Source organism: Dama dama, chromosome 20 (genome assembly GCF_033118175.1).
Source record: "Dama dama isolate Ldn47 chromosome 20, ASM3311817v1, whole genome shotgun sequence".
Lineage (NCBI taxonomy): Eukaryota > Metazoa > Chordata > Mammalia > Artiodactyla > Cervidae > Dama > Dama dama.
Window position 1 is genome coordinate 15,622,916 of NC_083700.1, and position 138,439 is coordinate 15,761,354.

At 50.6% G+C, this 138,439-nt stretch overlaps 5 protein-coding genes, 1 long non-coding RNA gene and 2 other non-coding genes across 16 annotated transcripts; 4 read left to right on the top strand and 4 right to left on the bottom strand.

Annotated features, from left to right (window-relative positions):
- The first annotated feature begins 1,639 nt into the window (after positions 1-1,639).
- LOC133040609 (G patch domain-containing protein 4) lies at positions 1,640-9,407 on the top strand. The gene is made up of 8 exons (XM_061120535.1): positions 1,640-1,752; positions 4,665-4,801; positions 5,253-5,326; positions 5,434-5,526; positions 5,622-5,708; positions 7,326-7,417; positions 7,653-7,703; positions 8,208-9,407. The coding sequence occupies exons 2-8, from the start codon at positions 4,723-4,725 to the stop codon at positions 8,944-8,946; spliced, it is 1,215 nt and encodes a 404-aa protein (XP_060976518.1). The 5' UTR covers positions 1,640-1,752; positions 4,665-4,722; the 3' UTR covers positions 8,947-9,407.
- On the bottom strand, positions 6,948-12,178 carry NAXE (NAD(P)HX epimerase). Of its 3 annotated transcripts, none has more exons than XM_061120537.1 (7): positions 11,925-12,165; positions 11,687-11,795; positions 11,429-11,539; positions 11,238-11,351; positions 10,363-10,510; positions 9,830-10,038; positions 6,948-7,679 (listed from the first exon to the last, which is right to left on the bottom strand). In XM_061120537.1, the coding sequence occupies exons 1-6, from the start codon at positions 12,104-12,106 to the stop codon at positions 9,836-9,838; spliced, it is 867 nt and encodes a 288-aa protein (XP_060976520.1). In that variant the 5' UTR covers positions 12,107-12,165; the 3' UTR covers positions 6,948-7,679; positions 9,830-9,835. The 3 variants fall into 3 exon arrangements, with proteins under 3 accessions (XP_060976520.1, XP_060976519.1, XP_060976521.1); XM_061120536.1 differs by lacking the exon at positions 6,948-7,679 and adding an exon at positions 9,280-9,517; XM_061120538.1 differs by lacking the exons at positions 6,948-7,679; positions 11,429-11,539 and adding an exon at positions 9,280-9,517 and having other exon boundaries at positions 11,925-12,178.
- A 4,206-nt stretch (positions 12,179-16,384) lies between these two features.
- On the bottom strand, positions 16,385-23,478 carry TTC24 (tetratricopeptide repeat domain 24). Its single transcript, XM_061119851.1, has 9 exons — positions 22,773-23,478; positions 22,377-22,580; positions 21,631-21,759; positions 21,381-21,493; positions 20,943-21,041; positions 18,129-18,226; positions 17,881-17,981; positions 17,186-17,282; positions 16,385-16,764 (listed from the first exon to the last, which is right to left on the bottom strand). Exons 1-9 carry the CDS (start codon positions 23,476-23,478, stop codon positions 16,683-16,685), a joined length of 1,629 nt encoding a protein of 542 aa, XP_060975834.1. The 3' UTR covers positions 16,385-16,682.
- A 4,627-nt stretch (positions 23,479-28,105) lies between these two features.
- On the top strand, positions 28,106-67,587 carry IQGAP3 (IQ motif containing GTPase activating protein 3). Of its 5 annotated transcripts, none has more exons than XM_061120539.1 (39): positions 28,106-28,198; positions 30,379-30,466; positions 34,241-34,397; positions 35,034-35,111; positions 36,499-36,575; positions 37,323-37,390; positions 37,481-37,594; positions 37,827-38,005; positions 38,448-38,535; positions 39,101-39,264; positions 40,017-40,104; positions 41,666-41,829; positions 43,253-43,410; positions 45,101-45,222; positions 45,325-45,488; positions 46,835-46,925; positions 48,036-48,203; positions 48,297-48,436; positions 48,545-48,715; positions 52,098-52,181; positions 52,346-52,417; positions 52,519-52,588; positions 55,357-55,565; positions 56,264-56,416; positions 56,710-56,873; positions 57,207-57,431; positions 58,280-58,420; positions 59,856-59,940; positions 60,370-60,602; positions 60,963-61,095; positions 61,197-61,299; positions 61,845-61,971; positions 63,242-63,329; positions 64,103-64,315; positions 64,765-64,931; positions 65,223-65,324; positions 65,775-65,883; positions 66,561-66,620; positions 67,039-67,587. In XM_061120539.1, exons 1-39 carry the CDS (start codon positions 28,162-28,164, stop codon positions 67,105-67,107), a joined length of 4,923 nt encoding a protein of 1,640 aa, XP_060976522.1. In that variant the 5' UTR covers positions 28,106-28,161; the 3' UTR covers positions 67,108-67,587. The 5 variants fall into 5 exon arrangements, with proteins under 5 accessions (XP_060976522.1, XP_060976523.1, XP_060976524.1 ...); XM_061120540.1 differs by having other exon boundaries at positions 38,457-38,535; XM_061120541.1 differs by having other exon boundaries at positions 66,561-67,587.
- On the bottom strand, positions 31,768-31,839 carry TRNAE-UUC (transfer RNA glutamic acid (anticodon UUC)). Its single transcript has one exon. It is a non-coding gene; the product is annotated as a tRNA-Glu (tRNA).
- Positions 62,349-62,421, bottom strand: TRNAW-CCA (transfer RNA tryptophan (anticodon CCA)). The gene has a single exon. It is a non-coding gene; the product is annotated as a tRNA-Trp (tRNA).
- A 21,073-nt stretch (positions 67,588-88,660) lies between the features above and the next one.
- LOC133040612 (uncharacterized) lies at positions 88,661-90,313 on the top strand. Its single transcript, XR_009689016.1, has 4 exons — positions 88,661-88,779; positions 89,597-89,728; positions 89,883-89,987; positions 90,176-90,313. It is a non-coding gene; the product is annotated as an uncharacterized LOC133040612 (long non-coding RNA).
- A 4,296-nt stretch (positions 90,314-94,609) lies between these two features.
- On the top strand, positions 94,610-127,463 carry MEF2D (myocyte enhancer factor 2D). Of its 3 annotated transcripts, none has more exons than XM_061120547.1 (12): positions 94,610-94,892; positions 111,251-111,442; positions 112,045-112,248; positions 113,597-113,734; positions 114,904-114,961; positions 115,177-115,233; positions 116,787-116,977; positions 117,460-117,480; positions 118,637-118,766; positions 122,312-122,531; positions 122,975-123,281; positions 123,614-127,463. In XM_061120547.1, the coding sequence occupies exons 2-12, from the start codon at positions 111,389-111,391 to the stop codon at positions 123,623-123,625; spliced, it is 1,392 nt and encodes a 463-aa protein (XP_060976530.1). In that variant the 5' UTR covers positions 94,610-94,892; positions 111,251-111,388; the 3' UTR covers positions 123,626-127,463. The 3 variants fall into 3 exon arrangements, with proteins under 3 accessions (XP_060976530.1, XP_060976528.1, XP_060976529.1); XM_061120545.1 differs by having other exon boundaries at positions 94,617-94,892; positions 114,751-114,961; XM_061120546.1 differs by lacking the exon at positions 117,460-117,480 and having other exon boundaries at positions 94,622-94,892; positions 114,751-114,961.
- Positions 127,464-138,439: the final 10,976 nt, after the last annotated feature.

The following is a 138,439-nucleotide window of genomic DNA, read 5'->3' on the forward strand; positions in this document are numbered from 1 at the left end:
AGAAAAGTGACGTCTCTGCTTTTTAATATGCAGTCTAGTTTTTTCACAGCTTTTCTTCCAAGTAGCAAGCGTCTTTTAATTTCATGGCTGCAGTCATTGTCCGCAGTGATTTTGGAGTCCAAGAAAATAAAGTCTGTCACTGTTTCCATCTTTTCCCCCATCTATTTGCCAGGAACTGATGGGACTGGATGCCATGATCTTAGTTTTCTGAATGTTTAATTCAACAAATTATGGCCATTAGGTTTTCAGAATGGCCAACAAAGAGTATGCTGAACAGAAATTGTGGGCTGAAAAAAAAAGAAAAGAAATTATGTGCTAAAAAGGGCCCTTGCCCTATTCATGAGTTTTCAAACTTCTTTTATGACCACAGTATAATATGTAATATTAGATAGACAGGGGAGATAGAGTGAGGAAATGGTGGAAATTGAAACCCTATCTATGGAATTTTCTCAGTGGCCCCTGAGACACTACAATAAAACCAAGTTTGTAAAGATGATTGCACTAGTCCAACATTCTAATTTTACAGACTAGGGAAAGGTTGCTCTTGAGCAGGAAAAGGACTCAGATCTGACTGCCATTCATGAAATGTTCCTCTATTGAATCCAACCTCTGAACAGTATATTTGAAGCATTCCACATCACTTATGAAAGCATCTAAAAGCCCACTAACCAAGATCCATTGTTTAAAGTATTGTTCCCATGTAGCATATTTTAAAAGTAAAATTAATTTCATGTTAAAAAAAAAAACTTACTGGAATGAGGTAGTAAGACAAGCTGAGCAATTGTCACAAAGCTTGAGTGAAGCGGCAGCTTTTCTCTTTGAAGATCCTACGGGGCGCTGAATTACCGTAAATACTGATAGAGGGACGCAAATAAGGGAAAACTTTTTTTTCCTTTCAGATTTTAGTTCCTGGGTGGCTCAGTAGACCCTAAGAACACTGTGGGGATGAGAGGATGTGCAACCTCTCTTGCTGACTTCTTTGCAACATGCTCTTTCCCTCTCCTGCTCAATGGATTCTCATATTTACAAGGCAAGTCTTAACTCCTCAACCTGTCATGCATTCCAGGATTTTGCCTCTCCAGTCCCACTCGAGCTTCCAACTTTGTTTGGGCTAGACAAAGTGCTCCTCGAAGTCAGGGCTCGTGTCTTATGCATCTTTGTATCACCAGTAGCAAAGAACAGGTCCTGGCACACAGTGGTGAATCAAAATGTGTTTGATGAACCTATTGAAACCTCTTACCTCCAGGATTTTATTTAAAAAAAAACAAAAACAAAAAACTGTCCCCGCAGGCTGAGTATTCATCTCCTGAATTATTAATCACCTCAGAGGTACTACCTCCTTCTTTGCCTCCACGAATCTCTCAGGCCACTCTCGATGCTTTCACCTAAAATTTTCCTTTCTCGTATTTGTGCCTGGGACTAGTCAATGTCGGACCCAAAGCTATTCTCCGCACCCCAATAGAGCCAAGTAGGACTGAAGTCCCTTAGCTGCTCGGGGCCTGCTAGAAGGCAATAAGTAGAATACCTCGCGAATCTCCAGAAATGGGCTCGCTCTGGGGCTGAGTTTCTATGGCAACCATACGGCAAGCCGGCCTCTCCGATACAGTTTCTCCGGGGACCACAGAGACTCAGTTCCAGTGTGCATCTCTATGGTTTCGTAGCCTAGAAGGGTCTAAACAGCACTTCCGGGAAGATGGCTGCGCACAAGTCACGTCTGTCACATGTTTCTGCGGAGAGGAGCTCGCAATGATGGTAAGGGGCTTCAGTCCCCCGAATGGTGACTGTCGTCGCTCGGGCTCAGGAGCAAATGTGACAGAAGGGGAATAGTTTTACCCAAGTGAAGCTGCGGTCGGAGGGCTGGAGTTTTAACCTCAACAGGAAGAAACCCTAGGGAGAGGAGCCAGCTCTTTAGAACCTCTCTAATAGTGGTAGCCCAGGGCCCCTCTCCAGAAAACTCAGGTTGACTGGAAAGAAAACAGTTCTGAAAATGTGCTCACAGCCTTCGCAAAGACTGCGGAGCACAGTCTGGGATCTAGCTTCTCTCCACAGCTATCTCTTCTAGGTCGGTTAAGGAAATTCCTCCCTGTGTTATTCAGTTCAACAATTAAGGACTGATCGCATTCAGGAGCTGCATTAAGTGCACCAGGGGTTGGGGAATAGGACCAAGCATAGGCTATGGTATATAATATAATTTCGAATTAATGCGACAAGGCATAGGCTGTGGTAAGTCTTAGAGTTTAAAGCATAAATGGCTATGAGCCTGTGTGTAGTGATTGAGAACACCAGTTCTGGAGTGCCTGAGATCCTAGCTCCGCTACTTAACCAGCTATTTGATTTGTGCAAGTAGCTAAACTTCTCAGTGACATTTCTTCAGTTGTAAGTTACAGTAAAAACACCTCCTGGGAATTCCCTGGTAGTCCAGTGGTTGGGACTCTGCACCTTCACTGCGGAGGGCTGGAGTTCAGTCCGTGGTTGAGGAACTAAGATCCTGCAAGGAACCCGGGGCAGCCAAAACAAAAACCCAGAACACCTCCCAGTGGGGTTGTTGGAAGGATTAAATGAGATAATATGCGTGAAACAGCAACAGGCTGCCATTGAATAAATGCATAAGTGTTAGTTGTTCTTGTTATAATAGATCAGAAATAACTTCTGAGAAGAGGCAGCGTTTTGAAGCCCTCAGTGTTTGAATTTTATTTCTCTTGCCGTATCAGGAAGCAGGATAGGGCATTTCCTCACTCAGTGCTTCTCTGTTGGGACTCCAGGGTCTCAGTTATGCTTTCAGGTAATCATCCTTCAAAGTAGAAATGTGAACAGAAATGTGAGTCACCCTAAATTTGTTACTTTTCATATCTAACCAGACTAGTCATCATTCTTAAGCTTAATATGTAATGTTTAGGATGGGTAGGTAACTTAACGACGTGTCTGATTTTTTTACTAGCATACTTAGTAAACTTTCTTAAACACAATTGAAAATTTTAGCCTTCAAAGTCCTCACTTGGGGAGGCTAGAGGATTAATCCAGTAGTGCCATTTTTGTTGTTGAGTTGCTAAGTTGTGTCTGACTCTCTGCAATCCCATGGACTGTAACCCGACAGGTTCCTCTGTCCATGGGATTTTCTAGGCAAGAATACTGGAGTGGGTTGCCATTTCCTTATCCATGGGATCTTCCCAGACCAGGGAGCAAACCTGTGTCTCTTGTATTGGCAAGCAGATTCTTTACCACTAAGCCATCAGGGAAGCCCCAGTTTTGCCATTAATCAACTTTTAAAATGGTTCTGCAATGCCTCTAATAAGTGATCTTAATACAAAAGTTAACTTTAGTAACTCAAATCAGCAGTGACTGTCTTAGTTTTGAATGTCTTGTGCAATAAGCCATCTTAACCATTTCAAGGCAAATTTTGATATATAAGTTGGATAATGGCATTGTGGAGTCCAAGAAGGAGGAACACCTGAATGACTATAAAGAAATGCAACTACAGTGGGCCCTTGAACAGCATGAGTTTGAACTGCACGGGTCCACTTATATGTGGATTTTTTTCAATAAATACTACAGTAGCACCATCGTGGTTAGTTGAATCCTGGCATGTGGAAGGCTAAGTGTAGAATTGGGGTTTTGGTATCAATGGCAGGTCCTGAAACAAGTTCCCCGCTGATAACTGAGGGATGACTGTAGTTGGGAATGTAATAGAAACAGGGCTACTATATAGTCATGCCTCCTGGGCTCATATTTCCAGCTATGTCTCTTACCAGCTGTATAAGAAACCAGGCAAGAAACCGAGACTTGATTTTTCTCCTCTATGAAATAAGGATAATATCTGTCTTACAGAACTGTCAGGGTTAAATGAGACAGTATAACAATGTGTGTAATCCCCCTGTTAAATAAAGAGCACCTTTCTAAGCTGGACAGTTTCAAAAGGGGTGCTCCAACAAGACTGAAAGACAGTGGTGTTGTAGCCCCCACACCAAGTAAGAGGACAGTGTAAATGCTGGGGCACAGGCATAGGATACAGGCTCTATTAAGTACTGCTGTCTTATAACTGGAGGAGGAGATGGCAACCCACTCCAGTATTCTTGCTGGGAGAACCCCATGGGCAGAGGAACCTGGTAGGCCACAGACCAAAGGGTCACAAAGAATCACACAACTGAGCACAGACAGATATAACTCAGGTTAACGAACATCTCGTTGCTTTGCTTTGTTTTTAACATGGTAATAAATCATGGGAGATGTTATCAGGTAGTGGTAAAGAGTGGGAATTCTGCAGACCAGCTGCCTGAGTTTGAATTCTACATGCATGAGCTGTGTGACCTTGAGCAAGTCACTTAACCTCTTTAGGCTTTGGTTTCCTCATTTGTACAAAAGCATAGTAATACTTTCCTGAATGCAAAGTTTAGGAAATCTTCCTGGACTGGGACGATTACATGAAATGATCCATGCAGAGCCTTAGCAAAGCCCAGCGTGTGGTGAGCTCTCCATAAATTTAGGTATTATCGTTAATACCAGTCCTCCTTGACTTTCAGCATGTTGAACCCTCAGTGGTCAGGGAGCTCCCCAAGAACCAGTCCTCCCAGCTCAGTCTCTGCTCCAGCCCCAGGAAAGAATTCTTATAAGAGCAGTCAGGATGAATTTGGTGCATGATTTGAGCACTTTCTCCTTTCCTCTTAAAGGGATGACAGTGACTGCTTCTTCTCCAGTGAGAGCCTGAGGACAGTGACTTTCCTCACCATGAGTATCACCCCCGAGGTCAAGAGTCGGGGGATGAAGTTTGCTGAGGAGCAGTTGCTTAAGCATGGATGGACTCAAGGTGATTCCCATGGGGCCCCTTCCACATCCAACTCCCTCACTACCCTCTGCCCAGGGGGAGAGACATTATCCTGGGTTAACCTCTAGGTAGTCTGTTCAACGGAAGAGGAAAAGTTAAAGAGAAAATTTGCAGAAGAAAATTGCTGATATTTTCAGAAAAGGGAAGAAATATGACTGTGGATAGCGAGAAGGAAGTGGCTGAGAGAACTGGGAGTGGGAACGAGATGACCTCTGTCCTGAGAGAATTATGGGAAAAGAGAGTTTGGGCTCAAAGACATGAAGACCGTATGGAGAGGTGCTAGAAAGAGTGGAACTGGGAGGGTTTCTGAGAAGGACAGGGCATGCCCAGTGCTAGGTGTGGGGAATAACAAAGAGTGGCATGTGCCGGGGTTGCTTTGTGAGGGCTTAGGGCAGGCAGTGGAATAAGCCAGGTCATTCACTGTCTTCTGCAGGCAAAGGCCTGGGCCGGAAGGAGAATGGTATCACCCAGGCCCTCAGGGTGACGCTGAAGCAGGACACTCATGGGGTAAGACTGGACAGACTGCGGGAGGTCAGTGGGGATGGGAGATGGGGGCCTTGAAGATAGGGTGAGGGAGGGGAATGACAAGTCCTGAGTTCATACTTCTCTGGCAGGTGGGACACGACCCCGCCAAGGAGTTCACAAATCACTGGTGGAATGATCTGTTCAACAAGACTGCAGCCAACTTGGTGGTGGAAACTAGGCAGGTATGAGCTCTAATAGTAGGCATGTGAAACACGAGGGCCTGGGACACATGGGGGTGAGGGAGACATGGTACCCACTCACACATACTTCCCCACAGGACGGAGTACAGATAAGACGCCTGTCTAAGGAGACCACCCGTCAGGATCATGCCAAGCCCAACTTGCTGTATCAGAAGTTTGTGAAGGTACTAGAGGCGGGGGGTGAGAGGGCCCATCCCTTTCCCTTCCCTGGTCTCTTGGGGTCTGAACAATTCCCTTGCATGCCCTACCTGTTCTCAGGACAGTCCTAAGAGTAGGGTCCTGTGACTGTCCTCACTGTTGCTGACCTAGACTGCCCAGATCCTCAGCAAGAATTGAAATCTTCAGGCTGCATGGATCCCTGCCATCTGCTGAGGGGGCTGCAACAGGGAGTGGGAGGTGGGGGACAGTCAGGAGCTGCCAGAGGAGAGCAGGGAGGGGACATCTATTTCAAAGGACTTGGAAGCCAGAGGAGACCTGAGAGATTATCGGACCCATTGTCTTTTATTTTGCAGATGTGGCTGGCAGGGGGGAGGTGGCTCACCGAAGAGCCCACAGGTGGCTAGTAACAATAACAGCCTGTTCTAGCCAAGGACTAGAACCCAGGTGTTCAGACTTCCCTTTTCTAGCATGCCAATGGAAGGGAGCTGACATTTAACGATCTTCTCTTACATGCTTAAGGGCTCTACGTGTTAGCCAGCAGATCTTTCCCATTCATCTCTGTGGCTATCTTTTGCCCCAGTTCAGACCATCATCTCCTGCATAATTTCTTTCACAGCCTCATAACTAGCTAGGCTTCTCACTGTAGTCTCAATCCCCATGCCAATCAGTTCATCCTCCACAAAGCATCCAGAGTGTTCTCTGTAAAACACGTTTCACTGTGTCACTGGCTCCTCCTTGTCCTTGCCTTCTTTCCTAGCGTGTTTCTCGCCACTTCTCAGGACTTCTATCTACACTTTAGCCAGATTGATTCTGAATCTTTTTCAGGTACCATGTTTTTTCACCTTCAAATTTTTGCATATGCTCCCTCTGTCTGGGACATTCTGCTTCCTTTACCTGCTGACCTTTTCCTTGTCTTTCAAAGCTGAGTTACTTGTAGGAACTATTCCCCAAACCCTGAAGCCTGAGTCGGGTACCCCTTCTCTAGCAGAGATAATTGTTGTTTAGTCATTAAGTCATGTCTGACTCTTTTGGGACACTATGGACTATAGTCCGCCAGTATTTTGTTCATAATTGCCTACATTTCTGCCACATCTCTTCCGTTAACCACGTAGGGTCCATGTTGGCTGCACCCATCTTTCTTATTCCACTCTGTATCCCCAGCCTTTTAATCCATAGTAGGTACTTAACCTGGTTAAACAAAGAACTGTGCATAGGTATTGGGCCAGGGTAGGGGGGCACACAGGTTGTGAAAAGAACCATCTTTATTGTCTGTTACTAGAACCATGAGATGACCACCAGGGGGCACTTGTCCCACAGTGAAGACCTGATGACCCAAGCCCTTGTCCCTCCCTTCTTGTTCTGCCCACTAGCTAGCTGGTTGTGGGCCAGGGAGCCAGGACTGCCCCTGCCCCACCCATTCCCAACTGCAGCCCACTTCCTGCCCAAGTTGACATATGCAGGTTGGCACACCTCTGTGGAGATCTGTAAGGAGTGATGTTGGGGGCTGACAGATTTGTGCCTCCGGCTATTTGAGATGGTGGTTGGGGGTGGTTTCCAGAAGGGAAGTGGGATGATGGTGGTATTGAGTGGGCCTTGTCCATCCCCGTGATTCCTCCTTCTAGACAGCCACACTGACTTCAAGTGGGGAGAAGCCAGACAAGGACTGGGAAAGCTGCAGTGATGACGACAGCCAGGAGCCCAAGCCTCCAAATGTGTGAGACTTCTTTCTAGTGCTGGGGCACATGGGAGGAGATGCCTTCAAATCTCAGAAGAAAGGACCAGTATAGTGCTTGACTGTGGTCTTCTTGGGGGGTGGAACTGTTGTACTAATCTTTGGCACTTCCAGGTCCTGAATAGGAGCTCATTGGTGAATGTTTTAGAGGGGAGGAGGGATCAAGCCTTTCCACCAGATCCATTTGTAATTCCGGATTCCCACCCCTCTCCGACAGTCTGACCGATGAGTTGCTGCTCCAGGCCTGTGAGGGACGAACAGCACACAAGTGAGTAGTGGCTGGCTTCCTGGGCTCCCTTCTTTTCTCCCCATCACAAGCCCACCATTGTGGGTGGCCTGCACCACTCTTTTCACACCAGAGGAAATGATTCCTACTCTTTGCCCATTTCTGAAGCTGCCTGAAGATAGGTAGCTCCTCCCTACCAACTGTCCCGGCAGTCTCAAAGATTAGGCCTCTTTTCCCTGATAGCCTCCCTCTGACTTGCTGCTGTTGCTAAGTCGCTTCAGTCGTGTCCGATTCTGTGCGACCCCATAGACGGCAGTCCACTAGGTTCCCCCGTCCCTGGGATTCTCCAGGCAAGAACACTGGAGTGGGTTGCCATTTCCTTCTCCAATGCGTGAAAGTGAAGTCGCTCAGTCGTGCCTGACTCTTAGCGACCCCGTGGACTGCAGCTCACCAGGCTCCTCCGTCCATGGGATTTTCCAGGCAAGAGTACTGGAGTGGGGTGCCATTGCCTTCTCTGCCCTCTGACTTGGGCCCCATCTATTTCAGGGCTGCCCGTCTTGGGATCACAATGAAAGCTAAGCTTGCTCGCTTAGAGGCCCAGGAGCAGGCCTTCCTGGCTCGGCTCAAAGGCCAGGACCCTGGGGTCCCTCAACTGCAGTCTGAGAGCAAGCCCCTCAAAAAAAAGAAAAAGAAAAGGAAGCAGGAAGAGGAGGAAGAGGCTACAGCAACTGAAAGGAGTGCAGAAGAGTACTCAGAACACCCTGACAAGAGCATCAGAAAAAGCAAGAAGAAGAAAAGACGGCATCAAGAAGAAAGAGTCACAGATAAGGAGAGCATCGCTATAGAAAATGAGGACGAGACCACAAGAACAGGTGGGCTTGGGGAATTGAAAAACAGAGAGCACGTCGACCGGCCCCTCAGGAAAAAGAGGAGGAGGCAGTACCATGAAGAGGAGAAAGTGGAGGTGGAGGTCTTAGGTAATGAGGGAGGTCAGGTCAGTGGAGTCAGGACAGAGGAAGCAGAGAGAAGAGTGTACACTGAGCCATGTGGCAGAAGCAAGAACAGGCAGCAGCATGAGGAAGACGACTTGAACACAGAGGATGAAGGAGTTGAAGAGGCTCTTGTAGATAGTGGGACCAGAGAAGCAGAAAGCAGATCGTGCAGTGATCAGAAAAGGAGGAGAAGCAAGAAGAAAAGATGGCAGCATCAGGAGGAAGTCTTGGATGGACCTGGAGTCAGCACTGGCCAGAAAGCAAAAAAGAAGAAACAGAAGAAGAGAGACTGAAGGCCAGGTCACGGTGGGGCCCGACTGATGCCTCTTCAGGAGTTTAAGCCTTGGCGGCCTGAGCTGATGCAGGTCTTACGCACCCTCTCAGTGAGGAGTCCCTCCCGAGGAGGAAACAGCGGTGGAACAGCAGTCCGCTGAGAGGACAGTGCTAGTGCCATGTCTGAGTCGAGGGAGAGGCAAGTCCCCCTTACAGCATCCAACCCAGAGATGGTGAACTCAGGCACCTGCAGGGGCCAGGCAGCTAAGGGACCAGGATGCAGGGAGCTGTGGCACTGGGAATGCAGATATCTGAAGAGACATCTTGGCTAAAAGAAGCTGAAAATGTAGATCTATGGAAAATATACTGATTTTTTATTTTGAAGGCTAAGAAAAACATGCAAATTCCGCCCATAGGTTGCCAGTTTCTAACTATAACCAAATTGAATAAACATCAGCTTGTTCTTCTAGCCTGTAGATAAGTTGCGGCTGTCATCTCCATTCTCAGCCCGGGAAGGTCCTGAATACAAATTAGTTTCCTTAGAGGCCTCTGAAGAAATTCCTTCTGTTAACGTCTGGTAGTCTTGCTATGCTGTTAAGTGAAAGGAGAGAGTTCAGAGAACCTCACCCAGCTCCCTGTCTGCATCCCTAATAAGAACTCTGTGCGTGTAAAGGACGCACACCTCACCTGGGAGCCTTTTTCAGCATCTGAAAGTCAACTGTCATTGCCCCCAAATGCCATAGAAACCTCTCTTGCATATTGTTCCCCCAGAGAGAGTGCACCACCTCTCCAGTGTTGCTCTCTGGCTATGCCATGTCTTAACCGTTCTTTCAGAAGAGCTCCCAGGACTCCACAGTTCTGGGGGAGAGGCACTAAGTCTTTATTGAAAAGAATGCCCCCCACCTTCTCTCACTGCAGACGATAGACACATTCAGTGTCAGGGTAGGGTGGGAGGTTCAGCTGGTACTTCTTTTCCAGAGCAGGTGGCACGAAGCGACCCCCCAGGTAGTGGTAACGACCAGTAAACTGGGTTGCAGACTTTTTGGGTGCTGTCAGGGAGATGAGCAAGTCTGGCTGGATCCCTCCAGAGCTTCCCTTCTCCACGTCCCATCCTGAAAAGAAGGTGGTAGTCAGAGCAGAAGGGACCAAGATGTCCAGTCCCCTTCCACACCTTGCTCTGCAATAATCTTAAAGGAGTGGGAAGCCCCCTGGGTCCCCACCTGAGGAAATCATGTCTTGGAGCTGCACATACTCCTGGGCTCTGGTCTCACAGTCAACATGTAAAGGGCATTCCTAAACTCTTTGTTCCTCAGCCCTACTTTGGCTATGTTCTGCACCTCTAGACTCTGAACCTTGAATCAGGAGCAAGAACTCCTAGGTACCTACCTCAAGAGAGGGCAGGGCCCTGATCCCCCCAACCTCCTTGGACCCAGCACCTGAGGGAATGTCGATGCTGGCAATGGGCACAGTGAGTCCATTCAGAACGCTCAGGATGCTGCGGAATGGCTCCCGAACCTCACCCGTGAAGCTGAAGCCAAAGATGGCATCCACCACCAGCTCATACAGTTCATCAATCAGCATCGGCTGTGGTAGAGCAGGAGAAGATGTCAGAGCTAGCAGCTTCACAAAGAACCCTTAACAGGAAAGGGCTGTCCTCTGTACCCAAAGACCATAGGCACAGGGAGAATTTTAATCTCATTCTGAGGCCTAGAGTTCATTGCAGGTCACTGATTGAGGCCAAGCGGTGTCCAGTCGCATTTTCTGCTCTGCCAACCACTGGAGAGGCTACAGTGTGGGACAGCCCGAGACTTGGAGTCAGGACAGACAGGCTCTGGCCTTGCCTCTGCTGTGAACTGATTTTTGACTCTGGACAAATCACTTACCTTCTTTTGCATCTCAGTCTCTTCATCTGTAAAACGTGCTAAGGAATTTTAAAATGTTCTCAAGTTTCCCACTCCTAAATCCATCGTCTGAAGAAAGGGTTTAGGATAAGGTAGTCACTTCAGTTCCCAAGAGGGGCACATAATGTGTTTACCGAATGCTAGGGGAAGAGGAATTGGCTACAGCGTGGAGTGACCAGGGGAGATTAAGGGGAAATAAAGCTTTAGAGAGGGGGTTGCTGGCAGCTCATAAATGGAGCACACCCTATGACACCAATTCCATTCAGGTAGCATGCTTTAGGCACCTTCTGTGCCAGGCGCTCTCCATGCCCTCTAAGAGTGCTCTGGAGAGGAAGATTCATAAGTGAGCTCAGCCTGGAAAGGTAAGGGAAGAGCAGGACACAGGAGCGCAGTGAACTGGAGCTACCTACCTCTGGGGGCATTTCACCAAGGAAGGGGATGTCCATTTTCTGGCACTGCGTCACCAGTGCAGTGAAAAGTGGCTTGTTAGGCCTTTTAGGGTAATAGATGGTTGGCTGGTAGCCCTGTGAGGAAAGGAAGGGGGTAATTCAAGCCCAGGTCTTGGAAACTTCTCCCGCACCGCCCTTCCCCACGTACTCACAAAGAGTTTGAGGTGTCGAGCACAGACCAGCCCATCTCCTCCATTATTCCCAGGGCCACAGATGACCAGGACGGTAGGGGGGCTCCTGGACAGGGACGTGGGGGGATATGCCTGAAGGCAGAGTCAAAGGGGATTCAGAGGGGCTTTGGGCAGTGACAGACCAGGCTTGGCCTGGCCGTCCCTCCCCTCACTCCTTGTGCCTAGGCCGGGGGGCTTGTACAATGGCTTGCCCCAAAGGTCGAGGGTTGTGCCACTGACCTTGGCAATGGCTGTGGCACAGCTCAGACCGGCCAGCTCCATAAGTTGGTCCACGCTGAACTGGTACTCATTAAACAGCTCCTGGTCCACGGCTTGGGCCTCCTCCTGGCTGAGGAAACCCACGGCCTGAGTCCCCACCCCTCAGGTGTTCCCTCGCGCGGGCGGCACGGCCGCCCCAGGTCCCGCCCCCTTGGGTTCCACCCAAGTCCTGCTCTTGCCCGCCCAGAACCTCGCCTACCTCAGATACTTCACTGCTGAACTCGCCATGACTTCTGAGTCCCCGGGGCCACCCGAGATCAGCCGCTGCGACACCCACCAGGTGGGTCCTGCGCGACAGGAGCCGGCCTGGACTCTGACGCGCGACAGGCGCGAGCCTGCAACCAGCAGCCCGAGCCCCAGAAGCGCCCGCAAACCGGACATGCAGCTAGTCGGGAGGGAGCCCTCTGGCCGCCCGGCGCATGCGCAGTACTTAGCCCGGCCCCCGAGGGGCCGGGCCCGCACGCACCCTTGCCGGAAGCGGGCCTAGGACTGGCAGCTCCGCCGCTTCTCCTCCAGTTACTGTGCGCGCCAACTCCACGGGTGCCTTCCCACCCCGGCCCCCCTCTGCCAGGGCGTCTTGTCTTACGGTCTGGATCCGAGCCCATCGCCGGAGCATTTTCATACTGCCTCACAAATGACCCGAAGTGCTTTGCTCTCAAGCGCCCGTCGATAATAATTCTCCGTTTCATGTTTTTGTGTAGCAGTTGTGTTACTGCTAAACTGTGTAGCATAGCAGTTAACCCGGGTTCCTGCCCTCCCACTTACTGAGTGAACTTGGCTCCCCAGATTTGTCTCCTGTCTGTAAAATGGGATACGAGTACATACGGGGCTGTATTCCACACAAAGCCGTAGACAGCGTCAGGCACATAGGGCTTAATAAGTTAATGGTCTTATTAACACTACTAAGCGTTTCATATAACTTGGGACCCCTCTCCCCACTAAATTAGCCTCGCTTATCTCTGTTTACCTGGCTTCCCAGGTAAAGAACCCGCCTGCCAATGCAGGAGAAGTAAGAGAGGCGAGTTGGATCCCCGGATGGGGAAGATCCCCTGGAGAAGGAAATGGCAACCTACTCCAGTATTCTTGAATCCATGGACAAAGGAGCCTGGCAGGCCACAGTCCCTGGGATCACAAAGAGTCAGACACGACTTAGCGACTAAACAACAGGATTGAGGGGGGTGTTTTTATGCTAGTTTATTGTTTTTCTGTAACATGAATTCCATTCCTGGCTAGTTCACTGAGAAAAGCAAAAACCCCTCCTACTTTAAAAGAAAAAAAATTATTTATTTCGGCTGTGCTGAGTCTTCATCGCTGCCAGAGGTTTTCTCCTTGTTCACAGCAAGGGGGGCTACTCTCTAGTTGCAATGCTTGGACTTTTCTTTGCGGTTGCTTCTCTTGTTTCAGAGTCTGGGCTTTAGGGCACTCAGGCTTCAGTAGTTGCGGTTCCTGGGCTCAGGAGTTGTGATTCCCCAGCTCTAGAGCACAGGCTTAGTAGTTTTGGCACATGGACTGAGTTACTCTGCGGCATGTGGGATCTTTCTGGACCAGGGATAGAACCCATGTCTTCTGCATTGGCAGGCAGATTCTTTACCACCGAGCCAGGAGAGAAGCCGGAACCCCTCCTACTTTTAACTATTCCTCTGATGCTGTGCAGTGCTCTGCTTAGTCGCTCAGTGGTGTCTGACTCTGCAACCCCATGGATTGTAGCCCGCCAGGCTCCTCTGTCAATGGGATTTTTGGGAGCAAGAATATTGGAATGGGATGCCATTTTCCTTCTCCAGGGGATCTTCCCAACCCAGGGATCAAACCAGTGTCTCCTGTGTCTTCCTGCATCACAAGCAGATTATTTAGTTACCCACTGAGCCATCTGGGAAACCCGTTCCCCTGATAGTCTCCTTTTTCATTACAAGAGGCTTATGATCTCCTATGGGTTGTAACCTTGCCTTCATCTATGTTTGTTTTACATGTCTGATGTGGAAAAATGAATGTATCAGACTGTGATTGTGATGGAAAATTGTTTTGGTTAGACTATGTTTGTGGTTTACTCATCTTTGTCTTTTAGCTTATTCATCTTAATTGAAATAGACTTTACATTACAATTGCATAATCTTATCTAAGACTTCACTAATTTTGTTTTATAGCTTCACCAGTATATAAGTAGCTTCACTTTTATATATTAGTCATGACTTAGTGACTGAACAACAAGACTCCCTACAGGCCTACTTGAGAAAATTAGTCAGTTCTGAAGATTCATTTCTAAAACACAGTGTGAAGCATGTTTCTTTGACATAGATAACATTTTGAGTGTATGTACCCAGTGCTGACATGAGTCTTCTCATTTTACTCTTACAGCAACTGTTATTATCCCTATTTTACGGATGAGGAAGTGAGAGTGCTAGTCACTCAGTAGTGTCCGACTCTTTGCAACTCCATGGACTGTAGCCGGCCAGGTTCCTCTGTCCATGGAATTCTCCAGGCAAGAATATTGGAGTAGGTGCCATTCCCCTCCCCAGGGGATCTTTCTGACCCAGGAATTAAGCCCGGGTCTCCTACACTGAAGGTGGATTAGGAAACTGAGGCTCAAAGATGTTGAATGATATGTCCAGTGATACACTGATAACTGTCAGCGGAGATAGGACCCAAGCAGCTTGACCTAGTCTGAAGTCTTAAGCATTATTCTATACTGAAATGCCTCTCTAAATGCTGAGCTATATAACTGAAGGGTTATCAACTGCTGACTTCATTCAGATGAGATGTAACTAAAAAATAATAACACAAAACATATCCCACCATACACACTTAGAATTTATGAAACAACCAATGAAGGCTGTCTTCAGGAAGGCAGTGCCCAATCTATTCCACCTTGCTGCCTTTCACATTTTGGAGTTTACTCTGGAAAATGCCTTCAAAACCAACTTAAGAAGGGCATGTTGGGCTTCCCTGGTGCTCAGTGGTAAAGAATCTACCTACAGTGCAGGAGACACAGGTTCAATCCCTGATCTGGGAAGATCCCATGGGCAGAGGAGCAACTAAGTCCGTGTGCCACAACTACTGAGCCTGTGCTCCAGAGCCTAGGAGCTGCAACTACTGAAGCCCATGTGCCTATACAACCCATGCTGTGGACAAGAGGAGATTCCATTGCAATAAGAAGCCTGAGTACCGCAGCTAGAGAGTAGCCCCTGCTCACCACAACTAGAGAAAAGCCTGTGCAGCAATGAAGACCCAGCACAGTAAAAAAATAAATAAAAAAATTTTAAAGAAAGGGGGCATGAGGATTATTTGCTGAGTTCCAGATGCTCTGCCTATATTATCTAATTTGATCCTGTCCATCCTATGATGTATTTTTGTCCTTATGTTATAGATGAGAAGTTGAGTAGCAGAGAGAAGTTAAGTAATTTTCCTAACATAATATAGCTATAAAATGGTAGAGCTGATGATGGTTGATCCTGACCAAGTACCAATACTCTTGTGTAGCAGATGCTGCTACTTGTCACTCAAAATCATTCTCCTTTCTTCTTTCTTCATTTAAAGGCAGTTTGATTGGCTTTGTTACAGTCAGTGAATCTGCATCTCAGTCAAGACATCTCCAATGCCTGACAAGATAAAAAGCTCCATTGAGATAAGGAAGATTAACAAAACCTGGTTATGTGCCTGAAACCTAGTAGGTCCTCTATCTACAAATATTTTAATTAATCCTTAAAATCTAATTGTGAAGTAATTCACAGTGCAGTAGAATGCCTCTTATCTGACACGACTAGGACTAAATTATTTTATTTCAACAAACATTCATTTGCTGTCTGTCAAAATGTGACCAGGGTCTTGCCTTTGAGGATAAGGCCAAAGATTGTAGTTATCCGTCTTCTTTCTTGCATAAACCTCACCACTTACATATCACCTACCAGTTTGAAGTCTGCTTCCTTAAGTTGGAACAAAAAATTGATGGCATATTTAAAACAATCTGAGTGCAAAATTCATCGAGATTTTTATGATTTCCCCCAACTTGTAATAGTCTCTCCGCTCACATCTAATTCAACAGTAGTTTTTAAGGTCACTCACCTGAATTTCGTCTTCCAAAGATTCAATTTAGTTGTCATAGAAACAGCTTGTTTTCACACTCTTAGTTCATCAGTTTAATTGCAAACTACAATAACACATACAATTGGAATAAACACATTTGGTATCAAACATGAACAACTGTTGGTAAGCAATGGCTTAACTGGGGGAGTTGAACTGCACAGCATCCTAAAGGTACTCACTGCCTAGGTATGAATCTCAGCTTCACTTACTAGTTGTGTGACTTGGCAGGTAACCCAGTTAACCTTTGTGCCTTCTTTTCCTCATCTGTGAAAGGGGATTCATCTGCTGTGAGGATTAAGGGAGAAGGCACTTGTGAAGCACTTACAACAGGGTGTGGCATATGCTAAGTGAGCAATGTTACAGAATACTGTTGTTGCAGCAGCTAGCAGCCCTACTGCTGCTATAGGCCTGAGGGGCCCTGCATCCAGCATCTGCTTTTCTTGTGTGTGGAGGAAGAGGAATGCATCAATAGCTCAGTTAAGGTGGATCTTCTGTAGCATGAGATCCCCATTTCCCATATGAGAAAATGGAGTCAGTGACCCTAAAGTGTCTTAAATAAGATGTCATGCTTTTAAGAACTGGCAAGGCCAGATTGTGAAGTTTGATGCCAGAAAGAAAGGGGAGAAATTTACCATCCGTTTTCATTTTTTCTATTCCCTATTGAATCCAAAAATCCTGATGAGAAGCACCCAGAACGCCTTGGTGCTGAGACTGCCAAGCCCTCGTCCAGCCTGCTCGGGGGCCCACTTGCAGACATTGTATTCCATGCCCATGCAGTGCTCACCGGAAACGATGGGGAAGGGGTTCAGTCCCAGAAGTCCCTGAGGTGTGTATGTTGGGTAGGTACTGCAGAGGTCATGCTGTGACCAACAGGGGATGGTCACATGATTATGCAGAAGCCAGACTCCATGGATCTCCTCTGAGGGTTCCTGCCGGGAGGTTTCCTGGGCTGTCTGAATGACCTGAAGGAGGCAGAGAGGGGGCAGTGGGAGTGACTAGGGAGAGAAAGAGAAGGCAGCTTGCTCTGGCTCCAGCTTCTGTAACCCTCTCTGGCCCTACCTCTGCTGGTGCCCTACCAGGGCAGGGGGGAATACGCTGAAGCCGTGTGTTCCCCCATTCAGCAGGACTCGCCCTTTAGCAGAGGCCTACACTCAGGCCATGCAGGAGGCGGGGGACACTCTGGACCTCCAGAGCTGGCTGAAGGTTGTGCAGATTGCTAAAGGGCAAAGTCAGAGAGGCTCAAAGCACCATGTCCCCAAGCAACAGACCACCTCTTCCTCCAACTTGAACAGTGATCATGTTCCATTAAAGTCATCCAAAGTCACATCCCTCCTACTTCTTTTATCCATTCTCCAGGCTTCATCCCTCCTCCCAGGTACCCACCTATTGCCACGGGGCCTGCTGGGTACCAGAAGGCCAGGGTTCTCCATTCTGAGGGGGCCTTGGCCTCCAAATGAGAGATGGGCCTTGGGTCTTGGGCCTGGATGGAGAGAAACAAACACATTCATCACAGGCCTTGCTGCCCCAAGAACCATCATGGGGGGAAAGAGACATCTTTGGGAGAAGAACCAGGAGGGTGGGTATCAGGGGATGTTTTGGTCACTGTACACAGATGGTCCACCTGTACAGGGCAGGTGCTTGGCAAACTTGGGCTGACTAGATGGGAATGATTCACCAGTGTTACTGGCGCCTGGAGGAAAACACACTGAAAAGAAGACATCAGTGAATTCAAGTCACCAAGAAGCAGGGAACTCTGTCCTCAGAGTGCAAAGCCTTTGGGGGAAGAGACTAGTAAGCTAAGGTAAGAAAAGCATCCAGTGCCTGGCATGTAGTAGGTGTGTAAACCTTGGTGCTCCAAGATACAAAGTTCTAGATGTTAGGAAAGCCTCAGGAGCACAGGGGAGGAGGCAAATTCAGGAAAGGGTTTAGGTAAAATGGTCCAGGGCCTTGAGAGAGCAGAAAGCAGGGAGGGCTGGTCCTGGCCTTGGAAATATGACAAGTGGGAGGGTGGGGTAAAGGAAGTAAGAGCACTCCCATTTGGGGGAAGGTGATGCTAGAAGCAGCTTCCTTAGACTCACCCTCCAGCCTTGGTGCCCAAGATGTCGTGGGAACATTCGCTGACTCTTCCTCCTTCTCCTCGCGGCCTTCCTCTAACTCATCTTCCCACCCACCGGCAGATCTGTAGAGGTAGGAAACAGGGGGCAGAGTGGTACTCTGGCCAGGTCCCCTGCACCCCATGTCCTACCCACTGTGCCAGGCTGTGACACCTCCCAACACACCCCCGAGGCCACATCCGTCCCTGAAGCTCTGCCTCCACCCTGCTTACCTATGCTGCACTCCTGGTGTGCCCCTGTCTACCCTGGCTGGGGTCCCTTCCACCAGGCAGGCGCCACCTGGAGCCAGGGATCTCCCTGGAGCTGAGGTCTAGGAATGAAGAGGGGTAAACGGGATCAGTTTGAGAAAAATGGCCATTCCAGCTGTGGTTGTGGTGTGAATGTATGTTCCTTCCACACACAATGGGCCCAGAGAGACAGAGAAGTGCAAGAGACAGCTGGGCTGTGCCTGTGTCTAAGGATGAAATTACAGGGCAAGGCCCTTTGTTCTGTTAAGGTCCCCAGTAGTAACTCTTAAATTAGAACTCAAGCTCATGGACTATCAGACCTGGCCAGAGCTTGATGACCACCTCATCCTTCCTGGGGCCTCCAGGGACAAAGCCACAGAAAGTTGGTGACCAACTTCAGATAGAATCTAGGTCTTCTGACCCCTAATCCAGTCATCTGCTTATACCAAGATAATTTTGCAAACTATAAATATGATGTCCTACTCTTTCAAGTAAAGTGTTAATCATTCAGTCGTGTCCAACTCTTTGCAATCCCGTGGACTGTAGCCCGCTAGGTTCCTTTGTCCGTGAAATTCTCCAGGCAAGAATACTGGAGTGGGTAGCCATTTCCTTCTCCAGGGGATCTTCCCAAGAGAGGACATCAGTTCAGCTCAGTCTCAGTCGTGTCTGACTCTTTGAGACCCCATGGACTGTAGCACGCCAGGCTTCCCTGTCCATCACCAACTCCCGGAGCTTACTCAAACTCATGTCCATCAAGTCCATGATGCCATCCAACCATCTCGTCCTATGTTGTCCCCTTCTACTCCTGTCTTCAATCGTTTCCAGCATCAGGGTCTTTTCCAGTGAGTCAGTTCTTCGCATCAGGTGGTCAAAGTATTAGAGCTTCAGCTTCAGCATCAATCCTTCCGATGACTATTCAGGACTAATTTCCTTTAGGATTGATTGGTTGGATCTCCTTACAGTCCAAGGGACTCTCAAGAGTCTTTGTTTTCCAATACCACAGTTCAAAAGCATCAATTCTTCAGCGCTCAGCTTTCTTTATAGTCCAACTCTCACATCCATACATAACTACTGGAAAAACCATAGCTTTGGCTAGACAGACCTTTGTCAGCAAAGTAATGTCTCTGTTCTTTAATATGCTGTCTAGGTTGGTCACAACTTTTCTTCCAAGGAGCAAGTATCTTTTAATTTCATGGCGGCAGTCACCATCTGCAGTGATTTTGGAGCCCAAGAAAATAAAGTCTCTCGCTGTTTCCATTGTTTCTCCATCAATTTGCCATGGAATGATGGGACCAGATGATCTTAGTTTTTTGAATGTTGAGTTTGTTTTTTTTTTCCGGCCCGCCCCCTAATGTTGAGTTTTAAGCTAGCTTTCTCACTCTCCTCTTTCACTTTCATCAAGAGGCTCTTTAGTTCTTCTTCACTTTCTGCCATAAGGGTGGTGTCATCTGCGTATCTGAGGTTATTGATATTTATCCTGGCAATCTTGATTCCAGCTTGTGCTTCATCCAGCCTGGCATTTCCCATGATGTAGTCTGCATAGAAGTTAAATAAGCAGGGTGACAATATACAGCCTTGACGTAATCCCTTCCCAATTTGGAACCAGTCTGTTTTTCCATGTCCTGTTCTAACTGTTGCTTCTTGACCTGCATACAGATTTCTCAGGAGGCAGGTAAGATGGTCTGGTATTCCCATCTCTTGAAGAATTTTCTACAGTTTATTGTGATTGACACAATCAAAGGCTTTGGTGTAATCAATAAAGCAAAAGTAGATGCTTTTCTGGAACTCTCTTGTTTTTTTGATGATCCAGTGGATGTTGGCAATTTGATTTCTGGTTCCTCTGCCTTTTCTAAATCCAGCTTGAACATCTGGAAGTTCATGGTTCACGTACTTTTGAAACCTGGCTTGGAGAATTTTGAGCATTACTTTGTTGGCATGTGAGATGAGTGCAATCGTGTGGTAGAGACATAAAACCTAGCAAATAAATATAACAAACATTCAAGCATAATTTCAATTCCTGGGGTAAGTAGGTTGCCTGAGAAATCTCAAAGTGTGAGGGAAGAGGCAGTTGAAGAGACACTGACCTGTTGAGAGATGATGGGAGGTAGAGAGGGAGGGAGGAGGAGTTCGGAGAAGGAGGGGCGCAGGTAGAGACCCACAGAGAACTGTCCCCTAGAGAATGAGAGGAGAGAGAGAACATCCTTGGAGCACTGCTCCCATCCTGTGGCTCTTTTGGGAACTGCAGCCAAAGACAAAACCACGTCCTGCAGGTTTGGCTCAGTTATCTTTGATGGTGTGTGTGAAAGTGTGCTCAGTCATGTCTGACTCTTTGGGATTCGATGGACTGTAGCCCACTAGGCTCCTTCTGTCCATGGGATTATCCTGGCAAGAATACTGAGTGGGTTGCTATTTTCTCCTCCAAGGGCTCTTCCAAACCCAGGGATGGAACCTGTGTCTCATGGGGTTCCTGCATTGGTAGGCGGATTCCTTACCACTGAGCCACCTGGGAAGCCCCATCTTCAATGGCAGCCTTTGGCCTTCACCCACTGGGCTAGTTACCAATCAGCCAAAGCCCTGGCACAGCCCTGGTGTTGGGGACGTGCCACAATCCCCCACCCACCGCCCCACCCCCAGGTGGCCTCTGGAAAGTGGTATGTGTCCCCCATGCAGGCCCTGGGGCAGATGAACACAGACGAGCAGTCAAGTGCAGCATCCTTGACATCAGCTCCACGCATCACCACCCCTTTCTCTGGGTAACCTCTCCCCACCCCCTACTGCTTGTCTCGGGTGTCATCTCACCAGGGTGTGAGTCGGAAGCAGCCCACCCCGGGCCAAGTGGGTCCTTATGGCATCTGTCAGCTTGGCCACCAGCCGCTCTCGCACAGAATCTGACTCCTTCTGGGGAGAGAGTGGATAATGGGGTAGTGGGGAGAGCCTGGGTTTCGGGACCGGGGAAGAAATAGAAAAGGAGGACGGGAGGGGCCTTTGTCTCCTCTCTTTTCTAGCCCATTCCTGAGCCTTTGCCAGCATCCTGCCACCGCCTACCCAGAACCATGGACAGAGGTGGATTCTTCCTCACAGTAGTGTCCCAGGACCCAGCACCCCATGTGCCCAATGCACATTTGATGAGTGAATGGATGGTGGGGAGAGACAGGAATATCAGCTGGAGAAAGCATGTCAGGAGAGCAACTGGAGGGCTATTGGGAAACGGTTAGATTCTGGGATGGAGGATCTCACCGGACACCGGGCCAGCGCTTCCTTATAGTACTTCAGAGCCTGGTCATGCTGTCCCAGTCTGGCTGCAGCAGCCCCCAGGCCCTCACAGGCCTGCCATTGCCCCTTCACGTCCCCTGAGGAAGACAGTCTGAGAGGTCCTCCCCTGGCTCCCAACCCCACCGACCCTCCCCTCCAGAGGTCCTCCCCACCAGCCCCAAGGATCCTCAGGCTTTGCCCCACCCCAAGCCACCTGCAAACCCCTCCCCCTCACCAGCGTCCCGGGCAGCCTGTAGAGCATGTAGGTAGTTGTCTCTGGCGGCCTTGTGGTCTCCCAGCTGGCTCATTGCAAATGCCAGGCTGCCAAAGCTCCAGCCCTGCTCCCTCCGCTGCCCCACAGAGCCTGGGGACAGAGCCCACCCCATCCTAAGAGACAACTTGGCCTGCTGGGGCATCAGAACTCTGCCCCCACCCCAACGAGGAAGGGAGGGTTGCCAGGAGTCCTGCTGCACAACCATGGCACACCTCCAGAGGCACCATGAAGGCTTGAACTCTTGAAACCCAGCCTGAGTTTTGGCCTGAATGCCTCCCCAGGCTACTTTGAGCCACATAAAAACCCAGGGAGGCAGGCAAGGCAGGTATTAATAGCTCCATTTTTTAAATACATGCAACCTGAAGCTCAGAAAGTGAAAATAATGTGCTGAAAAGTCACACAATCATTTAGAAGCACTGGGCTCCACTTCAGGCCTCCCCTTCCAGCCAGGTTCTTCTCTCTGCCCGTTGCTGCCTTCCCTACCCCAGGCCTCAGCCTCTGGGCCCATAACCCTCTGTCCTGCCTGGCTGTCCCATCTCCTGCACCCTCCCACCCCCACTTTCTCTTCCCTGGTTCTGGACTTCCCAGTCTAATTAGTTCTAAAGTATAACCATAATTAGCTCTAGAGTTCCAGCCCTGGGGCTTCAGCTGGAACCCCACTCCTAGCCCCTTGGTCTGAGCCTCACTCCCCAGTCCCTGGTACCCACCGTGCAGGTCGGCAGCCTTCTGGTGGAACTCCCGGGCTTCCTGATAGTTGCCGAGGGCATTGTGGGCCATCCCAAGGTTCCTTAGCACCGTGGCCTCCTCTCCTGGCTCCCGGCACAGGGGCAGGGCTTGCAGGAAGGCCTCTACCGCTAGCGGGAACAGCTGGAGCTGGGAGTAGCCCAGGCCTAGATCGTTATAGAGCTGCCCTAGAGGGCATGGCCAATGTCACTGATCAGATGCTGCTGAAGCTGTTCTGGTGCAGCCCCTGTCCCACTCTCCCAGGGTTCCCCCAGCCCCTCCCAGCCCTCAGAAATGCCTCTGCTTCCACCCCATTTCTCAGAGTATCACCCGTTCTGAAACCCCCCAGATCCCGCACTGTCTCAGCCCCAAGGCCTCACCCAGCAGTCCCCGCTCAGTGCTTCTCTCAGCAAGCCTCCGACTTTCCTCCAGCACCTGCATGACTTCACTCACCCCATGCTGCCCGCTCTTCAGCATACAGCCTGCTGCAGCCCCTAATGCCAGGGCTGAAGCCTGGGGCTGCCCCGCTTGGGCATAGGCCCGGCTCGCTTCTCGCAGGCAGTGGGCTGCTAGCCCAGGCTGTCCCAGAGCCCGGTAGCAGGCTCCCATTTTTGCCTGGGCTTGTCCCTGGTCACCTAGTGGCTGGTAGTGGCACAGGGCCTTGTGGTACCAGGCCAAAGCTTGAGGCAGGTCACCCAGGGCATGGTAGGCCAAAGCCACATTGAAACACTGGTCGCCATGACACCCGCTCGGGGCCGTCTCTTGAGGCTGAGCGCGTAGGAGCAGCTCAAGGCCTCTGGCTGGGTCCCCAGTCTCCACGTAGGCAGCCCCCAGGTTGAAGGCACAGGCCCGGAGAACAGGGGTGTCTCTGGTTTGTGGTGACCTGGAAGCCAGGAGGAAAGCCCTCTGGAAGCTGGTCAAGGCCTCATGGTTCCGGCCAGCCAGTAGGGCCCTGTGGCCAGCCCTGGTGAGGGCTGGGATGGTGGCCTCTTGCTGAGGCCGCTTTCTTTTCTTCTTTTTCTTCTTGGAGCTTGAGGATGAGAGCGAGGGTTCTTGGGGGGCATCCTCAGTATCGAGGGAAGACATAGTGCTGACAATAGGGAGCAGAGTGGTCAGTGTGTTATCCTTGGTCCTCCAAAGGACCACTGTCCCTCTACAGCAATTCAGCTCTACTTCTGCCCTGGTGTGACCCTCAGGGTTGCAAGGATTTCTCTCTGCCATCTCACTTTGCTTCACCTATCCCATTGGACACCACATCAACTCTCACTCTAATGTCCTGACTAATTGTTCATCCTCCAAGACTCATTTTAAGACAAGGAGGGGGCAGGGCACACTCTTTAAAAAAAATGACTTAGCCTGAGGACCCAACATAGACTGATTAGAACCAACTGGGTCCAAGATGGCGGACTCAACTTCCACTTGACCTTGAGCCTCAGTATACTCTTAGTGTAACACACCACAGGTGCCATGATGGTTCTAAGGATGACCACAAAATGTCAAAAAGTGGGTGGTGGCCCAATTCCTTGAAATCCCCACCCCTTTTCCAAAACAACTGGAATACTCCTCCCAATCATTAGCCTATGTAATCACCTCAATACTGAGGATACCCACCAAGAGCCTATGTAAAAATTGACAACCCCACACACTCTGTCTGTGGAGTGTGTTTCTTCCCTGACTAAACCTTCTTTCTTTTTACTATGGCTCAACATTGAATTCTTTCCTGCCTGATGCCAAGAACACATACTTGGCGTCCACCCCAGGGACTTGGACATGGGATGTGGCCATCCTCTCTTGAACCACTCTCTTTCTTGCAACAATTTCAAGTAACAGCTTCCTTCAGAAAGCCCCTCCCCTCAACCAGCTGGGTCCTTCTTCTGCACTCCCATAGTGCTTATCTGTACTTAGGTCTTTTATGGCATTTTTCACACCGGGTTAGGGTTGTTGACTTTCTTAACCATTTCCCCCACTAGATTTGGAGCAGCTCGAATGTTCTAAAACAGTAGATTCTCAACATATGTTTACCGAATGAGATGAAAAAGTTGTGGACATGGATGGTGGGGAAGGCTGCACAACAATGTGAGTATACTTAATGCTGCTGAACTGTATGCTTAGAAAAGGTTTAAAATGGTGAATTTCATGTTACATATAGATTTTTGCCACAATAAAAAAGGTATACTGAATGAATAAATGAATGGATGAACGAACAAAGCACATACAGGGCCTCTGCTCCACCATCTCCTTCACTCTGTGCATCCAAAGACATCCACTCAATCTACATACTCCTGCTGTCTAATCTCAAGGTAGAGTTCAAGTCGGTTCAACAAAAACTCAGTGAGCTCCTGCTGTGTGCCAGGAGCCATACAAGGCACTGAAGGTACAAAACTGATGAGGCCATGTAACTGGCAAGGGGCCAGCTTTCAGGAGCAAGGCTTCTGTGTCTCCGTTCACTGCCTGCTCCGTATCTCAAGGGGAACCTCTTTCTCCCCTGCCTCCTTGATTTTCTGTCTGCTTGCTAGTTTTGGTCACCTAACATCCTGCTGTTGTCTCCAGGGCACTGTTAAACCAAATACATTTCTCTCATCAGCATGTGTTTCTCGTTAGTATCTCTCCCCTAGAAAGGCAAAGCCTTTTTCCTGAATTCTTCTCCCAAGAGACAGGAAAAGGAGTGGAAAAGGCCCAAGAGCTGAGTTCTCAGTCCCTCCCATGTTCTTCTTCTTCTTCCCTGCTGCTTTTTTTTTTTTTTAGGAGAAGCAAGCAAAGGTGATACATTCTCTTTTTAAAGAAACTACCCCTGCTCCTAACAGCACCCAGAAATTCTGTCTCTTTGAGGCCCTTTTTCCTGGCCATTCCTGGCTACCCCCACCAGACCTTGAGGCCCCAGGCACAGGCGCCTTACCTTCTTTGATCTTCTCTGTAGCTGACTTTCTGGAATGGTCCCTCTGGCTAGGGTTACCTCTCTCAGCTCATAGCTCAGAGCCCCTGGGGTTACCAGACAACCAGGTACCGCCCTCAACGCCTAGGGAATTCTTTGATTGACAGCTCAGATATCCTATCTTAGTGCTGAACTCTGCTGGTGCTTGGGCACAGATACCTGGATTTCTTTGCCCTTCCTGCCCCATCTCTCCCCACTCTTGCAGACACATGCTTCAAGTCCTTCACTTCAAGCAAGAATCAAAGCAGCAAGGGCTTGTTGCTAGTTATAGCTTCAAAGATCATCTATCACATTCCCTCATTTCACAGAGGAAGGGACCTCTGAAGAGCAGGTGTGACTTGCCTGAGGTCACAAAGCAGTCATGAGGCTGAGATTAGAGCCCAGGTTTTCTGATTCTGGGCTAACTAGCCTAAGGTCCCTTCCACTAACCATGATAACCGTGATTGCAAGTTTTAATGAGGTGTGGGTTGTCCCAGCAGTGAACCCTTTCACACACACACGAACACACTCATACACTGTACTTCTGTGTGGTAGTTTTACATTTGGGAAGAGGGTGAAAAGTTGATGGTCAGGAAAGGCCTGGAGATCAGAAGAGCCTCTCTGCCCCCGGACTCCTTTTCCCAGCTCCACTGATCTGCAACCTCCAGGTTCTGCTTAATGAGAGAACAGCAGGACCCAGGAAAACAGGCACCTACTGCCCTAACTCACCAAGGGTGGCCTGCATCAGAAAGCAAATGTCCTCATTTATCTAGGAGAAAGGCCTCTTTTAAGTAGAGAGGCCATGGCCAGAAACACAATTATAAGGAAGTAGTTGGGCTCACTTGCATTTGCCAGGCAGACTTGGTTGAGTGCCTGCCGTGTGCAAGGCCAGTGCTGTGTGCCACAGATAGTGCCCATGCCCGAGGCGGGCTCTCCTGGCTGCCTGCCGCTTCTGCCCATGGGCTGGGCCTTCAGGATGCTACCACACCATAACCAGAGTCAAATATGCTGCTCAGTCTGTTGCTCACTGAGCAGCCTCTCTTAAGGGAAAAAAATGATTTGGGAAGGGGGCAGGGACTGAAACTAATCTCACTAAGTTTCCAATGACCTCTTAATAATCTAGTGATCATTTCTGGATCATTTTTCTTGTTTGATTCCCTGCTGTATCTGACATATCCTTACAAGTCTCTGCTTACATGGCTCCATGAGCCACTGTGTCCTGGCTCTTTCTCCTGTGCTAACAACTCCTTCTCCATCTCCGTTGCTTGCCTTCTGTCCCCTTCTTCTTCTTTTTTTTTTAAATTTTAATTTATTTGGCTGCACCAGGTCTCAGTTGTGGCATGCAGGATCTTCGATCTTTGTTGTGGCATGTGGGACCTTTAGTTGCAACATGCAGACTCTTTAGTTGCAGCATGTGGGATCTAGTTCCTTGACCAGGGATGGAACACCCGGGCCCCTACCTTGAGAGCATGGAGTCTTAGCCACTGGGCCACCAGGGAAGTCCCTGTCCACCTCTAAAATACCAGTGTTCCCCAACACTCTGCTCTTTGCTCCTTTCTTACTTCACATACTCTTCCTCAAACACTTACTTCACCCAGTCCTCTGAATTTTTTTAATTGAAGTATCATTGATTTATAATCCTATGTTAGTTTCAGCATAGTGATTCAGTATTTTTGCAGATTATAACCTACCATGTGCTGTGCTTAGCAGTTCAGTCATGTCCGACTCTTTGAGAACCCTTGGACTGTAGCCTGCCAGGCTCCACTATCCATGGGGATTCTCTAGGCAAGAATACTGGAGTGGGTTGCCATGCCCTCCTCCAGGGGATGTATCCTATTATAGGCTATTATAAGATATTGGGTATAACTTCCTGTGCTATACAGTAAATCCTTGTTGCTTTTCTGTTTTATGTATAGTATTTGTATCTGTTTCTCTCATACACTTAATTTGTCCCTCTCCTCTTTGGTAACCAACAGTCTGTTTTCCATGTCTGTCAGTCTGTTTCTGTTTTGTATATACATTCATTGTATTATTTTTTTTACATTCCACATATAAGTGATATCATATAGTATTTGCCTTTTTCTGTTTGACTTATTTCACAAAGCATTATTATTTCACTGCTCTTAACAACAGCAATTATCTGCTCCCTCTGTGTATCACTGACCTCTGAGTTACTTGATTATGTGTTTATCACTTAAAGCAAGTTTCTTTAGGGCATTAACTGTGTTTGTTTATCTCTACATTGGGCTTCCCTGGTGGTGCTAGTGGTAAAGAACCCGTCTGACAATGCAGGAGACATAAAAGATGCAGGTTAGATCCCTGGGTTGGGAAGATTCCCGGGAGGAGGGCATGACAATCACTCTAGTATTTTTGCCTGGAGAATCCCATGGACGAGGAGCCTGGCGGGCTACAGTCCATTGGGTCGCAAAGAGTTGGACACGACTAAAGCGACTTAGCACGCACGCATCTCTGCATCAGCACCACCTTGTTCAGCGCATAGCACAAAATAGGCCCTCAAGTTAGCGAGACCAAAGAACACTATAGGAACGGGAGTGGGGTTAATGGGAATATTAGGGGGAAATGAAAATAGCAGGGGCAGGAGCAGAGGCTACTTGAAATAAGACGATTTAGCAGCGAAGGAGCCCTGGAGAAATAGCGACCCAAAGTACCGCAAGAAGGGGAACCGTCCTCCCAGCCTTGAGCGGTATCCTTCTTACCGGGTGTCACACCTCCGAAACCTGGTACTACAAATCCCAGAGGCCCCTGCGGCATAGACCGGAAGTATCCTGTCCGCCTGGGGCAACGGTGAGGGGCGGTGGCTGGGCGGCGGGAGATTCAAACCTGCTAGGAGGAGGAACATGGAGCGGAGAGGAGCGGGCCCGGGCCGGGCGATCTGTGAGTGCTAGAAGGGGCCGAGTAGGATCCGGTTGTGGTGCCACTGGTCGGGGACACGGCGGTCCTGGGAGAGGTTGGGGCTGGGGCTGGCTGGTACCCGCTGGACAAGGGGCAGCCGGACTGTGTTCAGTGGAGAGGGAGCACCCAGTTCGGACTCTGGCGGGCAGGAGTAAAGCTGTGAGCTGCGAAATGCTCTGACTTCTGTGTCGCGTTTCAAAGCTTACAAAGAGTTTTCTCCCTTATTCCCAAATTCTGGGGCTCCGGGGCTGGGAGAATGTAGGTGGTCTGGTTGGCTCCTTAAAAATTCAGCAGTTCATACTTGCCAAGCCCTGCCAGGGGACGGGACGCCTAACAAGACTTGATTTTTTGGTGCTTCTTTGAGACAATGCCTCTTAAACTTTATGGTGTCTGTTCTATCCCAGAGCGTCAGCAACAGTAGGTCTCAACTTGTGTCCATAATCTGCATTTATAACAGGCACCACTGGGCTTCTTCCATTAACCCCACCTAATTGTGATGCGGGTAGTCCATGTACCACATTTTCAAAAACACTGCTTTAGAGTGGGGTCAGAAAAATGGAAGTGCAGAAAGGTTTTCATCTGACCTGAGTGAAAGCAAAATCTTCTACTCCTTTCCCTTCTTCTCCATTTGGATTCAAAAAGCGAGGTCCATGTCTACCGATCAGTTGAAGGAAAGCTAGTTTCAGACCTGAAAAGAACAGGAAAACTGATTTTTTTTTTTTTTAAGACTCTGTGTATGTACAAAGTCCCGCCCACCTCTCACAGTCCTCAGTTCATAACTCTGAAGTGGTGTCATTCACTTACTGGTTTATTTTCCATGCTTAGCAACCAACTGTTCCTTGTACACCCCCTCAGAGGAACTGGTGGATTTCCTGCTGTTGGCCAGTGCTTTCAAATCTGAACATGGAGGAGGGTGTGTGTGTTTTAACTTGCTTAACTACCAATTCAAAGAAGCCCTGCCCCTCCCCCAAGTCATATCACAGGATAAGCAATAGAAAGAAGAGAGATAAAGAGTCGGAATGACATAAAGTGCTGAGTCAAAGACAGATTTGCTAAAATCTCTTTTCAAGTTCTCTGACTTTATTTTCTTGGTGTGTATATGTAGCTTTCTCTCATTTTGTCTGATTTTGTATTGTTTTCCCTAAGGAACCTGATGGATGGGAGAAAAGAGTTGGGGGAAGGATAAAAGGAGGCTGTGGCTAAGGCAGAATATGAATGCTGCCTCATTTAAGGGATTTCCTGTTCTTGAGTTTGGGAGTCAAATTATTGTCTGCATTTTAGTTAGCTTGGAGATTATTTTCTTCCTCAGGTGACCTATACCAAAAGGGAGAGTAAATACACCTTTGTGATCTTTTAAAATTCTCTGTCATTCCATTTAATTCCAAATTGAGTGACTTTTTTTTCACATGGTACTCTCTGTTGAGTTGCCTTTCCTTCCTTTCTGCTTGGATTTCCCTGGTGGCTAAGATGGTAAAGAATCCATTTGCAAAGCAGGAGACCTGAGTTCAATCCCTGGGTGGGATCCCAGGAATCCCCTGGAGAAGAGAATGGCTCCCCACTCCAGTGTTCTTGCCTGGAAAATCCCATGAACAGAGGAGCTGGCGGGCTACAGTCCGTGGGGTCAAAAAGAGTCAGACAGGACTGAGCAACTCAACAACAACTTCTTGAGAGTAGGGGTCCACTAGTCTAGTGCGACAGACAGGAGGTATTGAATGAATGAATGGTTGCTGAATGATGCATCTTAGTTGGTTCTGTTAACCTAGTCTCTGGGAGAGTACATGAGGAGGATGACAGAAGTCCAGTTCTTGGAGAACTCAGAGCCTAATTAGGGATAAAATGAGGAGCTAAGTTCTCAGCCACGGAGGGATCTGGACATCCCTGAAGGGAGGTACTGAGGGAAGGGCTATGAAGTTGGGGGAAGGAGGAGGTCTGGTAGATGGCTGGAGAGGAAGATGGCTGGAAAGGGAAGGATCCTCCCTCTGTCAGGGTGCTGACTAGGATATCTTCACTGAATGGGAGCCGATTGGAGCCAGTGTCCTGGGAACAGGGGGACAGGCATGTGGGAGCTGCCTCCAGTCTCTGAGCAGAGTTGCCTAAGAAAATCTACTAAGAAGAACCTGGCTACGGCCCTCTGTCTAATACTCCCTTCTCTGACTGCTCAGATGAACGTCTCACAGCGGACGAAATGGATGAGCAGAGGCGGCAGAACATCGCCTATCAGTACCTGTGCCGGTTGGAGGAAGCCAAGCGGTGAGCAGAGGGGCTGCCTCTTTCTGGCCTCCTTTTCCTCACCCCAGGCATCTGCCCCCAAAGAAAATGGAAAAAGACAAGAGTCCATTCTGTGGGAAAGGGAGAGTTGAAATAGCATCTTTTATTTTTTTAAAGACTTTATAGAGCCTATTTAGGTTCACGGCAAAATTAAGATAAAGATGCAGAGATTTTTCATATATCCCCTTCCTAGAAACATACTTAGCCTCCCTACCATCAACATCCCCCACAAGAGTTTGTTACAACTGACAAACCTACTGTGACACAAAATCTCTCAAAGTCCATAGTTTGCCTTAGAGTTCACTCTTTGAATTATAGGTGTTCTATGAGTTTCAACAAATATATAATGACATGTATCCTTCCATGATTATAGTATCATAGTTTCACTGCCCTGAAAGTCTCTGTTTCACATACTCACCCCCTCTCTCCCACCCCACCCCCAATTCCTGGCACTGACTCATCTTTTTACTGTCTCCATAGTTTTGCCTTTTCCAGAATTTTTCTTACCTGGAATAATGCAATATGTAGCCTTTTCAGATTGATTTCTTTTTACTTAGTAATATACATCTAAGTTTCCTCCATGTCTTTTCATGGTCTCATAGCTCATTCCTTACTAGTGCTGAATAACATTCCATTATCTAGGTGTACCACAGTTTATTAATCCATTCACCTATTGAAGGTCATCTTGGTTGCTTCCAAGTTTTGGCAGTATGTTTTGCAGATGTAAGTTTTCAACTCCTTTGGTTAAATACCAAACAGCACAATGTCTGGATCACATGGTAAGAGTACATTAACCACCGAATGGCTTCCCATCAATGAATGAGAGTTCCTGTTGTTCCATCGCCTCAGCAGCATTGATATTGTCAGTGTTCCAGACTATGACCATTCTAATAGGTGTATATTCGTATCTCATCATTGTTTTAATTTGCATTTCCCTGATGACATATGACGTGAAGCATCTCTTCAGATTCTTATTTGCCATATGTTTATCTTCTTTGTGCATCTTTCTTTTCTTTTTTCTTATGAGAGGAGAATAAAGTTTATTAGAGTGGGAGATGCTGTTAGAACAGCAGGCCGGCTCAAGGGAGAGCCAAACCTGTACATCTTTCTTGGTGAGGTGTCTGCTAAGATCTTTATCCCATTTTTCAGTCAGGTTGTTTGTTTTCTTACTATTGAGTTTTAAGAGTTTTTGTATATCTTGGGTAACAATCTTTTATCAGATATGTCTTTTTTGAAAATAATTATTTAATTTAATTTATTCATTTTTGGCTATGGGATCTTAATTTCCTGACCAGGGATCGAACCTGGGCCCTGGCAGTGAAAGGACCAAGTCTTAATCACTGGACCACCAGGAAATTTCCTCAGATGTGTCTTTTATAAATGTTTTCTTTTGTAAATTTTTTATCCCAATCTGTCATATTATTTTCTTGACATTGCCTTTTGTAGAGTAGAAGGTTTTAATTTTAATGAAATCTAGGTTATTAATTATTTCTTTCAAGGATTGTGCCTTTGGTGTTGTATCTAAAAAGTAATTGCATACCCAAGGTCACCTAGGTTTCCTCCTATGTTGACTTCTAGGGATTTTAATACAGTTTTGCATTTTACTTTGAAGTTGATGCTCCATTTTGAGTTGATTTTTGTGAAGGGTGTAAGGTCTGTGTCTAGATTCATTTTCTGCATGTGGATATCTAGTTATTCCAGCACCATTTGTGGAAAAGAATGTCTTTGCTCCATTGTGTTACCTTCGCTCCTTTGTCAAAGATCAGTTGGCTATATTTACGTGGGTTCTGTTTGGTTCCACTGATCTGTGTGTCTGTTCAGTCACCAGGACCATACTGTCTGATTACTGGCTCAGTCAGGTAGTGTCAGTATTCCAATTTGTTCTTCTTCAATATCATGTTGGCGAGTTTGGGTATTTTGTCTCTCCATGTAAACTTTAAGAGTCTCATGCTCTACCAACTGAGCTAGCTGGGCGCACCTCCTTGTGAACTTTAGAACTGTTGTATGGACAACCACAAAATAACTTGCTGGGATTTTGATTAGGATTGAACTGACTTATACCTCAAGTTGGGAGGAACTAATATCTTGACAATATTGCATCTTCCTATCCATGAATATGGAATATTTCTCCATTTATTTAGTTCTTTGATTTCATCATCAGTTTTGTAGATTTCCTCATGTACATTTATACCTAATTTCATTTGGAGGGGGGTGCTAATATAAATAGTATTGTGTTTTTAATTTCGAATTCCACTTGCTTATTGCCGGTATTTAGGAAAGCAATGGAATTTTATATATTAACCTGGTGTCCTACAACCTTGCTATAATCACTTATTATCTTCAGGAGTTTTTTGGTGTCATGCTTTCAGATTTTCTGCAAAGACGAGTGTGCCATCTGTGAACAAAGACAACATCACATCCTTTTATTCCCCTATATACTTTAATATATATCTCTGTATATGGACATTTGCCTGCATAACCACAAGGCCATTATAATATCCACCTCAGTTATCCATTAATCCTTGAAAGATCAACACTCAGGCCATTTTCAAATTTTCTTGATTGTCTAAAAAATCACATATTTTTTACAGTTGACTTATCCAGTTAAGGATCTGAAAGAATTCATATATTACATTTGGTTTTTATGTACTATTAAGTCTTCTTTCATCTAGAATAGCTCACCTCCTCTTTTCAGTTCCTTATGTCGCTGACTTATTGAAGAAACCAAGTCCTTCGTCCTGTAGAACATCCTGCATTCTGTCTTTGTCTATTCACTTCCTGCCTCACTCAACTTGTTCCACTCTACCCCATATTTCCTGTGAATGGATATTGGCTCTAAAGGAAGGATAAATGCTTAATCTTTTCCTTTCAATCAATAGTGTAATTTTAATGTTCTCCCAAAAAGTAGGTAGGATGGGGTAGATAGGAAATCAGGTGTCTGTGGCAGAGAAAGCACAAAATGAGGTGTGACTTGCTCTATCTTTGAAAACAGATACTTTCCTATAGGTCCCAAAATGTGGAGGAGGAGCCCACATATTGGGCTTCTGAGATGGGAGCCCTTATTCTCTCCCTTATACAGTCATCAGTCATAATAATACTTGATATTTACATTCAAGGTGTTTTCACATTCATTAACTCATTTAATCATGGCAGCTGCCCACTGAGGTGGGTAGTACAGGTGGTATCTTCATTTTGCAGATTATGCATCTGGAGGCTCAGGTGAATTTGGGAGATGGTGTGGAAAGCAGGTCTCCTAACTCCTTTTTGTCTGTTTGTGCTGCTCCCCTTGCTTCAATCCTGGGGGCTCCTCTTCATCATCAAAACTGGGTTTTGGGCTGTGTAGACATGACCTTTGTGTGCCTGGGTTCTGAGAACATGCAGAATAAGAGAAGTGAGCAGGTACAATTTGGTTCAGCACTCAAATGCATAACCAGACTGAGTGAGGGGTTATATCATGTAACAGGTAAGAGACTGTTTAAGCCTCACTGAAGATGGGCAGCTTCAGTATCTGTCAGGGAAGATGTATGGGGCAGGTGGGGGCTGAGGATTGGCCAATCCAGGTGTTTGAGGCTGCTTGGAAGACTGTGGAAACAGCCAGGCAGTGGGCAGAGGTGGGTGTTGGGGGCAGGGCAGGAGCAGGAGTCAGGAGAGGGTGAGAGGCTGCTTAAAGGGAGAGAGGGAGAGAGGAAGGTCCTGGGATTGGATGAAGTGCTGTGGCCTGCCCGAGGGGCTCACAGGCTGCTCTCATGCTCTCAGCTGGATGGAGGCCTGCCTGAAGGAGGAGCTGCCTTCCCCGGTGGAGCTGGAGGAGAGCCTCCGGAACGGAGTGCTGCTGGCCAAGCTGGGCCACTGTTTTGCACCCTCTGTGGTTCCCTTGAAGAAGATCTATGATGCAGAGCAGCTGCGGTACCAGGTGGGGAGCAGAGGTCTCTACCTTCTACATTCTTCCTCTCAAACTCCCTCTTCCCAAAGCTGTGAGAGTGGGATGACCATATAATTTATTGTCCAGACCTGGCTACTATTGAGGATGAAAAGGATGCTATTAATCTTTGCACCAGAATAGCAGGTTTCAATGGGTATCTCCCAGCCAGGAGGTGTGTATTTTCCTTAACAGCAAAGGGCATTTGCTAGGTGGGTTTTGAGAGGCCCTGATATGAAAACCTCCAAGCAGACTTTTCTACCTACAGTCTACACTAAGAGGCTGTGGGCTTTACCACCTTGAAGGTACTTCCAGGGCACGCCCCCCCTTCCCTGTGTTCTAGCCAGCCCAGCCTGCCTCTCCTTCCCGTCCCAGCTCTGGACTCCCCTTTTCTCAGAAGCCGTATAGCTTGCTAATCCCATCCCTGTGCCATCCTTCCCAAATGCCCAACTGGGTCATCCACACCTGGTGGTTTCTATCTGTGTGTCTCCATCCTGGGGGCATGGGAAATCCATAGGGCAGGGTCCTCTGCCCTCACCCCTTGAATCTTCAAGTTCTGGTCTGGACTCTACCCATAGCCAACCCCAGGAACTGTGGAAATAGATTCTCTTCTCTTTCCTTCCCTTTCAGGCAACTGGCTTGCATTTCCGTCACACGGACAACATCAACTTTTGGCTGTCTGCAATAGCCCACATCGGTCTGCCTTCGGTAACACTCATCTTTGCTCTTTACCAGCACCCCCACCACACACATGCTTTATCTCCCTGGGACCCTTCAGTGTTCATCTCCATGTGTCTTTGAACCTTGTTACATGGTCTCTGCCTCTATTTCCCTGTTGGTATGTCAAGTGAAGGGAGGTGAAGGCTCCCTGGCCCAGGCTGCATTGTCCCCATTAGTCAGTGAGGCCCCTGTATAATGCAGGACCTTAGGTTGACTGGCCATCTTTCCACCAGAATTTCATAGTGTGAAGCAAGGACACACCACATCTAGGTGATCGACTTGGAAGCCTAGGCCAGGACCCCAGCTGGACACATGCTCCGGATCCTCTCACTCTGACTCTGTTTCTTACTTGTAAAGTGGGGATGATGATCCCTCCCTATCTACCGTATAAGGTCGTTAGGAAGATCACATGATCTGTTTGATCTCTTTTTGTAGATTGTAAATTAAGGCATGGTAAGACTATGCTGTGTTTTTCTGCACTATAGGAGAGAACTATAAGACAAGGAAATGGCAGTTAAGAAAGAAGCTTTAGTGAGAGGCAGAAACAATAGAAACATGTATCCTTGGTGAGGCCAGAATGCTTTTAAGTCCCTAGATTTGGTCCTTTCTTATGTATCTAAGGTAACCGAGATGTATTGAGGTTAAACTTCATTACTGTCATCAGGTGGCATGGGAAATCATGCCAGGGGTGACTTAGCTCTTAGAGGGGACCCCGCTGGTTAGAGACCTCTGGCTTGGACACAGTGATGGCACATCCTGATCCTGTGTGGTCCTCGGCAATGTGTGTCTCTTTGGGCCCTTTTTGGGGTTATGGCCAGCTCCCAGTATGCCACCTTTCTGGTGAGAGTCCAAGGTGAGGGATAGAGCCTGGCTGTGTCTGTAGGATGAATAGAGGTACCTATTTCTCCTGGAGCATGTGGCCTGCATCCTGTAGACTTGATAGTCTGGTCTGATGTGTTTTATTTTATTTTATTTTTTTTTTAAGATTTATTTTTAATTTTTGGCCCCTCCTTGCAGCATGTGAGATCTCAGTTCCCTGACCAGGGATCGAACCCACCACCCCTGCATTAGAAGGCTGAGTCTTAACCACTGGACCACCAGGGAAATTCCTTGTCTGACATTTGGTTAATGGTTGGTTTGGCTGTGTGTCTGTGGCTGGGCCTCAGCTGGAGTATGTCCTAGTGCCTCTCTTTTACACTGAGTATGGGGATGAGTGCTGGCTATAAAGAGCTGGGGAGATTGACCCAGAAGCCCCAGGCAACAAAGGAACACACACCCCAGGTCAGATAGGAAGACGCATTCCTCAGCCCCTCTTTCCATATCTGGTGCTGCTTAGAAGTCTCCAGTGGCATTAATTGGGTGGTTTTCCCTCCAGACCTTCTTCCCAGAGACCACGGACATTTATGACAAGAAGAACATGCCGCGGGTGGTCTACTGCATCCATGCACTCAGGTGAGAGACCAAGACTTGTCATCTGGGTTCCTTGGGTGGATGCAGCCAAAGTCAGCTGCAACAAACACTGACATAGGAAGGACGGAGGGTAGACCCCAGGGAGTGCTTCTCAGAGTGATGTTTTCACTCTACCTAGTTTTGTTTAGATTTATGTGTGTGCTGGAGTGCACCTTTACGTGTGACCTCTGTGGGTGAAGGGAAAAGGCAGACAGCGAAGAGTCTTCAGCTTGTGACAGGGGTGCAGAGAAGTCCGATTAGGATGATCAGGAGGGTCACATGCTATCACAGTCAGTGTGAAAAGAGAAGGCTATTTAGTCCTACTTACAGCCAGCCATCAGCAACCAGTTGGCTAAATCATAGAAAGTGATTGACCTGTTCCTGTGTCCACCATGTCATCTCCTCCTGACTTCATTTCCCGCATCCTTTCAGGTGACCATGCCTTAGCTCAGCGGGTCTCTGCCTGCTATGCCCTTTCAATCCTCTGTCTCCATCCAATGACCTGCTACTGCAGTGTGTCCTTCTCTGTAAAGCCTCCCCAACCCCCACAGACCTCCTATAGCATCTTACTTATCTGCTCCAGCATTGCCTTGGGCTGACTTACTTTGCCTATCTCCCTGTAAATGGGGGGTGAGTTGTGGGCAGGCACTGAATGGTCTTCATCTCTAAATTCCCATAGTATCTCCTGCAAACCTATTCTAGGCAGCCTGTCAAAATGAATAGGCCCCAATTCCTTCCATTCTTTCCCAGTCTCTTCCTCTTCCGGCTGGGATTGGCTCCTCAGATACATGATCTATATGGGAAGGTGAAATTCACAGGTAAGCCCAGCTCCTCCCCCAACCTCCACAGTCTGGGTGGGGTCTTGGGGGTTAGGGACCTGATGAAGGGCACCTGTGCTCTCATTGCAGCTGAGGAACTCAGCAACATGGCCTCTGAACTGGCTAAGTATGACCTCCAGCTGCCTGCCTTCAGCAAGATCGGGGGCATCCTGGCCAATGAACTCTCAGTGGATGAGGCTGCAGGTAGAGATCAGGCTCACCTGTTGGCGTCACTCAGTGGGTATGGGAGGACTCTGAACCTTACGCCCCCATATAAACTTTGGTTACCTCTCATCATAGGCAAGGCCATTAGGCTACCTGGCTTGCCTGGCCCTGTGGATAAAGGGTAACGTCAGAGTGGTCTGCAGCTGATTATACTGTAGTTGGACTGGGGTTTGCTCTGGCCTCCTGACCTTGTTTTCATGTTGCCTCCTAGTCCATGCGGCTGTTCTTGCCATCAATGAGGCGGTGGAGCGAGGGGTGGTCAAGGACACCCTAGTGGCCTTGCAGAATCCTAGTGCTCTGCTGGAGAATCTTCGAGAGCCTCTGGCAGCCATCTACCAGGAACTGCTGGCGCAGGCCAAGATGGAAAAGGCTGCCAACGCCAGGAACCGCGTAAGGAGACTTGGATGGCAAGGGCCGAAAAGCTGGGTGGCCTGGAAAGTCTCTAGTGAAACCAGGATTCCTATCTGTCTTGTCTCTGAGTAAAGTTGCCTGGAGAAACTAACTTGTCAGTTACTATAGAGAAATAGGAGAGGAACTGAGGAGAATGATGAGAATTCAGAAGAGACGATGGAGGAAAAGGTTCTGGGGCAGGGCTGAGAGGTTGGATTGTAGAACTGGATGATACTGGACTGGAGATTCCCAATGTTAGTTCAGCTCAACTGTGTCAGTACCGGGCGGCGGTGGAGGGGTTAGGTCACACAATTTCCCCAGATTCCTTCTACCCAGACTGATCTTTGGCTTTGAGAAGACCCCCAGAAGACCAAATAGTTATACAGGGAGGGAGGAGTAAGAAAGATTGAACTGGTTTTCCCAGGTTCCCCTCTCAATATAGTTTTTGCAGAATGATGGAGAAAGCCAGGACATCTATGACTGCTACCTAACTCAAGCAGAAATCCAAGGCAACATCAACCATGTCAACGGTAAGAGGGACAGGCCAGGACAGGTTTGAGGGATTAGCCCCCACCCAGGGAGTTTTGAGGTTGGCTTCTCTCAGGCCAGAGGCCCATGACATCACTTGGGCCAACCTTTATTTCAAAGTCAAGGCTATATGTGTTCTTTACGTCTGTCAGTGTCTGGAGAAGCAATCACAGTCAAGGGGACTTCTGTTTGAATGGAGAGCCATGGAGAGGACAGAGGCAAAGGGGAAGGCCATTCAGCCCTTGTCGCTGGGGGCAGTTGGTCTGGGGTCCTTCAAGAAGAGAGTTTGGAGGATGGATGGATGGGGGTGGGGGATCAGGGCAGGAGAGGCTGCTTGAAGGCCCAGGATGGAGTGTGCACCTGCCTGTTTAGGTAAGGGTATCCTCAGGGTCTGGAGTGATGAGCTGGGGACACCATGAGGATCAAGCTAAAGAGTTTAGGCTGGGCCCTAGGAGCCCAGGGGGCAGGGGTGGGGGTAACCCTGGGCAGAAAAGAAGCGGGCTGAGCCGGGAATGATGAGGGGTTGGCTTTCTCACACTGTCCCTTATGGAGTCTTGATCTTTTCAGTCCATGGGGCTCTAGAAGTTGTCGATGATGCCTTGGAAAGACAGAGCCCCGAGGCCTTGCTTGAGGCCCTTCAAGACCCTGTCCTGACCCTGCAAGGAGTGAGGAGAGACTTTGCAGACTGGTACCTGGAACAGCTGAGCTCAGACAGAGAGCAGAAAGCGCAGGTCAGGCTCTGTCTATGGCTCGCTACCTTCTCTATCTGACTATGGACGGTGGAGAGCCTCACCACTGTCAGTTCTTTGTATCTAGTACGTGCTGACTTCATGCTGTGTGTGTGTGTGTTAGTTGCTCAGTTGTGTCCAACTGTTTGAACCCCATGGACTGTAGCCAGGCTTCTCTGTTCATGACATTTCCCAGTCAAGTATACTGGAGTGGGTAGCCATTCCCTTCTCCAGGGGATCTTTTCCCACCTAGGAATTGAACCCGGGTCTCCTGCATTGCAGGCAGATTTTTTTACCATCTGAGCCACCAGGGAAGCCTATTTAAATGGTTAAATTACCCCAAAGTCTAATGGACCAGACTGATCAGCTTCTGCCCTATGAGCATCTCTCATACTGACCACGGGGCCCCAGGGGGGCAGCCCAGTAGGCAGTAAAATACTCCGCCATTGCTGAGTTGAGGCTTCAAGTTAGCAATCTTATTTTCAATGCTGTTGACTTTCTCCCAGACACTATATTTGTGTTGCCTGTGTTGTTACTTCCGATGTTTGCTGGGTAAGAAAAAGCCAGAGGTTAGAGATGAGTTCCCAGGGCTGGGTGGGCCGGGCTAGTCTGCCAAAAGCGGGGGCGGGGTGGGGTGGGGGGGTTGGGATTGCGGGTAGATGACTGGGTGGACCTGCGGCTCTCGCTGGCAGCTCCTGAAGCACATTCATGGCCCCAGGAGGACTCTCTTCTACTGCATCTCTTCCCTCTTCCAGGAGCTGGGCCTGGTGGAGCTTCTGGAAAAGGAGGAGGTCCAAGCCGGTGTGGCTGCTGCCAACATAAAGGGTGATCAGGAACAAGCCAGTAAGTCACCTCCAGACTGAAATCTGGTCTGGCTGTATCCCTGGTTCTTGGAAGAGTATGTAATTCCTTGGCTGGCTTCTGTGTAGAGCAGCGCAGACTTCTGCTCCATTTTCCAGCCGCCACCTAGTATGCCCTATTCTTGGCTCCCTAGAGGGATGCTACAGTTAAATTCATTAAGGCCTTGGAGATAATGACAGTCAGTTCTGCACCAGGCTGAACTCCTGGGGCAGGCAGTTTCCTTGTAAGCACTTGCCCTGTATTTTGACCGTTTCAACCTGCTTGTGTTCCTTTGGCTTCCAAAATATAGTGATGGCCCAGATGAGAGAGAAACTCATGATGTAGCTCAGTTTCACTTAAAAATATGCTATACAAATATAATTCTTTAGTAAAAGAATGCGAGTTAGTGATTGTCTCCCTCCCAGGGGATCAACCTGGAGAGCAAGTGTGAAGAAAAATAGAGCCCCAAGCGTCCTGCAGAGGCCTGTGGACAGCATACCTGGCGCGAATGCTTGCCTCTGTCTGGACTTGCTCGGTCACCTTTCACGTTTGTCTGGCAGGCTCTGCAGAGCCCCCAGGTCACTCCTGGCTAGTGGCCTGCCTTATCGCTCAGTTCTTTTCCTCGTGCCAGAGTAATCTGACAAATCTGATCTAATCTTTGTTGAGCACCTTCAGAACTTCATGGGTTCTTCCATATTTCTCCAAGACTTGAGTCCCTTTTCCTCCTCCTCCTGGTATGTGAGACCTTCGGAGTATCTCTCCAACCCTTCTCTTCACATCCCACCAGCCCAGCAGAGTCAGACAATTTGTTCTTGCTTGATGGCCCCAGCCTTGCCCACCGCCAGGCCCCTGTCCTCTAGATTACAGTTCCCCCACATTGTCACCGATGGAAACCAGATGAAAATGTCCTGCAGAGCTGCCTCATAGCTTCCTCCTCTGTGAAATCTTCCTCCTCTCTCCCCTGAAGTCTCTCCTCCCCTGCACTGCCAGGGTACTAGTGGAGAAAGGAAGTACCTTTCACAGCAATGACAGCAATGCTGTGTAGTAATTCTGTATCCTTATTTTTTTCCAGTAGATTTTGTGCTCCTTGATGGCAATACCCATATCTGCCTGGCATTTTATAAGCCCCTGCATTTGAAAACTAAAACTACATTGATGCACCATGGCCCCTTTGCAGCCCAAATGGCTCTGCCTTGAAGCCAGTTCCCTGTTCCTCCGCACTGTCATCAAGATTTGGTCTCTGGAGCCTCTTGACCAACCTCATCTTAGCTGCGCTCCATAACCTCCTGTCAGTCTTGCGCTCGCCACCTTAGGAACTCACCTCGTCTGTGACAGCCGCTCCTTGTTACCTGCTGAGCTACTCAACTTCTAGGCCTGACAAATTGCTTCTTCGAGAACCTCTTCTTAAAGTGACCCAGCCCCTTTTCCTCCTGAACATTTAGAAATACATTTGGAACCTAGCAGAGGTTCAAAGCCATTTCCACTCAGAGATTGCCCCCAGAACCTATTTAGCTAGGAGAGTGGAAATGGCCAGCCTCCACGGCCTTTCTCTCCTCCCCTGCAGTGCTCCGGGCTGTGCAGAGGATCAACAAAGCTATCCGGAGGGGAGTGGCAGCTGACACTGTGAAGGAGCTGATGTGCCCAGAAGCCCAGCTGCCTCCAGTGTACCCCTCTGCCTCGGCTGTGTACCAGCAGGAGCTGGCAGTGCTTCGGCAGCAGCAGCAGGGGGTAAGCCCTAGAAATGAGGGTCCAGCTCTCAGGTTCCCAAGCAGCTGGAGGGATCAGAGCAGTCAGTCCAGAGCACCCCTGAGGGCACTGTTAAATGCTGGCAAGTGACTAGGGGTGGGAGGTGGGCTACCATCCTTGCCATCCTGAGTATATTATAATAGCAAATACCTTTGAGCAGACGCTGCTTTAAACACTCATTTAATGCTAAAAGAACCCTATAGGAGAAGTATTATTTCCATTTTAGAGATGAAGAAACAGATGCTGAGGTTAAGTAATTTGCCCCAAACGGCTATAGCGGGCAGTGCTGGGACTGCACGCAAAGCCGAGTGTACTTGAAGCCTATGCTTTTTACCACTCTGCTATCCCGCCTCCCCTCGTCCATACAGCTTCTCTGACAGTGAAGTGATAGGGCCTTCCCAGCCTGCTGGAGGAGTTAGAACACATCTGAGGGTCCAAGCAGAGACCGGGAGGGAGGTGTAGATGATGTGAATGGAAGACAGTTTCACAGGAGAATGGAGGGGGCAGAGCTTGGGGTAAACCTGGGAAGTCTTCTTGGAAGAGAGGAGTCTCAACAGAGAATCCTCCCCACAGCAAGCATTTACAGAGCCTCAAGTCCAGACACAGCACCTGGGGAGGGGATGGTCTCGGTGAATGTGAGGAAGTCTATGACAAGGAAGCAAAAAATAAGTCCTAAGAAGTAAAATATAGCGACAAATGTGGACTTTAGAGCCAGACTGCCTGAGTTAAATTTCAGCTCTGCCACTTCCCAGCTATGTGACCTTGAGCCAACTATTTACCTCTTCTGCCCCTCGATTCATGTATAAAATTGGAACAATAATATGTTTATCTCATAGGATTGTTGTAAGGATTAAATGAGTTAACATCTGTGCTTAGAAATGAGCCTGGCATGAAAGTTTTAGCCATTATTATTATTATTATTTGCAGCATTCTGTTTGTAGAGGACAGGAAGGGTGCTCCAGACAGGGCTGAGCTCAGGGTGAAGACTGGGCAGGAAAGGGGCCCTTCGGTGTGTGGCATTGCACACCTCTCTCTGTGCCCAGGGCTGACTGCAGTTCTCACTATGTGGTGGGGACCAGTAGAACTCACTGGTTGAGTGTGGGCTCTGGTATCTGGCAGTTAGGTTTAACTTATGTTACTTAACTATGGTCTCATCTGTGAAATGGGGATATTAATGGTACTTACCTCTTTGGCTTGTTAGAAAAATTAAGTGATAGTGTGCACAAAGTACTTATACATTGAATACATCGTAAGCATTATTAAGTTTAATTATTAGTGAGTGGATTAGGCCATAGGGGTTTTGAGATGTAGACTCTGGGATGTGGGAGAGGCTTGGGGGCAGGAGGGCAGCTGGGCCCCCAGCCCTTCACCAGCCCGTGGAGACTCAGCCCTCTCTGTGTTGCAGGAGCTGGCCCAGGAGGAGCTCTTTGTGGCTGTGGAGATGCTCTCAGCTGTGGTCCTGATCAACCGGGCTCTGGAGGCCAAGGATGCTAGCAGCTTCTGGAGCAGTCTGGTGAGCCCCGCCACGGGCCTGGCCGAGGTGGACAGGGAGAACGCTCAGCGGTAAGAGAGGTGTAGCCACATACTGAGGGAGGGGATGGGTGATGGAGAGAGTGTAGCCAAGACTCCAAGTTCTTGTGCTTGGAGGCTAGCCTTCTGCATGATGTCCTGTTCCTGGGCCCAGGCCCCCTCTCTGGGTCTATTTGCAGTTCCCTGACCTATATTTCTTCTGGGAGTGGTTGGGTTCATAGTCATTCCTCTTTCCTCCATTTATTTAATCTTTCATTGCTAATGTTTGAGTACCCACTCATGTGCCAGATGCTAATCTAGGTGCTGGGGACAATAGCGAACAAAACACCGTTCCTGCTGTCATCTGACTTTGTGCTAGCAGAGGAAGAGAGGCAAAAAAGCAAATACGTTAAATGATTAGAAGCGCTATGGTGATAAACGGGCTTCCCTTTATCCTTTCCCTTTATAAACGGGCTCAGTCGGTCAAGAATCCTCCTATAATTGGGGAGACCTGGGTTTGGTCCCTAGGTTGGGAAGATCCCCTGGAGGAGGGCATGGCAACCCACTCCAATATTTTTGCCTGGAGAATCCCATGGACAGAGGAGCCTGGCGGGCTGCAGTTCATGGGGTCTCAAAAAGTCGGACAACTGAGCGACTAAGCACAGCATGCATGGTGATAAATAAAACAGGGCAGAGAGGATGAAGGATGTGGACCTGGTAAGGGTGGTTTGTGTCTGCTACGTGGTATGGTTATAGAAGGCCTCTTTGGTAAGGGTGTCATTTTGATAGAGACCTAAATGGCATAAGTGATTGCCATGAGCTATCTGTAGCACAGACTCTGAAAAAGAAGTGTCCTTGGTGTGTTCAGAGAACACTGGGAGACCACGAGGTGGAGTGGAAGGAGGGGAGGAGAATAATGGGAGGTGAAGTCTCAGAGGCCTGACCATGTGGGCCTCTGGTTTTTGCTCCAGGTGAGGAGGAAGCCATGGGAGGGATCTGAGTGAGGAGGGAGGTGATGCGATCTACTTTTAACAGGATCACTCTGGCTGCTGTGCCAAGAATCTCAACTATGGGTTAGAAGGGAAAAAGCAAGGAGACCCGTTAAATGTCTATTGGAGTAATCCAGGCAAGAGATGATGGAGGCTTGGCCTAGGGCCATGGCGGTGGAGGTGGTGAAAAGGAGCCATATTTTGGATATATTCTGAAAGCTGAACTGACAGGATTTGGTTATGTGGTGGATATGGAGTGTGAGAGAGAGTCAGGTGTGACTTCAAGATTTTTGGCCTGAGAAGTTGGAGCGAATATTTACCAAAATGGAGAAGACTGTGGAAGATGCAGACCAAGAGGGGGAATCAGGAGTTCAGATGTGAACTGCTCAGCTTGAGGTGAGTGTTAGACATTCATGTGGAGATGCTGAGCAGGCAGATGGCATTTATGAGTGGCTGTAGGTGTACTTTGGGGAGTCATTAGCATATGGTGCTTCAAGCCATGAAATTAGGTGAGATCACTTAGAATGTGAGTATGGCGGGAGAAGGGCTTGAAGACTGAGTCTTGGGGTGCTCTGTGCTTGGAGGTGAAGGAGGAAGTAGCAGAGGAGACTCAGAAAGGGCAGCCTGTGAGGTGAGGTGAGAACCGGGAGAATGTGATGTCCCGGAGGCCAAGCGAGGAAAGTCCAGGAGTTTCCCCTGGCCTCTGGCTGGTGATGCACATGCTCCCCCCTCATCCTCACTCACCTGGCGGCCAGGTACTTTGATGCTCTGGTGAAGCTGCGACAGATACGTGGAGTGGACGGGGCCTTCCTGAGCTGGAATGACCTACAGGCTGCAGTGAGCCAGGTCAACGCCCAGGTCCAGGAAGAGACCGATCGTGAGTGGAGTCCAGGACAGGGGGATGACGGCCCAACTCGGACAGCCCCACCCTTCAGCCATAAGTCTGGGCCCTCCGCCCACCTCACTCTCCCTTTCCCAGAGGTCCTTGCGGTCAGCCTCATCAACGAGGCTCTGGACCAGGACAACCCTGAGAAGACCCTCTCCTCCCTTCTGCTTCCTGCTGCCGGCCTGGATGATATCAGCCTGCCTGTTGCCACTCGGTACCATCTCCTCCTTGTGGCGGCCAAAAGGCGGAAGGCCCAGGTGAGGTTTGGGCTGGCTGGGTTGGTCACCAGCACAGGAAGAATATCCCCTGCCCAGTATGCACCCTGGGAAAGCCAGTCTGCTGGACATGGTCCCTTCTGGGGGTGGGAAGCAGGGGGTTTCTGATCTGGTCTTGGGGAAGAAGGGCAGAGCGCCAGCTGACAGCACAGAGTGACCTGTGGGCACCTTGGGTGTGGGAAGGGCACAGGTCTGGGGGGCTGAGAACCCAGGCTGCACTCCCTGTTCTGACGCTCAGTGACCATGTGACTTACAGCAAATCCCTAACGTCCCTGAGCTCTCCTTATACATCTGTAAAATACTACATGCCCTGATCCTACCTCCCTACTGGAATGGGGATGAAAAACCAAGTGAGCTGATGAATGTGGCAGGGTTTTGAGCCTGTAATGCCCGGAGTAGGGCACAGCATAGAGAGTGGCTGAGGGCTACTAGTCCTAAGCCAGACCAGCTGAGTTTGGATCCTGGCATCTGACCCTGCACATGTTACTTACCCTCTCTGGGCCTCAGTTTCCTCACCTACCAGCTTGTGATAATAATAAACTTACCTCAGAGATATAGGGTTTAGGTGCGATAATATGACAGGGACACCAGCTAATGTTGATCGAGTTCTCACCCTGTGCCAAATCTTGTCTTATGTACTTTACAAATGTTAGTTCATAAGTGCTTTAGAACACTGCCTGGAACACCAGTGCTCAATAAAATGTTAGTTCAGAAAGTTCATCTAAAAAAAAAAAAAGAAAAAGAAAGTTCATCTATGAATGAGGAGAGTGGGGAGGGAGTAGAGTCTGGGGTTGGAGCTGGGTAAATCTAGGGAGGGTACAAGCCTGACAGCGAGGCGGGCACAGGCTCCCTTGACCTGGGTGGCAGAGGAGCATGGGGAGGAATGGGGAAGGGAAGGTGGAGGTCAGGGTCAGGACTGGCCTGAGAAGCTGTGTGTTGAGGCCTACGGGAACGGGGAGGAGGAGTGGGGAGAGCCCATCACCCTCCGATGTGGGCTATCCCTGGACATGGCTGAGGCACAAGGGCAGGAAAGGAAACTCTTGGGAGCGTGGTGGATGCTGAAGGTTTAAGAGGGTTCTGGGGTGCTGTGGCCCAGCCGAGTTGATGCATGGCCTGAAAGCAGGGTGGGAAAGAACGCTGTGAGCCTGGCAGCAATCCAAGGGAGCCACACGGCTGTGCCCATGCAGGCCCCAGAGGGGCACAGAGGCTGCTTATCCCCATGGCTCCCCAAGTCAGCCCGCAGTTTGGCTCCCCTGGGCACCTGGGCTTGGAAACCTGGGGAGACCAGCCTGAGCTCTCATCATATCCCATTGTTCTCAATTTGTCAGGTGACAGGGGATCCCGAAGCTGTGCTGTGGCTGGAAGAGATCCGCCAGGAAGTGGCTAGAGCCAACCAGGATACAGATGCAGCCCGGAGAAGTAAATGGGCCGGGGTGGAGGTGGGGGGCAGTACTGGAGGGGAGAGGGCTTGGGGGAGGCGAGGAGATGTGGGCTCAGTGGGAGCCCAGACAGTCAGGTAGCCTCCCCAGTCACCTCCTTCTCCATTTCAACTGATTTGCGGAGGCAGGCCAGAAAGAGAACAGGAGGGCTGTTGCTTTGACCATAGGATGGATTTCCTAGCAGTCAGCTGGGCAGGAAATCCTCTGGAGTCGAGAGCCCCTGGTCCACCCACTGCCTCCTATGCCTTCCTGTGTGCACTTTCCTCCTGCAGTGTGAGCGTGTGAAACAGGTGGGGGCCGAAAATCCATCCCATTTTCTACTGGCAGCTTGAGTTTGGGTTTCAGCAATTAGCTCTGGTTAGAGAATGTTTAGTCTCGAAGTTGGCAAAGAGGGGTTGGCTTTGAGGAAAAGTAAGGGCCAAGTCGGCACAGACACTGCCGTTCTTGTGTGGGATGCTGCTGATGTTAGTTCTCAGGGTCTGGAATCCATCTGTGTGTCTGTTAGTGACCGGAAGGCAAGGGCTGCATCAATTCCCCCCAATTCTTAGACTTTATTCTCCTCCTATGGAACTGTGCTGTGGTGTCTCTGACCATGTCTTGCCCCAGAACTTCTGTACAAGCCTTCCTTTTACCATGCCCTAGTCCAGCCCTGCCTTCCCTGGTGGCTCAGTGGTAAAGAATCCGCCCGTCAATACAGGGGACACAGGCTTGATCCCTGGGTCTGGAAAATCCCCTGGAGGAGGAAATGGCAACCCACTCTAGTATTCTTACCTAGGAAACTCCATAGACAGGCGCCTGATAGGCTACAGTCCATGGGGCTGCAGAAGAGTCAAACACGACTCAGTGACTAAACAACAGCCGGCCCTACGCTGCCTTCTGCCAGGAAGCCTTCCTGGATGGCTCCCTTTCCCTTTAAACACAGCTGCATGCTGCTGCTGTTCATCCATCCATCCTGGGATGTCCTTGTCCCTTCCATCACACAGCATGATTTTGAGTCCTCCTTCTCTGGATTCCTTCACAACAGACAGGACAGAGCCTGTGGGAGGGGCTCAAGGGAAAATTGACCACTTCCTCTCTATACCCCTGTTAGTGGCTCTTGGTGTGGCCGCCATCAATCAAGCCATCAAGGAAGGCAAAGCAGCCCAGACAGAACGGGTATTAAGGAACCCTTCCGTGGGCCTCCGAGGAGTGGTTCCCGACTGTGCCGATGGCTACCAGCGGCTCCTAAAAGATGCCATGGCAAAGAAGCAGCGCCCAGGTAGTGGCCTCACCTTGCCTCTCCCCTTCTTGGCCAGCACCAGTTACCTCTCATCTTCTCTGAGCCTTCTTTGCTTATTTGGCTTCTGCTTAGGAGATACAGCACTCTGGGTTCAACATGACATGAAGGATGGTACTACCTACTACTTTCACCTGCGGACCTTCCAGGGGACCTGGGAGCAACCCCCTGGCTGCCGCCTCAACACCTCCCACCTAACTCGGGAGGAGATCCAGGTTGGTGGGGCCCCTGTGAGAGAGAGGGCTCATGGATGGGAGGTTTCCTGGGGGAGAGGCTCCCACCCACCAGGACACCACAGGCCCTCTCTTCTTCTACTTCTGCAGTCAGCTGTCACCAAGGTCACCACTGCCCATGACCGCCAGCAGCTCTGGAAGGCCAACGTGGGCTTCATCATCCGGCTCCAGGCCCGCCTCCGTGGCTTCCTGGTCCGGCAGAAGTTTGCTGAACATTCCCACTTTCTGAGGACCTGGCTTCCAGCAGTCGTCAAGATCCAGGTAGCAGACTCTGGCCTTCTGAGCTGTCAGAGCTGGACTTCTCTGAGGTTCAGAGTCTCCTCCTGCTTCTTCTTTGCTGAGTGGAGTTGGGATGGTCTTTTGGCCTCTGTACAGTAGTAGTTAAGGGCATGGATGCTGGAGCCCAGACTACTTGGGTTTGAATCCCCTCTCCACCATGTTAACTAATTACTTACTCTCGCCCAGTTTCGTCATCTGAAAACTAGTCATCTGAAAGTTGTAGCACCGCTCTTCCAGGGTGTTATGAGGTGATATCTAAAGTACATTTAAACAGTACCTGGCAGATAGGCAAGAACATGGGCAAATGCTAGTTACTGTTGTTATCATCATACCATCCAGAGGGTATGAGAGCTGCTTTTTAGCTTCCCCCCAGAGAGAGTGGAACAAGATTTAGCACGACGTCAGGGTTTAGACACCAGGAGGACTAGAAAGGAGTAGTGAAGAGGTGGTAGTGGTGATTGTTATACAGAAAAGGGATGGAATCCCTTAGGGAAAGAACTTCTACCTTTCTCTCTAGCCAACCCTTTCCATTTTTATTCTTCCAACTTTTGGGTGGTCCAGTGTAGCCTCTGAGACCGAACTGTAAGTCACTCAGGCACGAGGCCTTGGGCTGAGGCACTTTCCAAGCCAGGAACAGTAGGAGCTGAGCAAACAGAGGCCTCTTCAGGCAGACGTGACCTGGAGGGTCTCATGGCAAGGTGGGCTGTGTAAAGACTTTATTTCATGAATACCTCCAAATGCCCAGTATCTGCAAAGGATACCATTTGGCATTCGGCAAGGACGAGAGATGGTGTGTGAGACACAGATGCGTGCTCACGTCTCTTCCACTGCAGGAACTGGAATACATTGGGTGTTAGATGTTGTGGTAGTGGGGACACAAAAATAATAGCAGAGAACCCTGAGGGAGCCAGAGGCTTGGAGACGGGCCAGTGCCCTCAATGAAAATATGGGGTATGTGGTCACTGAGAGTGCAGGTGTTAGATCCTGAGGCTGCAGTTTGCATTTTGGTCCTATTCCCCTTAGGTACCTTACTGAAGCCCTTGCCAGCACCGGTTTCCTTATTCATGGTGATGGTTCTTGCCTCATGCTGATTGTGAGGGTGAAGCAGGAAAATTACATGTAGCATTTAGTGCAGGGACATGCTCTATTGGTGAAAGCCGTTATGAGATGTTAAATTTTGGGGCATTGATCCCAGAACTCAGAACCTTAGCCATCAGCATTTAGTGTCTGAATCAATCCTCCTGAACGCAGCCTGGAATTTCACACCAACTAAGGAGCAGAGAAGCCACACCAACAGTGGGAGAGGGGACAGAGTCAGAAGGTGAGTTTGCCACCCATCCTAGGGCTGTGCTGACTCTGGCCTGGGTCTGGGAGGCAGAGAAGGGAGGTGGGGCCGGAACCCCAGGCCACCTGCTCTCCAGCGAGGGAGAGTGAGAGTCAGAAATGGAGCAGCCTGGGTCTCCTGAGAGCTCTGACCCTGGCTGGGACCCCAGTCAGGGTCCTGAATTCTCACCAATCCAAATTGGGAGGCCTTCTCTCTTGAAGGAGAAGCCATGTGGGGATGGGGGGGCTGGTAAGAGCAGAGAGGAGACCCCTCCACCTTTCCCTGTAATAACTAGCAGTATGTCAGGCAGTAGGGGAGTGGGCGGGGAAGGAGTGCTGAGAAAGGACATAGACTTAGGGCTCCCTGGGCTCTAGGCTCCAAAAGGGACAGCTGGTGCCATGGGGCCAAGCTACCTGTTTTATATCCTTTCCCAACAGAAGGATGGTGTAGGTCTTAGGGGGAAAGCCTGGCCAGGAGAGTTGGCTTTAGGAAAGGCTGGGAGAGCAGTTGGCTGAAAGGGGATGCTCTTTTAAAAAATGTTCTGGCTGTGCCACATGGCATCTGGGATCTTTGTTCCTCTGCCAGGGATTGAACACGTACCCCCTGCACTGGAAGCACAGAGTCTTAACCACTGGACCACCAGGGAAGTCCCTGAAAGTCAATGCACTTGACACATTAAACCATGACATCATCAGCGGCAGAGTGTCCTCCAGGGTCTGAGCGCCCAGGAGAAATTTAATGTGTGCCCTAAAAGACAGGTATCAGTAGGTAGAGATAGGGCTGGGGTGAGGGCATAGACAGACAAAGGTATGGGGCAGCAGATCGTAAGGCATGTTTAGAAGAAAGTGAAATATCTGAGGTGGCTAGACTTCTTAAGGAAGCAGGGCCCAACAGACAGTCAGAGAGGAGTGTGGGGTCAGATGGTGGAGATTTCCTGGAAACTCTGGGGCTGTGAGAAGCATGGTCCAAGTAGTGTTTTAGGAAAATTCACACAAGCTTGGGGTGAAAGGGAAAAGGCCCACAGGAAGGACACCAGAACAGAAGGGAGTCATGAGATTTGTGTCTTAGAGACCAAAGCGAGTGTGATTATTGAGGAGAGGGTCATTGAGACGCCTTTGCAGCAGACTAGTCAGCGAGGAAAGGCCATCAGCCTGACAGCTGAATTCCTGGGGACCTTGGAGGGAAGATTTGCTTAGGCCTGAGGTTCAGAGCTAAGTGGTAGAGTTGTGAAGAGAAGCGTGAGTTACGAGAACACGAATGACCAGCTGCCCAGATGGCCACTGTCAGAGATGGTGGGCACACAGCTCTGTGCCGGCACACACTTCCCAGCCGTGCCACCATGCACGTCTCCAGACTTCGGATTGTGTGATAGTGTGTGGGTAGGTTTTTTAAAAATGTATTTATTTGGCTGCACTGGATCTTAATTGCAGCACGCAGCATCTTCGCTGTGTCATGCAAGGTCTTTCATTGCGGATCACAGACTCTCTAGGTGTAGTACGAAGGCTTAGTTGCTCCATGGCATGTGAGATGTTAGTTCCCTGACCAGGGATCAAACCCACATTCCCTGCATTGCAAGGCAAATTCTTAACTACTGGACCACCAGGGAAGTCCTATGGGTAGTATTTTTATGGGTGGATGAGTATGTTGCAGGGGATATGGTACATGCTGTGGTGAAGTTGGTAAGTGTATGCTTCACTGATATCTTTTAAGCTTGTGTCTTAACACTTGTTTCTGTGAGGAGGTGTTGGTTATGAATGTATGTTTGATTGCATAGTGCACACGTCAGAATTTGTGCGCGCGTGTACGTGTTTGCTGGGTCCAGGGAGGGTGGCAGAGAGCTTGAGTGGCTACATGCAGATATTTAGTCTTCCCCATGAAGTTGGCAGTTCTTTGAGGACAGAGCCAAATTTGCCTCTCCACTCTCCTTTCCTGCCTCCCCACCACTCTTTTCTGGAGAGTCCAGAACGAGGCTTTTCCCACAAGCTTTTCAGGACAGTCTGGACCAGCTGGGGTCATCTTTCTCCCCCTTCTGATTGGCAGGCTCATTGGCGTGGTTACAGACAGCGGAAGATTTACCTGGAACGGTTGCAGTATTTAAAAGCAAACACAAATGCTGTAATCAAGGTAGCTCCCGTGATTTGGGTGGGTTCCTGGCTCTCTTAAAGGACCCTCTGAAAACCATTTGTAGTCTTCTAACCTCCCATGAGCTCTGGAGGAGGCTGAATTGGCCTGGGTCTAAGGGCGGGCCCTGAGCCTGGGGCTCTGAGTCAGTCTGTCTCTGCCCCCAGATCCAGGCTTGGGCCCGGATGTGGGCAGTTCGGAGGCGATACCGGAAGCGTCTGGGCTACTTCCAGAAGAATGTGAGTGTCATTCTGCTCCCCTTGTCCCCGGACCCCACCTTTGTCCATGAAACCAGGGCAGGGGCCACCAACAGTCCTTTTTCCATCTGCATTCATGACAGGTCAACTCCATCGTGAAGATCCAGGCATTTTTCCGAGCCAGGAAAGCCCGGGATGACTACAGGATGTTAGGTAAAGTGCCTGGTTTCCCTCCTCTGTCTATGCAAGTGACTGTCCTTGCGAGCTTCCTGGCTTTCAGCAGTGAACGAGGCGGAAAGCCATACCACCCCTTAAACTGGGGCCTTGGAGAAGTGGTCTGACCTTCCTGAGCCTTTCTCTCACCACCAGCTAACGCCTACAACCTTGAGCATGCACCGTAGGACCCAAAGTGGGCCGAGGAGTGAGGAGGTGTGCTCCTGCCTTTGCCAGTCCCCCAGTTTGCTGGGAGTGGTAGGAGTCCCCTGCGAGTCAGGCAGGTCCAGGTATCCCTCCTGGAGCCACACAGCAGGTTAGGGGGAGGTACTAGTTGTCTGTGCAGGAATGTGGAACAGGGCTGGTGACAAAAGCCTCCCTGCCCCACCCCAGCAACAGATAGCCTCATCACAGGAAAAGTCCCTCGAACCAGCTCCTATCTGTACCAGGCTTTGATTTTCTTCTTCTTACTATGACACAAGTCAAAAAAGCAAAAAAGAAGAGAGAAGGGGAGAGGGAAGAAAAGGCTCTTCTCCCTATAGTTCCAGCCTTTCCCCACTTTGCCCTCTTCCCTGACCCATGACTCTTCCCCCGTTAGTGGCCCAACCCACAGGAAGGCAGACCTGGAGTCCTTTCTGCAGTCCTGGGGAACTTGAGGGGGTTTCATCTTCCTGCCCCATGGGAACTATGGTTCCCAATAGTTGAACATCCCTCTAAAGTCTTACAGAGGTCCTTCAGGGCCCTCTTGATTCCTGTGTCAAAGCCCAGAAACCCAGCCTTGGAAGTCTGCCTCCCTTTGGTGAAGTGGACTAGTGGTCCATCTCCAGGTAGGCCTCCCGCCCTGGGTTTCCTGAAGAGGTAGGCCCCTTTCCTTCCCGGGCCCGAGACTACGCTTCTGGGCTTCAGGGTTGTGTACACTGTCCAGGAATCATCTCCTGCACCGCCTCAGTCCCTCCTCTCACCTGGCCCTGTGGCAGGGATGCCCGGGCACCTCTCTGACCACAGAAACTCGGCCCATTGGCTTCTGGGCAACTAGCTGCTTTTCCCTCATTACCTCTCCCCAGCTTGGCCATTTCTGTTTTCTGTCTTGCTGTTGCATGAACACAGGTGCCCTGGAGGCATCCTTTGTCTTCTTTTTCTTCTTTAGTTTATAGTTTTTCTGGAAGAACTTGTTTCCACACCCCACCCCACCCCCACTCCATGTAGGGAGCTGCCACTTCCTAGCCATGTGGCCCTAGGCAAGTTACTGAACTTCTTTATTGCCTCCACTTTCTCACTTATAAAATGGAGATAAGGATCAGGTCGAGTTGTTGTGAGGATCAAATGAGTTAAGTGCTGTATCTCCTTGAATTCAAGATGCCATCAGTTGTCTTTGGTTCCACCACTCTTCACTCCTCAAAGATCTGTCCTCCATGCAGTAGCCAGATTAGTTTATTAAACCTTGTGATCTTATCACTGTCCTTCTTAAAACTTGTCAGGATGCCTCACTGCCCTGGGGATAAAGTCCAGCCTCCCGAAACTCTCTGACCCAGCCTCTCCTGCACCTCTGGCCCCACTGACCCCCGCCCTTCCCCTCACCCCCTGCACCCTCCACTCCATGCTCCAGACATGGCCTTTAGTGGCACGCTTTTACTTTCCCAAAGGTCCCCATGCTTGCCCCTCGCAGAGCACTAAACCACACTGTAGTGAGTTGTTTAATTGTCTGCTTCCTTTACTGAATAGCCTTTAAGGACCAGGCTTAGTTTTGTTCATCTTCCACATCTCACCCTTTTATTTCTTACTAGCTGTGTAGCCTAGGGCAAGTTACTTACTCTCTCTGTGCCTGAGTGATCCCATCAGTAAGTTACAGTGTATAAAGTATGTAAAGCACTTAGAGCAGTTTCTGTTCCATAGTGAAAATTGTATGTGTTCAGTCAGTTCAGTTCAGTCGCTCAGTCATGTCCAACTCTGCAACTCCCATGGACTGCAGCACGCCAGGCCTCCCAGTCTATTACCAACTCCCAGAATTTACTCAAATTCATGTCCATTGAGTTGGTGATGCCATCCAATTACCTCATCCTCTGTCGTCCCCTTCTCCTCCTGCCTTCAGTCTTTCCCAGCATCAGGATCTCTTCCAATGAGTCAGTTCTTTTCATCAGGGGGCCAAAGTATTGGAGTTTCAGCTTCAGCATCAGTCCTTCCAATAAATACTCAGGATATTTGTTGTTATTCCCTATAGCTTAGCCCCGAGACTCTTCTTTGCTCAAATGCTCATTCCAAAAGAGATTCAAGGAGAATCCATCTAGCTCTGATCTCCCTATATTGTAAAACCCATTGTTGCGTGAAGGTCAGGCAGGGCTGAGTGGAGGCTGATAGGTGGAAGTGAACTCAGGATGAAGGATGAGTAAGTCAACCTGGAACGAGTGGGGAATGAATCAGAATAGGGGGGCCCAAACTGAACTGAACTGAACAGAGGCTGCTAGGGCTCTGACTTCAGGGTGAGATGGCGCTGAGATAGGCCCGGGTTGGGGTGTGGGGGGAGCCCAGGCAGAGGAAGGCAGCTTTTGTGTCCCCCCTGGTTATAAGACAAGGAGTTCAGAGACGGGACTGGCTGGGAGGCCAGTTCTGCCCTCCAACTGCAGGCAGAACTATTAGAAAAGAACTGGAGTTGGGTACCTGCTAGCTTCAAGCAGCATGGACACTGAGGGTGGGGCTACTGGGGAAGAGGGCGGCGAGGAAGTGTCTGGTGAGGACATGTCTAATCCTGACACTGCTTCTCTTGCTGCCAGTCCACACACCCCATCCCCCACTCAGTGTGGTACGCAGATTTGCCCATCTCTTGAATCAAAGCCAGGAGGACTTCTTGGCTGAGGCAGAGCTGCTGAAGCTCCAGGAAGAGGTGGTCAGGAAGATCCGGTCCAATCAGCAGCTGGAACAGGACCTCAATCTCATGGATATTAAGATTGGCCTGCTGGTGAAGAATCGAATCACCCTGCAGGTGAGGGGCCCACCTGAAATCTAGCTAGCGGCCTCTGGAGAGCTGATGCTGGCCATTCTCTGGTTGCTAATCAGATATTTTCTGAATGTCTAGATTTTATCATCGGGCTCAGGTCCTTGTTCCAGCGGTCCTCTGCCCTTCTAGTCATTTGTTGGGGGCACATGATATAATGGAAAGAGCACTGGACATAAAATTGTAATGCCTGGCTCTGCTGACTCCTCGTGATGGGACTGGAGGCTGGTTGTTTAACCTCTCGGTCTGTTTCCTCATTAGTAAAGTGGGAATAATGAGAGTGCTCACCAGGGCAAATGTAAAAATAGATATGAAAGCTCCTTAACCTGTCAGTTACCATACATATATGCTGTGATGAGGTAGAAGTGACGCAGCAATATCTCCACCACAACTCTGTACAACAGGCTAATGAGAAGTAAGAGCAGGAATGAACAGACCTGGCGCCTCAGTCCTGCAACCCATGTCTCTTTGGAGACTCACCTGGTGAGAGCAGAGATGCCAGGTGGAGTCTCAGGACAGTAGGAGGCCCTTCCTCATCCGAGAACCGTTTATCTCCCCTGGCTCATGCCTTGAATACCTTGAACAGCAGAAAGCCCAGGCTCTTCAAAGCACTGACTCTAGACCACATGTTCTGTGTTCTGTGCTGGCCTGGATGGGTTGCATCACCTGCTCCCCCGCTCCGGCAGGAAGTGGTCTCCCACTGCAAGAAGCTGACCAAGAAGAATAAGGAACAGCTGTCGGATATGATGGTTCTGGATAAGCAGAAGGGATTAAAGTCGCTGAGCAAAGAGAAACGGCAGAAGCTAGAAGCTTACCAACACCTCTTCTACCTGCTCCAGGTAAGCAGAGGGCTTTGGGAGGAGACATCTGTATTCCCTCCTGAGGCCCTGGGACCTGAGGCCTTCATGTCTAAGCCCTTGCCTGCATATCAGGAGTCCTTTCCTGCCATCCTAATATTCTGTGCCCAGGGAAAGAGACTGCCTCCTTTCATTTGTCTGTAATGTTCCTAGTACCCCTGAGAAAGTGTAGCAGTGCTCTCTATTCCTCGTTCCAGTCAGCAAAGCCTTTCTTTCTCTGGTCACTAGTCCTTGAGGTACATTATCAGCCATTCCTATCTCCCCATTGCTTTCAGACTCAACCCATCTACCTGGCCAAGCTGATCTTTCAGATGCCTCAGAACAAAACCACCAAATTCATGGAGTCAGTGATTTTCAGTCTGTACAACTATGCCTCCAACAGCCGAGAGGCCTATCTCCTGCTCCAGCTGTTCAAGGCAGCACTCCAAGAGGAAATCAAGTAGGTTTTCCGGAAGCAAAAAAAATGGGAAGAGAAGGGGTTAAGAGATGCCACTGTTGGCTCCTTTACAAGGTGACAATTTATTGAGGTTTGAAGGTAGAAATGGACTCAGAAGACCTCTTTTCTCTGCCTCCCATGGAGGCAAGGCATCTCTTGGGACAGCCCGGGGGGAGGACAGGTGCTGACATGTTAACATCACAGCTGAGACAGAGGTAACAGGACTGTCCTTAAAAAGAGGGATGCCAACGCAAGCTTTAAATAAAATCTCAAAAGGAAAAGCAGCTCTTCTATACCAAAGCAGGAGACCAGCTTCAATGACCTCTTAATCCACAGGTCAAAGGTGGAGCAGCCCCAGGATATGGTGACAGGCAACCCAACTGTGGTGAGGCTGGTGGTGAGATTCTATCGGAACGGGCGGGGGCAGAGTGCCCTGCGGGAGATCCTGGGCAAGGTGATCCAAGACGTGCTGGAGGACAAGATGCTCAGCGTCCACACAGACCCTGTCCACCTATACAAGAGCTGGATCAACCAGACTGAGGCCCAGACAGGGCAGCGCAGGTGGGCAGATGGGCAGAGGGAGAGCTGTCTTTGATCAGCTTGGTCTTGGGCCTCACTGGGGAAGCTTGAGTGTGCTTTGAAGGTGGCATATAAATGAGCTTGCTGATTTATGTAAATATGACACCAGCCCTATAGGATGAAATAAGGTAGCCTTTTAGACCCCCTCTGGTAATTAACATGGAACTGATGTAAATGACACCGGACCTGGTGCGCTTAACACGGAGTAAGCCCAGATGAATATGCAAATGTGTATAATTGCTGTGTCAGTGCTTGCAAATGATTTGTCAGATATACTGGGAGCTGGGATAGGACTCCTTATTGATAGGCGTATAACTGAATATTCAGATTTATAGATGAATAGGCAAATGAGGTAGTGGAAGAAATAAATTGGCTTTCAGATTGGAGGCAGTAACTGAGGTGCATAGGACCTAGGGAGATGGAGCCACGGAGGAGAGTAGGCAGTGCTAGTGGCTTCTCTGGATGGCACACAGGCATATGGGGGCAGGTACTGCAAGGCCCTGGCCCAGCCTTCACCATCCCCACAACTACCAGAGTTGTGCAGGGCAGCCCTGGTCTCCTCTGGTTCCCCTTGGGATCTTTCCACAGACCCCAGGCCCTCCATTTCCTCCTACACTCTTCCACCTCCCCATAGGTGCTTCATCTCTTCTTCCCCCCACATCACTCTAGTCCTCTCTGAGTCCTTTCTCTTATTCTGGCCTAAACCCTGGGCTGCCCTCAGCAAGGATATATGAGATCTTGTTGTGAGATGAGTTTAAGGGGTGGAGCCTCAGGAAGGGGAGACCTTGGGAGGGGTTTCTGGCTGATAGCTTGTCTCTCTCTGCCCACAGCCACCTCCCCTATGATGTCACCCCAGAGCAGGCTTTGAGCCACCCTGAGGTCCAAAGACGACTGGACATCTCCCTCCGCAACCTCCTCGCCGTGACTGATAAGTTTCTTGCAGCCATCATCTCATCTGTGGACCAAATTCCGTATGTGCAACAGCCTAGGCATGGATCTCCGGAGGGCTCGGGCATGGTGGGGAGAGCAGAGCAGTCCTGAAGGATGGCAGGCAGGAAGGGAAACTGGGCTGGGGTTGCTCGAGGGCTTCCAGGAGGTGGGTGGAGAAGGCTCGAAGCCCGTGCTAGAGACTTGTCCTGGATTATAGCACACATGGATCTAGTGGGCAGTCAAGACATCCCTGGGCCAGAGAAAGGAACCTCAAGTGATTATGGGGACATGTGATTGTCTGAACGTTAGTGGTGGAAAATATAAAATTCTTCAGTCTGTGGAGTCAAAAATAAGAAAACTTCACACCAGTAAAGCACTTTATAAAAGTCCTTTCCTTTCTTAAAATTTAGTCAATAATTATTTTCTGAAAAGCAAATGATTGAAAATGTTGACAAGGTGGGTCTCCTCTAGATCGTCACTCAGCCAGCCACCCTTTCTGGTACTCACTGGTGCCTGGGGCAAGGTGGGGATGCGGGAGAGGGGAGCCCACAGAGCTCATGTCCCTGCTCCCCAGACCTGGAAGACTGGATTAAGGGTTTACAATTAGGATTCAGAGAAGATTGTCCTAGGACTGATAAAGGAAAGCACACAGTGAGCTGTAAACTTCTCTCCCTGGCACCCCAGGAGGAGGCAATAGCTTTATAAAGTATTTAAATAAATTTGTACGTGGCACATCCATAATAGGAATAATAATAATACGGTCCCAGGGATCGAACCCAGGTCTCCCACCTAGCAGGCAGATTCTTTACTGTCTGAGCCACCAGGGAAGCTGTTTGAATTGTACTCTACCATTACTTTCACAAAAACAATTTTTCTTGAGCCTCACGAAAGCCCTAGGAGATAGAGAGGGCAAGAATGAACAGTCCCCTTTTCCAGACCAGGGAATAAACTTGTAAGGGGAGCACAGTAGCCTGAGCTGACATCTCTGGTTAGTGGTGGAGTCAGGACCAGATGCTTCTACTCCAGTTCGTTGTCCTCCTGGGCCTGCCTTTAGCCCAGACCAGGCCCTCACAGATGCTCTGTGATAACAGAGCCTCCCGGGCTGTCCTGGGGTGGAGTTCTGGCTGTAGGTGTCAGACACCTAACGTACAGGCTCAAGCTGCTTCTGTGGGGAAGGCAGGATGGACACTGGGATCTGGGGTGTCCCCAGGGGAGACTAAAGGGGGCCAAAGAAGAGGCTCTGGGGACAGGCTAGAGGCTCTGTGAGAGCTGGCTGGGCCCTGGTCCTGGGTGCTGACACAAGGGCATGAGGGAGGGACAAGGCCCAGAGATGTTTGGAGGAAGCAGCAGGGAGCTGGCTGTGGGAAGTGGAGGGCCAGCTCTGGTGTGGCTATGCCCAGGGAAGGAGAGGCGGGCACTCTGGCCCTCACGCTGGGGTAGGGGCAGGGCCATAGTGCACCTATTGCTTGGCCCCAGGTACGGGATGCGATACGTGGCCAAGGTCCTGAAGACAACTCTGGCAGAGAAGTTCCCCGACGCCACAGAGAACGAGATCCATAAGGCAAGTGTTGTCGCCCATCCCCACCTTGAGAGCTCTGCTTTGCCCTGATGTTGGCTGTGAACCCGCAGAATGAGACCAAAGGACCAAAAAAAAAAAAACCTATGCTATAAAAAGCCAAGAAGGTGAATATTCTCCACCCTGTCAGTCAAGCCTGGCTCACCAACAGAGCTCAGGTGGCAGATGGGAAGGCGTGCAGGACAGGGGTTAACAGCAGACAACCCTGGGCCTGTCGGAGCGGGCTCCAGTCCCAGCTGTGGCGAACGTTTGCCGCGTGACCCTGAGCGAGTTGCTGGGCTGCTCTGGGTCTGTTTTCTATACAATGATGGGATTGACCCAGGGGGTCCTTCCAACCGGCTCAGCTGGGAGAGCGGGGCCGGGGCTATGGAGGTGGACCACAGGCGCTTCTACGGCCGTCTCCTCTGCCCTCAGGTGGTGGGGAACCTCCTGTACTACCGTTTCCTGAACCCGGCTGTTGTGGCCCCCGACGCCTTTGACATTGTGGCCATGGCAGCGGGCGGCGCGCTGGCGGCCCCCCAGCGCCACGCCCTGGGGGCTGTGGCTCAGGTCCTGCAGCACGCTGCGGCCGGCAAGGCCTTCTCCAGGGAGAGCCAGCACCTGCGCGTCTTGAATGACTATCTGGAAGAGACGCACCTCAAGTTCAGGTCTTGGTCCCGGCTTCCTGTTCCTCTCCGTTTCCTTCTCCTCCTCCTCTTCCTACCTTCTTTTCACAAACCACTTCCTTTCACGCACAACTCACTTTCTCAAATCTGTGAGGAGGGGAAGCACAGAGGATAGTTAGTGGGCTGGAGGATAGACTGTTGGAAGGATTCCCAGTGAAAAGAAAAGAGGGCTATTGAAGGAAGCTGATTTGAGGGGGCCACTTGGGAGAGGTGAGGCAGCGGATAGGGGGCAGAGTTGGCTTGAGCAGTCACTGGCAAGGTGGGAGAAAGGCTGATGGGCATAGAACATGAGGGGGGTGCCGGACCGCCCCACCCTCTCACATGCTTTTCCTCTGGAGCTAGGAGGTTCATCTGCAGAGCCTGCCAGGTGCTAGAGCCAGAGGAGCGTTTTGCAATGGATGAGTACTCGGACATGGTGGCTGTGGCCAAACCCATGGTATACATCACCATGGGAGAGCTCGTCAACACGCACAGGGTGAGGGCCTGTGCAAGCTCGGGGCAATGGGTGGGTGGGCTGGCCCTGGAAGGAGGGCCTGGCTCAAACTCTGTGTCTCCTTTACTCCCTCCATCCGGTAGCTGCTGCTGGAACACCAAGACTGGATCGCCCCTGATCACCGAGACCCCCTGCACGAGCTCCTGGAGGACCTTGGGGAGCTGCCCACTGTCCCTGACCTCATCGGTGCGTGCCACCCTTGACACTGGGGCGGGCGGGCAGGTGGGCAGGGCCTTGGAAGATGCCCTCTCGAGTTTTTGTTCAGTCTGGGATGTGTGGCAGGAGGCTGGCTCCACACTCCCTCTCTCCCTCTGGTCCTGAGATGGACGCAGACTGATGTAGCGGACCCTGTGCCATCACATAAATGTGATGTTAAGTCACGTGAGATAGGACAGAGGGATAATGGCCTGTTTTGGGTCCCAAAATGTGTCTCTGATGAGGGTAGATTTCAGGAGCTGTGAAATGGAAGGAAGTTGGCTTCCAGAGGCAGAAGGGCAGGGCAGGTGGGGACAGATAGAAGAAAGCCAGGAGGCGCTCCTGGCCTGGAGAGACACAGCCCCAAGGACACAAGGGGTAGCTCCGTGGGTGTCAGCCCTTCTGCTGGTGCTCAGGGCTTGAGGGTTCAGGGTGGTCAGAGGGACAGTGGGAAGGCTTCCTGGAAGAGGGACATGTGGAGCAGCATGGCCCCATCTGTGCGTGTTCTAGTCTCTCTCCTTCCTCACCTGCCTCAGGGGAGAATGTGGCTACGGATGGGAACGTGGATCTGAGCAAGCTAGAAGTGTCCCTGACTCTCACCAACAAGTTTGAAGGAATGGAGACCGACGCTGACGACACCAACACCCAGAGCCTGCTTCTGAGGTGGAAGCACAGCCTCAGCCCCCTGGGACCCCCCCGGGCCAGCGAGCTGGCTGCTCTGGAGTGGCCATCACGCCTTCTTCCCGGACTCTCTTATCCTCCAGAAAGTTCTCCCCAAAGCCTAACTGGCCTTCCCCTTCCTGCAGCCTCAGCTGTTTTCCCTCTGGCGGCCTCAGCTTTTGGCTCCGTGTTGTGGCTGAAGGCAAAGGACTCGTTAGGACATTGGCAGCATGGTTGTTTGCGTGTTGTTGTGCTGTCTACCAAATGCTTGCCTTTTTTTATTGTTTGTTTATTTATCTGGCTGTGCCAGATCTTAGTTGCACCATGCGAAATCTTCTTTGTGGCATGTGGGATCTTTAGTTGTGGCATGCGAGATCTAGTTTCCTGACCAGGGATTGAACCTGGTTCCCCTGCATTTGGAGCACAGAGTCTTAGCCACTGGACCATCAGGGAAGTCCCGCAAATGCTTTCTTACACTTCATTTAACATAAGGGACAAACAATGAGGTAGATGATGGTTTCCCTGCCTTCCAGTGGAGGAAAGAAGCTCAAGCTAAGTGACTTACCCAAAGTCCCACAGCCAGGAGGTGAAGGAAATTGTATTCTAATCAATCCCCTGGCCTTGTGAACTGTGGTCAGGAGATGGGTGTGGAACTATTCAACCCCATGTCTGCAAATGTGAGGAAGGACCCCCGGTAGGCCCGGGCTGGTCATCTAGGCAAAAGAGGAGCCAGGTCACCACTTGGACCCCCCTGCCAACAAGACAGCCTCTCCACACATCCATTCACGGAATAAACCAATGAGTTGGGTGTTCAGCTCTGTCTTGCCACGGAAGGCCTTACAGCAGGGCCAGGCTAGAGGTGAACACACGTCAGAGGGCACCAAGAGGGAGGTGGGTGTCAGGCGCATGAGAACTCAGAGGGACATCTGGATAGGAAAATGTTTCACAGAGGAAGAACTGCATCCTTCAACCAAAGGACTCAAAAGAAGGTCATTTGTGGGAGGCGTTGTAGGCAGAGGACACAGAGGCATAAGAGAGTACAGTGTGTTCAGACGTGGTAGTTCGGTGTCACAGGCCATCGGTCCACCCGGGTCTTCCTCCTGGTTACATTCTCTTCATAACACCTCCCTGCTTTGCTCTCTTTCCTTACCTCCAGCCATGCCGGGCAGCCATCATGCAGGGCAGGGCTACTTACTTGCAGCTCCGTCGCCAGCCCCAGGCCAGACCCTGCCCCATCCCTCACCTCTCCCCCATCACTCCCCTCCTTCCGCAGCACCAAGCAGATGCTGGCTGACATCATGCAGTTCCACCCAGGAGACTCCCTCCAGGAGATCCTATCCCTCTCGGCTTCCAGGGAGGAGGTGAGTGGCATGCTGGCTCCCAGGTCCTGTCTCATCCACCGCCCCCTCCAGCATGGCTGGTTCCTTTCCCAGGGCCTTGTCCACAGTTGGCCTCAAGCAGACACCTTGCTCACCAGTCATGTGAGCTCTGGGGAGCTGAGGCCTCTGCCCTTAACCCCCAGAGACCCTCAGGCTGCAGAGTCCCAAGACTGCACCTCCTCCCTACTCCCCACTGAAACAAGAGTGAGCCCTGCAGGAAAACCAGTCCTGCTGCAGCCCTGCTGTCAGTGGTCGGAGGGGTCGGGGGTGCAGAGAGGCAGACTGGGCAGACTCCCTTGAAGAGCACCAAGGAGCTGGCGCTCAGCATAGGGAATGGGCCGCTTGAGGGCCTGAAGGCAGGAGAAGGTGATTAAGTGTGGGAGGCCAGGGGCAAGTTGGACCAGCTGGATTACAGGCTCAGCCAGGGTCTTCCCAGAGCACAGGTGTGGAGAGCCAGTAGAGGCCTGTCCCAAAACCATGAGACAGAAGGAAGGAGACGCCCCCAGGTCCCCTGGAGCCATCACATATCTCCACAGTTGGGAAGTCTCAGCCAGTGTCCACTGGACTCCCTTATGCCGTCCTCCTGCTGGGTCTCCTTGGGCCACTCGTCCTCTGTGCTGACCCACGGGGCCCTTCAGTGTCTATGAAGTTGTACACTTTGATGTTCACCACCCATCCCACCCCTGGGGTGGGGACCCATGGGTGGGACAGAATGTCAGCACCCACTAGACCCCTGTAGCCTCTCTGCCCCCCAGGAAGCAGCCCACAAGCGGCTGATGTGCCGACGCCAGGCCTGTGAAGCCCAGACCCCGGAGCCGCTGCGACGACACCGCTCGCTGACGGCCCACTCCCTCCTGCCGCTGGCAGAGAAGCAGCGGCGTGTCCTGCGGAACCTGTGCCGACTCGAGGGCCTGGGGTTGGTCAGCGCCAGGGACAGCTACCAGGGGCTGGTGGACGAACTGGCCAAGGTAACGGTCTGGAGGGAGGGAGAGAATGTGTGTGTGTGTGTGCGCGCATGTTCATAGTGTCAACACTTCAAGGGCAGGCCTCTCCCTGGGAAGTGCCCACCCAAAATTGTCACCAGCCAGGGGAAGGCCAAGTGACTTCCAACGGCCTTTTTGAAGGAAAGGTCTCAAAATTAGTCAGGGAAGGGAGTATTCTTAGAACGCACTTTTACTAAAAAGCAAGCTTTGGAACTGTTACTCCTCAGTAGGAGGGAGGCCCTGAAACATCCTTTGAGGGTTTGGGGTGGAATCCTTGAGGTTGTTCTCCTCCTAGAGAAAACTGCCTTGAAGTCTTCCTCTTCCTGCTTGTCCTGAAGATCCTCACAGTAAGTTGTTCTTGGGCCTGAGTCAGGCCTTGAGGCTCTCCTGCCAGGAAGGGTCGACTCACCCCTCCCTTGGTCCCCCACCCCCAGGACATCCGCAACCAGCGCAAGCGTCGGCAACGGAGGAAAGCAGAGCTGCTGAAGCTCCAGGCCACACTCCAGGGCCTGAGCATGAAGACCACCTTTTATGAGGAGCAGGGCGACTACTACAGTCAGTACATCCGGGCCTGCCTGGACCACCTGGCCCCCAGCTCCAAGTAGGTGCTCCCTTCCTGCACTCTGAAGGTGACCTATGACCTCTCCTCCCACCCATGTCGACCTTTGCCCCACTGTTTGCCAGCTTTGGAACAGACATCTCCCCCCCAGCACAGCGTGGTCCCTTCCTGACCTGTCTTCGAGTCTCCCTTATAGAGTCTTGGGCTCAAGTGTCTTCCACCAGTGAGGAGTCTTCCTCAGGCTCTGATTGCTTCTACCAGCCACCGAGAGAATTAGTGTCTTTGGTGTTGAAGAGTTTGTTAAATGAACCGTCTGGGCCTTTTCTTCATCAGGAGTTCTGGGAAAGGGAAGAAGCAGGTATCTCTCCACTACACGGCTGCCCAGCTCCTGGAGAAGGGTGTCTTGGTGGAAATTGAAGATCTTCCCACCTCTCAGTATGTGTCTTTGGAGGGCAGAATGTCAGGCCCTAACCTGGGAGGCGGAGGGGGGATCTATGGGCTGGGCACTGGATGGGAGGGGAGGAGAAGCATGGTCCCTGCCCTGAAAGAGCTATTAGGATGATGGGGAAGACAGGACAGCTCCTGACAGAGAGTGAAGGCAGTGGGCGTGGTCTGGCACAGTGCTAGACGCCCCAAGGCACAGGATGCTGGGAAAGCATCCTGGAAGAGAAAACAGTGTTTTAGGGCCAGCCAGAGAAAAGGGCTGAGGTGTGCTGAGCAGAAGTAAAATTGGAAGGAGGAAAAGAGAGAGAGGGAGTGACACAAGGGAAGCCTGGCTCTGGGTGGCACGCAGCACTGCCTGGGTTGAGCAGCACGGGGTGGAAGAGTGGGGTGTGGCCCTGGTAAAAGGCAGTGGGCCCCTGTTTTGAATCCTGTTCTTGATAGTTTCAGAAATGTGATCTTTGACATCACCCCTGGAGATGAGGCGGGAAAGTTTGAAGTAAATGCCAAGTTCCTGGGTGTGGACATGGAACGATTTCAGCTCCACTATCAGGTGAGGGGACACTCCCATGAGCCCTCCAGATACCCGCTGGGCTTTAGGTGCTAGCCTGAAGATGGAAGGCTGGCCTGGCTTCCCTGGGCCTTGGATGATATCAACTTTGTTCCCTATCCAGTCCACATTGTCTGTTCCTGAAGACAAGAACGATGGTCTGTGTAGCCCAAGCCTCTCGGTCCCCGTGCCCTGACACAGACCCCTCAGACAAGCAACAGGAGACCACTCTCCTGGTGGTGGTGGTGTCAGAGCAGATTAATATTTGACGCCCTATCCCATGTCAGCGGCTTTACACACTACCTCATTTAATCCTCTCCAAAGCTCTCCAGCATTATCCCTATTTTATAGGCTCTGAGGCTAAAAGGTTAAGAAGCTGGCCTAAGTCATGGGCCAGTGTTCAGGGAAGCAGTGATTTTAAATCCAAATCTTGCTGCTCTGCTGCTTTGCCTTTTAAATGATTTCAAGCCCTGGCTCTGCCTGAACTGACATTTGGTCCAGTCACTGCACCTTTCTCTTGGTCGTGGTTTCCTCATCTGCAAAGGGGTTCTCCACGCCCGCTTCGGTGGCCAATGCCACTGGATGACTCTACGGCTCCACGATGTCAGTGTTTTGTAGGCAGTGTGGGCCACAGTGAGAAGCCCTCCAACTCCCCTCCCTGCCCCTTCCCTCCCTCCCAGGACCTCCTGCAGCTCCAGTACGAGGGTGTGGCTGTCATGAAACTCTTCAACAAGGCCAAGGTCAACGTCAACCTTCTCATTTTCCTCCTCAACAAGAAATTCTTGCGGAAGTGACTGAGGCAGGGGGTGCTCCCCAAGCCCTTCTTACCTCACTGGATGCTTTTCTTAACACTAATGCACTGCTCCACTTTCCTGCAGACACCCAGAACTCAGGCCCAGGCAAGGCTCAAGGAGTCTCGCCCTTTCCCCAGCTGGGAGGAGTCTGGCTCCCTGGCCCGAAGGCAGGGTCTCTAATTGGCTCCAGTCTGGCCATGTGGCTTATAAGCCACAGAGCCCCATGAGTTTCCAGCCTGATGGAAAGGAATGAACCCAGGGCTTGCCCTGCGAAGGCTACCGCTCTAATGTCTGCTGCCGTCTTCCCAATACGATAAGTATTGTCCCAGCGGCCTGATTCCTGCTGCCTCCCTTCTCTCTACAGACCCAAGCCAGGGCTGGGCTCCCTGTCCTCACCCCTGCTTCAGCAGCAGCATGTGTTCTATCCTGCTGAAGCCCAGGCCACTCTGCTGCCGTGATGCCTCACACCCTCCCACCCCTGACCCTCACCCCGGTTGGACAGCACTCATTAATGCCCACTCGGCCTTGTGACACACAGCGGCCTGGGCAAGATGACCCTCCATTAACCTCAAATCTCATTCTCTTGTTTACAGTCTGTTTTACATGTGGGTCACCAGGGTATTTATTCTGTCCTGTGCAACCTTAATCATGGCTTTTATTCTTTCTTCCTGAGCTCAGAGAAAGAGTTCCCATTTCCCTATTCAAACTAATACTCATGCCAATCTTTTATTCCTTGTATATAAAGTCACCTTGGGTCCCTCGTGTTTAGATCTCATTATTTCAGCCTCATACGGTACAAAAAGCAGTCTTTCCCTTTTCTCTCTCACCCAACAGGATTCTTGCATCTGAGAGCTAACTTCCTGTTCTTGTGGCCCCTCTGATTTCAGTTTAATATAAACAGCTGTTACCTCCACATCTGTTGTTAACCACTTATTTCATCTGCAGAGAAGGCCCGAGTTCTGGGATAAATCCTCCCCGGTGAGCAGGGGAGTCTTTCCTGCAGCAACCCCGTCACCTTTCTGCAGGCATCCGCTGTGCACCCTGCCTACCTGAGCTCATTGGTTCTTAATGAGATGTGGCGTTTATTCCTCTCTTCCCTCCCCCAGGGGACAGAGAGGAGGAAGAAATGCTTAGATTTGGATTCCATTTTTATTGGCCACTCTGAAGACTAAAGCCAAGAGGAAGGGAAACCAGTCCAGGCTCTCCTCCACTCATTTTGCACACATTTGCAGCAGGTTCTTTTCCTGAGCCTTGGATGACAACACCAAAGGCGCCTGAGCCACAGCTTCTTGGTATCGTGGGCTCTGCACCCTGACCCAAATCCCCTGTCCGTGAGGAAAGCTCCCCCTCTTTTCCCCCTGGGTTTCAGGAAGCTGGGAGGAGGGGACAGTCTAGATGGACACCTGTCCTGCCCTCTGTACTCCCAAGCAGCTCCTACTGGGCAGGCACACACAAGTCTACCCAGTGCAGCCTGCCTCCCTGCACTCCTTTGCATCCTGTCACTCAGGATCTGTCTTGCTGTCACATTCAGTCTGTCACATCCTCCCCCCGCTGCTTAACATGTCACAGCAAAGACTTCAAGTACCGCCTCACTCTGGGTGACAGTGACACGTACCAGTGGATCCAAGTTCCTACACATGATCGGTCATCGTTAAAAGACTTAGATTCACCAAATGATTCCAACACTGTCCCACTGTGACGCTCCCCGACAATCACAGGATCTCTGCCACATACACCACGTATAGAGAAGTCCCAATAGTTACTGTGATTGCCAGGATATTTACACACATGTACTACTCACAACAACTACAACCGTAAGCAGTCACCATTTTCATTTAATAGATGATGAAACTGCAGTTCAAAAGGTCAGATAACTGCACAAAGCTCCACAGCTATAAGGGGAAGAAAGTCTTTAAACTCAGGTCCATCTGCTCAGATTTATATTGCCCTGTACTTTTCTCTTCTCTGAAACACTTCCACTTCCATTACCCCACACTCTCATGCCACTCTTTTCATTCAAGCCCACCCCACTCCACCCTAGTGTTGGTCCCTGATGAGCTTCAGTTCATCTTTTCCTAACTATTGGTGCCCAATCTGAGATACAGGCACTTAGTTCCGATGGGTGGGACTAGATACCAGTACTACCTCTTTGGTGGACAATTTTGCAACATCAGAAATACCAAGAGCAGGGACTTCTCTGGTGGTCCAGTGGCTGAGACTGTGCTCCCAGTGCAGGGGACCTGGGTTTGATCCCTAGTCGAAGAATTAGATCCTGCATGCTGCAATTAAGACCTGGTGCAGCCAAATAAATAAATATTTAAAATATATGCATATTTAAGTGCAGGGTACCAGGACAATTCAATCGGGAAAGAGTAGTCTTTTCAACAAATGGTGCCGGGATACTGGATATCCACATTCGAAAGAATGAAGTTGGACCTGTACCTCACACCATAAACAAAAATTAAAACATCACAGACCTAGATATAAAAGCTAAAACTATAAAACTCTTAGAAGAAGCATAGATATAAATTTCCAGGACTTTGGATTTGGCAGTGGTTTCTTCAGATACTGAAAGCAAAAGCCACAAGAGTAGATAAATTGAACTTCATCAAAATTCAAAACTCTTGTGCTTCAAAGGACATCTTCAAGGAAATAAAAAAATAAAAAAAAAAAAACCCACAAAAGTGGGAGATGTTTTCAAATCATGTATCTGACAAAGGATTTATATCTACAATGTATAAAGAACTCTTACAACTCAAAAAGATAGCCCAATTAAATGGGCAAAGAATTTGAAAAGCCATTTCTCCAAAGAAGATACATGGATGGCTAATAAGCACATGAAGTGATGCTCAGGGCTCCCCTGGTGGTCCAGTGGTTAAGAATCTGCCTGCCAATAAACACGGGTTCGATCCCTGGTCCGGAAAGATCCCACATGCCCTGAGGCAACTAAGCTCCCGGACCACAATTACTGAGCCTGTGCTCCACAACAAGAGAAGCCACTGCAGTGAGCAGCCCAGGCACCACAACTAGAGTAGCTCCTGCTCGCCGCAACTGGAGAGAGCCCCCGTGCAACAGTGAAGATCCAGCACACCCAAAAATAAATAAATAAAATCTTTTAAAAAAAAAAAAGACTGTAAAGTCCCAAGATTATTAGAAAAAAATGATACTCAACATCATTAGTCATTAGCAAAATGCAAATCAAAAGCATGAGATACCACTTCATCCCCACTAGGATAGCTAAAGTACAATAGGTAATAGCAAGTGTTGGTGAGGCTGTGGAGAAATTACAAGTCATGTATTGCTAAGGAGGCTGTAAAATAGTGGAGTCACTTTGGAAAACAATCTGGCAGTTCCTTGCTAAACACAGAGTTACCATATGAGTCAGCAATTTCACTCCTAGGTATAAATCCCAAGAAAATTGAGAGCATATGTCCACACAAAAATCTGTATACAAATGTTTATAGCATCATGATTCTTAATAGCCAAAAAATGGAAATAGTCACATTGCTCATCAGTTGACAAGTGGATAAACAAAGGGTGATATATCCATACAATGGAATATTCAGCCATCAGAATGAAATACTGATATAAGCTACAACATAGAAGAATCTTGAAAACATGCTACGTGAAAGTCAAACACAGGCTTCCCTGGTGGCTCAGTGGTAAAGAATCTGCCTGCCAATGTGGGAGACTCCAGTTTGATCCCCGGTCCAGGAAGGTTCCACGTGCCACGGGGCACCTAGGTTTATGCGCCACAACTACTGAGCCCGTGCCCTAGAGCCCATGAGCCTCAACCACTGAGTCTGTGTGCTAGAGCCTCTGCTCTGCATCAAAAGAAGCCACTACAATGAGTGGCCCACACACCGCAACTAGAGGCTAGCCCTGCTCGCCACAACTAGGGAAGGTCCACGTGCAGCAAAGAAGATCCAGCACAGGCAAAAATAAATTAATTCATTTTTTTAAAGAAGGCAGAAAAGAAATGATGAGCCAGATCTGAGTGTACTGATGTGAAAAGCTGTCAATGGTACATGTTACTTGGAATGATATGTGAGAAACGGGGCAGTGGTCCACCTTTGGGGAGTAGGAAGTACCTTTCTGTGCTGTTATTACAGTGAGCTTCTACTGCTGCTGCTGCTGCTAAGTCGCTTCAGTCATGTCTGACTCTGTGCGGCCCCATAGACGGCAGCCCACCAGGCTCCGCCGTCCCTGGGATTCTCCAGGCAAGAACACTGGAGTGGGTTGCCATTTCCTTCTCCAATGCATGAAAGTGAAAAGTGAAAGTGAAGTCGCTCAGTCGTGTCCGACTCTTCCCGACCCCGTGGACTGCAGCCTACCAGGCTCCTCCGTCCATGGGATTCTCCAGGCAAGAGTGCTGGAGTGGGGTGCCATTGCCTTCTCCGGAGCTTCTACTAGTGTTATAGAAAAGGCCAGCGCGTGCTATGGGTCTAGAACTGAGGGGTGAGTAACATGGAGGAGTGGCAGGACCCTTGTTCTAGAGCAGCGCTGCTCCAACGGGTGCTACAGTCTGCACCTGGTCCGCTACTAGGACACATCCAGAAATCGACAGCAAGCACTTAGAAACTCACAGCTTGCAGTTTTACCCGTGATTCTAATGATAAAAAACTGAGATTATATTTTATAGGTCTCTTCATTTCATTTTTCTAGTAACTGGGTTTTTTCATATTTCACAAAAATATCAGTCGATAGCAGATTAAAATTTTAAGGAGTTGCCCTTTACTACAGACTGTTTGAGAAGAACTGTTCTACAGGACATACTTCTAGTCAAGTGACATAGAATGCATTAGCACTGATAAATTAAACCAGAGAGACTTAATGGAGTAGCTGAGATCACACTATATATGCAATTTTGGATTCTGCTATATTCATTGAGCCATGAAAGACATTCTCCATTTCTTTAAAATTTCTTCAAAACATTATGTAGGCCATATACTTCATGTATTTATTTAACATTTGTACAATATCAGACAGCTTTCCATTATCAATAACACATAATTCTGCAATGAATATTTTTGAGTTCACTTCAGTTCAGTTCAGTCGCTCAGTCGTGTCCGACTCTTTGCGACCCCATAAACCACAGCACCCCAGGCCTCCCTGTCCATCACCAAATCCTGGAATCCACCCAAACCCATGTCAATCGAGTAGGTGATGCCATCCAACCATCTCATCCTCTGTCGTTCCCTTCTCCTCCTGCCCTCAATCTTTCCCAGCATCAGGGTCTTTTCCAATGAGTCAGTGCTTCACATCAGGTGGCCAAAGAATTGGAGTTTCAGCTTCAACATCAGACCTTCCAATGAATACCCAGGACTGATCTCCTTTAGGGTGGACTGGTTGGATCTCCTTGCAGTCCAAGGGACTCTCAAGAGTCTTCAACACCACAGTTCAAAAGCATCAATTCTTCAGTGCTCAGCATTTGTTATAGTCCAACTCTCACATCCATACATGACTACCGGAAAAATCATAGCCTTGACTAGACGGACCTTTGTTGGCAAACTAATGTCTCTGCTTTTTAATATGCTATCTAGTTTGGTCATAACTTTCCTTCCAAGGAGTAAGCGTCTTTTAATTTCATGGCTGCAGTCACCATCTGCAGTGATTTTGGAGCCCCAAAAAACAGAGTTAGCCACTATTTCCACTGTTTCCCCATCTATCTGCCATGAAGTAATAGGACCGGATGCCATGATCTTAGTTTTCTGAATGTTGAGCTTTAAGCCAACTTTTTCACTCTCCTCTTTGACTTTCATTAAGAGGCTCTTCAGTTCCTCCTCACTTTCTGCCATAAGGGTGGTATCATCTGCATACCTGAGGTTATTGATATTTCTCCTGGCAATCTTGATTCCAGCTTGTGCTTCCTCCAGCCCAACATTTCAAATGATGTACTCTACATAGAAGTTAAATCAGCAGGGTGACAATATACAGCCTTGATGTACTCCTTTTCCTATTTGGAACCAGTCTGTTGTCCCATGTCCAGTTCTAACTGTTGCTTCCCAACCTGCATATAGGCTTCTCAAGAGGCAGGTCAGATGGTCTGGTATGCCCATCTCTTTCAAAATTTTCCACAGTTTATTGTGATTCACGCAGTCAAAGGCTTTGGCATAGTCAATAAAACAGAAATATGCGTTTTTCTGGAACTCTCTTGCTTTTTTGATGATCCAGCGAATGTTGGCAATTTGATCTCTGGCTCTTCTGCCTTTTTTAAAACCAGCTTGAACATCTGGAAGTTCACGGTTCACGTATTGTTGAAGCCTGGCTTGAAGAATTTTGAGCATTACTTTACTAGCATGTGAGATGAGTGCGATTGTGCGGTAGTTTGGGCATTCTTTGGCATTGCCTTTCTTTGGGATTGGAATGAAAACTGAACTTTTCCAGCCCTGTGGCCACTGCTGAGTTTTCCAAATTTGCTGGCATATTGTATGCAGCACTTTCACAGCATCATCCTTTAGGATTCGAAATCGCTCAACTGGAATTCCATCACCTCCACTAGCTTTGTTTGTAGTGATGCTTTCTAAGGCCCACTTGACTTCACATTCCAGGATGTTTTTGAGTATAAGATCTTTATTTATATTTCTAAATATCTCCCTAGAATACTAGGACAGACATTGCTAGATCAAAGAGTATGAACATTTTTAAGAACTAGATTTTTCCATGTTATAGTATATATTCATTGTACAAAATTTCAGTTCAGTTCAGCCAATCAGTCATGTCTGACTCTTTGCGACCCCATGGACTGCAACACACCAGGCTTCCCTGTCCATCACCAACTCCCAGAGCTTACTCAAACTCATGTCCATCGAGTCCAGGATGCCATCCAACCATTTCATCCTCTGTCGTCCCTTCTCATCCTGCCTTCAATCTTTCCCAGCATCAGGATCTTTTCTAATGTGTTGGTTCTTTGCATCAGGGGGCCAAAGTATTGGAGTTTCAGCTTCAGCATCTGTCCTTCCAATGAATATTCAGGGTTGATTTCCTTTAGGATTGACTGGTTTGATCTCCTTGCACTCCAGGGACTCTCAAGTACAAAAGCATCAATTCTTCGGCACTCAGCTTTCTTTATGGTCCAACACTCACATCCATACATAACTACTGCAAAAACCATAGCTTTGGCTAGATGGACCTTTGTTAGCAAAGTAATGTCTCCGCTTTTTAATATGCTGTCTATGTTAGTCATAGCTTTACTTCCAAGAAGGAAGTGTCTTTTAATTTCATGGCTGCACTCACCATCTGCAGTGTTTTGGAGCCCAAGAAAATAGTCTCTCACTATTTCCATTGTTTCCCCATCTATTTGCCATGAAGTGATGGGACCAGATGCCATGACCTTAGTTTTTTTAATGTTGAGTTTTAAGCCAGCTTTTTCGCTCTCCTCTTTCACTTTCATCAGGAGGTTCTTTAGTTCTTCTTTGATTTCTGCCATAAGGGTGATGTCATCTGCATATCTGGGGTTATTGACAGTATTCCAGGCTGTCTGGCTCTAGGTGAGTGATCACACCATCATGGTTATCTGGGTTATGAAGATCTTTATCTTAATAGTGCTTCTGGAAAATTTAGAAAATATTTAAAAGGCAAAAAACAAAGTGGGGGGCGGCTTCCTTGGTGGTCCAGTGATTAAGAGTCCTCCTTGCAAAGTAGGGGACATTAGTTCAATCCTTGGTCTGAGAGGATCCCACGTGCCACAGGGCAACTGAGCCCATGCACCTCAACTACTGAACCCACTAAGCCCAGGTGCCATGACTACTGAAGCCCGCCCCTGGAGCCCCTGGAGCCTGTGCTCCCCAACAAAAGAAGCCATCGCAGTAAGACGCTGGTGCACTGCAACTGGAGAGTAGCCCCTGCTGGCTGCAACTATAGAAAGAGCAACAACAAAGACCCACCACAGACAAAAAATAAATAAATAAATAAATCCTTTTTTAAAAAGAAAAAAAGGTTAAAATAATTCATGATACCATCACTAAATGATAGCTACTTGTAACATTTTGATGCATTCTCTTCCAATCGTATTTGTAATTAGAATAACACTATGCATCTTATTTCATTACCTGCTTGTTCCATTTAACACTATAAACATATTAAATGGGATACACCCTAATTTATTTAATCCACCCACTATTAAATAACCATTTAGAGGGTTAGACTAGAGATCTCTTCAAGAAAATTAGAGATACCAAGGGAACATTTCATGCAAACATGGGTTCGATAAAGGACAGAAATGGTATGGACCTAACAGAAGCAGAAGATATTAAGAAGAGGTGGCAAGAATACACAGAAGAACTGTACAAAAAAGATCTCCATGACCCAGATAATCACAATGGTGTGAGCACTCACCTAGAGCCAGACACCCTGGAATGTGAAGTCAAGTGGGCCTTAGAAAGCATCACTACGAACAAAGCTAGTGGAGGTGATGGAATTCCAGTTGAGCGATTTCGAATCCTAAAGGATGATGCTGTGAAAGTGCTGCATACAATATGCCAGCAAATTTGGAAAACTCAGCAGTGGCCACAGGGCTGGAAAAGTTCAGTTTTCATTCCAATCCCAAAGAAAGGCAATGCCAAAGAATGCCCAAACTACCGCACAATTGCACTCATCTCACATGCTAGTAAAGTAATGCTCAAAATTCTTCAAGCCAGGCTTCAACAATACGTGAACCGTGAACTTCCAGATGTTCAAGCTGGTTTTAAAAAAGGCAGAAGAGCCAGAGATCAAATTGCCAACATTCGCTGGATCATCAAAAAAGCAAGAGAGTTCCAGAAAAACATCTATTTCTGCTTTATTGACTATGCCAAAGCCTTTGACTGCGTGAATCACAATAAACTGTGGAAAATTTTGAAAGAGATGGGCATACCAGACCATCTGACCTGCCTCTTGAGAAACCTATATGCAGGTCGGGAAGCAACAGTTAGAACTGGACATGGAACAACAGACTGGTTCCAAATAGGAAAAGGAGTACATCAAGGCTGTATATTGTCACCCTGCTGATTTAACTTCTATGTAGAGTACATCATTTGAAATGTTGGGCTAGATGAAGCACAAGCTGGAATCAAGATTGCCAGGAGAAATATCTACAATCTCAGATATGCACATGATACCACCCTTATGGCAGAAAGTGAAGAGGAACTAAAAAGCCTCTTGATGAAAGTGAAAGAAGAGAGTGAAAAAACTGGCTTAAAGCTCAACATTCAGAAAATTAAGATCATGGCATGTGGTCCCATCACTTCATGGGAAATAGATGGGGAAACAGTGGAAACAGTGTCAGACTTTATTTTTTGGGGCTCCAAAATCACTGCAGATGGTGACTGTAGCTATGAAATTAAAAGACGCTTACTCCTTGGAAGGAAAGTTATGACCAAACTAGATAGCATATTAAAAAGCAGAGACATTACTTTGCCAACAAAGGTCCATCTAGTCAAGGCTATGGTTTTTCCAGTGGTCATGTATGGATGTGAGAGTTGGACTGTGAAGAAAGTTGAGCGCCGAAGAATTGATGCTTTTGAACTGTGGTGTTGGAGAAGACTCTTGAGAGTCCCTTGGACTGCAAGGAGATCCAACCAGTCCACCCTAAAGGAGATCAGTCCTGGGTGTTCATTGGAAGGACTGATGCTGAAGCTGAAACTCCAGTACTTTGGCCACCTGATGCGAAGAGTTGACTCATTGGAAAAGACCCTGATGCTGGGAGGGATTCGGGGCAGGAGGAGAAGGGGATGACAGAGGATGAGATGGCTGGATGGCATCACCGACTCGATGGACATGTGTTTGAGTAAACTCCGGGAGTTGGTGATGGACAGGGAGGCCTGGCGTGCTGCGATTCATGGGGTTGTAAAGAGTCAGACAGGACTGAGCCACTGCACTGAACTGAACTGAACTAGAGGGTTAAGTTTTGATATATAAAAGAATACTATGTTGCCAATTTCTTATAGGGGGCTCTGTTGACATTGTTCTCTCTGGGTCTTTTTTTTTCCTTTTTTTAGTATCTTAGTTCCCTCACCAAGGATCAAACTTGTGTCGTCTGCAGTGGAAGCACAGAGTCTTAACTACTGGACTACCACGGAAGTCCTAGATCTTTTCCTTTAGTGAACTGATCCTCCCTTCCTCCAAATGACTGGTGGGATTAATGATTTGCAGAATCTGCCTCCCACTGACCAGGACACTGGACTCAGGGTTCTAGAACAGACACAGACTCTTCCCCTCTGCCATGAGAATTTGAATTCTGAGGGCGGCACCAGGAAGGGAAGCCAGTGGTGGCTGAGTCACCAGCTGGCAGCCCCTTGGAGAGACAGCCACCAGTTTCTGGCACTGGGATCCCCAGAAGGGTCAGCGTGTAACCTTTCCCAGCGCAAGTCATCTAACCCCTTACAACCCTGAGTGCCCCTCGGCATCTCCCACCAGTCCCTGCTCGCTCAAGTTCTTCAGTGCCATGTCCATGTTTTATTATTTACAAAGATTCCTTCCTGATTCATCTTAGTACCAAATATTTATGCCTGGATTTATTTTCTCAGACTATATTCCTAGAAAAAAAAGATGCTGCGTTGAAGGGTAGGCACTTTTTGTATGTGACCTAATGTCCTCCAGAAAATCAGTATCAATTAATAAAGAAAGAGGGCACAGAAGGTGAGAGAAAACTGGTACACCTTACTGGGGCCAAGAGTCCTGGATCCAGAATGAAGCCCAGCATGACTTTTGCCAATCAACCTAAACCCGCCCTCATGGGATTCTGAAACCTCTCAGTTGCCTTTCTACCACCATCAGTGCAGCATAGTGGCCCCTTCCTCTGCAAAGAATACACATTTAAAAAAATACAGGTTGCCAAGACTTTCCTGGTGGTCCAGGGGTTAAGAATCTGCCTTGCAATGCAGGGGATGCAGATTCGAACCCTGGTTGGGGAACTAAGATCCCACATGTCTCCTAGCAACTAAGCCTGTGTGCCTTAACCTGAGGGAAACAAATAAATAAAAGAACTTAAAAAAAAACGAAAATAAAAAATAAGGATTTCCAAATGCAGTGTGGTACCCTGGACTGGATCCAGGAATAGAAAATAGGACATTAATGGGAAAACTGGTGAAACTGAATAAAGTCTAGAGCTCAGTTAATAATAATATGTTAATGTTGGTTTCTCGGTTTTAGCAAATGTACCATAGCAATGTGAACTGTTAACTGTAGGGAATGACAGGAACCCTCTGTACTGTCTCTGCAACTTTTCTGTACATTTAAAACTATTCCAAAATTAAAAGTTTATTTAAAACTGTATCACACCAATTTAGAGTCCCACTAAGAGGGCATAGAAATGTTAGTCTTACCACAACCTTGCCAACAGCAAGTATTTTTAAAAATTCAGCCTTTCAGCAAATATTTATTAAGTACTGTCTATGTGCCAGGCACTATCCTAGGTTCTCAGGATCCATCTTTAAACAAAGCAGACATAAATTGATGCCCTCATGGTGTTGACATTGTAGCAAATAAGACAGATATTTTAGTCTGTTAGAAGCAAAAAGTGCTTTGAACAAGGATTTACTGTATAGCACAGGGAACTATACTCAGTTGCTTGTGATAAACTATAATGGAAAAGAATTGAAAAAAGAATATATATATATATGTATAACCGAGTAATTTGCTGTACATCTGAAACTAACAAAATACGTAAATCAGCTATACTTCAGTTTAAAAAAAAAGAAGTAAGGACTTCTCTGGTGGTCCAGTGACTAGAACTCCAAGTTCCCAATGTAGGAGGCCCAGGTTTGATCCCTAGTCAGGGAACTAGATCTCACGTCATAACTAAGAGTTTGCAAGCTGCAACAAAGACTGAAGATCCCACATGCTGCAAGTAAGACCCAGTACACTTCAGATAAATTAAATAAATATTTTTTAGAAAAGAGAGAAAAGGAAGTAATAAGGAACAACACAGGTGAAGAGAGAATAAGGGGTGGGCTATGATTTTCAATAGGGTGATCTAGAGAGGCTTCATTCAGCAGGTGACATCACAGCAATGGCCTGAAGGAGGTGAAGAGGTAAGCCATGTGGATGTAGGAGGAAAGGTCTGAGAGATACAGTGGAAGGACGGCCGTACAAGATGTGACAGGGACCAAGCTCACCCCAAACCTCAATTCCTCTGCTACAGTCCCCAGCCCCTTGCAGCTAGACAGGTCTGTAAGAACAGTTTGGACCAACGAAATGTGAGTGGAGGTGTAACATGTGTCACTTCCAGATTCAGGCAATAAAAATCCCACCTGTGATTCTCTGGTCTTTCTTTCCCTCGTTGGTGTCTGCAGTCCAGATAGAGCAGTGACAAGATGATAGAGCCTTCATCAGTCTGGGACACTCCTGAGTGACTACATATTGCAGAACCTCCCCCTACTAACCAGTTTGACACGTGTCATGAGCTGAGTCACCAGTTGGTGGCACCCTGGAGAGGTAGCCAGGCACAGGCACCAAGACTTATGTTAAGCTACTGAGATTTGGGGAGTAGTCATCACTACACCACATCTTAGCCCATCTGGCCTGACATGGAAGGACTTGACTTTGGGTTAACTGACTCCATTGTTTCTTTAAAACTTCAAGCATGATTATTCAGTTTTAATTTCTTTGATAATTACTGAATATGGCTTTTGAACTATGGTGGTGGAGAAGACTCTTGAGAGTCCCTGGAGTGAAAGGAGATCAAACCAGTCAATTCTAAAGGAAATCAATCCTGAATATTCATTGAAAGGACTGATGCTGAAGCTGAAGCTCCAATACTTTGGCCACCTGATGCAAAGAACTGACTCATTGGAAAAGACCCTGATGCTGGGAAAGATTGAAGGCGGGAGGAGAAGGGGACGACAGAGGATGAAACGGTTGGATGGCATCACAAACTCGAGAGACATGAGTCTGAGCAAACTTTGGGAGATGGTGAGGGACAGGGAAGCCTGGCGTGCTGCAGTCCATGGGGTCACAAAGAGTCAGACACGACTGAGCAACTAAACTGTACTGAACTGAGGGCAGATTGTATCTTCTAACATGGGCATAACAAATTCTCCCATCCCCCATGCTCTTCTTACCATGGCATTGACACTGCACGCATTGAGAGGTGGCCTCTGTGTTCCCTTCCCTTGAATCTGGGCAGGCCTAGAACTACGCTGAAGATGAAGCTATGTGACTTCTAAATCTAGGTGATAAATGCTCTGGCTTCCATCCTGTCTCCATGGAACATTTGCTCATGCAAGCCCACTGCCATGTGGTGAGGAAGCCGAGGTGACACAGAGGAGTCAGGCGGGGGTATTCCAGTTCACGTTCCCAGATGAGGTCCTCGCTGACAACTACACACACGAGGAGGTCTTCGGGACAACTCCTGCCGTTGTCTGTCTGCAACCTCATGAGACCCTACGACTGAACTGCTGGGCTGAGCTCAGTCAAGCCCAGAACCATAATGATGGTGAGGAGGAGAAGGAGGAAGTTTTAAGCCACTAAGGTTTGTTTTTGTTTTGTTTTGTTTTTTCAGATTATTGAATGAACTTAATCCATGTAAAATACTTGAAAGAATGCCTGACACATAACATGCCTCCAATAAATGTTACAAAAATTACCTGAAATTTCACCTCTCAGAGAAAATTACAGTTAAGATTCTGGTAAATGTCCTTTCCAGGAAACATAGCAGTTTACTTCTTCAATTGTATACAAATGAGACCAAACTCTACATGATGTTCTGAAACAAATGAAACTCAGTCTCTGTATACACACATCCCATCAGTTCTGCTTCTCTGGAGAATCCTGACTAATACAGTTTATTAGGTTGCTCGGCTCAAATGTTTATTGACTTTCTGTATTTCTTTTCCTTTTATCTTTCCTTTCTCTCTTCTTTTTTTTAAAAAAAAATTATTGGAATATAGTTGCTTTACAATGTTGTATTAGTTTCCACTGTACAGCAAAGTGAATCCCCTACACATATACACATATTCCCTCTTTTTTGGATTTTCTTCTCATGTAGGTCACCACAGAGAATTGAGCAGAGTTCTTTGTGCTAAATAGTAGGTTCTCATTAGTTACCTATTTTATACTTAGTAGTGGTGTATAAGTCAGTCTCAATCTCCCAATTCATCCCATCCCCCTTTCCTCCCTTGGTGTCCATAATTTGTTCTACAAGCCACTAAGTTGTTTTGAAAATGTTTATTTATTTGGTTCTGCTGGGTCTTATTGTGGCACGTGAGATCTTTGATCCTTGTTGCAGCATGGAAGCAGCTGCAGCATGTGGGATCTAGTTCCCCGAATAGGGATCGGACCTGGGCCCTCTGCATTTGACGCACAGTCTCTTAGCCACTGGACCACCAGGGAAGTCCCTCAAAACCACTAAGTTTTAAGGTGGTTTGTTACATAGCGATAGATAACTACAAGAGTGAGGCTGAACATTTTCATTATTCTTACCTAATATATTGAAGTCTTTTTACACGAAGATACCAAGCCTGCCTTTTCCCTTTCCAGATGACCGTGTGAAAAAGGATGAGGCAATGGATGAAACTACCAAAGATGTCCCTCAGAATGGACTCAGAACAAAAATGTTCTCAGAATAGCTGTTCAATTAACTCACACAGGCATTCAATAAATATTTGTTAAATTAATAAATATTCTTATCCATAGAAGGTGGGGAGATGGGGAGATAATGGTCAAAGAGTACAGGCCTAGTAACAAGAGGAATAAATCTGGGATCTAATGTATAGCATGGTGACTATATTTAACAACACCGTATTCTTATACCTGAGAGTTGCTAGGAGACTTTTCTCCTAGGAGAAAAGTGTGTGTGTGTTCTCACAAAACACACACACACACACACACACACACACACACACAAATGATAATTATGTGAGGTTGTTGGTGGTGTTAACTAACCTTATTGGATAATCATTTTGCAATACACAATTATCAAATCATTGCATTGTATACCTTAAACTTATACAATATTATATGTCATTATAGCTCAATAAAGAGAATAATAATAATGCCCATATTTCTGTACCTTGTTTAAATATATTATAATCAATTTAATTCAATATTTTCATGAAATTCAGATGCATTATACAACATTCCCTAGAAATACGAACCTGTTAAATAATTTTATTTTAAAAGGCTTACAGCAAAGTTTTACTTTTTCCTTTTCTTTAGTTTCCTTTTCATTAAATGAATAAAATAATGTATATTGCGTGGATGCTCAGTCACTCAGTCATGTCTGACTCTTTTCGACCCTATGGATTGTAGCCTACTAGACTCCTCTGTCCATGAGATTCTCCAGGCAAGAATACTGGAGTGGGCAGGAGATGCTAGAGCCTCGGGTTTGATCCTGGGTTGGGAAGAACCCCTGGAGAAGAAAATGGCAACCCACTCCAGTATTCTTGCCTGGGAAATCCCATGGACAGTGGAGCCTGCTGGGCTACAGTCCATGGGGTCGCAGAGAGTTGGACAAGACTTAGTGACTAAACAAGCATAATACATGTGAAGGTAAGCTAAAATATATTTGCATCCCATTTTCCCTAGAGATAGGTTTACTGATAGTTTGGTATGGCTTCTTCCAGATCTTCTTTCTATATATTTGCATTCATGGATATGAACTTTTTGTGGCAGAATGTATTTTCCAAAAATGGTCGTGACAATATTTCCCATCCCACGTGCTCAAAACCTTCAAAACCCGGCCACACCCCATCAGACAGAGGCTCTGTCCTCTGTCCTACAGCCTGAGCATGCCTCTCTGCCTGCCTCACTGAGGTGTGACAAAAGTGATGCGAGGTGACTCCCAAGGCTTGTCATAAGAAACAATATTGATTCCTCTCGGCTGTCTGTGTCGGGACACGTACTTCTAGAGCTGTAAGCCACACTGTAAGAAGTCTGGCTACCCTGAAGCCCCCATGCCAGAAAGATCACAAAGATAGACTAGAGAAAGAAAAGATCATAGCTTTTCTGAACCCCACCTGCTTGAGTGTTCCCACCCCAGGTGCCAGACAGGTGAGGAAGCTTTCATCCTAACCCCTGTCAGAGTAGGACAGCGTGAGACTTGAATGAAAAAGCCACTAACCATCAGGTAATTGATTAATATATATATATGTGTGTATATATATATATACCTATACAAGCTAATTTGCATAAATGACCTGCTATTACATCGATGTCTCTGAGACTTGGTTTTTTTTAATTTATTTATTTTTAACTGAAGGATAATTGCTTTACAGTATTGTGCTGGTTTCCGCCAATATCAACATGAATCCACCACAGGTATACGAATGACCCCTGCCTCTTGAACCTCTCTCCCACCTCCCTCCCCATCCCACCCCTCTAGGTTGTTACAATTGAGTTTCCTGCGTCATACAACAAATTCCCATTGGTTATCTATGTTACATATGGTAATGTATGTTTATTACTCAGTATGTCTCCCCCTCTCCTTCCTCCCCTGGCACCACATCCATAAGTGAGACTTGTTTTTTTGTGGGATCTTAGTTCCCCAACCAGGGATCCACTGAACCTGTGCCCCCTGCAATGGAGGGGCAGAGTCTTAACCACCGGACCACCAAGGAAGTCCAAGGCTTGCTTTTTTCACTGAGCAATTTCTGAGGCTGTTGTGCGTCCGTGGGCTCAGATCCATTCAATATTTTGTAAGGCTGTGCAGCATTCCATAGCATAGATATTCCATAACAGAGCATAGAGAATTTTCAAACATCTTTAGCTGTGGCCTGCTTCTTCAAAGGGAAAGAGTTCCTGGAAACTCACCGTTTAAAACAAGTCAAACAAGCTGCTGGTCCCAGCCAGTGCCTCTCCTCACTAACCTCCATACAGGGGGACGCCCCTGAAGAGACTCCTAGCTTTCGATGACATTTACAAATCAATCACCTTGTAGAGGGTCCAAGGATAGGTCAAGCAGTGCTTCTCCATCTGTTTGTTTTGCTTTAATTTAAATTGGAGTATAGTTGATCTGGGCTTCCCTGGTAGCTCAGCTGGTAAAGAATCTGCCTGCAATGCAGGAGAGCCCAGTTTGACTCCTAGGTCAGGAAGATCCTCTGAAGGGACAGGCTACTCACTCCAGTATTCTTGGGCTTCTCTGGAGGCTCAGATGGTAAAGAATCTGCCTGCAGTGAGGGAGACCTGGGTTCAATCCCTGGGTTGGGGAGATCCCCTGGAGAAAGAAATGGCAACCCACTCCAGTATTCTTGCCTGGAGAATCCCATGCAAAGAGGAGCTTGGCAGGCTACAGTCCATGGGGGCCCAAAGAGTTGGACATCACTAAGCACAGCATAGCACAGTTGATTTAAAATGCTGTGTTAGTTTCAAGTGTACAACAAGTGAATCAGTTATACACACACATATATACATTTTTTTTTTTTTAGACTCCTTTCCCATACAGGTATCTGTTGTTTTTTTGTTTGTTTTTTTAATTCTCTCTCTCTTTTTAAGGTACAATGGACATATAACATTGTAGTAGTTTCAGGTGTACAACATAATGATGATTCAATATTTGTATATATTGTGAAACGACCAACACAATCCATGATCTCATGTGGTTCCAATTTTCTCTTGTGAAGAGAAGTTTTTTTCAAATCACTCCTGAAATCTTGTTAAAATGAACGTTGTGATGAGTCGTTCTGGAGTGGGCTGACCGCCTCAGCAGTGCTGACTGTCTCCCAGGTGATGCCCGTGCCCACTGAGTCAGGGGTTACCAAACCTCAGCTAGCTCCTGATGACCGTTGCTTTCCTTGCTCACCTTCCAAAGTGGTGGGGGGGTGGGGTTCAGGCCTGGAGTTTTGAAAACTGATCTTTCCCTCCTCCTAAAGACTGGAAGCTCCTATTTTTTAAAATAGCTCCTTTGCTTCCCTTCTGTTCTCCAGGATTCCTCACAGACCGGGGGCCATGCTACCACACCATCTGTGCAAGGTCCCTCGATGCTGAACGTCATGGGGTGGAGACCGGAAGTCACTGAATGAATGGGCTATAGATGTGATTCTCACTTTTCCAGAACTTCAGTGCTTTCGTTTCCACTTTAAATATCTGCTTTAGGAGAGAAATGGGTAGAGAACAGGTGTTGGGAATTGTGTTCCCTCTGTCATCTGTCATCGTTATTCCGTCTTTTCCAGTAGAGGACTCTTTTTTGGCCCTTTCTTGACACTTTTGTTCGGAACACAACCTTCCTCCACCCTGCCGTGAAAGAGAGAGAAACCTCTAACATGTTACACAAACCTCTGCCATGCGTTGAGCATCCTGGTATTATACCAACAGATTTGCACCACTCTGCTGTCTGGCCTCGGTTACACATGATCCTCTCCTTCTGTAGGGGATGGAAGGAGAGGGGCTTTGTAGCAAGGCACATTTACATTATGTATTGTAATCTTTGCAGTTAGTTTATGAGTATCACCTTCACGTTATCACTGAGGAAACTGAAGCTCAAAGAGGGTCAGTGACTCATCTAAGGTCACACTGCTAGAAATGACTAGCTGGGATTGGATCTCAGATCTGCCTGACTCAGCCTTCTCCCCAGGTTTTCTCCCCAGAAATCTGAGCAATTCCGAGGTCCCTGTGTGACCGTGCTGGGTCTCTCAGTGCCCTTTGCTTCCTCATTAGCAGCTGCAGCACTGAATTCATGAGAGTACAGTTCCAATTACTCCCTGAGGTCTCCCCTCTGTGTGGAGTCCTGGGCCTCCAGTGTTCCTTCTTTTGGCAACAGTGAAACCATTTTCTCTCTGACCCTTGACTGGGCACAGACCGGCCTGGGTTGGAATCCCACAGCCACCTCTTGGACGAATATGCACACATTCCTTAAACTCTCTGGGCTTCAGTTTCATCCTCTGTAAAATAAGGATGATAATTGTATGTCAGATGAGCTATTGTAGGATGATGAGAAGAGGCCATCTAATGCCTTTCAGAGTGCCTGGCATCAGACAGGAATGAAAACAAAACAAAGCTTATACCCTTTCTATTCTTGATTTTTAAACTTTCTCATGGATCAGGACTAAGACAGCCTCTTATTGGCCCCTGAGTCTTCCCAGCAACACAGCCTTCCAGGGGCAAGTGGGGAGTGTGTGAGATGGAGTGATTTCCCAGCTCTTACTGAGAGCGGGGGTAGGGGGCATGGGGGAGTGGATGTTTGGGGGTAGGGGAGTGTCTTCCCAGGGGGAGCAGTGGTAAAGAATCTGCCTGCCAATGCAGGAAATGCAGGAGACGTGGGTTTGATCCCTAGGTTGGGAGGATCCCCTGGAGGATGGCATGGCAACCCACTCCAGTATTCTTGCCTGGAGAATCCCATGGACAGAGGAGCCTGGCGGGCTACAGTCCATGGGGTCGCAAAGAGTCAGACACAGAATACGCACACAACAACAACAAATAATAACTGACAGCAAGAGGGGGCTGAAGCATACCCTGTTCCCTATGGAATTTGGGAAACATACCAGGACAGACCTCAGGAAGTTATTAACCAGGATGTGCAACATGTGTGAGTGGAGGGCAAGGGGGAGAACCAGAGTTTGGCAAGACACCAGCGGGCAGGCTGGCCCTCCAGAGGGGATGCTGAGCAAGAACCTCCACAGTGGCCACCCCTCATCACTTCCCCAGTGCCCTGTCACAGGTGCTCAGTGAACAATTGTTAAAGGAAGGTGCTCTTTGGGGACAGGGGCTGGCTGAGCCAATGGAGGAAGCACCAGAAGAGTGGCGAGTCCTGAGTCAACACCACATAAGGCCTGAGCTACTTCCTGACAGACTTGTTAGAGGTGCGGTTGAATGAGTGACAGGGCTCAAAGGAGAAAGAATAAATTTTTTCCTATTGATGGTTGCTTCTGTCAAACTCCAGCCAACTTGAAAACAAATTTTAAGTAACAGAATGAAAATAATGAAATACAGTGGAGATCTTCAGTTTTGAGAACACAGATTTCCGGGATGAGTGAGTGACCCCACTACCACACTGCCTCTCCTTTATGGAGCCTCCATCAGACTTGGGAGGCAGACACAGGTTCCACCAGACTCTCCATTCCAACTCCTGCCAAGTTTCTACCCTCTGGCCTATGCATTTCCACAGAAACTCCTTTTTAGCGGATGGGGCAAGTATTTGACCCCTTCTGTCACCTGATGAAAAATGCTTAACCTGGTCTTTTGTCCCCTAGCTCGCATCCCCACAGCTGACTGCTCTCAAGAGACAGTCTGAGGAGTATATCACAGGCAAGTGCACACACAGTCACAGCACCCTGGAGAAGGAACACACACTTACACACTCATTGACATGTGGATTGACAGGTACCTCTCTCTTCTCTAACTCATGAGGAGGATGGGAGAGGGAGTCCTTGAGTCCTGTCCACCCTGTTCCCTTACTGTCTCCCTGCCTGCCCTGCCCCCTACAAACGGTGCCAGGGCCCCCTCCTATGCTGCCAGGTACTCAGCCTCTGGTTGCTTAGCAACGGCGTGCCTCTTCTCCCTATCTCAGCAACCTCTCCAGTAGCTTTAGTACCAGCCACAGCAGGGAGAGCCAGGCTGGACCTGACAGGGGCTGCTGCTGCTGCTGCTGCTGCTGCTGCTAGGGAATGTGTGGAAACAAGTCCCCAGATAGGTCCAGGTTCTTTTTTAACATTCATGTTCCACACTGACTCTCAGAAAGTCCTGCCACCCTCCCTTGTCCCCAACTTCTGCCAGGCTGCTGATTCCCCCTCCCAACTGGACAGCTTGCCCCACTGCTGTGCTGTCTCTGCCCTGGGTCTCTTGATCTGCCCCATGTGATCTGTTCCTTTTTGGAGGTTCAAGGCCCCTTGTAATCCCTTGTAATCCTGTAACTCCACATCCACGGGTGTCTATCTCTGGGGTCTCTGTGGTTGTCCCAGGCTCTCTTTAGGCCCCTCCTACCTAGAATGAGTAACTGTCTGTCTCCCCTTCACTAACACTAATCCCCTCACTCCCCACCTCCAAAAACTGATCACTGTGATGACCCCATGTTGCCTTAGCAACCATGACCACACCCCTTGTTTTCACCTTTCCAGGAAAAGTCTGTGGTGGGAGGCGCCTCACAGAAATGACCCCCAGGCTTTCTGCACTCAGCCAGCCCCCACTTCAGGTTCAATGGAAACTGACATTGGACTTCTGGCCCACCAGAAGAGGACTAGCTCCAGAAAAGCAAGTCCTCTCTGCTGCTCTCCCTCCATCTCATCAGCTATGATGTCAGCGTCCCTGAGAGAAGCGCTTGCAGAGGGCAGGAGCCCGCCCACCCAGAACAGTGCTGCCTAGCACCGCCCCAGCTGACAGAGTGCCTTCCCAGGGCAAGGCGTCCATCCCCGTCTGTGTCACCTGGCTTGATCTCTTTACCTACCCCATCTCCCTCAGTTCCCGAGGCTCGGGTCTGACGATATCATCTGTGGGTTAAGAACCAGGACTAGGGAGCAGTCAGCAAAGTGATGGCTGAGAAAATACTTCCAGGGTAAAGGAAGATGGGGTGGAGCCCAGCTCCTAGGCAGGGTTGGGTTGGAGGGATGCTGAAATGAGGGCATGAGAGAGATTTAGGGAGGGAGGCCTGGATTCTGCCTTCTAGCAGAGGAAGCCAGCAAACAGCAGATGGAACTTTCAGGCAGGAGGCCGGACCGAGTGACCTCACCCAAACCCTGTGGTCTGCTGCTATTGCAACCTGGCGAGTCTCCCAGCTCTCCTGGGTCCCCAAGTGGGAGAGCTTTTTATAGTTCACTCCCCAACTTGGGTTTGAATAATTAAACAAGATGGACAGAAATAGCAGCCGGACAGCTAAGGCGGGTTATTTTCGGGTTTTCTAGAACACAGAGTGCTCCTGGGCGGCACCCCACCCCTGTAGGGGGTGGAGCCAGCATGAAGGCCGATGGGAGATTCCTGTGGGGGAAACCCACCCGCATCCCCCAGGGTTCCTTGGGGTGACAGGTTTGCTGTCAGCCAGAGGAGGGTCTCACCGCTTCTTCCTGGTCTTCAAGGAAGGAGAGGACTCTCTCGGCCTTCTGCTCATAGCTCCACCCCTGGCAGGAAGTCCCTTCTGTTGTCTGTCAGCCTTCTATTTCAGAGATGGTGACAGATATTGAAAATCAGATCGATAAGCAGCTTCAAGACAGACTGAATCAGGAGAAGGTGGCTACAGCTCCTCTGGCCAAGGAGCTGGAATCAGGTGATAGGAGGTCTTGTGTCCCTCTCCATCCCCACTCCCCATATAACTGTTGGGAAGCCTTGGGGGGAATGAGGGCTGGCATGGAGGATGGGAGGCAGGGCGGGAGAGAAGAATTGAGGGTGTATGTTGGGGGAGGGGATGGCGAACTAGGCTCCAGAGAAGAAAAGACCAAAGCTGGATTAGTGTCGGGGCTGAGAAACTCTGAAGAGGCAAGAAGCTCTCCTCTTCTAGCTCCCTGGTGTCCTGTGTTCCTGGCACATGCCCAGCCTGCGTTTGCTGGGACAGAGCATTAACAGCTGAGCTGGGGATGGGGAGTGGTGGGAAGGGCCCCCTCAGTTCTCCACTACAGACCAATCATTTGTGGCTTGTTTGCATAATACTTTTGGTTCAACCGCAGAGATTAGGGCCTCACCCCAACTCTACCCTGAGGCTTTAAAAACCTGGGGCACAGAGGGGGCACTTGTCACGTTTTCTCCCTTTAGATAACAATTTCAGCGGTGGGTTTGGAGGTCAGATTTCAGGAAATACTGAAATACTTATACTCATTCATTCGTGTTTATTCATTCAACAAACATTTCAAAAGCACCAACTGTAAATCTTGCCTTGTGTTGGTGCTGGGAATAAATTAGTATGGCAAGCTCCTTGCTCTCAAGAAGCCTGAAATTTAGTAGGGAAGATGGCCATCTTAAAACCTACTCTCCACCATTTTTGAGCGCTTACTATGAATTAGATACCATATATAGGAACTTCGCAGAAATTGTCCCATTTAATCCTCTAACAAGTCTGTGGTCTAAGCAGCATTACCCCCATTTGACAGTAGAACCAAGAAGAGATCTGTCCAAAGTCACTCAGCTTGTAAATGGAATTGGAACCTGTGTGCACGTGATTCCAAGTTCTGTGCTCTTAACCAGTGCCCTTGTTTGTGGTGGCTAATACATGGAAGAAAGATGTAAGTTCATTAAATGCCATGGATATTTAAAAGAGAGCGAGATTGTCTTTAGCTTTGGATATGTGCTATGCGTGGTTGGGTGGGGCAGTCAGGGAAAGATGTGTTTTTGCCCTGTACTTCATTCATTCTACAAATTCTTAAACCGAGTATCTAGATACTCCGTCCTTTGCTCTTGGTGGCGAGGATTCTGAAGTGACCGAAGTCCTTGCGCTGTGGACATGCTCTGCAGGGATAGAAAAAAGGCTGAAATTATAATTGGGTGAGTCGTGGAGCCAAGTTGCCTTTCCCCTCAGAGTTCTGTTCTCTCCCAGGGACAAATACCCAAATGGGTAATCTAGAGGAAAGGCCCGGCCGTCCTACTCTGGGAAGTCCTTCCTAACGTCTATCCAGCATTTCTTTCTGTTCCAATAGATTTCCCCACCTCGCATTTCATTTCTCTTTTTCAAGGCCAAACCTCACAGCAGTAACCCGGCAGGACGAAAGCGTCTGGCCCTTTAAGGCCACCTTCTTCCCCCCACGTGCCGTCTGGTTGGGCTGGCGACGCTGACGCACGCGTGACGTCAATGGCAGCTGGCGGAGTCTGGGCACGAGGAGCGAAGTTGGGATGGGGGTGGGGGGGCGAAAACCAGAGGGCGGTTTATTTGCATTTAAAGGGGCCACTCCAGGGTTAGCGCTCAAGGCTTTAAACATTTGTGTATTTGGAAAACTTTCCGTCTTGCGCTAGGAGGCAAGAAAAAGGCGTGGTACAGCTAAAGTCTGTCGTGACTAGAGTTTGCGCTGTCGATTATGTCCTTCCGCGGAAAGAGGGAAATAGTCCCTCGGTGCCTGGGCTGGAACCACGTGACCTGGAGGGGGCGGTGGGGGGGTGGGGAGAGGGAAAAAGGGAGGAGCTGGGGAGTCGACTGTCAGGCTTGGTTTCAGCTGCCCCCACCCCCACATCCTGCCCACCCTCCTGCAGCTGCCACCACATCCTGCCCAGCCGGGGGCAGGGAACTCGTGTTGGGGGGCACTGACCCAGGACCCGGCTTAGGCACCCCGTCCCTGCCCCCTTCAGTTCCAGGGTGGGGCGTCTGCCCTTTGCCCCGGGCCTGGCCCCAGGCACCCTGGCACTGAGCTTGGGGCACAGCTCTGCCAACAGTCTTGGTCATCTCTCTGCCTGACTCCTCCCCGCGCCCTACCCCAGCCCAGAATGGGACTTGATCGGTCCCAGATCAGAGCCCCATCCCTGGCCTAGCACAGTTATCAATAGACAAATAGAGGTGTTCAATAAAGTTTTTTGTAATCTTAGTTATACAGCTACAAACACATACGGAGATTCATGCAACAGAATGCTGAGCGCATACCATGCTAGCCCCTGCAAAGCTCAAAGTTGAGTTAAACTGATGCCCTCAAGGAGCTCAAAATTAGTTGAAAGACAGTAAATTAGAAACCAAGAATGCCAGTACAATGCATTGTGTACTGATGAGATAGATACAGAGAGTACACTATACAGAGGTACAGGAAAACACAAGTTCACATGGAAAATGTGTACACAGAAGAATCACCAGTATATTACGTGTGCTGATGACACAAGCAAGGTGGAAGATGTGGGAGAGATTGGGGACCTTTGCTGGGATTACTGGAAAACTGGGAGGAAGAAAGATCAGCCCAATGGAAAGGATGACATGGATGGAGGTGAGGATGGAGATTGTCCAGATGGCTGTGGAGAAGGCAAGAGGGGTAAGGAAACAGCCAGACAGAGGCTGAAACGGTGGTAATGGCGTCCCAGAGTTCCATAGTCAGGACAACAGTCAGGAGAGCAGCAGCCCTTGTGGATGAGGCAGACCTTTCCAAATTAAGTTGTACAGGGGTGTTTGGGGAAGCACGAATCAAGGGAGCTGCTGAGGTCCCTTTGCCATATAAATAGATGAAGATGATACTGTACAGAGGAGTTTACACACTTTAGAACCTTGGTGGGCATTTTTCTAACTCATAGGGGATTTTATGGCAACGTTAGGTGACTTTCCTCTAAGAAAGATGAGTTGGTAAAGGGAGAGAAAGATAAGGGAGACCCAGGCATCTGAACCTGTCTAGGCACTTTTCACCTAGTGCATCCTGGGGTGAGTAGTCCAGGGGCTATAAGAAAAAGATATACTGAGTCATTTTCCGGAAGTCTTTATTATAGTCTAACTCGCAGCAGTACTCCCTAGATCCTTTCTTAGTTCTCCATGGAAATCAAGACCTCATGTTTGTTACTTTTCCTTTCCTATTAAGTTCTCTCTTTAAATAAGTGTATATGTAAATTCTGTTCCACTTGTAACGTTAGCCTGTTCTACTCTTTCCTACTCTGTTTTCTACTGGATTATCATTTCAGCATCTCAGGGTCCAGGATACTCCGTCTCCTCTACTGAGCGTATCCCTCCCTTCCTTTCTCTATCCTGCTCTTCCTGGCCCTTTATCACCCTCCCAGGTGACTCACCTACCTTCCTTCCTCATTCCTTTGTTAAGGACCCAACATTCCAAGGCGGGGAGGACCAGCTGGCCAATCACAGCCCTGACAAACCTGCCTCAGGCTTGAGATTGGCTGAGCTGCCGCTGGCAGGAGGCTCACCACGCAGATATATAGGATATTGGGGAGGGGGGTTCTGGGAATCAGCTCTGGGAAAGAATTTGTACTGGGACTGTTAATGTTTTGGGAGAGAATCCTTCAACTAGGGCTGGGGCCAGAGGGGTCTTCAGTTGGGAGAGCCTGGAGAAACAAGGCAGGCTGATTGACCCAGTTCTCTTGGTCTCCTGGGACCTGGATGCCCCCTCCCCACTTTAATTTTTTCCTGTGATCTGGGACCCAGTGGTCTGAAGGCTGAGTTCCCAGGCCCGTCCCTAAGAAGTCTTTTCCAGCAGCCCTGGATCTCTCCAGTCTCAACATTCTGCTTTCCCGACGTCGGAAACAGCCGGAAAATAAACACCCTGATGACTAAACGGTTTCTCCAGCTAGAGCCTGGGGAAGCACTAAAAATAGAGGCCACAAGTGAGGGGAGGTTCCCCAGTTGGGGGGGGGGGGGGGGCACTTTCCCATCGTGCTATTGCCACAGCCCCAGGCCTGGTACAAGGCTCTGTTCTTCTCAGAGTCCTTGGGGACCAGGCAGATGGGCTCCCCCTGCCTACCCTGAGGTCCTTCAGGTAAGCCAGCTGTGCCTGGTAGGGAAGACAGACATCTTCTGGTGCTGGGGCCCCAACTCCTAAATCTAATGGGGGAACTAAGGAGCTACTTTTGGGGACAAAGTGCGACAGTTTAAATCAGGTTTCCAGAAGGAGTGGTCAGGTGGAAGAGATGGAAACTGAGGCCAAGGAAATAGCCTGCAGGCTTCCTATCTTAAAACACAGACAAGCCTCCAACCTATTTGCAAAGCAATTCCACTGAACTTGCCTCCTCTGAGGCTCCTGTGGGATAATGGGCCTAAAGGGGTCTTGACAGTCCGGCCCTTGAGTTTATTATAAAGCAGCATGGGCTACCGTTCAAAGCAATCTATTTGTATGAACTAATTTAATCTTCACACCAATTTATGAGTTAGGTACTATTATCATTATCTTTATTTTACCCATGGGGTACAGGGAAGTTAAATAATGTGCCTGTGTTCCCAGTTAATAAATGGTAGAATAAGGATTTGAACCAAGGTAGCTTGACTCCCCCAAAGTTGATGCCTCTAATCACCATAACATGCAGCCCCTTTCAGGGATATATTTATCTTTTCAACCCTTAACCTAGAATTGAGTCTTTGTCCAGTAAGTCAGACCCAGTAGAAATTAGAGTATGTGAAGAACTGAGTGTCCTTCTGTTCTGCAAGGTTCTTTCCGATCTAAGCCAGATTCTATCATTTCGTCAAGCTCAAGCTAGGAAGCTGACATTGGAATAACGGAGAGTAAGTCTGACAGGGTCAGTTGTCCAGTAGACATGGCACCCACACTTCTGTTGCAGGGCAGGAGAGGATTCACCACACCCTGGAGCAAACAGGAATTATGAACTTTTTAAAACAGCTACTACTGCTTCTTTTAATAAGATGCTTTTGGGCGTTTCCTGTGCTGGGGGAAATTAAGGTCACACCCCTTTAAATTGCCCCCCTCGGCTGTAAGTGTTCTGGGACCCGCAGGCACCCGGGATTAGGTCACCCAGGAACTATGAGCTGTCGCTTTAAATTGCTGGGCGTCAGCCGAGTCGGGTCGCGGGAAGGGAGGGGGCCTGTCACAGGTAGAGGGAGCAAACGAGCTCGCCAGGTAACCCCCTAGAAATGCACCCTGTCTCTTTAAGTGGGGCTTCGGCACACCCTAAGTAAGCGAGATGGAATCTTCTTAACACCTAGCATCTACCCTTAATTTATCTACTAAGACTCCCACCTCCCAACTCTCGGGGCTTGGGGGTTGGGGGAGTTGTCGATATAGCGTGAGTGCATGGGAGAGTATGCGCACAGTTCGTTGAACCTCCCCGGAAAGGACCTCCTCAGGCGCATGGTGGCAGCAGTGCTAGGCGGCCGTCCCGCCGGCTAAAGCCGGCACCACGGGCAAGGGCTGATCCCTTTAGAGGCCTCTGGGTCTTGCCTCTCCACTTTGCCTCGCTCTGTCGCTTCCTCCCTCCCTCCCTCCCGGGAGGCGGAGGGATCTGCCGCGGCCGGCGCCGCAGCCTAGCTTGGAAGGGCGGTGGGGTGGGGGCCGACCCTGCCCGGCCCTGCCGGCCCAAGGGAAGCGAGGGGCGGGGCCGCGTCTCCGGGACCGCCCCTGCTCCGGCCCCGCCCCTCCGCCCCCACGGGTTCCTCCCATTGGCCCCCTCGCCTGTCCATCACCCCCGTTCCCCCCACCCCTCAAGCTAGGCTGAGCTGTGCCTACGTCGGCCTCGACTCCCGGGGGCTGGAGGAGTTACCTTTGGAGCCCGAAAGGAGGAAGGAAGCAAAATATCAACAACAGCCGAGGCGGCTCGGGCGGTCGGCCCCGGTCCCCCGTCTGCCTGCCCGCCCGCGCGCCCACGACGGGGGCCCAGGCCCCCCGGCGCCGCCCAGGGCCCGCGCGGACGCCGGCCTCACTAATTATTCCCCCCGCCCGGAGCTGCGGCTTCCAGGTGCTGAAGAGCCCCGGGACTAGGGGCGAGAGCTACCCTCTCCCGGCCGTGACACCCTCCCTTCCCCCAGCGGGGCCGGTGAGTAAAGAAAAATAATGCGCCTGCCGCTTTAAGAGGCCCCCTCCCCCACCCCGTCCTGAGGTTGGGGTGGAGGGTGGTCTAGACCGTCCCCCTGAGGGGTGGGATGGGGTGGCCTCCTGGGCTGGGAGGAACTCGCGGAGCGGGCTCTTTTCGTGTGGCGTTGGTGGGAGATTACATGGGGGACTGTTTGGGTGAGGGAGTCGGCTGACGGGGACAAGTGGAGTGGGCTGTAATTCCCTTGAGTGTTGGGATCGGGGTGGGGACGGACGGCTTGGGGGAGCGCCGGTCTGTTGGTGTCCCGGGGTTACGGTGGATCCCCCAGTGGTCTGGGAAGGGGCGCCATCCTCAGAAGGGGTCTCCGGTGACAGCCGGGAGCGACTGACATTTTAACAGCCGGCCCTCCCTCCCTCTCCCTCCTCGCGCCGCCTGTTCCCTCCTCCTTGGCCCGAAATGGTGCAGAAGGGGGCCTGGGAGGGCGGCGGGAGGGTGGGGGCGGGGGGAGCCGCAGCTGTTTGGGAAGCGGGGGAGGGAGGGGGGATGTTCAGATGACACCGGGGTGGTGGGTTGGGGTGTGAGTGTGTGTGTATGTGTGTGTGTGTGTGTGTGTGTGTGTCCGGGGCCCGGGCTTGCCCGGTGCCTGTGGAGTTGGGACGCGGAGTCACCGCGGAGGTGGGCACGCAGGGCCTTTCCTTGGGACCTCCTCGCCCTCTCCGCGAGACCCCTGGTCTGGTTTTTTCAGTAGACCCAACTGGAGAACCCCCGGCCAGAAGTTTGCAGCTGTTAAACATCTGGGCGAGAGTTCTCCAGTCGCTTTCTTCACCTATGGGAGGCTGAGCTGGGCTGGGAGTGGAGGTCCAGTGAGTGTTGGGGGGCTTTGGGGTACGGAGAGCCGAGGAGACTGAGATGCATCTAGTCTTTCACTCCAGCGTCAGCCCCTTTCCTGTCTGGTTTGGTCTTACAGACAGGGTCTCCTTTCCCCTAGTGATTCAAGCTCATCTCTCAAAGGCCTCCTGAGGTCTCTCCCTAGTGAAGGGAGGGCTCCTGAATGTGGGCACCCTGGAACCACTGACTAGGTTATCCCAGGTTTGTCCTTTGAGTAGGAGGCTTTCTCTGCTTCCCTTTAAGCAGCTCATTGTTGATGGGTTGGGGGAGGGTACAGTGGGTGGGTCCTGTGTCCCTCTTTTCAGTGTCCAGCCCCCTTTTGAGGTCTCTGTTGCCCTGGTTTCTTTGGTTTGGGGGAGTGGTCCTCCCCACCCCTTCCCCCCATTCCCTCTGTGGGTCTTGTAGGCAATTCAGGGCCCAGCCTGGACTATGGGAAGTTTAACGTCTGGGGCGGTGACCTTGGGCTGCTCTGGCCTCGAGATAGCAGGGGAGCCCAGGCCAGCAGGAGATTGGGTGTTTTGAAGTTAAGGAGCTGTCCACCTCCCACTCCCCTCCAAACCCCCAACAGGGAAGTCTTAGTAGTCAAGGAGAGTGTTGAAAAAAGCACATGTCAGTGTTCACAGATGTCCACCCGCCTGTGGCCGCCGGGTCACACCCGCCCCAGGACTTAGCCTGGCTGTCCCAGCTCCCACGGCATGCCTGGGAATGAATTTCCTTCCTGTGGTTTCCCAGTGTGTTGGGCAGAAGATGGGGGTGGGGTGGGATCAGTGTGAAGGTGGCTGAGTACCCGTTTGTATAGAATGATTGGGGAATCACTGGAGTTCATGTGTAAGTCTTTCCCCACTTTTCCCAGCAGACATACGGACCCTTGGGTCTCAGTGGTCATATTCTCTTTGTTGTAACTTCCATGCCACCCCTCTCCCAACACTATTGGTATGTGTTTGTATATTTGTGTGTGTGTACATTTGTAAAGGGAAGGGTTTTGGATTTCTCTGTGGGAAGGGGGAGCTTTTACTTACACTCCTTTAGAGGCCAGAGAGGTTGTTTTTTAAATCTGAGGTCACACAGCAAATCCGTGTCAGTGCTTTAGTCCAGCCACCACTCTCTCAGGCGTGGCTTCACAGCAGGGAGAGACCACAGGGAGGAGGACATGGTCCTTCCCCTTGGAGGCCCTGGTCCAAGGGGAGAAGCAGGACCCTTGTAATGGGGGATGGGCTTGGGAGGTTGTGTCTGCTGTACCCAGTGCCTGGAACAGAGTAGTGGGGGACTTGGGAGTGTGACGGGGGCTGCCCGTTGTCCCCCCTACTCTGTACCTGCTGTCCCTGGACTGGAGGAGCTTGGGCTTCCCAACTCTGCCCCTCTTGGCTCCTGGCTCTTCTCATAGGCTGGGAGATATGATAGTCTTTCTGGCTGCTTGTTACATAATCTCTCCAGAAGGTGTTTTTTTTTTTGTTTTTTTTTTTGTTTTTTAATCTTTCCTGGGCTTTTCCTAGGAGGTGTGATGAGGGGAGAAGGCAGAGGGTAGACTCTTCAGGTTGGGGCTGGAGAACCGATAGGAGGAGGCCTCCTGGCCTCCGAGAAGGATAGGAAAGAAGCAGCCTTGGGGTTAGGCCCTCACTGATTGTGGCCTAGCCCCTCCTCTTCCCCGACTCTGCCCTGGGAATGTCTCTGCGCTGTGGATTTTCCGGGCCCTTGTGCCCCCAGAGAGGCCTGCCTCTCTGCTCCTCCTGTCAACCATCTTCTGGCCAGCCAGGCCCCCTGCACTCCCCAATTGGCTTTGGTCCAGAATCTCAGTGCTTACCCTGGCCTGGTGTGGATGGAACCCTGTGTGGGACACTTTGCCACCTACTTGTGGACCTCTGTGGGGGCGAGAGGAGCCAGAAACAAATGGGTGGGTCCAGCATTGCTTCCCTAGTTGTGTTGAGGGCCAGGCCTCCTGCTTCCTTGTCTCTCTAGTCCAGAGAATGGTGGCCTTACTGGAGAAGGGGAGTTGAGGGGGATGGGTAATAGAGACCTCAGCTCTCGGGAACAGGTCATAGCTGGTGTTCACCCGGGTTCTGGAAGTGGGTCTGAGGATCAGACATGGCCCTAGAACCTCAGCTCAGGTTCTGGGTCTTGTGGCACTGTGCTGACAGGTGCGCCCCACCCCTTGGGATCAGGGCTGGGACTCTCCAGGCTCTCAAGCCAACTGGTTTGAGGCAATTATCTCCCTTTTAGAGGGAAGGAAGAGATGGTGGCGGGGCCAGCATAGCCTTAGCATCACTGTAATCGCTAGTGGCTTTTATGAGCCAGTCATGGGGCCGGAGTCCGGCCAACCGTCTGTCCTTCTGTCCCCATTTGGTGACTTACTCATGGGCTGAGGGGGAGGTGTCAGGTGCTAGTAGTCCTGGGAGCTGAACCCCTTTCTGTGTGGTGGTTGATGACCCCGTCTGTCCGCAACTTCAGCAGGCAGAATGGAGCTTAGACTTCAGGAAGGGCCTAACAGTGGAGGTAGACGAGGGAGAGAGCGAGCTCCAGCTTGGCCGGAGAAAGACGGATCTCAGAGTACTTTCTTCTCCAGTGGCTCTTGGTGGCTCTGCTGAAAGGCCTTGAACTTTGGCCTAGTGTGGATGGTGCTGTTTGGCTCCTGGAATATTTATCTTCTCTTCTCCTGTGCTGCCTGGGACTGCAAGTATCCTGAGGAGAGTTTGTCCTGGACCTGTGGGGTGGTAGCCTTTGGGCCCCTTTCCCCTGGCAGGGGGCTGAGTGGGGGTCCTATGGAAACCAGCATGCCCGGATACATCTGGCAGGTCCATAGCATTTAGTGGCACAGGTGCATGGAGGTGTGCACAACATGCACATGGGTGTGTCCACACCCCCGGAGCCACTGCATCCTGTAGGGGGTGGGGGTACTGAAAGGCAAAGATAACTAGAAAATCAGAGACTGGGAACAGGGTGAGGGGACTGGAGGCAAGAAGGCAGAGGCATGGAGAACCCTAAAGAGAGGAGTGTTGAAGGGAGCTCGAGCAATTGAGTTTAGAGCTAGAGCATGGCGTGTGAGCTGGGGAGCCCTGGCTGACTTCCATCACTGCCCCTGGCCCAGCACTCCATCCCCGCCACCATTCGTCCCTCTGTGGCCCTGGCTCAGCCTGCCTTGGCCCCTCATGCTGCCCGCGTGTCCTTGGGTGAGTCCATCAGCAGATGTACAGGAGTTTCACCTAGCTTTGTGGTGAGCAGAGCACCTGGGTGTTTTGGTGGTTTGTGACTGGTCTCTGTCGCACTCCCCACCCACCCAGATAAGCAAGGCCAGTCCGAGGTATCAAGGTTACATCTGAGCTCTCAGGCATTTTGGGGCGATCCCCAGGGCCCTTAGTATCTGATTTTCCCATTTCTTGAGGCTGTGGCCACAACCTCCCCTTCCTGGGAGCCTAGCCATGCTTCTGGCTGATCCCCTCTAGTGTGGAGCTGGGCGATGCGTTCACTGACTGCACAAGACCCTGAGAGCTTGGGATTGGGGGATGACAGTTGCGCCTCCTGTCTGGTCTCTCTCCTCTCTGTTGTAGGCTGGGAGGAGAGGGACTTGTCTAGAGCTCTAGCCTGTTGCTGGCCTCACCCAGGCGGGACCATATTTACTCACTTAAACTCACCCTCCCAGCCTCCCAGGAGGCTTCAGGCTCTAGGCCTGGTCACTGACCTTGGCGTGGTGCTCTGGCCACTCCCTGAGGAGTTAGAAAGGCCCGGGAAGCGTATAGAGAGGGAGCTTGTTTTGCTCAATGGTCATGAGCACTTTACCCTCAGGCAGTACCCCACTCACTCTGTTTTCCAATATGCTTTGGAGACCGAAAACTAAAACTTTTGAGATCCCTGGGGACTGGAGGAAGGAAACTTCCATTTGTTGTGTCCCTGTGTGCCAAGCTCTGTGCTGGGCGTGGAAACATAGGAAGATTCATTTATTTCTCATACACTATTTCATTTGTTTTTCCCTTGGTAATTAGGGAGACTGAGTAAGAGATTTAAGTGACTTGCTCAAGTTTTCCCAGTTAGGAGTTGCTAAGGGCTTTTGTCTAAGATTAAGGGAAGGATCCTGCCCACAGGAGGGGCAGTGGAAAGGAAGGCCCAGGGATACCTGGGGGTAGGAGGAAGATACCCTGAAGGGAAGGACCAAGCCAGTAGGATTCCCTGACAGGAAGGCAGAGGATTAGGATCTGGTGGCAGGTTGGGGGGCAGGGGGGACATGCTTTGGTTCCCCGAGAAGGTGTTGTCTTCTGATTGACTGTCACGGGGTAAGGTTCCCAAAGCAGGGGTATGTAAGCAGGAACAGGTGACCTCAGACCCCTCCTGGGTACTGGTTAGTACCTTCTAAAGCTGCCACATGAGATGACTGAGGAGAGAGACTAGATCAGGAAAGATTTGAGCCACAAGAGTCCTGGGCTTGTGCGCAGGGTGAGAGGCATGGCTGACTTGAGCCCGATGGTAGGGACTCTGCCCCGGAAGGGATGTGCTGTTGCTCCCAGGAAGGGAGACCCTGCCTGCTCTCAGCCCAAGCTGCGCAGGGCAGCGCCGCGCTCAGCAGCCGGCCCACCTCTGCCCCTTACTCCTGGTGACCTTGGGCAAGTCCCTGCCCATCTCTGAGTTGGTTTCCATTTCTATGAAACAGAGATGCCTCCCCTGGAAAAAAAAAAAAGGTTAGAAGGTCCCATGGGAAAACGTGTGGTACTCAACACAGAGTGGGTGCTTGGAAAGGGGCGGTACCCTTTCTTCCAGACGTCAGCCCCAGCCTGGCTCTGGGCTGGCCTGCTGAGGCCGTGGTCCAGAAGGTGGGGCAGGGGCGCACTGTGTCCCAGGGAGGAACTTGGTGTGAGGGGGCTGAGGAGGGCCCCGAGAAGACCCAGGGGTGCGCTTGGGGAGCTGAGCCCAGCTCTGCCCTCCCCTTCCAGCCATCTCCTTGTCTCAGAACTGTCCCCTCCTCATTTCACCCCAGAGTCTTAGCAGATCCCTCTGGCTGCATGCTTGCTTATCTCTCATGATTTCCCTGCCCCCACCCCTGCCAGCAAATACTTGGGATTGAGAGTTGGGAGAACGAGGAGGAGTAAGAGAGAGCTGATGCTCAGACCTCAAGGGAAGACCGACTGCAGGAGTGGGTGTGGGTGGGGAGAGGAGGGCTGGTCTCTTTGTGGAGTCTCCCCGCTCCAGTTGGATCAAGTAACACGGAGGCAAGGGGATGGGGCCGATGACCTCAAACCTTTAGAGCCTGTGTGTATTGATGGTTGGGGGTAGACCTGGAGGAAAGGCTGGTTTTGAAAGTGTTGCTTCAGGCCTTCCCAGTCACATCTCTGGACCTCTGAGCCCCTTCCCTCCACCCCCCACAGCCGCCCGCCCCTCTGCTGACTCCCCTATGCATGCCCCATGGCAAGCCTTTGGGGCCCAGGCTGACTGGGTGGGGACAGGTGTCCTGGCCCAGCTGTTCCCTGTTGTCTCCCCCACCTGTCAGCCCAGAGGGTGGGGAGCTGACAGGGAGCAGAGGAGGAACCTCTTGGCCTCCTCACCTGCTCGCTGGGGTGGGGCCCTGGTTGTAAAGTGTAGCAGAAGGTTTGAGAGGAGACAATAGACTGGACTTCCTCCTTAGACGAAGGGTAGCTCTAGATGGTAGAAATGGCAGAGAAAGCTGGGTACACAGGGATCTTCATTGTCAGTAATCAGAAGGGTCTTTGTACACTATCTTCAAGAAAGGGTGAGAAAATGCATATTGGTGAAGGGCGTGGATCAAATCTGGGGGCAAGTGTTTGCATAGATCTGTGCAGGTACTCCCCCCCCCCTCCCCCACCACTGTCTGCCATGGGGGTGGGGGTTGCTCCATCTGGCTGGGCATCTTAGCCTCACCTGGCACCTTTCCTGAAAGCAGCAAGCTAATCCTGTAAGAGCTGCCTGGCTGGCCGCCTCAGCAGGCCCACGCAGCCGCACTGCCTGCCCTCCCTTGCCAGGGGCTTAGAGGACTGTCCTTCGAGTCAGAAGGAGATCCAGCTGCCACCCTGAGCGGCCCCTTTAAATCCTCGGTGGCTTCCCGCGGTCATGATGTCTCTAGGAGGATTTGCTCTCCCTGATTGGATTGGCCTCTTTGGGGTGGGGGAGCTGGCGGTAATAGTAGGTGAACACTTTGCATTCTGCTCCTCTACCTTCCCTTCCGTTGGAATTGGTGCTGCCCCGCGTGAGGGCCCGGCCTCAGGCCCCCCCTTCTCTCCTTGCTGTCCCGTCCCGGCAGTCAGGACATGCAGTCCCTTCATCTGCTTCAGCCTGAGCAGCCTTGCCCCTGTGCTGTGGATGGTAAAAAAGGATCCTGCTGCTTTAAACAAGGGAACAGACCACTGCCCTGGAAGAGAGTGCCCTTCCGAGTCTGTACTGCCTGCTTCTCTCCACTTTTTCCTCTTCAGCGTGCTCTTCCTTTGGCCAGGGGCCCACACATCACAGTTTTCCCAAGCCCTCATTTCCCTGGGCAGTCCCTCTCCTGATCTGACCATCAGCCCACCTGCTGCAACGGCAGGCAGCCCAGACCCAGCACTGGTGGCATTATGCTCACCCCAACGGCTCTCAAGCTGACCCGCCCCCGGGGCCCCAGCTGCCACTTTCACTTCTGTCTCCTGAGACCCCAGAGGGAAGTTGGGTGGGGAGGTGGAAGGTGACACAGTAACCGTCCCAACCGCCCCACCTCTCCCCAGCCAAGGCCTCGATAGCCAGGGGCCCCGTCCACCACTCTGATCGAGATGAGTGGAGTGAGCCTGGGTCGCACGGGGAGGGTTGGCTGTGGTGGGAGGGGTGGTGGTTAGATAGCAGGAAGGACTTGCTGGCATAGGCGACCACTGCTTGGCTTCATTGTTTCAGGGGCTATGGCTGGAAGCGTAGGTATTCTAACTGGGCAGACAGAGGTCAGTTTGACCTCTTCAAGGTAGGCAAGGGATCGCTTGTCTTCTAGCTCCCATGGTTGGACTGTAATGCTGTGGCCATCATCCCTGCCCAGGTGTTACCAGCTGCCCATGCTTGGTTGAATAACGTCTAACAAAGCAAATTTTAGCCCCAGAGATGACTGTGAGTTCTAAGACAGCCCTGGAAAGTCCTCTCTGTAGTCTTAACATCTGTCTTGCACACTGTACTAGGCTATTTCCTCTCACTTCGCACTCTTGAGAGTGGAATTTAGACATGGAGACAGAACTAAAGGACGAAAAAAAAAATAATAATAAAATTTTAAAAAAAGAAGTAAAGAACGGTCCACCCCTGTCCTACCACTGCCCCAACCTTGTCACTAAAGAGGGGACCAGGGCTTTTCTCCGGAGGAACCCCAGGCCGTTGTGGAAAGATCATGCTTTACCTCATGAATCTTATAAAATGCCTCTAGCTCCAGTGCTCAGTTGTTCCTCATAATTACACCTTCTCCCCTCACATCCCTTTCTGGACAGGGGACCTCGACAAGAGTGGAGGACCTTGTTGGATTGAGAGCTCTAGACAGTACCACTGGATCAAGTGAGGGATGTTTTCTGGAGCAGGATGAGATGGGAGATCTGAGGTGCCAAGAACTCCACTTGGGGTCCCTAAGTGCCTAGGGATGCTGGGTGGGGGTGTCCCAGGTCCTGGAATGGGAAGTAGACGTTGATGGAATAAGATCAAATACACTATGCAAATGCCCATGCAGATGAGAAGTAGTGAGTCATTACTGATCAGCCTGCTAGCCAGAGCGTGAAGCAAGGCTCCAGCTCGGCTCCCAGAGCTGGCTGCCATAATGACCATGACAGTGACCTTGGGTCAGTCACTGCTCTAACCGGAAGCAGGTCCCCAAGCCCTGGGTCGGATAGGCATTCTATGTGTGTGAGGGGATTTGTTTGGCAGAACCTCTGCCGCCGGGGCCTGTGTGCCCCGCCTGGCACCTGCCCTGACCTACCATGAGCCTCTGTCAAACCTTGGCCATCTGTTGTGGAGGTTATCGTTCCGAAAGCACCCCCTCTGCGTCAGGCCTGTGCCTTCTCTCTTCTGGCCTCCACGTCGCCCTTCCCTCCTAAGCTGGAGGACAGGGCACGTCACCGGGCCGTCTCCTTTGTTACCTCTCCATGGTGTCACCAGAGTCCTGACCTCCCTTTCTTTGGGGCTTTATAAAGAGCATGGGAACAGAATGTCTAGGCTGGAAGGGCACTAGGGTACCTGGTCCATGCCACCTACCCATTGTACTGGCCGGGGGAGGGGGGTGAACCCTGGAAGGGGCAGGGACTTGAACCCATGCACCCAGAATCCCTCCCCACAGTCCCGGTATTTCCCTGGGCTGTTCATTGCCCTTCCTCACCTCTCCCTTTTCTACTAGGACTCAGTCTCCTGTTACTCACCCCCCCCCCACCCCAACTTATTTCTGAGGTCAGCAGCGTGGCTCCAGAACCTGTGGGGACTAGGGTGGGTCCTGGGAGCCAGCCCAGAGGCCACTAATGGAAGGCCAGAGCTGGGTGGGAAGAGCTAGAGGTTGGCGGTGGGGGTCGCCTCTGTAGGGAGCCATCGGGCCTCTGAGCTGCTACAGGAAGGATGAGAGCTAGACTACAGGAAGGACAAGCTGGGGTGGGGAAGCAGTGGAGGAGGCTCAGGAGACAGACCCTCACGAGAGAGGCATCTCCTGGGCAGAGAACAGGATGACCCATCCCAGGAGACTTGCCAAGGAGAAGAGGGCGGGAAGCCTAGGGTGGGGCTCGGGAGAGTTGTCCAGCGGAAGCTGGAGGGAGGGCCCCTAGCCCTTCTCCCCATGCTGGGTACTCCTCTTGGCAGGTCGATTCCTGTGCCTTCAACTGGGGCTGCAGTGCCTGCCTCCACTTAGGGCGCCTGGGACCTAAGACCCCCCTTGCCCCACGTCCAGCTTTCTTGGACTGGTCCTTCTCTCCCTCCCCCCAGCCCGACAGCCCGCCCCCAGGTCCCCGGTCGGTGAGTTAAAATTAGCTCAGTGCCCAGACTAAAAATAGCCCCTGCCCAGCCCTGAGGCTGCTGGGCTGGGGGAGGGGAGTCCCCGAGGGAGGGGACGGTGGTGGGAACCAGGGGTTTGGGGAGTGAGGCTGCCAAACAGTGCGTTGAAGGGAGGAGGAGGAGGATGGGGATGGGGCTGGCCTGTGCCTTTGAGAGCAGACCCTAGAACTCCAGGACAAGTGCGTGGGAGGGGGAGCAGAGAGGGGGCAGAGAGGAGCTGGGGAGCTGTGGGTGGGGAGCTGGCTGGGCGTGTGAGAATTGGACTGTGCAGGCTCAGGGCAAGGGGCCCTGCCTTGGCCCAGACTTTGAGGGGAGGGGAATGCCCCCAGCTCCAGGATTAGTACAGCATTTGTGAAGAAAGGGCTCTGCATACCCCTGAGGCTGCAAACCCCAGGACTCCTGCCTGGGCCCCACCTCTCAGTGGTCCCTGAGCTCACCTGCCCACCCATCTTCCAGAGCCCCCACCCAGCCTGTGTCTGTGCTTAGAGAGAGCGGCTTGAAAGGTCTTGAGCCCTGGAGTGGGGCGGGAATGGAGGCAGTGCCCAGGGTGTTGAGAGGGCTCCTGGGCCTTACGCTTACCTCCATCCACCCACTCTGATGGCCTGCCTGCCCTCAAGCCTAGACCTAGCCAGAGCCCCGAGAGCAGAGATGCTCTGTCCCAGGGCCAGGTCTGGGCCCAGTCCTGGCCCCTGAAGGTCTCCCTGGCTCTCCCTGCCCTACCCTTGTCTGTCTCTTGGCGGGACTGCAGGTTTTCGGGGCAGGGATGGAGTCCTGTTGAGTTATGCCCCCGTGCCCAGCCTAGCATCAGGGCGCTGCAAGCAGTTGTTGAACCTGCCTCTTGTTCTCTACCCACCTCTCTCTGAATCTTTGTCTCTGGTCTCCTGCCTCTCCCTCTCTCCTCTGGCTTTCTCTCTCTCCCTGTCCACCTCTGCCCCTCACTCTGCCTTCCTCTTGGACTCTACTTCTTTTTCTGTGTCTCTTTTCCTGCGTCTGTGCGTCTGTCCCCCTTTGCCACCCCCCTCTGTGTCTGCCTCACCCACGCCTCCTCCCTTGTTAGTGAGCAGGCTGCTTGAGGCCGCCTGACTGTGGGGGTGACAGGTGGATTGGATTGTCACCCCCTCCCCCAGCGCCTGCTGCTTATTTCATGCCCTGCAGCCCAGCCACAGGGAAGGGGCGGGAGGAGGGATGACAGCTGTCTCCAGCGCCTCTTGCCTTCCCTTCCAGTCCACAGCCTGCAGCCCTGAGCAGCCTGGGAGGAAGGGATGAAGGGCCTGCTTAATGAGAGTTGCCTTTCTCACTGTGGAAGAGCAGGGGTTTGAAGCCCGTTGCTCTGTGATGGGGCTGCTAACTCAGCCTCTCTGGGCAGCTGCTCCGTTTTGACTTGCGCCAGTGTGGCAGCTCTGAAAGCAGATGCTCTGCAGTGCCTCGAGCCTCTGGGCCACTGGGACGGAGGGTGGATCTGGGTGGAAGGGGAGTGGGGAGGTGGGTGGTCCCCTGACAGCAGCAGGAGAGAGGAGGCGGGGTTACCTTTGGAAGGTGCCTGTCCTGCAGCTCCCCCAGGAAGGGCAGCCCTGCTGCAACGGCAGCTCCAGCTCTGAGAGGCTGCCCTGACCGCTCCCCCCACTCCTCCAGCTGGCCCCAGGCCACCCTCACACAGGAACTGAGATAGCATCATTCTGAAACCCGAGAATGGTTTGAATATTGCTCAGGTACCAAGAGGTGTTACATTGGGGGAGGCAGGGGCCTGTTACTTCTCCCATGCCCCCTCCAAGACCCCCTTTAGGGTACACTTCATCTATTATTTGCACCTCCTTTGCTTATCAGTACAACCCACATGTTCCTGTTGGGTCTGTGGCCCAGCAGAGAAAACTGGTTGTCCGTGGGGTCTTCCTGGAACCCCACCCTGTCTGGTTCCCTCACTCAGCCTCTCCTCCTTGTCAAGAGTGTTGTGAGAAAAGCCTCCTGCCCTCTTTGCACTCCACTAGCAAAGGCTTCTCTGCAGCCACCCTTCTCCACAGTGGGTCTTTGCCTGCCTCCCTGGGGCTCAGCTCAGCTGCCATCCCCCTCGTCCTTCGCTCCTTCTGTCTCCGTGGGGTGAGGCCCTCTCTCTGTCTGCTCCCACTTACTCCCCAGTCCTATCCTCCCAGCACTACCCAGAGTAGGTGAATCAGAGTCAGCTGGAGCCTTTGAGGGGGGACTTTCAGTGACAGCGATGGTGCCAGCCCGAATCATAGCTGTGGCCTGAGGTCGGGACTGAGTGGGCCCTGGGGCCATCGGAGCAGAAAGACTGTTCTGGACAACCCCCTGTCTCCATAGCAGCTTTCCACCCTCCCGAGCCTTTGGCCTCCAGGAGAAACAGCCAAAAGCCAGGTCATCTGGGAGGGCTTCCGAGAGGAGGAGTGACTAGAGAGGGGAGGAGGAATGGGGCTGGGCCGGGTGAGGAGGAAAAGGCTCACATCTGGATAACAGATGCTCAGGCCTCTGGCTGCTGGCAGTTGGTTAGGTAATTAGGCAGAGGGCTAATTAAGGAGGTCCAGGTGTTCATTAAAATTTCCCTAATTGGCTAGCAGGGAAGCTTGGACAAGGTAGGCCTCCATACCTTGGATAGGGTCAGTTTAGGGTTCATCGTGCCCACCCAGGCCCCAGCCAGCCCTTTTACCAAAGTAAGGGCTGAGTTCATGTTCTTGCCCCCAAGCTTTCCAAGACTGCAGCAACGTAGAATGGCTGGATAGCAGAAGGGGAAAGAGGGGAGTACAGACTGAGCCTGCTTTCTGGGACAGCTCCTGGTTAGGAAGAAGGACTGCCCGAGGTAGGGGCAGCTTCTCCTTGGGCAGTGTTGGCACAGAGGTAGGAGTAGCAGTGGGGAAGGGGCCACGGGAGCCTGGAGTTATAAAAAGTGCTTTGGGCTACCTTGGCAGGGACTGGGGGTAGGTGAGGCCTGGCCCTTTTAACCCTGACCTTCCTCTGTCAGCGGAGGCTCAGTGGGTCTCTGTGCCTTCCCTGTCTTCTCAGTCCTGATCCCTCTTGCATCCCAGCTCCCCCAGCATGAGGCGGGGGTGGGGGGGGGCGGTGTAGGAGATCAGCCAGGGAGCTGGTTGCCAGGCGACAGTTGCCTAAGCAACCCCATCCTCTCCATCTCCATGTGCTCAGGGCTGCTCCTTAGAAGACTTCAGAGTCTCACCCTCTGTACCAACCAACCTGAGGGTAGGGAGGGTTGAGGACTGAAGTGGCAGGGGTGGTTGGAGGGGAGATGGTGTCCAAACAGGCAGGCTATTGGTGCAGCTGGGAGAGGAAGAGTTGTGTTTCCACAAGGCACAGAGTGAGGGGAGCTGGTCCTACAACAGGACTAATGGAAGTTAGACCTCAGGAAGAACTTCTCACAGGGTCAATAAAACAGCCCGCCCTTCCTTTCAACAGACATTTCTTGAGTTCATCTTCACAGGGGATAGAGTGGTGAAGAATACAGATGTATTTCCTGCTTCAGTCCTATAGGGGAGCCAGGCATTAAACAGAAGCACGGAATTATGATTATTTACATTCATGGTAGGGTTCCCTGGTGGCTCAGCTGGTGAAGACTCCGCTCACAATGCGGGAGACCCCAGTTTGATCCCTGGGTCAAGATCCGCTGGAAAAGGGATAGGCTACCCACTGCAGCATTTTTGGGCTTCCCTGGTGGCTCAGCTGGTAAAGAATCCAGCTGCAATGGGAGAGACCTGGGTTCCATCCCTGGGTTGGGAAGATCCCCTGGAGAAGGAAACGGCTCCCCACTCCAGTATTCTGGCCTGGAGAATTCCATGGACTGTACAGTCCATGGGGTCGCAAAGAGTTGGACACGACTGAGCGACTTTCACACACACACACATTCATGATAAGTGCTAGAAAGAAAAGATTAAAATACTATAAGAGTCAGTAATTTTGGGAGGGCCTAAGGAAAGAAGTTAGATTGTAGGAGTGACTCTTCTGAGGATCATGAAGGCAAAGAGAGCATGGGCCATAAGCTAAGAGTGGTTATATCTCAGCAAAAGTTTGCTGATGGACAAAAGGTGGCAAGAATGAGGTAGTATAAAGTAGGAGAGGGACAGAGGTAGATGCTATAAACCAGAGTAGGGTTGGGGTGACTGCATTTACCAGTCTAGATTGGGGTTTTCAAGGCTAGGCCAGAGAATCCTGTTTTAAAAGCCCTCTTCTTGAAAAATTAAATTTTAAGAAAGCCCTTTCTTAGCCCTCCCTTGCCCTCAGTATTTCCTCCCCACCTTCCCTGCCAAGCCCATACTACTGAAACTCTGGAAAATACAGCCTTTGGGTTACACTGGAAGGCAGAGGAGCTGAAATCCTTGGAGTAGAGCCTTTACAGTGTTTGGCAGAGGCTGGGGTCACAGGCAAGGGATGGGATGGCTGGAGCTGGTTCTGGGTCCAGATGTCAGCTCAGCCAGCTCAGAGTTGACTGGGCTGTTGGTGATGTCCTAGGGCATGCGTGAAGGTGGACAGTAGAAGGTCCAGGGCCCATGGAGCACCCTGAGGGTAGGAAAGAAGGGAAGCGTGTTTGGGGATTTCTCCCTGGGAAGACAGAGGGGGAGGGGTGGAGGGTCCTTCCTGGAGTGGAGAGGGAGCTACATTGTTTCCCAGAGATACCTGGACTCAGCAGAAGTGCTCTTCCCAGCTAGCTGAGCAAGGGAAGGCCTGAGGGAAAGTCCTGGTAATGGGAGAGAGTGGGGAGGGATATTCCTGGCTCCTTCCAAGTCCACAGAGTCCCTGCCGGCCCTCTCTGCTCCCCTCTATGGCCAAGGCTGAACTTCGGCATCTGCTGTGGAACCCAGGGGGGCACAGTTGAGTGGATATGTAAAGGCTACAGAGAAACTCAGCAACCACTGAAATGGGGGCTGGGGAGGGGCTTCCAGTGACACCTCTGTCCGGGTTGGGTGGGGGAGGTGAGAGCCCACCCCCCTGGACACTGGTGGCTCCCCCGCAGGGACTCTGCAGAAGGGGAACTCTGGAGGAGGGCTGGCATGTGGCCGGGACTCCTCCCAGGACCCTTTCAGAGTGGCTTTAGGAGGCATGGGCCCCCTGCCACCATCCCCCACTATTCCATCTCTGGAATCACAGAGCCGGCAGGGCCCTGGGGTCATCTTGTGCCTCCATCCTGGGCCCCTCCTGTCCCCACTGCCCCACCCCACCAGCCTATTAGAGTGCTGTCCTCCCCTGAGCATGCACCTTTTCTGACCCGAGCATGGCTGCCATCTCTGTGCCTCCTTCCATCCCGTTACCTCATGTTGCTCAGGGTGGGGCTCCGTTTCCCTTCCTGGCTCTGGAGTTGGAGCTCTTCAGGCAGTGGGCCGTGCTGGGTTTACAGGTGGACTGAGACGGGGATCCCTCCAGCCGGTTCCTGTGTCCCGCTGGCTGCCAGCAGCCTCTTTCCTGTATGGCACTGATCTTTCATTTTCTCTGCTGCTCCGAGTTGAGCAAGGTTGGGGGGCACTGCTCTCAGTCTGAACTTGGGTTCTAGACATGGCCCATTCCTCTAGAGCAGGAGTGTGCAAACTATGACCCATGGGCCAAATCTGCCCATGCCGCCTGTTCTTAAAAATCTAGTTTTATTGGGGGCACAGCCACACTCATTCCTTTAATTGTGTTGTCCACAACTGCATTCACGCTGCAATGGCAGAGTTGAGTCGTCTCAATGGAGACTGTATGGCCTGCGAAGCCTGAAATACTTATGATTTAGCTTTTTAAAGAAAAAATTCACAGACCTCTGGTCTAGAGGGTTGGTTGGTTTGTTTAAAGCAGCAGAATCCTTTCTTCAAGCCTGAAATTTAGGCCAGGGCTCACTGAGTAGAACAGATTGGTGTCCAGGAGCCCTGGTTGAAGGGAGATAGGGCTTCTGCAGCCTGAGCCCTACTCTGGGTCTCCAGGCTCCAGGGCTCCGAGGCAGGTGTGAAGACCACTGCTCTGGACCTGCACTGTTGTGTTCTTGAGCCAGGGGCCCAGACACACTGGCATTCTGGTAGCAGGTACCCCATGTGAGCTGTTGACACTCTTGGCATGTGTTCACTCGGCCTATTCTCTGTACCAGGCTCCATCCGGGAACCTCCATCCTTGGCCAGTGGGGCAGCCGGGAAGCCCAGGGTGTCTCTGCTCTGGGTAAGCTCTGGGAAGAAAGGAGGGCCTGAGGCATTCTCTAAGACCCAGACCCTTAGAAGTCAGGGAGCTTTCTGATTGTATTCTGTCTGACCTAAAACCTGAGGGCAGCAGTGATGGTGTGGGTAAAGCCTTTAGCAGAGTCCTGGGCCTGAGTGAATTCTAGCTTGTGCTTGGCTGTGGCATGCCATCGCCTCAGGTCGCCACCATTTCCTCAGTTTGTGGATGGGGCTCAGATGCTGGCAGCCTCTCACAGGGGTGCTGTGAACCTGGCCAGTGTGCCTGAGGAGCTGGGCTGTGAGCCTCGCTGGCGTGCCCAGGGAACTGGGCTGCGGGTTGCCATGGCTGACAGTCCTCTTGTAACCCTCCCCACCCAGGAGGCTGTGCAGAAGGTATCCTGCAGACCATGAACTGAGCGCTGGTCCAAGACCGTTCATGAGCACAGTGTAAGGTGTGCCGAGACCCGCCACCCAGCAATCCCCTCCCTTTCCTGGCACTGAAGATCCCCAGAAAAGATGGGGAGGAAAAAGATTCAGATCCAGCGAATCACCGATGAGCGGAACCGACAGGTGAGGGGATCCTGGAGCCCCACAGAGTGGTTGTGGGCAGGCAGCTGACCTCTGCCTCCACTCTAAGAAGGCTTCCTGGAATAACAGGGCTCTGGAATCTATTATCGAAGGGCAAGGGCTGAGTTGGGAGAAGAGGAACCCCCATCTCCCTGCATCTCTTAGAATCTTGGGTCCTAGAACCCTAGGACTCACCTGCTGCTGCGGCCAGGCAGACCTGTGTCCCTCCCATATTCAACGTGCAGGCCTCAGAACATGCCCAGGCACTTCCCCTTTCACAGGATGAATCCCTCCCCTCCTCCTATCCCAAGGGAAGAGCCTGGAAGCCCTCCCTTGACTTCTCCTTCCCTAACCTCTTCATAGCCTCCAGCCCAGAGGTGTGGAGTTCTGTCCATCTGAATTCTCTGCCTTCAGTGAATTGGCTCCGGGCTATGTCTTGGCCATGTGTTGGCAGAGAGGTGCTGACCTGTTCCTTCCCCAGACAAGGGCTCCTAAGAACAGGGCTGTGTTACCCTGAGGCAGGGGCTCTGTCCAGCTGCCTGTGGGTGGGACTTCTCGCAGCCCTTGACTGAGCCATACCTGGCCGCCCACCCACCCATCTCCAGGTGACGTTCACCAAGCGGAAGTTCGGGCTGATGAAGAAGGCGTACGAGCTGAGCGTGCTCTGTGACTGCGAGATCGCGCTCATCATCTTCAACCACTCCAACAAGCTGTTCCAGTACGCCAGCACGGACATGGACAAGGTGCTGCTCAAGTACACGGAGTACAACGAGCCGCACGAGAGCCGCACCAACGCCGACATCATCGAGGTGGGCCCGCGCGCAGACCCCCCCCACAGCGTGCACACACACATGTGCCCCGCCCCTGGAAGCCCCTCACCTGTGTGCGCACACACACAAACCCACATCCTCTCACACAAGCCCTGGGCCCGAGAAGGAGGGCGGGCAGCAAGGTAGCTGTCAGCTGGGGCTGCCCACTCAGCCCACACCCACCCAGCACTCTCTGAGCCATTTTCCTCACATCTGTCAGGTGTAACATGACATCTCTGCTCTGTCTTCTCTCAGATTCTCTCTCTTTTCCCTTCCTTCTCCGTCTTTTGATGTGCCCCGGCATCTGACTCTCCCTTTCTCTGTCTCGTTCTTTGGTCTCCATCTCTCCTGCTCTGTCTTTGTCCCTTTGTGGGTCCCTGTGGCTCTGTTTGCTGTTTCAGAGCAAGCCGACCTGATGAACCATTAAGGGACATGAGCTTTGGAATCCAGCTCTGGCCTTTACTGGCTGTGTGGCCTTGGGCAGGTGGTTTAGCTTCCCCAGGCCTTGGTGCCCACCCCCACGAAATGGGGCCAGTGCCTGCTTTGAAGAGTGCTGTGAATCGAGTGAGACAGCCCAGTGTCTGCTTCTCACACTGGGGGTTCAGGACCGGTGCCGATGGAGAGGGTGCCTAGGAAGCCACAGGCCTGCCTTCCGGGAGCAAAACTTTATTTCAACAGATACGGAGGAAATTCCTCTATTTTCATATTAGAGAAAACAGGTTTACTCTAGACTAGAAAGTAAAATTGACATTCATTTCCAAGAGAAAACAAGCATCTGTGAAGGTGTGCTGAGCGTGCAGAGGGCAGCCCGGGGTCTCCTCTGTACCGGGCGTGCCCGCCTGCCCTGCTTTGTGTGAATTCACTAGGGAAGCGGGAGCCGTGGGTCTCGGACCGTGCACAAGCTGGGGCGTGGTAGGAACTCAGTGAATGCAGAGAAAGATTTTGCCTCTCTCCCTCTTATTCTTCTCCCTCTCTGTCCCCCTCTACTTCTCTCTTCCCTTCTTCTTTTAAACAGAGCCCAGGAATGGAGTCAGGCAGTCAGCCCCGGAGCTGCCTTCTCCTGGGGAGCCCTGTGTGCCTTCTGGCCGGGGCCCACCTAAGGCTGCACAGGCACCCTGGTCCCTCAACCCACCCCCCAGGGATGCCCCGCCCCCGCCTCCTGGGAAGCACTCTCCACCACCAGCCACAGTCACACCGCGCCCTTGGTGGGGGGTCACCCTGGGGGCGGGGGCTGGGGACCCTGAGGTGGGCAGACAGTAGGGGAGTCTTAGGGAGGGGCCGGAAGGAGCGCCAGAGGGCGGGCAGGGGAGGACCCTGACCCCTGCTGATGGTAGTGGTGCGGTTACAGACCCTGAGGAAGAAGGGCTTCAACGGCTGCGACAGCCCGGAGCCCGACGGGGAGGACTCGCTGGAACAGAGCCCCCTGCTGGAGGACAAGTACCGGCGCGCCAGCGAGGAGCTGGACGGGCTCTTCCGGCGCTATGGGGTGAGCCCCACTCACTCTCTCTCTGTTGGCCCCCCCTCCCGGCCCCTTCCCCCCCAGGCGCTGCACAAGAAGCACAGGGAATGTGAGAGCCCTGAGGTGGACGAGGTGTTTGCCCTGACCCCCCAGACGGAGGAGAAATATAAAAAGATAGACGAGGAATTTGATAAAATGATGCAGAGTTATAGACTGGCCGTGAGTAGTCGCATGGAGGAGAGCCTCCCTGTGGTGCATGGTGTGGCTTTGCGCCCCGCCCCAGCCCTCGGCTGCCTCTGGTGGATGTTCTGCTCTGAGCCGTGTGGGGCTGCTGGTGACCACTGAGGACCCTCTGACCTTGGTTGTGATAAACCCGTGACCCTTGTCATGGAGCATAAACTGGGAGAGGCCTGGAGTGTCCCCCTCACCAGCAGGAAGTGTGTAGATGGCCTGAGATCCTTAGATGACTAGAAAGTAGAGAATGTGCTCTTTGTCCAGATCTGTTTGGGGAGAGGCCCCTCTCGGCCTGCTCTGACACCCCAGCCCAAGATACTCAGTCGCACTGTTGAGGGGAGGCAGAGACTGCTGAAGGGGAAGAAGGTGAGGTGGGTGAACACCCTCTGTAGCAGGTGGACGGATGAGAGCTGACTATGAGGTGACGTCCCTATCCACGCGCTCGTCCTTGACAGCTCTGTGTGTGAGTTGGGGTCTATACTCAGGGCCTCTAACCTGCTCTCCGTGTGTCCTGCCTGGCTGAGGACTAACCCACCTCCACTAGGGGGGTTCTAGGTGTCCCGGGTCCATCTGCAGTGAGCAGAGTCTTCTTCTCATTCTCTGGGCCAGAACTGGATCCCAAAGCACTCCAGCCTGCGTCCTTCCTTGGTGGGAGGGGCAGGCATGATTCCAGGGGGGCCAAGAGCAGAGAGATCGAGCTGCTGCTGGCCATAGGACACACAGCCCAGAGACTATAGAGGAACCCCGGCCTGCCCTCCCAGGCTAAGGGGTCATCCTGGCCTGACCCTGCCTCTCCATCTTCTGTCTAGTCAGCTGTCCCGGCCCCCAACTTTGCCATGCCCGTCACGGTGCCCGTGTCCAATCAGAGCTCCCTGCAGTTCAGCAACCCCAGCGGCTCCCTGGTCACCCCTTCCCTGGTGACGTCATCCCTCACGGACCCACGGCTCCTGTCCCCCCAGCAGCCAGCACTACAGAGGAACAGTGTGTCTCCCGGCCTGCCGCAGCGGCCAGCCAGTGCAGGTGAGTGGTCCGATGGTGGGCAGGAGAGGTGGCAGTGAGGTGGTGAGGACGTGGGGACTCCGTTTTCCGCGGTGACCGTCCCACGCCCCCCACCGCAGCACTCTACCATGTACCTGGCTCCTGAGGGAAGGGACTGCGGCTCCACTCCCTGTTCAGTTCCCAGGACGCACCCTGGAAGAGGGCATCCTGTCAGCTCATGGTTCTTTTTCCTCCAGGGGCCATGCTGGGGGGAGACCTCAGCAGTGCTAACGGAGCCTGCCCCAGCCCTGTCGGTGAGTAAAGCTGCTCTTCTGTCTGGGAGTGGGCCAGAGTCTGCCTGCTCAGTGGCTTCAGGTGTCCAGGGACCAGGAGGGACCTAGGTCAGAGGAGAGAAAGATCCCAGGACCTGAGTTGGTTGTATACAGAGTCTGAGGACTTTTAAACCCCTGGATTTTTTTTGTCTGTAGCAGTGATGGGTGCGGATGATCAACAAAGATGTAGGCTTAGGGATTTCTGGGCAAACTGAGAACTCATCGACGTTTCCAGCTGGAGGAGAGATTCCAGGGTTTTCCAGTTGAGTTAGGGGTGTCTGGTTGGGGTCTGGAGGATACGAATATCTGACGTTGCCGACAGTAGAGGCATGGACTCACATACACTCTCACACACAGACATTCTCACTCTTAACGGGAATATCCAGACAATAGGTGTGCACTTGTGAGCACACATCTGTGAACCACAGAAGAAAGACTGCTCCCCCCACGCCCCCCCGCCCCCAGCAGCTGACAGCCCCTCCCGCCCTGTGCCGTTGTCCGCTGGCGACTGTGACTTCGAATGTCACCATTGACGTCACCATGACATTCCTGCCATTCCCGGAGTGATCCGGGAATTGGGATGGAGGCAGCCACACACTTCCAGGGAAGCAGTGTGCTCTCAGGAGACAGAGCAAGGTGACACTTGTGATTGTGGTCACTCCCACATCTCTGGGGTCTAGAGTTCTGCAGGCACTGTGTGCTGCCTCCTTGGCAGTAGTTGTGTATGGGGCAGGAGATGGGTGAATACCGCTCCCCCCGCAAAGAAAGGGCCAGAGAAACGTCTGCAAACCTTAAGGGAACAGTGATCCTTATAGACCCTCAAGCACAGCAATAGAAAGTGGTTTTGTGGCTCCGGACATATCACACCTCTGCCAAGCGGGCTTTGTTTCTGCCTCTGTAAATATGGCTAATGATACGTGTCCTGTCTGTCTTGCAGGGTTAGTGTGAGGATTAAATACGCTGAGATGTATGTGAAGGCCCTGTGTTGGTTATGGAGTGTGGAACAAGTATAAAAGATGGTTATTCTGCTTGTTATTACCAGTCTAATTATGGGGGCAGCTATGTCACCAGCCCGCTAGTTCCAGTAACACCACCACGACAAGTTCATGGTGTGTCTTTCCTGGCATTCCCAGCTCAAGGCAAGGGGAGCAGTCTGAGTATTGCTTTGATCTTGTGACCAGGATCCTCACTGAGTCTTAGCTTTCAGGCTGCTGCCCTTGTACAACCTGTGTCTTTATGGGCCCGGCTGGGGGCAAGTGCTGGACTTCTGCCATCAGTGACCAGCTCCTACCACCCAGCGCCATCACATGTAGCTTGGAGGCATGGAGATGAACCTGATGATTGAGGAGTAAGGGGTTTTCCCCCCCTAGTGCCAAGACAAAGTGGTTTTAGGGGAAAATTGGAGAACTCAGCCCCTACTCAAAACCTGAGCATGATTCTGAGAAGTTCTGGGTAACAGGCCTTTTGGCGCAGTTAATAAGGATAGGTGGTAGGTCCATGTTTTTCCTTTTGCCCCTTTCTCTTCACCTCTCCAGGGAATGGCTATGTCAGTGCTCGGGCTTCCCCTGGCCTCCTCCCCGTGGCCAACGGCAACAGCCTAAACAAGGTCATCCCCGCCAAGTCTCCACCCCCACCCACCCACAGCGCCCAGCTTGGAGCCCCCAGCCGCAAGCCTGACCTGAGGGTCATCACTTCCCAGGGAGGAAAGGGGTTAATGCATCACTTGGTGAGTAGGGTGTTTGAACCAAGGGGCAGGGGCTGAGGAATGGAGAGTGGGGAGGGAGGACAAAGCTGACCTCCAACAGAAGAGATGAAAGTTAAGCAGCAGGTAGGACCTCCCGAGAGAATGTGGAATCGTGGCTTTTTATGAGCTCTTCCTCCCAAAGGGCCTTACGAGAGGTTGGAACACAGAACTACCAGCCTCAACGGGGGGTGAAACAGGACACAAGGTGGGAGAGAGGTTCCCTGATGATAACAGGAGGATGAGAGGTGGACTTGCCGTCACAGCAGAGGGATGCGGGTTAGCCTGTGAGGATTTCCTCACTGGTGGGCTCTGGGATATAGCATCTTCGGAGATCAGTCAGGACGGTGAAGAGTCCTGTCATTCTGGGCCAGAGAGGTAGATGGGATGGCCATGGGGGCAGGGCTATGAGGGAAGGGCAGAGGACAGAGACTGAACCATCCCCTTGGTTTTATTTCTGCTCCCAGACTGAGGACCATTTGGATCTGGTAAGTGAGGCGGGGAGGTGTCTGCTGCTGCGTTGAATCCTGGGCCCACCCATGGCTCTGCGGCCCCCCGCATGGAGTGTGCGCCTTTGTCCTTTCACCTGTGTGTGTGCGCCTGTTGTTTGGTTATCTGCCAGGAGTTGTGCTCAGTGCCAGATGGGATACAGAAGTGAATGGGGCGGGGGCAAGGGGCTACACATGCACGTGTGTGTACCTGAGTGTCTGTGGCCGTCTTCATGTGATGTTGCATTCGTGCAGACTCACCTGTCTGCGTGTGCGTGCACATGTGCGCGAGAGGCGAGTGGGCCTGCCCCAGGCCTCAGGCCTCAGAAGTCCCATCTCGTTGTGTCCCAGAATGCCTGCATTAGGCCCCTGCCCTCTGACTACTCAGGCCCACCCCGGACAGGGCCCTCCAGTGGAGTGCCAGCCAGACAGGAAAATCGGCTTTCTAGGGGAAGCTGAGGCCAGGCAAGGCCAGAGTTGTCCTTGGTCGTGGGCTTCCCTGTGTCCCCATCTCTGTGCTCCTTCCTGCACACAGCCCGTCTTATAGGCACTCGGAGGCGCACACAGCCACTCTTTCTCTCTCACACGTGTACACACTTATATACTCACCCTCAGCCGGAGTGGGGCGGGGGCTCCTCCCTCCCCAGCTCCCTGACGGGAGGCCAGAGAGGCTGGAAAAGGCAGGCAGGCTTTGGCGGCCAACACGGCGGCAGTTTCGGCCCCAGTGTGGAGTTGGAATAAACAAGTGACTCAGCGGCAGATGGAGCTGACAGCCCCACACACGTGTGTGCGTACACGCAGGCACACGCCACGCCAGGCCCCGCATTCCCTTCACACATGCCAGCGTGCTTCTAGCAGGTTGTGTGCTGCAGCGTGACGGACGGAGGACCAGCCAGGAGAGCCGTGGAGATGGGGCCCGGGTGGGCGTTGGGGCCACAGGGCCAGCATGTGTAGGTGGGCGTGCATCTGTGTGCGCATGTTTCTCTCCGTGGATTTCAGCGTCTCTGTGCGCAGCCTTGTGTGTGTGTATCTCTGGGGCCTCCACGTTGAGGCATCCCACCTGGGCCTTGAGTTGCCCAGCTGGGCTTTGGAATGGGGGGCCTGGATAAAGCAGCCCACCCATCTGCCACCTCTGACAGACTGTTTTCTCCTGCAGAACAATGCCCAGCGCCTCGGGGTCTCCCAGTCTACGCACTCGCTCACCACCCCAGTGGTTTCCGTGGCAACACCGAGTTTACTCAGCCAGGGCCTCCCCTTCTCTTCCATGCCCACCGCCTACAATACAGGTGAGTGTTCATGTTACATGTAGCTTGGTGCAATTGGTCTTGGGCTAGGGGTGGGACCACAGAGGGAACACAATGTATTCTCTGGGGGCTGCCCCAATCTGAGGAAGGCTGTTGATTTGGGGGAGCCCCCAGAAAGTCGCACCCCACTCCAGTATTCTTGCCTGGAAAATCCCATGGACAGAGGAGCCTGGTGGGCTATATAGCCCCTGGCATCGCAGAGTCTGACATGAATGAGCACACACACACGCAAAGCACACCACCTAATTAAGGTTGCCAGATTTAGCAAATAGCAACATCAGATGCCATTCACATGGTGATGGTGTTCCTGGAACTGTCTCCAAGACATACTTACAGAAAAATTATTCATTGTTTTGTCTGAAAAATCAAATCTATGTGAGTGTCCCTTATTTTTACATAGGACCTGCTGGAGGAGAGCCCTGTCCTTGGGCAGCTCCCATCTGAGGTGGGCTGAGCAGCTGGGTGACTCAGGCTGACCAGGTCAGGGAGTGGGGAGGGAAGCATGTCCAGGTCCGGGAGGAGGAGGATGAAGAAATGAGAGAAAGGGAGGTGGTGGAGGCCCAAGAGGAAGCATGGTTAGGAAGATGTATCCAGCTTCCTGGGAAAGCCAAGTAGGGACTCCAGGGCAAGGTGGAGGAGGAAGAAGCGGGCTCTCAGCCTGATGTTGGCTTGGTGGAATGACGCCAGGGGAAGGGAGGAGGAAGTCTGATGAAGGTGGGGGAGGGGGTCTGAAGGTGACGTGTCGCTTGGTGACATGAGAGAGGTCTCTGGGTAGAAGAATTCATAAAGGACATCCAGTGCTTAGACTCTCTTGGGTCCCCAGGGCTGTCCTGGCCTCTGTCACCCACTCACACCCTCCCAGGAACAGTCTGTGACGGAACATCCTCGCCTGCATTCCAAGGTGCTGTGTCAGGAAGGACTTCCCAGTGCAGAAATGCCTTGTCACCTTGCTTCAGAGCATCTGTGTGGCTGGGACCCTGGTCTGTTTTTCTCAGTGAGGCAAGCCTCTCATGTTCCTCAGCTTCTCTCAGCTATGAGTGACTTGCATCAGGGCTGTTCTGCAGTAAAATCAGACTAGACCAAAGACCGCTAAACTTCTCCCCACTCTCCAAGCCCCCATTCCAGAGTTGAATCATACTAGGTAGGTCCCGGACACCAGTACAGAGAGCCACAGAATCCCACCTCTTCCCTGTGTGTGAAAATCCAGAACCCAGCCCTGTGTGTAGGAAAGGCCCTTAGGGCAGGTGAGAGAGCTGGAGGGACCCTGGCATGCGTGTTGGGGTCCAGAGTTTATCACCTGGGTGTCTGTGAAGTTTTGTCCCTTGTATGTGCTCCTGTGTGTGTGCACACGCCTACGTTACCGAGTTCTTGGGCAGGTTTAGAGGGGACTGCTTCGGATGGCTGCACCCTTGGAGGCCAGTAGGAGTTCTCACCAGTGAGCTGTGGGTGGACAGGGGTCTGTGAGGCCCTTTTAGCCCTGGCAGCCGGGGCGGTTGCTAGAGGGCAGCGCTCAGGAGCTGCTGTTTACTCGAGAGTCGCATGGTGGTGGTGTCCTGCCGTCTTCTCAGGTCCTTCACCAGTCTCTGTGCAGCAGGAGGGGGCTTAGTCGGTGTCTGTGAACCTGGGACAGACACTCAGCAAAGCCAGACTTTAGACTCTACTTGTCAGTCTGGTGAGAAAGCAGATTCTGACCCTGGGCTGCCCTCGGAGCCCTGCTGAGAAGTGTTTGGGTTTTCTCACATCCTCTCGAAAACCAGGGGCTCCAGTTCCTCCTGCAGGAGTAGTTAAGTAGATCTCAGTTTAAACAGCAGGTGTTTTCAGGTGACGCTCTGTATATAAACAGAACCCCAGTGAACACACTGCTGTTTACCTGTTCACTGTTTACAGTCCCTGGCCCCAGTCCAGACTCCAGCTGGGGGTGATCTGCCTCTGGTAATATCACGGGTAAGGGACAGGCCTGGCCCCTTGTTGACACTGGCTGCAGAGGTCTGGTTGTGGTCCTTCTAGGAGCAGACCAAGGGGCCAGGCGGGGCGTCCAGTCTGTAGGTAGACAGGGTGGGAGTGTGGTGGGAGAGTGCAGGACTGGGTGTGGCGTCCCTACCATTCACTGGCTGGGGGCGTCGGGCAGGGCACCGCGCTCCTCAGAGTTGGTTTCCTTGTTTCTGAAATGAGTCTTGTAAAGAGTTGGTCCTCCGGGCTCCTGTCTGCCCTTGGTCTGCCTTTTAAATTTAAGTGTCTTCAACACTCTTGGCTAACATTGTTGTAAGACCAGAGGCAAGCATGGACCATCTATAGAGTGAGATTTAAAGATAATAAAGAAGCCTGGGGTCTTGTCTGAGCTCTGCACTGTGACCTTGGGAAAGTTCCTCAAACTTGGAGGCTGCAGTTGCCTCATTGGTGAATGAATAATAACAGCAGGTAAATCTTGTGAATATTTACTATGTGTCAGACACTGTTCTCTAAGCTTCATATGCAATAACTTGCTCAGTCCTCAAAGCAGCTGTGTGAGGCAGGCAGGCTCGTTGCCTCCGGTTTACAGACAGAGTCAGTTCACCGAAGTCACATGGCCTGTACGTGGAGGTGGCCAGGAAGTTTGACCCCATGGCTCGCGTCCTGCTCCTCTCTGCTCCGCTGCACAGATAATCCTGTCTTCCCTGCTCCCGAGGGCTGGAGCAGACAGCCTTCAGGTGGTGTGGCAGGGGGCCGGCTGGTCGGTACGTCCTCCTCATCAGCCACAGTGCCCTCGGCCCTGTTCCTCAGGGAAGACGTTTTCTCAACAGTCCCAAACAGGCTGCGGCATGAAATACAGCAAGGCTGTGTAAATTGTGAAACATTTCACGGTTCTGTTTGCTCTGTGACAGTGCAAACATCATAGTTTCTTCACTGAGACAGAGGCATTTTGGAAAACAAGACGCGCCACCTCATGGGGAAATCCACCAGACCCCAGGCGGTTGTCCCGCAGGCCTGTTTGCCTCACAGGCCCTCCTGGGCAGCAGAGCTGCATCCTCTTGAGTTTGTGGGCGCAGCAGCTGGAACCCTTGCTGCCACCTGTTCTGTGTGTTGGGGGTGAGGAATGGTGGTTCTAGTCGTTCACTTCAGATGCGCCATTCACCTAGCCTTTCCCTCGACTCCCCTCTGTCCCAGAAAGGCACTTGGAACTTGGCAGTCGAAGAGATGACAGTTAGACATATATTAGACTTTCCCTCCCTACCTTTTTCCCCTTCTTTTTTAAAATTGGCATTCTAAAAGTGATACCTACACATGGCTGGAAAAAAAAAAGTTCAACACGTGTTTTAAAAAACCACCTCTCCTTTACATCCCGTTAAAATCAGCACCTTGTGGTGAAGGTTGGTGTTTCTTTGAGAGCTGTCTCACTGGGTCAGACGGGCCGATTCAATTCCTCACGGCAGTCCTGAACAACTCCCCCACCCTGACAGAGCTCCTGGAGGCGGCCCCGGGGCGTGGGAGCCTCTGCCCTCTTCCCCAGTGGGAGGCTCCCCCTCACTTTCCTCCCTCACCCTGTGCAGATTACCAGCTGACCAGCGCAGAGCTCTCCTCCTTACCGGCCTTCAGCTCCCCTGGGGGGCTGTCGCTCAGCAGCGTCACTGCCTGGCAGCAGCCGCCCCAGCCGCCCCAGCCGCAGCCTCCGCAGCAGCCGCAGCCGCAGCCGCCCCAGCCGCCCCAGCAGCCACAACAGCCACCTCAGCAGCAGCCCCACCTGGTCCCCGTGTCTCTCAGCAGCCTAATGTGAGTCCTGGGGCCGCCCTGCCGGCGTCTGTGGCGGGAGAGTGACGGGCGGGAGGAGGAGAGCCTTCAGAGACCTGAGGTCCCTTCAGGGGTGCTGTCAGTGGACAGCATGGGAGCCACTAAGGTGGCAGCCCTGGTGTAGGCCTGGGAGACCCACCTGAGCCCTGCCCCTAGCCAGCCCGGGGGTGGGGGGGCCCCCCAGGCTGCAGAAGACGACGTGGATTAGAAAGAAAACTAACACGATTTATCTTCCTTCTTTTCCCTTCTCGCCCCCACCCCGCCCCCCGCCCCGCCCTTCTGGTCTCTTGTCTCCATCCACCTGTCCCCACCTCCCATCTTCTCATTCTCTGTCCTTTCTCTGTCTTGTGACCCCCCCTCACTCCTCCTGTCACTCACGTCCTCTCTCCTATCCCCTGTACTTCATGCCCACTGCCGCTCTCCAGCCCGGGCAGCCCCTTGCCCCACGTGGGTGCCGCCCTCACAGTCACCACCCACCCCCACATCAGCATCAAGTCGGAACCAGTGTCCCCCAGCCGTGAGCGCAGCCCTGCGCCTCCCCCTCCAGCTGTGTTTCCGGCTACCCGCCCTGAGCCTGGCGACGGTCTCAGCAGCCCGGCTGGGGGCTCCTACGAGACGGGGGACCGGGATGATGGACGGGGGGACTTCGGGCCCACACTGGGCCTGCTGCGCCCAGCCCCAGAGCCTGAGGCTGAGGGCTCAGCTGTGAAGAGGATGCGACTCGACACCTGGGTACTGTAGCGTCGCCCCTCCTGTCTGCCGTTGTCTGCTCCACCAGGGACTGCCCCATCAGCCCCCCAGCCTGTCTCGTCTCCCACCCACGAGGCCTTGTGGCCAGCTAGCCCTTCCGTCAGCCCTTACGGCGCAGGACCGGCACCCCTCTTCCCCCCGCCAGAGGCCCATCTCCCCGCCCTCCAGCATCAGTCCTTCTGCTTGATGACTTCCCCTCAGAGCTGGCCTTGCCACCAGAGTCCTGGCCCTACTGGGAGAGGGGCGTGGGGGGCACAGAGCCCGTAGCCTGGGCCACGCCCTCACACCCGCTTCTCCATCTCCTCTCTTCACAGACATTAAAGTGACGATCCCCACTCCCCTCCTCTCCGCCTCCCTGATGAAGAGTTGACAATCTCACCGCCCACCCCTCCCTGTCCTGGGCTCCTCCTGCTCGACCCCCCACTTCCTTTCTTGTGCTCCATGTCCTGTTGACGGTTACATTTGTGTATAATTATTATATTATTATTATTATTATTATATTTTTTTTAATTTGGATTCTCGCTTTGGAGAGGGGGATGCGCCCATCCCCTCTTTCTGCACCCCCCGCCATTTTCACTGGCTGGGAGGGGCTCTTTTTTGCGGGAAGGGGGGGACACTTTGCACGTTGTACACATATGCTGCAGGAGGGGTGGGGGGCCCGATAGGCCTTGGGAAAGGACAGGCGCCGAGCCCTGCATGCGGAGCCCTCCCACCCCCTCCCCCAGATAGAGGGAAATAACCAAAAAAACTACCAAACAACAGAAACCCCTTACAATAGACTGAGACCCCAAAGTCGGCTCAATGAGTGGTTTTGTGTTTTAGGGGGAAAGTGAGGCAGAGGTTCTGAAAAGAGTCTCTGCTTCCAAGCTGTTCTTGTGGCCACAGGCACGTGGGGCAGAATACCCAGGCCTGGGCCCCAAACGCCCCTGTGCACGCGCACGCACACTCCCATCCTCACGTGAGCTGCACCTCCAAGGTGTGGGGGTGCTGGCCGAGCGAGCACTGGGGCTAGAAGGCTGCCTGGGGATCCGGGCTGTCGGGGAGGGGTCTGAGGTGGGGCCCCCTGTGAAGCACAGTAGGAGAGAGACAGAGCCATGAGCAGAGGGCTGAGGAGGGGCCGAGGGCTGGGGCAGGGGGTGAGTTGGGCCCCCTCCCTTCCCCAGCGTTTTCTCTAAGATATACAGTGCAATAGCTCCCCGTCCCTCAGCTGACACCAGCCCAGCAAAGCTGGCCACGAAGTGCAGGGAGAACCGAACCGGGAGAGGGAGGTGGCTCAGCAGGAGACGCCTCCGGCACCCTGGGGTGTCTGAGGACCGCAACCCCTTGCATCCAGGGACTAGTGTGAGTGAGGGGACTCGCTCTTCCTTGCACGTACACATCCCCAGAGGAGTGGACATGGGCGTGGTGTGTGAGGGTGGGAGCGGGAACAGGAGGTCGGAAGGCCTGCCTCCCTTCTTCCCTCCTTGCCCCCCTCCTGCCCTCCTCCAGCTCCTTCCGCTCCTGACCCCCCCTCCCTGCTCTTGGCGCCCTCATTGTCTCGCTACCTCCTGCCCCACCACCCCCAGGCCGCATCCCACCTTCCCTCTTGGCTACTGTAATTGTAAATAGCAACCTTTGGAAAACGTTAGCAGTGTAACAGTCCAGGAAACTGTTTTTTTGTTGTTGTTGTATTGATATGAAATGAGATTCTATTTTTGTCAAAGTATATTGTAATAATAATGACTCAAACGGCCCGTACTGTACAGACGAGATTCTTCTGCTGTTGTTCTTGCTCCCCTCCCCTCCCCCCAAGTCCACCCTCTCTGCTGCCTCCCCAGTGGGGGCAGCCAAAGCGTGGGGTCCAGGGACCTCAGGCTGGATCACAGATCAAACTGGAGGGGGCAGGCCCCCGGCCCGCAACCCACCACCACCCCCTGCCTTCCAGGGCCTGGCCTGGGTGACGTGGCAGGCAGACAGAAGCCCAGCTCTGCCCAAGGGGTGCAGAAGGTAGAGTTAGGCAAGGCCCGGCTGGTTTTGTGGCAGGTGAGTCTCTGCCTGCCTCTGCGATCCAGCCGCTTGCAGTATTCCAACGCTTGGAGCAGGGAAGGAAACAGAAGCGGAGGGGTTCGTGTGACTGCACAGGTACCTGAGCGTGTTTATGAGGGCACCTGGCATTTACATGTCTGAGTGTACCTTTGTATTTATGTGTGTGTGTGTATGATTGCATGGGTGTTCCTTTGTGTCTCTGAGCCCGTCTGGGCATGTATGTGAATCTCCGTGTGAATTGAGCTCTGAGGGCGCACGCGCGTGCCTGTGTTTGTGTATGTGCACGTGTGTGCCTGAGTGTGTGTTTACAGAGGGACAGATGGCTCTTGCAGCCATACAGCCCTGGCTTCCTGCTCTGTGACCCTCCTTCCTGAGCCCCACTCTCTTTTCTCTGTTCCATCACCTGTTCCCACCCTCAACTCTAATGTTTATACTTCAGTTCAGGGGGATCTGGCATTGGCCCTCTTCGCCTCTCCCTGTAGCCCTACCTCTCCTGCAGCTCCACGCACAATTGTCCACCCAGTGTCCACACCTTTATGCACAGGTCCCTCTCCTGGAGTTCTCACTTTCCCCCACCCCCATCCTGCTTTTAGGATGACGCTCAAATTCTTCTTCCTCTCTGAAGCTTTTTCCTTGCTGGGGCAGTCATTCTTCCTTATAGCTTACCTGCCCCCCGAACACCTGCCTGTTGGGCACACACAGCATGCCCAGGTTTCTGCAGGTTCCTAGAGGGACTGTCAGGAATAGATGAGACTTGATCAGGACCCTGAAAGAAGCCAGGGTGTAGCGCATGCATGTGTGCGTCCGCAGAGCCTTGCCAAGCGCCTGGCAGCTCAGTAAATGCTGAGTGGGTGAAAGGTGAATGATAGGTGCTCAATAAACATTGAATGGCTGGCCTTCCCTTCTCAGGCTATTCCCGCCATCAGTCCACCCACCTTTCTAGGCTGGGCTTGGTCACTGTTAGACATGGGATGGGGGTGAGGGCCCCTGCAGTTCACGGTGCAATATTCACCAGTTTTGCCCTCTGCCTTGTAATGGCAAACCTGGCTTTTGATTACCATGTGTGGATGTGTATGTGTCCTTTTCTTTCTATCCCTGGGGGCAGGAGCTGATCTGTGATTGAATATGTGACATTTCTGCAAGTCAGTATCCCAGAGTTTCTCTTGGGGGTAGTGGGCTCCTGGCCGGCCCAATGAGCTGGTCCTGAGAACCCAGATCTCAAGTAGAGACTTCATTTCTTCTTCCTCTCACAAGCCAAATTTGCCTCCACCCACTCCTTCCTCCAAATAACTGGGCACTTGCCAAAGTAATCACTGGAGTCATCCATTGCCCCTCCGCTCCCCAGGTTTCCCACAGCTTTCAGGGATAGTGGGCAAGAGGACCCCCCCCCCTTCGACACACACACACACCCCACAATGGAACACACCATTTCTCCTCCCCCCATCCCCCGGCAGTGCACTCAATGCAGCGAGACTGACCCCTGACCTTTATCCAGCCCTTCCCACCTTGAACAGGAAGGAAGTAATGCACCTTCTCTTGCTGATTATTTATTTGTTTGGAGAGACAGAAATGATGTAAAAGTGTATCTAGAAATATCTATATCTATATATTTTTAACTGACTCTTTGGAATCCCCTGGGGTGGGGTGGGGGGTGCAGTTAGGCTTTCATGGAGGAGAGGCGACATGGAGCCTGGGAACGCCTCATCTCCCCTCTTACCACCTCTCTCCATGCCCTAAGCAGTTGGTAGAAGGAATGGGATTTGTATGGGGGGAGGAGGGCTGGAATGTTATATGGAGAATCTGGATTCTCTCTGTCTTTCCCACTCAAGTTCCAGAGGGAAGGCGGGGAGGCAGAGGGAGGGGGAGACAGGCCATGGAGGTGCCCCACCCCCAAACCCGACAATCACCCACACTCCTGGGGCTCCTCCTGGGTCCTGGGCAGGGCGAGTCCAAGTGTGTGGCTGTTGATTTGTTTTCAATATTTCTTTTCGTGCTGTATGGTGATGCTTTCTTAGTATTCTACACAATAAGAAAAGACAAAGTCCTCGAGATTCTTATGAGTTTTGTTTGAAAACTCTTTCACTATATTTGTTGTAAAGAGGTTTACTATTAAAAGAAAAAGAATACACGTTTCTGATACTTCGGCCTGGGTTCTGGTTTCTTTGGTGCGGTCGGCTGAGGAGGGGAAGGAAGGGCTGAGTGGCCCTGTCACGGTGAGAGAACATAGCTTCCCCTTGGCAGGAAAGAATGGTGGTTAGCCTGCCTGGTACTCAGCATATCTGAGGTGAGGGTTTCAGGTGAGAATTTCTTCCAGGTGCTCTGTCAGAAGCAGAGGCAGCCCAAGGACTAAGGAGGGTTGTCTGGTTAGAAGCAGGGAAGGGAAGAACAAGTACCGCTCAAGGCCAAATCAGGAATGATTGGAGTGTGTGTGGTGGAGGAGGAGTGGGGTAGAGGACCTTCACCTACTGAAAATTCTTCCACAGGAGCAACTTACCTAGGCACTATGTTAGGCACAGATGGATTCCACGTTCACAGCACCCACAGAGTTCCCTCCAGCAGGGGCCGCTGCCCCACCCCTTTTGAAGTGCTTTTAACAGTGAGGTGGAGCCTCTCTCTGCCCTCCTCACTACCCCAAAGGGCTTCCCCACCTGCCTTTCTTTTTTTTTCCCCCCACCTGCCTTTCTGCAGAGGCTGGCAGAGGCTGGTGCCTCTTACTCTCGCAGCCCCATGCCCTGCACAGCCAAGCGGTGGGGCAGATGCAGGGGCTGTGGAGGAGAGTGGATCTGCAGGGCTTGTTGTTAAGTTTACTAAGTCACTTGCCACCCCATGGACTGTGGCCCACCAGGCTCCTCTGCCCATGGCATTTCCCAGGCAAGAATACTGGAGTGGGTTGCCATTTCCTTCACCAGGGGATCTTTCCGACCCAGGGATCGAACCCACATCTCCTGCATTGGCAGGCAGGTTCTTTACCACCGAGCCACCAGGGAAGCCACAGGGAGGGCTTGGCTCACTACTAACGGGGTTTGGCCACTCCTCTGTACCAGGCTCACATTAGGCGCTGCAGAGGCAAAGATGGAGTATGAAGGGCTCATATACTATGGTGGAGACGGGCCTGCAAATGCCTAAACCCCACAAACCGTGGTTTTCATGCTTTGGTTGCTGCAGTTGCAGGCACCACAGAATGTTTTCATTCCTTGGGTTCCTCATCTGAAAACTACAGTGATCTGTACCAGTCCTACCTCCCTCTCAGGGTCATTACAGATTTTGCCTCTCTTCCTCAGCCGGGGCAGAGGTGAACAATGCTGAGCAGGAAAGGGATAAGAAGATACTGTCTTTCAGATGAGGCTCCCCTGCTGGCTGGCTGTGACAAGAACAGCCTTGACCTAACACAAATCCTGAGCAAAGCTTTGTATAGCCCATGTCTGTTCCTTAGGCTGTTTGGCCTGCCCCATCTATAGTCACAGGGCCCTGATGTCCTGGGTGGGCATTACTGTTGCTCACGAATATCTCCTGTCCTCTTCCCTTCCTAGGCACTAGAAGACTGTTTCCCAGTCCCTGTGTAGTCAAGTGAGGTCATCAGACTAGTTCTGGCCAATGGATTACACTGGAAGTAATGTGTGTCACTTCCAAAATCAAGCTGGTAGGTGATTCTCTGAGTGCTCTTTGCCTATTGTGGGAACTGTGGAAACACATCAAAGCAGCCTGGGTGGCTCAGCTGACTTAAGGTGTTGTCCAGCACCACAGTGGACTTTTGCGTTAACCAAAAATAAGTGTTGTATTAAGCCACAGAGATTTTATTGCGTCTGCCATATAACCTATCCTGTCCTGTTTAATGGAGTATCCATTCACACTGGGACAGCCTTGAAGCCCCATCTACTGCATACCTGCTATGGTGTGGTGGTACAAAGATCTCTGGATGTGGCACAGTCTAGAACTAGTTCAGCTCCTAGTTCTGCTGCTTACCAGCTGAGTAACCTAGAGTAATCATCTTCCGCCCAAGTGACAGTGTCATAAACTGGAATACAGAGCTAACAGCTGCCTGTCTTCTCTAACCCCAGCCTTCATCTTCTCCAACCCATCCTACCAACTTTGGCACACCACCAATCATCCAACATCTCATGGTTCTCCACTGCCCACCAGACAAGTCCAAACTCCTGGGCAGGGCTCCCAGGGCCTTCAAAGAACTGACACAACCTCCTTTCCAGGGTTAGTCCATGCGTCTCCACTGCACATACATCCCATGGACTCTAGGCCAACCAGGCAGTGCAGTCCATTCCTTGACAGGCCCTTTTGCGTCTTCCCTCACGCTATCCTTTGAAATGCAGCAAACACTTATTAAGCACCTGCTCGGTGTGAAACTCTTTGTTAGGTGCTCCTGCCTCTCAACTCAATTTATGTGGGGACAAGAGACAAGTGAACCAACAGTTAACTCTTGAGTCAGCAGGCCGTGTTAAATGGAATATAGGAAGGATGTAAGCGGGCTGTGGCATCAGAGGAGGCTTCCCACGGGAGGTATTTGAACTGGATTTTGAAGACATGTACAAATGAGGGCAGGGAAGGCATTCCCACCTGCAAGAATAGCATGTAAGTTATGGAGGGAGAATGGTGCATTCAGGAAATCAGATACTGTGGTATGGGTCAGAGGTATAGCAGATAAAGCTGAAGAGGGAGGCGGAAACCTTGTTTTGAAGGGCCTTGATTGCCATAATTTGGATTTTATTCTGGAGATACTTGGTCATCAAAGGATTTTAAGGAGAGGAGGAACTTAATCAGATTTGCATTTTAGAAAGCTTCCTGGCAGTACCAGTGCTCCCTCTGACAGTAATGAAGAGGTAAGCTATTCATAGTGTTGGTCACCCGTGAAGCTGTCCTTGGGACATGGGAACTCCAAAGACCATGGAAGAAGACTGGAGGGTGGGGCAAGGAGACATTCATACACGGCCTCAAGCAGCATAAGGGTTTGCATTGTATAGATCAGATGAACCAGAAATGTATTGCCTATTTGTGATCTCCTAACTTCACTATAGGCCTGCTTGACTCACTAGTCTTTTTTTTTTTTTTTTTTTTTTTGGTCCATATCACATCAGGATCTTAGTTCCCTGATCAGGGAGTGAACCCATGCCCCCTGCAGTGGAAATGTGGAGTCTTAACCACTGGACCTTCAGAGAAGTCCTTTGACTCACTTCTGCCACTCTTGAACAAGGGAAAGCTCACTGGTGTATTTTTCGAGGCATCGAAATTAGGGAGGAGTGTTTTACTGCTCAGGGGTAATTGCAGGGTCAGGTGTGGCAGACCCAGTGCAACCCTAGAGGTCATTGGTTTTCTTTTGATAAGAGAAGATGGCACTTCTTTCCTAGCTACCTACTGGATGTTCAGAAGGAACTACCTGGATGGATGAAGCCAGGGCTCAGGACAAGGGTTAGGCCAGAGACAAGAGAAGCCCTGTGAGACATGAGCCTAAAAAGTACCTTAACTTCTTCATGACTCAGTCCCTTCATGTGTAAAATGGGTTGCTGTGAGATTTACATAAATATTACATATTAATCACTTAAGACCTATTCCTGACCCATAATAAGTGCTCTGTCAGTGTTACTATGTTTATTACTGCCACCTGTAAAGACATGAAAATAGATGAGCTTACTTGGGTAAGAAGAGTTTCTATGGAGGAAAAAAAAAAAAAAAAATCCTGCTCTACATCCTTATGTCTTGGAAAACTTTCCTATCATTCAAGCTTTTATTCCTACAATTTTCCCTCTATTAACCTTTTGCTGATTTCCCCCATCCTACCCAGCTGGATATGATATCCTTGTCTTAGGAAATGTCTTAGGAATCTGCCCCTTCTTTATAGCTCCTACCACATTCTACCTGAAACTGTAGGTAGTAGCCTCTATTTTCACTCTACAGCTGGACTGAAAGCTCCTCTTAAAAATTCACTGCCTCACCCATTTTTGTGTCTGGCTCAGTGCCTGGCACAGAGTATGTGTTCAGTCAGACTAAAATGAGATAATGCATGTGAAAGTGCACTTCATAAAAACTGTAGTGCTACCAACTACAAATAATTTTTTTTTTCCCTAAAGGGCGTGGTGACTTTCTGCAGCTTCTCTACTTTCCAGCACCAGACCCAATGGGGCCGAGGAATGTAGATTCGTTTCTTCTAGTTATCACTCCACTTTAGAATGAGAACCCAGTGGGCTCCTACCCCAAAGAGGTGACTCTTGGGAGGTGGGAAGCAAAGGGTGGTATTTGTTCCAGCCAAGGAGGCCAAGCAGTTCCCTGTAGCTCATGTTCTTGTGACTCACCCCTCAGTCCCATGGGCTGAGTAACTTTTCCAGCCTTGTGATTGTGGAAACTTGTTACAGGAACAGCAAGCAGATGTGAAAGGGAGGTAAGGCGACCCCACCCCAGGCTCTGAAGCGGTTCCTACAGAGCCCATAGAGATTGCTTGTTTCTAATTCCAAACTTAAAATCATTCGGTGTCACTGCCCGTCTAAGGGGCACGTCCGGTCCCCAGCTCTATTTCACAGCTGGTAAGCCCTAGGCCCAAAATTAAAAAAAAAAAAAAACAAAAAAAAACCCCACATACAAATAAAACCCGGCTCTCAAGTTCTTTCCACAGCGCCTCACACAGTTCCCAGGTATAATTCGCTTGAGCCCAGGCTTTATACGGCTTCCAGTTGGTTTGATATGCATTTACCCCCGTCCCCTTTGCTTTGTACTCGTTTCCACGTGTTTACAGCTCCCTGGCCTCACTCGGGCAGTTTGGCCTCTCGTAAAGTGAGGTCCCCGCCTTCGCAGCGTGGCTGCGCAGAGTCACTCCCATTTACTGCGCATCAGCCGCCACGTGCCCAATAAAAGCTGGTGACGACGCCGAGGACCCAAAAGGGAAGAGGAAGGGGAAGGACTCCGCCTACAGGGAGGTCACGCGCCCGCCAAACCCCCGGCATCACGTGACCGCGGCGCCAGTCCTCACCGCCCTCAGCTGCAAGCGGAGGCTGGCCCCGGTGCCTAGGTGCCCAATCCCAGCGCTGCCAGCCAGTGCTGGGTGGGACCATGAGTGATTCAGGATTCGGGAAGAGGAGAATCTCCACCTAAGGCGAAGGTGAAGAAGGGAGGAGCGCAGCAATAAAGGCACTTGTTTAACCTGTCCCACTGGGCTGTAAGTTCCCAGGGAGGCAGCGATCGCCGTTCCAAAGCGCCTCGGGCAGCGTCTGGCATACAGTGGGTGCTCAACAAATGAGTGACTAGCAACCGCCCCTCGGGTGCTGCCGGAAGCTGCGCTGTCCCTGTCTCCCTTTACACCGACTCCCTCATTCACCCACGCCGAGGCAGTCGTTTGGCAGCCGGTGACCCAAACTTGCCGCCCGGGGCCAGACACTCCTCAGTTTGTACACACTGGCATGGGTGCGGACAAAGACCCAGATCCACTCCTAGGCCCCGCCTCCACCGAAGGGTGGGAAGTGGGTTTGAGGCTCACTGCATTGGCTCGTCCAATGACGGATGGGGCCGTTAGCCAACCGCAGCCTAGACAAGACGCATGCGTACACAAAAGATCCAGGCCCTGTAGGGAAAAAACCCGAGCGGAGAGAACCAATTTTGGCTGGGTCTCATCAGAGCCTCGAGGAAGAGCTGCGCAGGCGTGAATTTAACTGCCTGTCGTCTTGCCCAATTCAAGGGGAAGGGAGCGCCCTCTGGCCGTTTTCCCGGATGTTTAGCCTCCGTCTGCAGTTCGGCCAGATCTGGCACTGCCTGGAGGTTCCCGAAGAAAGGACGAATCCTGGTCCCTGCCCTCGGGGGTGACACGGCCGTCCCCAAACACAGCCAGAGAGCCCTGTTTGTAGAGGCCCTTCTGGAAACTGGGGGCCAACAGTGATGTCAATATTAATTTGACCAAGAGCGAAGTTTACCAAGAGCGTTGTTTCCACTGTCTCAGGAGTTCCTCACAAACAAACAAAAACAAAACCCCCTCCAGTTAGGTTAAAGAAAGAAGTGGAGGCTCAGGAAGGCGGAGGGATGAGGCCGAGGACACTGCCTTATGAGGGTGACACCGGGACTGAAACCCAGACCCACCCATACAGTACTCTCCTACCATGATAAGCCACCTCCCTGCTCTCCAAGGAAGTCGTGTCTACTTGCGGTGATGCCACTTAAGATATAGGAAAAGTGATGGTACAATTTCAATCCATTTTAAAAACAGACAGTGACTACTAGAGGCGTTCGGAGTGGGAAAGACGTGGCTGCGTCAAGGGGATGAAGTTTCAAAGTATGTATAATTAGTATATATAATTGACTACATCTTAAGAACCTACTATTGAATAATAAATCCTAGATTTATTATTATCAAATACTGCAAATATTTGAAACCATTTTCATAAATTTCAAAACCAAGGAAAATTAAGCAATATATTGTTTGGGTATACACACATGTTTTAAAAAGCAGAAGTATGATCACAAAATTCATTAGTAGTTACCTTGGAAAGAGTTTATGGATGGACTGGGGGAAAAAAACGTAGCTGGTAATGTTCTGATTATTGAGTTAAATGGTAGATTTGTGGGTATTCATTATATTTTATAACACACATGCAACTATTCTTTTGTATGTATAAAATATAATTTAATAGATGATAGTGAGATCACCACCACTACCCACCACCGTAAAATACAATGCACAATTGGAGACTGGGGGACAGGGCTGCCTTACCTATATTACACTTGGTTTCCAGAGCAAGTCTACACAGTTGATCTTCGCAGAAACGTTCTGAGATAGGTATTATTAGGTCCATGTTAGAGGTGAAGAAACTCAGCTGAAAGTTCTTGAGGCCAGTGAACAAAGGAAGTGAAACAAATAAGAGCGGGAATGCAGAAAGCCTGTGGGGAGCCTTGTGCAGCTAAATATTCGGTGTCAAAAGGAGACATTTTGAAGGACAAATTAATAGGACCTTTTGCCAGAAGAAGTGTGAGGTGTGTTGTAGTTGTTGTTATGTGTATCGTTGTATGTAGCTACAGATGTTGACCCATATCAACTGGATAAATACTTGCTCTACTAAGAAAAGCAAGGAAGTAGACCTTCATTTAAAAATGCCTAGCAGACAGTTGATAATACAGCTCAGGAGAAATAAGAGTTGAAGACACACTGAGATGTAAGAGAAAGAGCACTAGAATTTGGGTTAGGAGACCTCAATTCTAAACCTGGCCTGCCTTTAACTACCAGAGTCACCTTGGACAAGTTACTTAATCCATCTGAGTTTATATTCTCATATATTAAGGAACATACACACAAATCAAGAACTAATAAGAAAAGAATGTGCCCTATCCCCTTCTCAAAGTTTAATCTATGCATATAGTTAAATATACAGATAGCCATCATTGAAGCTTTGCTGTCATCTGTTGCCCATTAATATGTTCTTTCTCCATTATAGGACTTGCCACATTTTATTTCATATATGTTTGTGCTAAAAGTGAGTTCCTTGAGAGAAGGAACCCTATCTCATTCAAGTTTACGTTCCCCACTAGTGTCTTGCACAAAGTAGTAGATGTGTCTTGAACTGCACAGAGTTATATGGTAAGTAGAAAGAACAATGTTTAATCTCTGTGAGACCTCAATGTCCTAATTTGTAAATTAAGCTAATTCATCTTTTTTTTGGCTGAGTCGTGTCTTAGTGGCTACATGCAGGATCTTCATTGTGATGCTTAGGCTCAATAGTGGTCTTCCTTGAGGTTCGAGGGCTTAATTGCTCTGTGGCTTGTGGCATCTTATTTCCCTGACCAGGGATTGTCCCTTGCATTGCACAATGGATTCTTTAAAAAAAAAAAACTTTAAATTTTATATTGGGGTTTAGCCAATTAACTGAAACTGTGATAGTTTCAGATAAACAGCAAAGGGACTCAACCATACATACATATGTATCTATTCTCCCCCCAACTCCTCTCCCATCCAGGCTGCAAGACATTCTTAACCACTGGACCACCAGGGAAGTCCCTAAGCTAGTTCATCTTTAAAGTTCTTTTGAATTATAAAAGTCTGTTAACCAACTATGTTCTATGGACTGGGAAGATTGAGCTACCCAATTTCTAAATTCCTTCCCAACTCCAAAATTCAACGACTTTATAATATTGATTTACAAGTCATCCACACAGAAGTGATAGTTAAACACATTCTCAAAGGGAAAATGTGTAGAAGAAGGTTGAGAACAGAAGCAACACCCAGTTATCCGATGCAAGAAAGAGAAACCATTGAAAGTGACATAAATCAGCCTCAGAAGTAGGAGAGAGAATCATAGCAGGGATGACAAGTTCAGATGCCTGGAGGAGCCAGGCAGATAGCATAAATAAGTGAAGTGGTCCTGTGGTAAGTCTAAGGAAGTGGTGGGGACTGGAGAGGCCACAGCCCATCTAAAGAAGTCAGCAGTCTCTGGTTACCAATGCTTGCATTGCCACCTCTTCCAGTTTTTTAGATGAAGCTTTCAAATTTTTGTTTGAAATCTCTTGATTTAAAAAAATACATATTTAGTTTTATTTATTTAGCTGTGCTGGGTTGCTGCACACAGGAACTTTGATCTTCGTTGTGGCATGTGAGATCTTTAGTTGCAGCATGTGAGATCTAGTTCCCTGACCAGGGATGGAATGCGGCCCCCTACATTGGAAGCATGGAGTCTTAGCCACTGGACCACCAGGGAAGTCTCTGAAATTTCATGATTTTTAAATGTGGACAACCAATTCAGATTATTTTGAAGCTCTATGCAGGTAAACATACACATACAAGCATCTGTAGGCCAGATTTGTTGGGCCACCAGTCATTAGCCTCTGTAGTATAATACCAAGGAAGGACTCTTTTCCTACCCTCAAATCATACATCAGTTCAATTCAGTCATGTACGACTCTTTGCGACCCCATGGACTGTAGCATGCAGGCCTCCCTGTCCAACACCAACGCCCAGAGCCTACTCAAACTCATGTCCATCGAGTCTGTGATGCCATCTAACCATCTCATCCTCTGTCATCCCCTTCTCCTCCCTCCTTCAATCTTTCCCAGCATCAGGGTCTTTTCCGGTGAGTCAGTTCTTCACATAAGGTGGCCAAAGTATTGGAGTTTCAGCATCTGTCCTTCCAACGAATAGTCAGGACTGATTTCCTTTAGGATGGACTGGTTGGATCTTCTTGCTGTCCAAGGGACTCTCAAGAGTCTTCTCCAACACCTCAGTTCAAAAGCATCAATTCTTCAGTGCTCAGTTTTCTTTTCTTTTCTTTTTTTTTTTTTTCCAGTTTTCTTTATAGTCCAACTCTCAAATCCATACATGACTACTGGAAAAACCATATCTTTGACTAGACGGACCTTTGTTGGCAAAATAATGTCTCTGCTTTTTAATATGCCGTCTAGGCTGATCATAACTTTTCTTCCAAGGAGCAGCATCTTTTAATTTCATGGCTGCAGTCACCATCTGCAGTGATTTTGGAGCCCAAGAAAATAAAGTCTCTCACTGTTTCCATTGTTTCCCCATCTATTTGCCGTGAAGTGATGGGACAGGATGCCATGATCTTAGATTTCTGAATGCTGAGGTTTAAGCCAACTTTTTCACTCTCCTCTTTGACTTTCATCAAGAGGCTCTTTAGTTCTTCACTTTCTGCCATAAGGGCGGTGTTATCTGCATATCTGAGGTTATTGTTATTTCTCCCGGCAATCTTGATTCCAACTTGTGCTTCATCCAGCCCAGTATTTCTCATGATGTACTCTGCATATGTTAAATAAGCAGGGTGACAGTATACAACCTTGACATACTTCTTTCCGGATTTGGAACCAGTCTGTTGTTCCACGTCTGGTTCTAACTGTTTCTTCTTGATCTGCATACAGATTTCTCAAGAGGCAGGTCAGGTGGTCTGGTATTCCCATCTCTTAAAGGATTTTTCACAGTTTGTTGTAATTCCCACAGTCAAAGGCTTTGGCGTAGTCAATAAAGCAGAAGTAGATGTTTTTCTGGAACTCTTGCTTTTTTGATGATCCAGTGGATGTTGGCAATTTGATCTCTGGTTCCTCTGCCTTTTCTAAATCCAGCTTGAACATCTGGAAGTTCACGGTTCACGTACTGTTGAAGCCTGGCTTGGAGAATTTTGAGCATTACTTTGCTAGCGTGTGAGATGAGTGCAATTGTGCGGTAGTTTGAGCATTCTTTGGCATTGCCTTTCTTTGGGATTGGAATGAAAACTGACCTTTTCCAGTCCTGTGGCCACTGCTGAGTTTTCCAAACTTGTTGACGTATTGAGTGCAGCACTTTCACAGCATCATCTTTCAGGATTTGAAATAGCTGAACTGGGATTCCATCACCTCCACTAGCTTTGTTCGTAGTGATGCTTCCTAAGGCCCACTTGACTGCGCATTCCAGGATGTCTGGTTCTAGGTGAGTGATCACACCATTGTGGTTGTCTGGGTCATGAAGATCTTTTTTGTATAGTTCTTCTGTGTATTCTTGCCACCTCTTCTTAATATCTTCTGCTTCTGTTAGGTCCATGCCATTTTTGTCCTTTATTGTGCCCATCTTTGCATGAAGTGTTCCCTTGGTATGACTAATTTTCTTGAAGAGAGCTCTAGTCTTTCCCATTCTGTTGTTTTCCTCTATTTCTTTGCATTGATCACTGAGGAGGGCTTTCTTATCTCTCCTTGCTATTCTTTGGAACTCTGCATTCAAATAGGTATATGGTTCCTTTTCTCCTTTGCCTTTTCATTTCTCTTCTTTTCACAGCTATTTGTAAGGCCTCCTCAGACAGACATTTTGCCTTTTTGCATTTCTTTTTCTTGGAGATGGTCTTGATCACTGCTTCTTGTGCAATGTCATGAACCTCCATCCATAGTTCTTCAGGCCCTCTGTCTATCAGATCTAATCCCTTGAATCTATTTGTCACTTCCACTGCATAATCATAAGGGATTTGATTTAGGTCATACCTGAATGGTCTAGTGGTTTTCCCTACTTTCTTCAATTTAAGTCTGAATTTGCCAATAAGGAGTTCATGATCTGAGCCACAGTCAGCTCCCAGTCTTATTTTTGCTGACTGTATAGAGCTTCTCCATCTTTGGCTGCAAAGAATATAATTAGTCTGATTTTGGTGTTGATCATCTGGTGATGTCCA

Coding starts and splice junctions, on each gene's coding strand:
- MEF2D (XM_061120545.1), top strand. CDS start 111,389: ATGGGGAGGAAAAAGATTCAGATCCAGCGAATCACCGATGAGCGGAAC. Junction 117,481..118,636: donor CTGAGGACCATTTGGATCTG/GTAAGTGAGGCG, acceptor TTTCTCCTGCAG/AACAATGCCCAGCGCCTCGG. Junction 122,532..122,974: donor GTGTCTCTCAGCAGCCTAAT/GTGAGTCCTGGG, acceptor GCCGCTCTCCAG/CCCGGGCAGCCCCTTGCCCC.
- IQGAP3 (XM_061120539.1), top strand. CDS start 28,162: ATGGAGCGGAGAGGAGCGGGCCCGGGCCGGGCGATCT. Junction 36,576..37,322: donor TACTGCATCCATGCACTCAG/GTGAGAGACCAA, acceptor ATTCTTTCCCAG/TCTCTTCCTCTTCCGGCTGG. Junction 64,316..64,764: donor TGGTGGACGAACTGGCCAAG/GTAACGGTCTGG, acceptor CCCCACCCCCAG/GACATCCGCAACCAGCGCAA.
- LOC133040609 (XM_061120535.1), top strand. CDS start 4,723: ATGAGTATCACCCCCGAGGTCAAGAGTCGGGGGATGAAGTTTGCTGAG. Junction 4,802..5,252: donor TAAGCATGGATGGACTCAAG/GTGATTCCCATG, acceptor TGTCTTCTGCAG/GCAAAGGCCTGGGCCGGAAG. Junction 5,527..5,621: donor TGGTGGTGGAAACTAGGCAG/GTATGAGCTCTA, acceptor ACTTCCCCACAG/GACGGAGTACAGATAAGACG.
- TTC24 (XM_061119851.1), bottom strand. CDS start 23,478: ATGTCTTCCCTCGATACTGAGGATGCCCCCCAAGAACCCTCGCTCTCA. Junction 18,227..20,942: donor TGCTTCCGACTCACACCCTG/GTGAGATGACAC, acceptor CTTCATTCCTAG/ACCTCAGCTCCAGGGAGATC. Junction 16,765..17,185: donor AGCAGGCCCCGTGGCAATAG/GTGGGTACCTGG, acceptor TGCCTCCTTCAG/GTCATTCAGACAGCCCAGGA.
- NAXE (XM_061120537.1), bottom strand. CDS start 12,106: ATGTCCGGTTTGCGGGCGCTTCTGGGGCTCGGGCTGCTGGTTGCAGGC. Junction 11,796..11,924: donor TCAGCAGTGAAGTATCTGAG/GTAGGCGAGGTT, acceptor GGGTTTCCTCAG/CCAGGAGGAGGCCCAAGCCG. Junction 11,540..11,686: donor GTGCCACAGCCATTGCCAAG/GTCAGTGGCACA, acceptor CTCTGCCTTCAG/GCATATCCCCCCACGTCCCT.